We start from the raw sequence: 144,179 nt of genomic DNA on the forward strand, positions 1-144,179 counted from the left end.
AGTGGAAACTGGCTGACTATTTTTTGGGTCTCCAAAATCACTGCAGATGGTGATTGCAGCCATGAAATTAAAAGACGCTTACTCCTTGAAAGGAAAGTTATGACCAACCTAGACAGCATATTGAAAAGCAGAGATATTACTTTGCCAACAAAGGTCCATCTAGTCAAGGTTATGGTTTTCCTAGTGGTCAAGTATGGATGTGAGAGTTGGACTATAAAGAAAGCTGAGTGCCAAAGAATTGATGCCTTTGAACTGTGGTGTTGGAGAAAACTCTTGAGAGTCCTTGGACTGCAAGGAGATCCAACCAGTCCATCCTAAAGGAGATCAGTCCTGGGTGTCACTGGAAGGGCTGATGCTGAAGCTGAAACTTCAATTTTTTGGACTGAAGCGACTTAGCAGTAGCAGTAGCAATACAAAGATCTGACTCATTTGAAAAGACCCTGATGCTGGGAAAGACTGAGGGCAGGGGACGACAGAGGATGAGATAGTTTGTTGGCATCATCGAGAAAATGGACGTGGGTTTGTCTGGACTCCGGGAGTTGGTGATGGACAGGGAGACCTGGTGTGCTGCAGTTCATGGAGTGGCAAAGAGTCGGACTCAACTGAGTGACTGAACTGAAACCTCTATATTTTTTTTTAATTTTAATTTTTACTTTATTTTACTTTACAGTACTGTATTGGTTTTGAAACCTCTATTTTTTAACCTGTAAAAACAGAACAAAATGATACTTACTCCTTATTGTTGTCCCTGTCACTTAGTAAGTACACCTTAACGATGTACTTTATGTATATACTTTATGTAATAATGTACATTATGGTACACAAAATGACGTACCATAAATGATAGCAAATTTTGTTTCTTTGCAAACAATCGAATAAAGAAAGCTGAGTTCTGAATAATTGATGCTTTTGAACTGTAGTGTTGGAGAAGACTCTTGAGAGTCCCTTGGACTGCAAGGAGATCTAACCAGTCCATCCTAAAGGAGATCAGTCCTGGGTGTTCATTGGAAGGACTGATGCTAAAGCTGAAACTCCAAAACTTTGGCCACCTCATGCAAGGAGTTGGTTCACTGGAAAAGCTCCTGATGCTGGGAGGGATTAGGGGCAGGAGGAGAAGGGGACGACAGTGGATGAGATGGCTGGATGGCATCACTGACTCAATCACATGAGTCTGAGTGAACTCCAGGAGTTGGTGATGGACAGGGAGGCCCGGCATGCTGTGATTCATGGGGTCGCAAAGAGTCGGACATGACTGAACGACTGAACTGAACTGAACTGAACTGAAAGATATTTTCCTAATTTTACTTACAAACTTTCTTATTGTAAGTATGTACATAAAATATTTCAGTATAAAATATGCATTACTCTTTTACCTAAATTCAGTATACTAGCTACTTCAGAATTAAGTCATTGTAATTTTCCTCCAAAGGACTACAGTTCCAGAAACCTGTTTTCTACAGTCAGAATAAATCCTAGGAGACTTCAGAACATACAGAATACCCAGGTAATGGATAGTATAGTTTCATGGAACAGGGGTCTCAGTAGTATCAACGGTAGGAGAAGCTGGATATTGTGTTTAAGAACCAATTTAATATGGTCAAACATTAGGTATTGAATCATTCTGTTTTCTTAATCCTAATCTAACAAAAGCAACAATTATATCTATAAATAGTAAAGTCTGTATGCTTAGTGATCAAACAGCACCCATCTCATCTTGATCTTAGATAAAATGATATGCTTATCTCTATAGTCTCTTAGCCTTTCTAGACAAACAGAAAGAAATTCTCATAGAGGGAGTGAAGGTACAAAGAGGTGATTAAATAGATAATCCCAGTAAGGGATTGTAGGCTTCCTTAGAGGCTCAGATAGTAAAGCATCTGCCTGTAATGTGGGAGACCCAGGTTCAATCCCTGGGTTAGTAAGAACCCCTGGAGAAGGAAATAGCAACCCACTCTAGTACCCTTGCCTGGAAAATCCCTTGGACAGAGGAGCCTGGTAGACTACAGTTCATGGAGTCTCAAAGAGCCGGACATGACTGGGTGACTTCATTATTCATTATAAGGAATTGTAAGTAGAAAAAAATATGGGAAACCCCTATAAGTTAATGGATTTCTCAAGAAAGCAGATTTACTTAGCAATAAAACCGTGCAAGAAGCATGAGACAGACCCCAAAACAAAAAAACAGTGGTGACATGAGATCCCCATCCCGCCTAGTGAACTCAGTAAGTTAATGATCTCCAGGACATTGCTCTCTGCACACATAAAAACAATAATTTGTGCACCTCGCTTGACCATGTAGGGGCAAGAAAAATCCCTTGCTCAACCTGGAGGAGGAGCTGATGATGGAAGCATGACATCTACTTAAGAAAGACAAAGAAGGTCTTCTCCCTCTCCCCACTTTTCCTTTGATTATAAAACTGTAGCTGCATCAGTTCTCAGAGCATGGCATTTCTCACTCGCCCACCTGTAAACTTTGCAGGAATCCTATTCTTAAAAAATCACTGCTTATCTATCACTTTGCTCACACTGAATTCTTCTCTGCACTGAAACATAAAGGACTGTGGTAACAGAGCTCTTCAGAGCCCCAGAAAAAAGCACAATTGGTTTCAATACCTGTTAATAGGACTTTCAAAAAAAAGAAGGGGTGGGGGTAAAGGCTGTTTTCCAGTTAGTGTCTTCAAAAAAGGAGAATACAGACTTGTTAGTCAAGAAGAACATGAGACTCTTAGGAAAGGAAACATAGAATTAAGTAAATAAAAAACTAATTCATCTTCTAAGAACTATTAGGTTATACACTTTGTCAATCATGGTCACAGCGTGCTTCTTTTTTTCATTATGGGTTTATGGTTGTGTGTATGTATGAATATGTGAGAGCAGGCAATAGTTAGAAAGGACTATGTTAGCAATAGAACATTGTACCTAGTTTAAAGCACTAAAACATCCAGATTCTCTTGAACTGCCTGAAAATCTATGCACTAGCAATGTACGGTGTAAAAAATAAGAAAGTGGCAAGGCTGGGACTACCACTGAGTCCAGTTCCTACTCTGAGGTTTATGAATGGCACCATTTTTGGCAGGTAAGGAAAGGACAATGACACCTGCTCTGCTGCCTCACAGCATTGAATAAACAAATCAAGAGAGCTCATGGAAGACAGACTGTTTGGAAAGATGCAGAAGGTGGTTTAACTAAGGGACTATAGTTATTTATTAAACTGCTGTAATCATCAAGGAAATCTCAGCATAGAAAAAGAGAATATCTGAACAGTGATCTGCTAACTTTGGATTTCAGAAGTAACCTTTGTCTTTAGTAACACTGCTGATCTGTAAAGTCTTGTTTCCTTCCTAGTTTTCTCATCTCTTCCCCCTGTGTGAATATACTTGATGAGAATTCAGATTCTGGGCCACTTAATACCTGCGTTGAATTGTAAAGGCTATACTTTTTGCAACCTAATTCCATTCCTTTTTAATGGGAAGGAAAAGGGTTGTGCATATTTGATGAAAAACTAAAACAGCTGGAAAAAAAATTTAGAATTTAAGGAAAGTATTCTGACAATCTAATACAAAAGTACTCTATTAACCCAGCTCTCTAAAACCTCGGTTCCTTTCATTCGAATTTCAAGTCTATGGTTTTTGAAGTAAGAAGTGATTGACAGAGTGTGTGATCAATCACCTCTGGATTTACATGTCTAAAATGAAGTGGAGAAGTAGCTTTGATGACAAGAGCCAGCTGACACATGCTTCTGGTATTGCAGTGCTTGCTGAATCTTCTCTTGGCAATGTTATTCTCCTGGAAGAAGCTATGAGTTTCAATCCTCTTATGCATCGTTTCATAAGGTTCTGGGTGTCAGTGAGGAACTCTTCTCCAGTAAGAAGGGGAACTAACTCCTTCCATCCTTCCTCATAGCTGGGATACTTTAGAGACACAATCATCTTTCGGTTCTTTGTTACACCCTCTCACCACTTCCACTCCTGGGAAGACTGTCCATCCGGGCTAGGTTTGATTTTCATCATTGCATATTGCACAGTCACCAATTCAATTGTAAGACATTAAACTTTCCTACCATCAATAATGGGCTTCCCTGGTGGCTCAGGGGTAAAGAATCTGCCTGCCAGTGCAGTAGACATGGGTTCAATCCCTGGGTCAGGAAGATGCCCTGGAGAAGGAAATGGCAACCCACTCCAGTATTCTGGAAATCTCATGGACAGAGGAGCCTGAAAGGCTACAGTGTATGGGGTTGCAAAGAGCTGGACGTGACTGACCACACACCCACGCACACAGCATCAGTAAGAGTGTATGATTAGGACACATTTCATATGTTCTACCAGAGCAAATGGAAGATTAAAAAATTAGTATTGGCATGTCGTTATACAGAAGAAGATTTTACAGGAGTCAATGATGACCAAAATCTAGCGACAGCTTCAACAAATTTAAATGGCTAATACTTTGGTTTGTTTTAGGTATCATGGTTGAGAACACAATGATAGGATGAAAAAGAGAGCTTGTATCTTGACTTTTTGATTTTACTTCAGAATGTTTTGGGATTGTTATTTCTATGCTGAGCAAACTTAAGTCTGTCATTATGGACCACGTCTAAGAGATGTTGACTTTTCTTGAAATCTTAGAAATTACCTAGGAAGCCACATCATTATAATGAGATGAAAATGCAAGACCAGCTATCAACTATAAAGCTTATCACATGTACTTGGAATTTTCCTGAACATTACATGCACATACACACACACACAATTTACCTCTAACTCTTTATAACAATTGTACAATATAGTTTTACTATCCCTGCTTTACATATTAGGAAACAGGCTGAAAGAAAATAAGTGATTTGCCCAAGGCAACATGGCTGGTAACTCATGATCAAGATTTGAACCCAGGTTTGCTATGAGCCAAAGCCATGTTCATTTCCATTACACTGTATAGTTGCAAAGACAGAAATAGAAAATTTTTCTGATTTCCTGTCCCATTCTCTTTCCATTAAGCTATGACAGATATCAATTTTCTAACCTGTAATAGTAATGCAATCTGAACTTGCTTTCTATGGTCACTAATTTTACTAAACTGTTGGAAAGAAATACAGAAATACAGCACAGACTTTGAGACCAATGATTATATTTTTATAGGAAAGAAATTATTTCATGAAAGAAAGAAAAAGAAATAGTCTGGCTTTGATGGTATATTCAGAATATTGACACGACTTCAGCATTGGCTAGCCTTAGATCAGTTTTCTGGAACAATCTTTAAAAGGGCTTTGATCCCATTGAATCCAAAATTTCCTTTCTATAGACTTGGAAATGTGTAGGATACCAGAATCCAACCATTTGGCTTTGATTTCAGTCACCTTTGCATAATTCTCCAGGTGCTTTATTGAATGGAGTAAAATAAACCAGTAGACAAAAGGCATTACTTGTAGAATGGAAGAAGGAACTAAGGAGAAGATACTTTCTCTGGAAAAGTTATCTATACTTTTAAATATTTTGTTTCTTCTTTACTTCTTGGGAAACTAAATAACAAAGTATTACAGGAGTAAACTTAATCTAAAACTGATTTAAGTGAAAATTTCCAAACAGTAATTTGGAAAATGATGGACTGTGGAACTAAAAAGCCTCTTGATAAAAGTGAAAGAGGAGAGTGAAAAAGTTGGCTTAAAGCTCAACATTCAGAAAATGAAGATCATGGCATCTGGTCCTATCACTTCATGGGAAATAGATGGGGAAACAGTGGAAATGGTGTCAGACTTTATTTTTTGGGCTCCAAAATCACTGCAGATGGTGATTGCAGCCATGAAATTAAAAGACACTTACTCCTTGGAAGAAAAGTTATCACCAACCTAGATAGCATATTGAAAAGCAGAGATATTACTTGGTTAACAAAGGTCCGTCTAGTCAAGGCTATGGTTTTTCCAGTGGTCATGTATGGATGTGAGAGTTGGACTATGAAGAAAGCTGAGTGCTGAAGAATTGATGCTTTTGAACTGTGCTGTTGGAGAAGACTCTTGAGAGTCCCTTGGATTGCAAGGAGATCCAACCAGTTCATTCTGAAGGATATCAGCCCTGGGTGTTTTTTGGAGGGAATGATGCTAAAGCTGAAGCTCCAGTACTTTGGCCACCTCATGCAAAGAGCTGACTCATTGGAAAAGACTTTGATGCTGGGAGAGATTGGGGGCAGGAGGAGAAGGGGACGACCGAGGATGAGATGGCTGGATGGCATCACCGACTTGATGGACATGAGTTTGAGAGAACTCCGGGAGTTGGTGATGGACAGGGAGGCCTGGCGTGCTGTGATTCATGGGGTCGCAGAGTCGGACACGACTGAGCGACTGAACTGACTTATTGGACTGTGGAAATTTAAACCGTGCATCTCTAATGTTTATGATTATGATGTTTGGCTAGACTACAGATAAGGCTTGCACATTTAAAATGTCTTTCAGACTGAAAAACTTTAAAAGTAGCTGTGTGCAAGCTTTTTTTTTTTTTTTTGGTGGAGAATGTGAGTAGCTATGCACAAGCTTCGATTTCACATCTTTCTGCCTTTACTAATGTATAGTGGTGAAGCAGCATATGGAGTTGAAAAAATGTTGAAGTTGTGGTCTTCTCTTCCATCTCAATGGTGTGCTTTTGGGAAACTCATAGCTTCTTCTGTTAGTTTCTGTTTCCCCATGTCTTCAGTGTTTGAGTTTTGATAGTTATCCCTTAAGGTCATTTTATAACTTATATATGAGTCTGTGACACTGAACTGAAACACTCTAGGACAGATGCAGATGGAAGCAAAAGGAACCCTATGTGCTGTTGCTATCAGCAGCATTCTCCAGATGTCTTTAAATCTTTACCTGACTTGTAGGACAACCCATCTGCCTTATTTTCCCCTCCCTTCTCACTTATGAAGGGAGCTGAATTAGAAACACGTTTGTGTATGAGGAAATGTGTCTAGGGTTGGTGAGAAATTCAGCTCTCATATTGGACTCTGGAGTGCTAAACTTTTGAGTTTTGGACATAATCTCTTGCCTTCTAGGGCAGATATCTTGAAAACGCATTAGAACTACTTTAGAAATAGCTTTTGTGCAAATCTGCCACCTTGACAGGATCCTAAAAGATGGAAACTAAATTGATGTGTTATATTAAGTTTAGCATGACCTTGAACAACTGGTTTTGCAGTGTTGGCTGTTGTGGGTGTTACCCACAGTTATATTATAAAAGTGAGCTGCATCTCCACAGCTTCAGTCTTAGAGCACCAGCTGGTGAGCAATGCAAGGAGCAGGCTGGTAACCAACTTACATCATCATTCAACATGAGGATAACCACAGTGCCAATGCTTCTGACCCTGGCTGTTTGTCTCATACAAGGTGAGCAATTTGCCTGTAATCTAAGCCTCTTGCCACATATCCCAAAGCTCTAGGCAGGGACTTCTCTCCCTTCCTCCCTCCTCAGTGTGTGTGTGTGTGCTTGCATGTGTATACAAAACCCTGAACTATCTTGCCAGACATAGAGTTTTGAAGAATTACATATGCAACTTTCTAAATAGGATATCTTTATAAAGGACATATAGTTTGAGATAATCTGAATTTTTATCCATCAGAAATTCTTCCATTAATTCAACAGTAATTCTGAAAAGCTAATAGAGTCTTCTTTATATTCCCCTCACCAAACATATAAATTCATAGTGATATGAATTATATATATTATGTATATTTAGAATATTAAATGTATGAAACATAATTATATGAATTATGTATACAACAGATATTTAAAACTTAGATGTACTTAATATGTATACTTTAATACTCTACTTATAAATAAACATTAAAAAATCAAATTCAATCATCTGGTTTTAAACCAGTATGCTTTCTAGCAAATTTTATTTTTGTGTTTTCAAATCCTAAATGAATTGAAAGTATTTCTTCTACATGGTAAGGGTCTTCTATGAGTGCCAGGAGATAGGTGTTTGCTTTTGCTATCTGAATTTGAAGGGAACACAGATTACCTAGACTTAACTTTCTATGACGTGTTTACAAATTTTAAAAGGAAACTTCAGAGATGGAGAGTGAGGAGACTATTAACACAAATGATACCCACTTTCCTAAAATGAGTGTCTTGGTACCAAAAAAAGTCTGTTAATGAGAGAGCATATTGGTCTGTGATTTTAATTAATCATAATATTTACCAGATCTCCAAATTTTGTGGCTGTGATGAGGAGACAGTATTACCAGAATCCAGAAAATTTAATTTTATATATATAGGATATAAACTTTATGCTACATTATTCCTTAAAACTGTGATTGATATATTGGATATGTGTGTTATAATTTTAAAAGAAGCCTACACTACTTTGTTCTGAAAGGATTTTTTAAGAAGTTAGATATTTTGAGGGGGTCAGAAAGTATATGAATACTATTTTTCAAAGAAAGTGGCACTTTATGAATGAGAGATCTTTGTTATTGTATATACTGCCGTTGCAACACCCTCACTTTATTTGCCATGGTGCATTTTAATGTATTCAAATCAATTTGTGGTTTTAAAATATATTGTTGTTAAAATAAGCAAGATACTACACTCAGTGGATTGTTCATTTTACCTATTAAATGTTGTACAATCCCTTAACTTTGGTTTCTGTATTTTTGTCCCAGATGCTGCCAGTGAAGATGTAAATCAGGTTAGTCCTGCTTTTTCTGTTCATTGAATTCATTCCAAGATCCCTGAAGAAAAATGTTCTGTGACCAACACCTTCATATTAATAATACAGACATATTACACTGATGGGCACTAATAGCTTTGTTAAAAAAACACAGAAACAGGTCTTTATGAATCAAGGCATAAATCACACACACACACACACGTGTCAATGCATTAATGATAGCAGAGGTTGGCAAGAGGTTGTCTATCACACTAAAGGAATGCTTTACAATTCCACAGACAAACACATTAGTGCATTATTCTTGTTCAGCTTAACAGCTGAAAAAGTCATGACACAAACAGGAAGCTGAAATAAGTTTTCTTGTGATCACTATGCAAAACGGAGTTGTCTATATCTTGTATATATTCAGTGTATATGGTTCATTCAGTACATATTTACTGAGCATCTTTGGTATGTCAGATCCTGTTTAAGGTGCTGGGAATATAAAAACAAAAAAGAATCCTGCCATCATGGAGCTTACATTGTAAGGGAAGAAAACAGACAAGTTAATAAGTAACTTAGCAAAATATACAGTACATTAAATAATGATTAGTGCTAGAAGGATAGAAGATAGGAATTTCTGTGGATGGAAATGGTATCAGTTCTTCTCAATAATCAGGTAAGTTTCCTCTGAGAAGATAGCCTTAGAACAAGGATAGCATAAGATGCAGAGGGAGTGAATCATGAAGATACTTGCAACTCACAGCAGACTGAGCAGAAGCACCTGTGTTTAAACATTTTTTTAATATATTTGAAAGCCACATTGAGAGAGCCAATTATACACACAGGCATGCACAACTGTGCCATTATTTCAGATTTAAAATATTTCTGGTTATGTGGCACATATTTCCTATGTCTCTCAAAGATCATGAACATTAAAAGAATAAAATAGTACAAAGATTGTTTTCTACACCAAAACGCATAAACATGATTAAAATACTGTTGCTGTATTTTATTGTTAACTATTTTTGTAAAGAAACATTACAGGAATATTCTAGAGAATTCCATTATAGTCTCTATTATTTCATTAAAGTTTGCTGATTAAAGAGGTTCAGAAACTTCCATTGCATAAGTAGAGTGGGATGATAGGGTAGGAAAAAAGACTGGATTTTTGAGACTCAAAGAGCATGCTTGTTTGTATATGTTATACTCAGCAAAGAAGGGTATTGTGTAAATCTCACTATGCATGAAGAAATATGGTTTTTTTTTTTCAGAGTCTATGATAATGGGTGGTAGTTTCCAGTGCATACTTCAAATTTTGCACTGATATTTCGCCTACTGTTAAATTTTTATTTCACTGAAAAGCATTTTAAAAACAGAAATTTAGCCTCCTCTTATGTTGGCAAAAGCAAAAAGAATATGAAAAGTGATTATTTATCTGGAAATAATTCAGATCATAGTCTGAATATTTTGTCAGAAATGAAAACTATTGATTTGGTCTTCCTTACAAATGCTGGATTTTTTTTATTTTCCGAGTTCAGTAGCTTGAGGTCTTTCTAGTACCATAAAAACATGTTGAATGTTACAAACATGAGCCAGAGCAGCACAGAAAAGCACCAGAGTGATCTACAGGGATCTTTACCAAATGCTTACATTTGTCATCCCAGAAGGGTAATTACGAAGCTACATCAACCTTGTTGGTGTTTTAACATAGAGCAGGGGTGATGCCAGTTCCTGGGGGGTTATTTTGATGCCTGGGGAGGAACAATGGAAGACAATGACATGGATATCATAGCCAGTGAAAGAAAACGGAAGGAGCTTGGCCCTACAGGGCTCCAGTTTTTCTGAAATAAGTGGAGAAAACACAGAGAGCAACAAGCAAAACAAAACTGAGCCAAAGACTGGAAATTATATCATGAGTAAACAGTTGCAGAGAAGTCATCTCGCCACCTCAGGACCTGTTATGGTCCAGACCTGTTCCTGTTTCAACCCTCTCTATTGTGGTCATTGGGAAGCTATTTCACTTTTCCCAGAGAAAAATGAAACTGTTTCTTTCCATTTTTATGGACTTTTCCTCTTGCCCAAGAGAATACCCTGGATAATCTCATAACTCAGAAAAATAGCACTGAGTTCCATCTTTACTGATTACAAACTGTGAACAAATTTCTAAACCTATTCTCTGGGACTCTGTTGTCCATTTGTGTGGAAAAAAAAGAGAGAGAGAGAGAAGAGGGTCTTTCTCAGATTTAGGAATTTATCTAATTGTGATATTGGAGAAATCCAATTCAGGAATTATTTTGGTTAATAATGTTCTTTTTCAGTTGACCAGTAGTTTCAGTTGAAACTATTTAAAGCTTCATTCTTCATGAATTTTTGTTTTTAGTATGTTCTTTAAGTCCTGCCTCACAAGAAATATATTTCTATTACAAAGATACCAGGCTCTTCTCTCATTCCATGACAGGTTTTTTATCTTGACTTTGTAGGTTCAGTTATATCTGGCCAGTTAAGGAGTAACTCGCAATATCAGCATAAAATACTATAAAATCAGAGACCAGACATGGATCTCAAGAGACCTAGTTGTCAGTCTGCTGCCATAAACTGTTGTTGTGCTACTCAGATAAAATCACTGGTTGATGATCATAATCTTAGAGATTTCTTAGTAGGTTAGCCTTAGCAAAATTTCCCAGGGCTGGTCTCTGAAATTATGTATTCTTCTTCACCATTAATCATTCTTCATTCTGCAAATGCTATCACTTGCCTCCCAAGAGTAGGATGCTGGGTTAGGTACATCATTATCCATTAGATGGTAAACATCATTTAGGCCAAGGATGCTTCTGCCTTATTTACTGCTATATCCATGACACCTAGAAGAGTATAGTATCCTCACAGTAAGTGTTTGTTGACTGACTGAATGATTACTATAAAGATATAGGAGGTTGAATAGAATTCTATAATCAATCAATCCTTTGGAAAAGGTGCATTTGTCAGCATTGGATCAAAGGCTTGATTTAATTACTTATTTTTTCTGTTACAAGGATATTGAAGCCTTTTTTCAAAATAAAAAACAGAACAAAATATAGACCAGTGAGTTTCCTAAACTAATAAGTAATGTAATATTTAAAATCAGTGCTTGACTAGGTAGTGCAAATGCACCCTTAATACTAAGCTCCTAGAAAAAAAACTGAGTGTCATATAGCAGGCCTTCATTAAATATATTGAATGAACCTTCTCAGCAACCTTTACATATGCCTTTCAATGACAGTTATTATTGAACTATGATATTAGACATTTTTATATGTATAAGCTTAGCATATTCCAATAATAAGCATGGCAACAACAACAACTGTACTAAGCAGGAAGAAGAAGTGAGGTAGAGAACCTAATTATTGAATATCCACAAAGTATCAGGCCCTCTTTGAGGGATTTACATGCTTATGATATTCAATCCACACAAAACTTAGGAAGCATGTACCCTTATAAGTGGGCCTTTGAGAAGTTCATTTGCCATGACTACTGGACTTATAAGTGAGAACCCTGTCATACAGGCTCAGATTTTTTGACTCCAAGTTCCTGTTCTTTCCATTTTGCTAATATGGTTTCAGATGAATGCTTTTAGGTGAATTTTCAGTCTCCAACAGACAATCCAGATTCATTATTTTTATTTGTATTTTCTGTATCAAGTTGAGTGAATGTCTTCCATACAAAGAGGGTAGTGATTATGAAATAACACTCTTCTTAGAAGGTAAAATTTGCTGTGATGAGGTTTCTGTAAACACTTTTTTTCATATTTTTCCTAAGGAAACATGCAGTGAATATCGAGCGTTGATGAAAAATGGAAAACTGTTCTGTTCCCAAGATAAATTACCTGTTCAAAGTCCTGATGGAATAATGTTTGTCAACAAATGTGCTATGTGCAAAATGATATTGTGAGTAAAGTTTATCTTTCTTTCAAGTGTTTTGAATTACCACTATTCTGTGAACTCAATATATTATCTTTATTCTCTGTCACGTATATTTTTCTGAATCTAAGTTGGTAAATAATAATGCTCAGCAGATGATACCTTTTGTCAGGTAAAGTTGGATAAATGCCACTCACCCACAAAGATTTTAATAATCACTCATGGTGTTCCAAAATATCCCAGAGGGCTCAGTATCAATACCTTATGTAGTATTTAGTAGTCTTTTGAGGATGTAGTTCCAAGTTGAGTTTTCTCACCTTGGGAAAAAAGGATTCTTGGGCCTATTAAGACCTGACACTGTTGTACCCCTGAGAACGATGTGAGAGCCAACCAGGAGAAGTAGGATATATACATCTAGGATCATGCTAGCATGAAAGGACTCTAGAATCGATCATGGCTTCCAACTGCCCGTAACACAGAATTAACATCCTGGAAGTTTACTGACATCTTTGCAATGCTTCCTAACTTGATTTCCTTCTCTCCAGTGACACCCAAAAAAAGTTGGGGTTGGAAAAGGAAAATCCTCAAATCAAAGAAACTTAATTTACTTTTGAACAGGGAATTCATTCTCAGTTTCTGACCGTCAAAACTTCAACTCTGGTACCAAGACAACACTAAGCTAACCCATTGAAGATAATTATGTTATTACTGGTAATGTGTCAAGGGATTTTATCTGACATAGTTATTAATATTGGGATAACAAAGTTCTGATCACATACACTTATAATGAAGACATGTTGGAAGATGAAGGAAGGCAGGGCAAAATTTAGGGAGGGGAGACTCCCAGGGCAAGCTGAAGAACCCTTAATCTTTTGAAAGCTGAATGTAAACCAGTAGGTGTATTACTTACTAAAGAGTTTTCTACTTGTTAACATAGGATGTTTTGATAGGAGACTGAAACTATGAGTAGAATAAATATATTGAAAAATAAAACAAAAATACAATGCCTTTACATATGCAAGGCAAGTTATTTATCACTTTGAAGTCACTCAGTCAATTATTATGTTACTTATGTAAATTATATTGAGATAAACTTGGTTTTTTAACCTAGAAAGAAGGAGCTTGCATGAGGCATTAAGGTTTTCTTTAAATTTCTCAGTTTGCTCTGTGGGTCCTTAAGAGGCTGAAGCCTAAGACCAGACAGGCGAGCAGATTTGGGGTTGATGTGAACATAGCCTTTCAAAGAGAGCATTCTAAAAATGGTACAAATGGCTTTTAGAGCTGTTGACCACCTGGATCTTGGCCGTATTTTAGGTGGGTAGTGTCTTGTGCTGGAGAAGGCAATGGCACCCGACTCCAGTACTCTTGCCTAGAAAATCCAATGGACGGAGGAGCCTGGTGGGCTACAGTCCCTGGGGTCACTAAGAGTCAGACATGACTGAGCGACTTCACTTTCACTTTTCACTTTCATGCATTGGAGAAGGAAATGGCATCCCACTCCAGTGTTCTTGCCTGGAGAATCCCAGGGACAGGGGAGCCTGGTGGGCTGCCGTCTATGGGGTTGCACAGAGTCGGACACGACTGAAGAGACTCCGCAGCAGTAGTGTGTTGTGCAGTTAACAATAGAGATTGTTGCCTTCAACAGGAATACATTTAAGATGGATGTATTTCAGTACTAAGAAGTTTGTGGTACCTGTGGTCATTTCTGGACATTCTTCCACTTCTGACAAGTTAGACTGGGCTGAGAACAGCCAAAATTCAGTTTACCATGTATGATGTTAGTCCTAAAAATTGGGCAAGCATGTCTGAGCTATTCTATTCTTTGCTATCTTCCAGGGAAAAAGAAGCAAGATTCCAGAAAAGGTCTAGGCTTTTAACAAGAGCCTCCAGGGCTACTGCCCCAGGAAAGGTGAGACTATTTTGAGTCAACTTGTCATATTTGCTTTGGAGATCACATTCAACTCTAGTCAGATCTGTTTATTTCCTAATTACTAGGTTGTGAAGCCAGCTACTTAGAAGGGAGTGAACAGGGCTTAGTCCAGGGGTGGGCTAAATATCTGGTACAGCTTGTCCATAGGCCCAACCCATGACCCAACTCTGAAAACATTCTGGGTACTAACAGATGCTAAGAGTAAACCAGTGTGATGACTGCCCGGCACGGTCATTTCTCATTCCTACTATCCTGTCTTGGTTCCCACAAGGCCTTCATGGGACTACAGAACTAAGTTTAAGTCTCAGAATTTGGACAATTTATGCATCTCTGAGCCTCAGTTTATTCACTTTTGATATGGAACATGGATCAAAAGAGAATCTAAATTTAAAAGGTCAGCTACAGTGTAAAATAAAAAAGCTATACAGATGCAACCCAACACACAACCACTTCCCTTTATACATAATTTTTTCATTATACAAAGATTTTTATTTGTTTAAAAAAATGAAAACTCTAAGCCCTGATTGGGCAACGTCTCTGGCTGGCCTACAACATCTCACAATAAGGTACTGACGAAGCTGGGGCTATCACAAGGTATTCTGACAACTAGTCATATTATTCCAGGTCTCCTATGTAGCTTCTCCAATATCTTCTTTCTCTTCCTCCTCTCGTGCCTCTGACACATAACTAAAATGATCAGTCAAGGAAGGTACACCCAAATTACCTTAATATCCCTGGTCTAACCAAGCTAACATCTTCCTTGTCAGTGTTACTCAGGACTGTCTGAGCACCCCAGCTTCCACAATAGACCTAGTCAACCAAAGTCTTTGCCTGGGCTCAAACGGTCTCACTTTTAAAACAATAACACAGTCACCATGCAACTGATCAATAACTACAAACTCTGAGGAAAAGGGGGCTGCTTTTATGCTTCCCAAATCTGTGAGGGTCAGAAAAGTTTACTTGATTTTTCAAATCTGCCTTTCTTTGTCACATTTAGAGAGAGGCTTATAATGTAAAATCCATTCTCCTCCTCCTCCTCCTCCTCCTCCTCTTTTTCCATCATGAAAAGCCTATATATCAATGGTGCTTAAAAAAATACAAAATACAAGTAAGTGACAAAAATCCCCCAAACACACCACACACACACACACACACACACGCACACATATCATTTTAAATACTACTGTTTAAAAATATTACTAGTGATATGTTTTCATATATAGACATATATTTGCTGAATTTTAAAATAAGATTTTTAAGAAATTCTAGAATATCAGGACATTATACTTCTCTGTTATCATTTTATGCCTGAATTATAATTTTGACTTCTCAATAAAGTTCTTATGGTTACATATTTTGCTACCTAGGAAATGATTTACTTATAAATTAAGGCAGTTAATATTTGGCTATGTGTCTTAAAGTAATTTCTGTCTAGATTTTTACATGTCTGAGAATAGATTAATGCAACTATACAGTTTTATTGTTGTTATGTTTCTCCTTACTATAAAAGAAAACAATCTACTCTCTCTGTTTAGATTTCTCCCATCAAAAATTAACCCTGCCTCTTACTCTCAGAATAAGATGCTCTACCCATTCAAGAAAGTTTCTCCTACGGACATCCTCTCTCTTACATCATCAATCTATTCTTCATTAGTGTATCTGTCATTCCTTAACCTTATAATTCTGATATCCATTCCATCAACAAAACTTGTTGGTTTTGCCTCCAAATAATTTTTCAGTTTAACTCCTTTCATGATTTCCATTCCTACCACCCAAGTTTTCTGAACTTCCATAATTTCTAATCACTAACATCTTTGGTTTATGTAGAAACTTTTGTTTTATAATTGATCAGTTCATTCTTTCAGTATTTCTCATTGATTTAGGTTGCCAGCTTTCTAGTATATTAAGTACGGTTACATGTATGTGTTTCTAAGTTTCTCATTTGTTCATATTAATTCATTTCTTTAATAACTAATAAAGCAATTCCTCTTTCTCACTTCTTCAAAGTTCACTTACCTATGCACAGGTAATATATTTTCCACATAAATATTTGAAAAAGAAAATTTACTAAGTTTATAAAAAAATCAAACTTGAGTTTGGGAACTCAATATAGTTCAGGATACAGAGAATTTATAAATTAATTTGCATAAAATTGACTTTTTACAATAGTAACTTTCCTATGCCAAAGGCATAGAATATCATATCATTAATTCATGTAATTTTTGTGGCTTCCCTGGTGGCTCAGAGGTTTAAGTGTCTGCCTGCAATGTGGGAGACCCAAGTTCGATCCCTGGATCAGGAAGATCCCCTGGAGAAGGAAATGGCAACCCACTCCAGTACTCTTGCCTGGAGAATCCCATGGAGGGAAGAGCCTGGTAGGCTATAGTCTATGGGGTTGCAAAGAGTCAGACATGACTGAGCAACTTCACTTTATGAGATCCATAAAATATTCTCCACAGGTATTTTTATGTTTTTGCTAAGACCTAGAAAATTGGCAATTTTGCTGCTCTTTTGAGTGGTATTTTTGTTGTTTATGGTATTTATACCTGATTATTGTTGGCATAGACAAATTCTCTTGATTTTTGTAAGCTGATCTTATATTAAAAGGCTGTATGATACCTTGTTATTTATTATTTTTTACATGTTAATTTTCTTGTATTTTTCTTAGAAGTTGATCACATTATCTGAAAATAATAGAAGTTCTATAGCTTCCTTTTCAATTTTGTTACTTTATTTCTTTTTCTTTCCTTATATATTGGCAACAATCTAAAGTTCATACAGTAGTTCAACAGTAGCAATGATAATGAACTTCAAACTGCCCTTTATTGGCCTGTCTTAAATGCCATATATCTATAAAGTTTCTCCATTATATATAATGTTTACTATAGGTATTTTTTTCTGTAAACTTTAATAAGTTTACTTACTGAAGTTGCTCAGTCGTGTCTGACCCTTTGCAATCCCATGGACTGTAGCCTACCAGGCTCCTCAGTCCATGGAATTTTCCAGGCAAGAGTACTGGAGTAGGTTGCTATTTCCTTCTTCAGGGGATCTTCCCAACCCAGGGACTGAACCCAGGTTTCCTGCATTGCAGGCAGACACTTTACCGTCTGAGCCACCAGGGAAGCCATAGGTATTTTCTTCTGTAAACTTTAGTAAGTTTAGAAGTTCCTTTCTGTTTTTATTCTTCTGAATATGTTTTAATCATTATCACATGCCTTCTTGGCAACTATGGAAATAATTTTACAATTTTTCTCTTTCAATCAATTAATATAATACATCTCTGGATAACCACACTAATGCTAAATCATTATTTTCTCAGAGTAAATCATACTAATCACATTGCATTTTTAGTACACTGTTGAATTTGCATTGTTAATATTTAGAAAATTTGAAGCTATTTTTTGTAAGTGAGACGATTCTCTACTTTTCCCTTTTAATTATTCTCATGTAGTTGGGAATCAGTGTAAAATTACCCTGAGGGGTGGCACTTCAAACTATTCCTGAATCAGGGGTTCAGCAAATTCCCTCTCCAAGGAACAACAATAATGAGTAAAATAAAATTTACACAAAATTGAGTAAAATAACCACCTTAGCACTCTAGAAGTTGACCAGCAGCCTATGTTAATCTGATAATCAATTATGCTTGAAAAACTGCTGAACCTTGGTTAAGAATGCTGGGCGTCTATGGTCCTCTTGCTTAATGATAGTCACATCTTACCCCCGTGGCTTGGTTGATATGAAGAGTCTACCAAAGAAGAGAAGACTATATGGATCAGTAACTGCATTGCCAATGTTGAAAGGGGTTTATTTAATTTGGAGTTGTGGGCAACTGTCATATCCAGAGATATTTTTGGTTACTCCAGTAAGGAGAATGATCTTAGGGTTGTAGCAGTAAGCATATTTCTGGCTAAGTCTTCATAAGGGGCAGCAGAGGCAAAAAGGAACTAAGCAGTTCTCAAAGCTCTGGCCAATCATGAAGCTATGTGCAAGCACTTAAAAGACACAAGAATATCCCCAAGAAAAGCAAATGCTGAGGCAGATATAAAAATAGCCTGAGTTTTTAATATTCTCCCATACATACATAGCTCCTTCTGTGGAGGATGAAAACTTTACTGGCTTTGAGAAGTTTGTTCATAAACTGTGTCCAATCACTGGCCTTCTGCTAAGTTACACAGATCTAGGGAGAAGCAGCTCTGAGACTGCATTAAAAAAGAATTAGTAGGAGACTTCTCTGGTGGTCCAATGGCTGGGAATCTGTGCTCCCAGTACTGGGGGCCCTGGTTCAATCCCTGGTCTGGGAGCTACATCCCACCCGCCGTGGCTGAGAGTCTGTATGCTGCGACCAAGAATCCTCATGCTGAAAGTAGGAGTCCGCGTACCACAACTAAAGATCCTCATGCTGCTATGAAGACTGAAGATCCTGTGCGCTCCAGCTGGGACTGGGCACAGCCAAATAAATAAATAAAAGCAAATGTTAAAAAATTAGGAAACTTGAAGATAGCTTAATAAAGTTTAACAGAAGTAGTACAGAAGGAAAAAAATATTGACCAAAATTGTACAGAGTTGCAGAGTCCTTGAGACAAGTATATCAATACATGTGAAACAGGGATGTCAGAAATAAAAGAGGGAGACTGGATAGAAAAGTTATTTGAAGAAAAAAATGGCTTAAAATGTACCAAATTACTGGGCTTCTCTGCGAGTTCAGTTGATAAAGAATCTGCCTGCAATGCAGGAGACACTGATTCGATTCCTGGGTTGGGAAGATCCCCTGGAGAAGGGACAGGCTATTTACTCCAGTATTCTTGGGTTTCCCTTGTGGCTCAGCTGGTGAAGAATCCACCTACAATGTGGGAGAACTGCATTAGATCCTGGATTGGGAAGATCCCCTGGAGAAGGGCAAGGCTATCCACTCCAGTATTCTGGCCTGGAGAATTCCATGGACTGTGTAGTCCATGGGGTTGCAAAGAGCTGGACATGACTGAGTGACTTTCATGTATCAAATTGGATGAAAAAATTAATCTTTATAGGATTTCAACAAATTCAAGGATTTCAAGGATTTCAACAAATTCTAAATAGGATAAAGGAGATTTACAGCTAGGCTCAGGCTTCCCTGGTGGCTCACTGGTAAATAATCTGCCTGCCTATACAGGAGATTTGAGCTCCATCCCCAGGTTGGGAAGATCCCCTGGAGAAGGAAATGCAACTCAATTCAGCATTCTTGCTGGAAAATTCCATGGACAGAGGACCCAGGACAGCTACAGTCCATGGGGTCACGAAAGACTCAGACATGACTTATGATTAAACAATACCTCCACCACCACCTAGGCTCCTCATGATGAAAATGCTGAGATCAAGAAAGAATTTTAAAAGCAGCAAAAGAAAAAACAATGCATTATATATACAGGTTATAATTGATGACTGGCTTGTCATTTAAATAGACTTCCCTGGTGGCTCAGATGGTAAAGCGTCTGCTTGCAATGCAGGAGACCCAGGTTCGACCCCTGAGTTGGGAAGATCCCCTGGAGAAGGAAATGGCAACCCACTCCAGTACTCTTGCCTGGAAAATCCCATGGACAGAGGAGCCTGGTAGGCTACAGTCCATGGGGTCGCAGAGTTGGACACGACTGAGTGACTTCACTTCACTTGTCATTTAAAATAATGAGGTTCAGAAGGCAATGGAATGAGATGCTCAAAGTGCTGAAAGAAAAAAAAATGTTAACCAATATTCTATATCCACAAAAATTATCCTGTAAAATTAAGGCAAAATAAAGATATTCCCATATCAATGAAATCTGAGAGAATTTGTTACCTACAGATCTTACAAGTAATGATATAGTTCTTTAGTTGAAAGGAATGACTACCAGATGATAACCTGGAATTATACAAGGAAATAAAAAGCACTAGAAATGGTAAATATGGTATACTCTATAAATATATGTTGCTTATTTTCACCTAGCTTCTTCTGAAGATATTATATACAGCAATGATTATAATGCTGTTTTATGGGGTATACAAATAATATATAACATATATAAAAAAAGTACAAAAAGCAATAGAGAAAATAGAGCTACAATTAGGGCAAAGTTTCTATATTTTACTAAAATTAAGTATTAATTGGTAGTAAACTGTGATCAGTTAGGATGCTTATTATAATCACCAGAGTAACCAATCAGAAGTGACATGTATACCTCCAATTAGAAATAAATTTAAAAGAAAGAAATGACATGTATAATAAATACATAGAATCAACATGAGAATAAAAGAGACACACTAGTAATATTTAACCCCAAATAAGGCAGAAGTAGAAGAATAAAGAAGTAAAAATGAGAGTGTATTGAAAACAAATAGAAACATAGCATATATAGATACTATCCTATGAATGATTAAGTGAAATGGTTTTGACATCCCAATCAAAAGGCTGACATTGTTATATGCTAAGGAAAGAAAGCAACTGTGCCTCTAGTACATACTCCTTGAATTCAAAGTTTTAGAAAAGTGGATTTTAAAGCTATTTGAACTGAGGCATTTTGGGGAGAGAATATCTCAGATTAATATATCAGTTGATATTTATTCATCTGTTCAACTTTCCTCCTGCTTATTACCCCAGTGTAGATATTTCATATGATTTTTGTAGCCATGTCTCCATTTTGATATCCATACAGATACTCACAGCATGCTTCAACTGCGTTTCTCAATGTTGATACAATTATTTCTAGTATCATTGCCAGGGTGCTAAGTTGCTATTCTTAAACTATTATCTTCTCTTTCATCAGCTGTACTAGAAACTATAACCTTAGATTTTTAAAAGAGTATTAATTTGCTTTTGGCTACGCTGGGTCTTCATCGCTGTGTGGACTTTTCTCTAGCTGCACTGAGTACGGGCTTGCCTTTTAGTTGCAGCGCGTGGCTTCCCTTGTGGAACACAGGCGCTAGGTTACATGCGCTTTAGTAGTTTACTACGGAGCCGCCAGAGAAGCCCAACATTAGCTTCTAGATTAATTTTCTCTATAGTTTCTGTTCTTTATGTCATTCATTCCTATTTATGTCTGCTCTGCTGCTCATTTTACAGTGAATTGAGCCATACTTTGGTCTTTAAATGTTCATTTTTAAAGTTTCATGACAAGGGTATTTGAAGGTATCAGTGAATATCTACCTCAGATTTGCTCCTGAAGTGTTTTCATGTGTCATTCTTTGCCAATCATTTCTTAATTTTCCTCCCTCCCAAAGTTATTTAGTAATACATTATTTGATTTTCAAATATGTGATAACTTTTCCATTTAAAATTAACCTTTAATGTTATTGAATTATGTTCAAAGCACATAGGCCATTTGACATTGATCCTGTGGAATTTCATAAAACTTTGTGGCCTGATAAATATTCTGCTTTTATAAATGTTTTATATGTTCTGAAAAAATTGCTTATTTCCTGTTTCTTGGATATAGTTTTCTATTAAAATCTAATAACTTAAGCATCCTAATTTCAAGAATCTTAATTTTTTCCTTTGATATGTCAGTTTTTGAGAAGTATGTGTTAAACTCTAATATCAGTTACTGATTTATGTAATGATTACATTCTATTGCTTTTGTTTGACCTATTTAGAACCTATATTATTGAATATATGCTCATGATTATCATGCATTGTTATTTTCTTCCCTTATGTAATGTCCTTCTTTGTTACCTATGATGCATTTGGACTGAATTCTATATATTAAGTATTATTATTGCTGCTTCCGCTCTGTTACTTTTCTTCTCCTGTTATATTTGTGTATTTTTCAACTTTAACTTTGTTTAGTAATTTTTTTTCTGCTAAAGTGAGCTAGAAAATATTCAAGGCCAAGCTTCAGCCTCTGCCTCTCCTGGTGAGTGTCAGGAGAGAACAAGGGATAAGTACCAGAGCTGAAGGTTCTAGAACCAGTGTTGCTAACTCTAGTTTGCTGCCTCTTGACCAGGTCAGGAATCCATTTGTAAGCTCTCAGAAATTGTCAGCATCAGGAAGAGGTGTTCTCTGTGGGCTGTGATCCACTAGCCCTTGGAGTTTGGAGGAGGTGGAGGTGGAGTAGTGAATGCTTGCACCTGTTCTCACCACCTCCCACCTGGGCTTTTCATCTGCCAATCACCCTGCCAACACCTGTGACTTAGTAGCTGCTGTTGAGTTCACTGGTGAAGGGGCAGAAGAGGGATGGCCCCAAGGTAATTGCTTGGATCCTTATCCCCTTGCTTCTGCAGTTTCTCCAGAAATAATCTGAGAGAGAAAATCAGCAGCTTTTCTTCATGCTGCTGCTTTTTCCTTATGCTCCAGCAACACTTCTCCTCTCTCTTCCTTAAGCAGGAGAATCTAGTTCCTATCCCCAGTCCTTTGCAAGTCTCCATTCCTGGAATGTTCTTCCCACGGATCTTTAATGCCTGGCTCCTCCTCATTAGTCTCATCTCACAGTAAATGTTGCCTTTGCAGAAACATCTGTCTCGACACTATATTTAAAATAGCCACCATCTGGGTGCTATATTTCATAGCACTTATTATCATTTAAAGTTGTGTTTACTGTCTATCTTGTCCCACTAGAATGCAAACCCCTTGGAGTATGTATTCCATTTCTCTTTTTTGCTGTGCTAGGGTCATAGTCTAGTGGAATACCTGGAGACTAGTAAATATATAATGGGTTTTGAGGAATAAATGAACAACCAAAACGAATAACATAGCACATATGGCCACGGCTTATCCTGTTCTCTCTCTATTTTAAACTTCTTCCTAAACATATGACATGAAGAGTGGGCTATGTTTTAAAGATTTTCTTTTCTAGTTTAAATTCTTTTTCCTTTTTAATTGTCTTCTAGGAGAGTTCCCTCTGTGTAATCTTCTGGTTCACAAATGTATTTTACATTTGTGGCTGTGCTACTTTTATCTTTGGTATTGTGTGGCATGCTAGGTCATAGGACCATATTCTAAGTTTTCAAATCTATACTTAAAACATTTTATCATGACAATAATGGCAACAATTTTTTTGGATAAATGTGATATCATATTCTTTGGTTTTAGATAGAGATTAAACACAAGTTAACTCTGTGTGTTCTTTAGCTAGCTATGTCACAATAATGAGTTGCCAAATAATGTTTCACAACTATTTCTTTCTTTCCCACCATAAGCCTGTAATGTGGATTGGGTGTGAATTCCCATTTTTCAGATTAGGGAAGTAAAGTTCAAAGAGGTGAAGCAAGTAGGTGGCCAATCTGAGATCTGAATACTAGTCTTCGGTTGTTACCTAGTGTGGTTGATTTCCTCACCAAACAGGTTTATTGCTTTGTATATGTCCTATTATTAGAGCAGAGATTTTGGAATTTCTCTCATCATCCCTAAAAGGTGTTTAGCTTCGTTGGCTTATCAGTACAGAAAACATTTAAAATAAGAACAGCAACAACAATAATAAATGGCCAGGATATGTTTGGTACTGTTCTAAGAGCTGTATGTGTGTCAATACATTTAAATATCTTTACAATCCTGAGAATCTGGTAACATATGCATTTTACAAATGAGGTCACTACAGCATAGAGTGGATAAGTAACTGTCCCAAATCACACAACTAGTAGTGGTGGATTTAGAATTATGAACCCAGCAATCTGGCTCTTGATCATTACTCTAATCTATAATGCTCTAAAAACTTTATTGGAGCTTATAGTTTACAGAGAGCTTTCATATCACTGTCTACTGGACCTTATGACTACTCTGTAGAGAAGGCAGGCAGATTTTGACAAACAAATTGCTAAATATCAGAGAAGTGACTTGGCTCACCTCACCCAGATAGCAGGTGTCTGAAATCTTACTGAAATAATTTCCTTTGAAATTAAACTATATCTCTGTTCTTGGACCATGTTTTATTGTTCATGATTTTGTAACCTCACTGTAACCTCCTTATTATATTTTCCTTTTCCACTGTATTATACTGTTGCGGGCTTAAAATATTAATTGATTTATGTATCTGAGAAATATCTTCTCTCTTACATTTTGATGTTCCTTGATTATGTCTCTTGCAGTTGAATTGTGATGATTTCAAGCAAGGAGAAAGGGCTGGGGATTTTATCTGTACCCTTGGTGGTACAGCTGTCTGTGGCACAGATGGGAAAACATACAGTAACAGATGTGCGCTGTGTGCTATGAATGCGTGAGTATTCTCCAAAGGTTTTCTCCCTGAAGCATGTTCCCTGTATAATTATGACACATTTTTTTGTGCATCTTTAAGGTAACAATTTATTTTGTGGGAGTTAGCCATCTATAAATTATTAGGATCACTTCTTTTACTATTCTTAAGAGAAAAAATATGTATGCAATATGACACTCTATATTTAACAAAGCACACTTGTGTGCAATTTATCAGATGGTTAACACTTTCTGTGAAGTAGACAGATATCTGATATATCTATATCTGTATACACATACACACACAAATATATATTTATATATACATATACACAGGCTTCCCTGATAGCTCAGTTGGTACTGAATACACCTGCAATGCAGGAAACCCTGGTTCGATTCCTGGGTGGGGAAGATATGCTGGAGAAGGGATAGGCTAACCACTCTGTTATTCTTGGACTTCCCTCGTGGCTCAGCTGGTAAAGGATCCGCCTGCAATGCGGGAGACCTAGGTTGGATCCCTGGGTTGGGAAGATCCCCTGGAGAAGGGAAAGGCTACCCACTCCAGTATTCTGGCCTAGAGAATCCCATGGACTGTATAGTCCATGGGGTCGCAAAGAGTCGGACACAACTGAGTGACTTGCACTTCACTTCACTTCATACATATACACATCTATCTATCTGGTTTCTTTCTACCTGTCTATTTAGGTATATCTTTTTTTCATAGAGAATGATTTAATCATCAAAAGATACTTACTTACTACATTCTCAGTAATTTATCATATTACGGTAATGGGGCTTAATGCTTAACTCCACCCATCTACTCAGTGTTCACCATCTATAGCTAAAGCATCTCACTGCCCTGCATTTTGTCCTTGTTCAAGTCTTTCTCCGCCCGCAGTGCTGGGTTTGGCTATCAGCTGTCTTCAGCCAACAGGATGGCACACCTGCTTTGCAGGTTCTGGCTTATGATCTCCGTCTCGAATTGGCTCCTCTTCAGTTTTAGCAAATACAGCAACCAATGTTTGAGAAGGTTAATTAGAGATGCTGATAAATATTCAGTCTTGAGGTCTACAAGCTTTGTCCCTCCTTATAATAAATATCTTTACCAAGCACCACTGAATTAAATCACTCTGATGTCTCACATGATTGCATTTTCAGTAATACACACTAAAACTGTATCTTCAACTTTCACCAAGGGTCAACATAAAGAAACAGAAAGCAAAAACAGGCACAGAAAGAACAAGTTGTTATTAGGATTGCATTTGTAACACCACTATGACCACACTGTGTATTAGTTCTGACCTTGTTTTACGTGGGGAATCTTACCATGTTTTGTGTGGAGAGCTTATTTAAGCCTCTCATTTCTGGTGTATGACTTTTTATACAATGAGAATCATCTTGCTCACTGCATTTCCTTCTTAGTTCTGTCTGCTAAGAAACTCTGTAATGCCACTGGAATTCAATTTTTATATTTTCCTTCAGCTGATACCTTTTGGTATAATTCTTTTTCCTATCAGTTTTAACTACTTAGTTTTTTTTCTTTTATTTTTATCATATTTTTATAGGTATATAGATGCTACAGATCTTTTTAGAATAGAAAATGTATCTTATATTTGTGCTACTGTGTTCTCGGGCATGCTTTTAATGCTCTGTTAGACAGAACAATATTAATTAGGGCCTTATGTATTTTCCATGAAAAACAAAATATTATCGTAACTCCAATAAAGAATGGTAGAATAGTATGCTGATACTATACACTTGAATTTGATTATTTAAAATAACACCATCAACAACAATAAAATTCCTTAGGTGGCATCTAATGTCTAGTTACAAGATTTATTTCTTAACTATTCTTCTGTATGGATCCTCTCTGGAAACAGGAAAAAAAATCTGGAAATAACACTTACAAGTCTGAATCTTACCTCCAACATGCTCTCCAAATTTCTTTGTAATTTATAGAAATGGGATTTCATTATAAAGAGTAAGTAAAGAATGCAATGTGATACCTATTTTCAAAAGCAAAGGAGGATCAAAATACGATGAAAAGAAACTACATATGCTGAGAAGTTCCATGATATTAAACTGCTGTGTCTACTAACTTTGAATTCCAGTGAAACCAGAGCTCAAGTTGGCATCAAAAGCGAAGGAGAATGTGAGAACAACAAGCCAGAACAGGTGAGGACAAATGTCAGAATTGGGGGAAACACTGGGGGACTGACTTTGAAAAGAAAGAAGATGCTCTCTTCTTCCTTCTTTGATGGAGGTGTTTGGAAAGAAAGAATTCTTGCTGCACCTGAAATAGAATACTGCTCATTTAGATGAAAAGCAACTGATAGTTCCTGAAACTGGAGTGGATTACCTTGGTAGTTAGACCTTTCATCTCTATTTCTGCTTTCTGTGAAGAAAAGAAAAAAGAAGAGGAGGGAAGGAGGGAAAGAAAGGAAGCTACATGTGTTGTACAAAGGGATCTACTTCAGCTACTGAACCTGAGTAGAAACCCCTGTCACTGATAGTCAGGATCTCAAGCAGATTACTCAACCACACTTTACCAGTGTTTCCAGATCTTCAATGAGAATTGCACCACATACCTTCTTTTGATGCTAAAATTCTGTGAGCCTGTGATAATAGAGGAAGTGAGTGAGTGTCTCTTACATATCACACTTGATTTTTTATAGTTGGATGATTTTCCCAAGTCAAAGTCTGGTGACTTTCCGATATGCAAATACAGCACCTGAGGTTACCTCCACCGAGACATTTAACACATTGTATTTTTTTTTCAGATTCATTTAAACTATATTTTTGTCATTTTAAAAATTGAAGTACAGTTCATTTACAATATATCATGTACACCAAAGTGATTCAGATACACACACACACTTTTTAATATTCTTTTCCATTATGGTTTATCATAGGATATTCAATACAGTTCTCTGCAGCACATTGTATTTTAAAAGTCTCTTTGTATCACCCAGTAGATTGTGAATGAGTTCAGGGCAAGGACTGTGTTCTACCTTGGTTCTAGCACATCACAGGTTATCTACGTTTACTAACAAATGAATAAACAAGTACATGAGCTCTGTAGTTAACCATGTGAATTACACAGCACTTAATGACCTGCTTCTACACACTGGCACTGCTCCAGGTAGCTAGTGTGTCCTGGGCAGAGAGGGCCACTGGGCTCTATACAGTTTCTGAAGACAGTGTTGTAAGCATTACCATCAGGATGGTAAATGTCAAGTTCCTTTCTCTGCTCTTCAGGATATATGTAGTGATTTTCGGCCTTACGTGAAGGATGGAAGACTTGGATGCACAAGGGAAAATGACCCAGTTCGTGGTCCTGACGGAAGGACGCACGGCAACAAGTGTGCGATGTGCGCGGAGCTTTTGTAAGTATCCTCACCCCCTCGCAGGCTCCCAGGTGAGTCTGTTGAGCATGCTTGGTTGCTGATCTGAGAACCACCCCACAGAGCAAGAAAGTCCTTTTCCTGAAGCATTTTATTCTTGGTCTTTATAGGGTGAAAAGGTTCCTGCTCCCACAGTGTCTTCTTCTCTTTTTAATTCATATTATCTGATAATGTTTCTTAAAAGGAGTAGATAGAGTGGTTGTACTAGTTATCTAATTCAACACTGTTAATTTGTTTAATTATAATGACTTAAATGCATAGTGTTGTTTAAGGCACAATATTTCAAAATTTAAAAGGTGCTCTCTTCTGGAGTAATCTAAATAAGTCATTTGACATGCCCTACTTTATTCAGGCATGTATAGATACTCTTTCTGAAAATGGCAGTTGAAAATAATTATGTCATGTGCCTAAATGTATTAGTTGTATAAAAGGTGGGGTGGGCTTTATGAAAGGGAAGATCTCTTGGGTTAATCTTTCTCTCAGTGCCTGATGCTACCCTGAGCACTGAGCCCCGGATATGAATAAGATCCAGTTAGTCTTTAATACTCTGGCTGTTAAACAAAGCAAAAATCAGGACAGAGAAAGATTCAACAGATTAAAGAACTTTGCACCTGTCCTTGAAAATCACAGTACGCTATTGTAGAATTCAGGCCTTCCCTGGTAGCTCAGTTGGTAAAGAATCCGCCTGCAACTCAGGAGACCCAGGTTCAATTACTGCACCAAGAAGATCCCCTGGGGAAGGGATAGGCTATGCACTCCAGTATTCTTGAGTATCCCTGGTGGCTCAGACTGTAAAGAATCTGCCTGCAGTGCAGGAGACCTGGGTTCGATCCTTGGGTCGGGAAGATCCCCTGGAGGAGGGCATGGCAACCCACTCCAGTAGTCTTGCCTGGAGAATCCCCATGGACAGAGGAGCCTGATGGGCTACAGTCCATGGGGTCGCAAAGAGTCGGACACGACTGAGCAACTAAGCACAGCACATTGTGGATTTCAAGGGCATGTCCTCTCAGGTTTACAAAGCAGAGACTAACTGGTTTCCAGACAGGAAATCAGCCTCATTTCCACGTTCTTATCTACAAGGCATGCACCTTCAGTGCTCAAACCTGCCCTAATTCTGTGATTTTGTGTTTCTTTTCATTCCCTAGCTAAAAAAGAGAATTTGACCTCCTTGACTCCTGGTTGGTTTCTTGCTCCATAGAACTAACTAAGATAGTCATGCCTATTTCTAAGATAAGACTGAAATTATACAATAGATCTGAAAGGATTTCCAAGCTTTGTTCAATGCAACTTTTTAGTGACAAGGGTGCTTCTACATGAAGACAAATACTTTACAAGGTATAAAAAGCTATACATAAGGGTGTGTGTGACAACATGTACTTCAGATGCTTAGTTTGGTTTCACCCTTGTCACAGTATTGTTTGAAAGCTCTTGGTTCCGCCTGTTAAAGCAAGTTTTCCTGACAATCTTATGTGTGTCAATCAAGTAGTCACACCCATCCAGTTTTACAGAACAAAGCTTCTAATTGACTGTCAGTGAGTCAGTTTCACACCCACCCTTATCTCTGGCAATTTTCTGGCTCAAACATTCAAGACAGGGGAAAGCTTGTCTCATGTACGTGGATGGGTTTAGCAAGCTAGAGCACAGGGTACAGGACTGCTTAGCACAGAACTGGACATTGAAAATCTGATACAGTCATAAATCAATCACCTATTTTCCTAACAGCTTAAAAGAAGCTGAAGAAAATGCCAAGCGAGAAAATGAAACTAGAATTCGACGTAGTGCCGAAAAGGTAAACTTCTCATCAACATAATTTAGTTCCTGTGACATAAATATTAACAACTTATATTTGAACCTTTAAGGGAATTCAGTAATGTCACTGTCCATTATTATGTTGAGCTTTTTTCCTCAAAGTTCCCCAAGTTGAATTTCTACTATACTACTCCTAGAATAATCTTCCTAGTTTATTAATCATTAGATTCAACATTAAAATTGCTTTTCCCACCTAAAGCTCAAAACGTGCAGTTTCTCTCCTTGCTTAAAAAAAAAAAAAAAAGACAAAATTTATGCAAATTAAATACTAGTTCTTTCCCGCTAGTCTTCTCTCTGGCTTAAATTACTTTTGCTTTGACTAGGTTAGTTTAAAAGCAATATAATATAAATTTGACAGAAATAACTTTAAAACAATTCCAGAGTCTTTTAAACAGTATATTCACTGGTGTATTTCATGTATAATCCTACTAATGCAAGTTAGTTATTCATGTTTCCATTATGGTTATTATGTTCAGAGAGGCTTGCATTTATAAAGGTCATGCTTCTAATTAAACAAAAACTTCAAATACTGATACTGTGGTTTTAAAAATACCTTTATAATTAAGGTTTTTTTCAAATTATTCGATGATTTAGCTTTTCAATCTAGTATAAAAAATTATTCCTTTTGTTAACTGAATACTCATTGTAGGTAACGTAGCCTGGATTTCTTAAATCACCCAGGTTATTAAACCTTACTGTCAATGAAAATGATGGTAGTTATTTTGGTAATAAGGTTCCCTGGTGGCTCAGTGGTAAAGAAGCCACCTGCCAATGCGGAAGACATGAGTTCAATCCCCTGGAGAAGGAAATGGCAACATACTCCAGCATTCTTGCCTGGAGAATTCCCATGGACAGAGGAGCCTGGCAGGCTACAGCCCACGGGGTCACAAAGAGTCAGACACGACTGAGTGACTAAACAACAACAAAGTCTTTTGCTGAAAAATGAGGACACTTGAGTTTTAGCCCTGCTCTGAGTGTGTGAAGCTGAGCAATTCATTTCTTCTGTCCATATCTCAATTTTCTTATTAGTAAAATATGGAGGCTGGGTAAATGATTTCAATCGCACCCTCCTGTTGGATTCCGATTCTGTGTCCTGTGCTCTGTTGTGCTAATATAAGGATACTATTTTTGCAGATTGTAGGGCCTGTATTTTCCTAAAGGGACACGCAGGTCCAATTCTTGGTAGTTAAGAGCTGAAGTTCCACTTCATAATACAATTCAGTGAATCAAATGTCCCGCCCTAAATAGGGCATTCAGAGTTTAAGAAACACAGAACACTCATAATTATGAATACTTTGTTCAACACTCACTGAGACTTCAAAAACACTTCTTTTGTGGTGGTTGTTAAATTTCAGTTTAACACTTTGGGTCATCTTGTGAGATCAATATTTTATTACTTCATCAACAGTTTCTTTCCCCTTGTCTTTCATCCTGTCTCAGCTACTTTTCCTTCTTTTATTCTCAATGGCTGGGGTCATTGTTTTGATGGGGTCATTAGATGTGATTTTGTTGAACGGGACTGCATTAGAGTGATGGCTCAATATTTACCCCATGATTAACCTGTCAGTGGGTTGATCACACAGTATTTCCCTAGAATCTCCTTGGATGAATCATAATTTATAAACTGAAATTATCATTGTTTCTTTTATGGGAACCATTGAGCATTAATTTTATTACCATGCTATGATTATCACGTGACAGTCTTCTGTGTCTGTATTCCTGCTGCTGCTGCTGCGTCGCTTCAGGCGTGTCCACCTCTGTGAGACCCCATAGACAGCAGCCTATCAGGCTCCTCTGTCCATGGGATTTTCCAGGCAAGAGTACTGGAGTGGGGTGCCATTGACTTCTCTGGTCTGTATTCCTAGACTGTTACAATCAGGAAGTTGAGAGCATACCCATTACTCCTCCAAAAACAAGTATTTTCTCATTAGATTCTCTTTTAAAGTATCCTGGTGAAATGTGAGTTGTTTTTTTTTTTTTTAATTAGAGAATACTAGATCTAGGAAAGGTCCTAAAAAGCAGCTGTTCTGAAAACCTCTTTTGTGTTGGTAGTGAGACTGAAGTTTCAAACTTGATGGGACTTTGCTATGGTTTCCCAGTGAGTTAGGGCCACAATTTAATTTCACTTCTGACTCCAAATCACACTCTTTTATTAAGTAAGGTTTTTAATTGAAGAATAATTAACATACAGTATCACATTAGTTTCAGGTATGTGTCATAGTGATTCAATATATACATATATATGTCAAAATAGTTTTATTTAATTACATATATTATAAATATATAAAAAATTTTAAAATATATTTATTCCAAAACATTATATACATCATTATTCATATATACATATATATATGCCCCCATCAAATGAAATTTTATATATGTACACATATATATATTCACACACATATATGTATGTGTATACATATATGGCCCTCATCTAATAGAATTTTGAAAACACAGAAACTTTAAAATACTGAAAGCATCAATCAGGAAATTTGTGGATACAGACTTCTTCCGAATTTTGGGATTAAGTCACAACCTTCTTAGGTTTTCTATATAGCTATATCTACTACTGTGGTTTTTCCAGTGGTCATGTATGGATGTGAGAGTTGGACTATGAAGAAGGCTGAGTGCCAAAGAATTTATGTTTTTGAACTGTGGTTTTGGAGAAGACTCTTGAGAGTCCCTTGGACTGCAAGGAGATCAGCCCTGGGATTTCTTTGGAAGGAATGATGCTAAAGCTGAAGCTCCAGTACTTTGGCCACCTCATGCGAAGAGTTGACTCATTGGAAAAGTCTCTGATGCTTGGAGGGATTGGGGGCAGGAGGAGAAGGGGACGACAGAGGATGAGATGGCTTGATGACATCACTGACTCGATGGACGTGAGTCTGAGTGAACTCCGGGAGTTGGTGATGGACAGGGAGGCCTGGTGTGCTACGATTCATGGGGTCACAAACAGTCAGACACGACTGAGCAACTGAACTGAACTGAACTACTATGGGCAAGAATCCCTTAGAAGATATGGAATAGCCCTCTCAGTCAGCAAGAATCCAAAATGCAGTACTTGGGTGCAATCTCAGAAACCACAGAATGATCTCAGTTCATTTCCAAGGCAAACCATTCAATGTCCCAGTAATCTAAGCACAGACCCCAACCACTAATGCTGAAGAAGCTTAAGTTAAACAGTTCTATGAAGACCTACAAGACCTTCTAGAACTAATACCAAAAAAAAAAAAATGTCCTTTTCATCATAAGGGATTAGAAAGCAAAAGTAGGAAGTCAAGAGATACCTGGAATAACAGGAAAGTTTGGCCTTGGAGTACAAAATAATGCAGGACAAAGTACAACACGCTTATAATAGCAAGACATGATTCTGCACTGTGACATCACCAGATGGTCAATACCTAAGTCAGATTGATTATATTTTTTGTAACCAAAGATAGAGTAGCTCTAAACAATCAGCAAAAACAAGACCAGGAGTTGACTGTGGCTCAGATCATGAACATCTTATTGCCAAATTCAGGCTTAAATTGAAGAATCTAGGGAAAACAACTAGGCCATTCAGATATGACCTAAATTAAATCCTTTACAATTATACAGTGAAACTGACAAATAGATTCAAGGGATTAGATTTGATAGATAGTGTGCCTGAAGAACTATGGACAGAGGATAGTAACATTGTACAGGTGGTGATCAAAACCACCCCCAAGAAAAAGAAATACAAAAGGCAAAATGGCTGTCTGAGGAGGCCTTAAAAATAGCTGAGAAAAGGAGAGAAGCAAAAGGCAAAGGAGAAAAGGAAAGATATACCCATCTGAATGCAGAGTCCCAGAGAATAGCAAGGAGAGATTAGAAAGCCTTTTTAAGGGAATAATGCAAAGAAATAGAATAGGAAAGACAATAGAAAAACAGAAGAATAGAAAAACAATAGAATAGGAAAGACTAGAGATCTCTTCAAGAAAATTAGAGATACCAAGGGAACATTTCATGCAAAGATGGGCACAATAAAGGACAGAAATGGTATGCACCTAATGGAAGCAGAAGAAATTAAGAATGAATGCAAGAATGCACAGAAGAACTATACAAAAAAGATATTAGTAACCCAGATAACCATGATAGTGTGATCACTCCCCTAGAGCCAGACATCCTGAAGTGTGAAGTCAAGTGGGCCTTAGGAAACATCACTACAAAGATAGTAGAGGCGATGGAATTCCAGCTGAGCTATTTCAAATCATAAAAAATGTTGCTGTGAAAGTGCTGCACTCAGTATCCCAGCAAATCTGGAAAACTCAGCAGTGGCCACAGAACTGGAAAAGGTCAGTTTTCATTCCCAAAGAAAGACAATGCCAAAGAATATTCAAACTACCACACAATTGCACTCATATCACATGCTAGCAAAGTAATGCTCAAAATCCTTCAAGCTAGGCTTCAACAGTACGTGAAGTGAGAACTTCCAGATATACAAGCTGGATTTAGAAAAGGCAGAGGAAACAGAGATCAAATTGCCAACATCTGCTGGATCATAGAAAAAGCAAAAGAATTCATTACGCTAAAGCCTTTGACGGTGTGGATCACAACAAACTGGGAAATTCTGAAAGAGATGAGAGTATCAGACCACCTGACCTGCCTCCTGAGAAATCTGTATGCAGATCAAGAAGCAGCAGTTAGGACCAGACATGGAACAACAGACTGGCTCCAAAATGGGACCAGTAATCCTTCAGTATGTCAAGGCTGTATGTTGTCACCCTGCTTATTTAACTTATAGGCAGAGTACATCATATGAAATGCCAGGCTGGATGGAGCACAAGCTGGAATCAAGATTGCCAGGAGAAATATCAGTAACCTCAGATACGCAGATTTCACCACCCTTATGGCTGAAAGTGAAGAAGAACTGAAGAACCTCTTGATGAAAGTGAAAGAGGAAAGTGAAAAAGCTGGCTTAAAACTCAACATTCAAAAAATGAAGATCATGGCATCCCATCCCATTACTTCATGGCAAATAGATGGGGAAACAATGGAAACAGTGACAGACTATTTCCTTGGGCTCCAAAATCACTGCAGACGGTGACTGCAGCCATGAAATTAAAAGATGCTTGCTCCTTGGAAGAAAAGCTTTGACAAACCTAGACAGAGTATTAAAAAGCAGAGATATTACTTTGCCTACAAAGGTCCATCTAGTCAAAGCTATGGTTTTTCCAGTAGTCAAATATAGATGTGAGAGGTGGATGATAAAAAAGACTGAGCGCCATAGAACTGATGCCTTCGAACTGTGGTGCTGAAGACTCTTGAGAGTCCTTTGGACTGGAAGGAGATCAAACCAGTCAATCCTAAAGAAAATCAATTGTAAATATTCATTGGAAGGACTGATGCTGAAGCTGAAGCTCCAATACTTTGGCCACCTGATGGGAAGAGCCGACTCACTGGAAAAGACCCTGATGCTGGGAAAGATTGAAGGCAGGAGGAGAAGCGGACAACAGAGGATGAGATGGTTGGTTTTCATCACTGACTCAATGGACATGATTTTGAGGAAGCTTTAGGAGATGGTGAAGGACAGGGAATCCTGGGATGCTGTAGTCCATGGGGTCCCAAATAGTCGGACATGACTGAGCAACTGAACAAGAAACAACAAAAGATAAAGGTGAGCCTTGATGGCCCACAATTCTAAGTGAAAAGTGAAGAAAATTAGGTTCTCTCTCTGAGGTTTCCACCTGCAGTGTTAGAAATGAACACTGATAAAGGAGGAAGAGTAAATTGAAATGATCCACAGAGTGAAAAACAGAGTAAGCATAACGCTGTTGGATACCGTCTTATTCCTTTTCCCTGGAAGATGATGCAGGTTGTTCTTGACTTGTTCCTATTAAGTAGCTCTTAAATATCTTATCTCACAGATTCTATATTCTGCTTATTGGTAACATTTCTTTTGTCTTGGCTGCTATGTTTCATTATGTTCTTATTTTTTGGGAACCCCATGACAGATCTTTTATTTATTTTTTTCACAAATCTGAAAGTTAACAGTAACTGATCTTAGAAAATATTTCCTTAGCCTTATTCTTTCCTAGGCTTTTTTACCTTTTAGTATATGAACCACATAGTAGATACAAGTACCAAGTAATCTGACAATATAATTTCTATTTTCTCATTAACTCTCCTTAATATATTGTATGTGTTTATGAACACCTTCTGGATAGAACATTCTTTGAAAATCAATACATGATGTACATTTTTCTAGGTTAAAGGGCAGAAAAGTGCTAAATGTAATTACTTGTCTTTTTCAAAGGATCTTTGCAAGGAATATGAAAACCAAGTGAGGAATGGAAGACTTTTCTGTACACGGGAAAGTGACCCTGTCCGTGGCCCTGATGGCAGGATACATGGCAACAAATGTGCCCTGTGTGCTGAAATTTTGTAAGTATAGGTGTGGTTTCTTTGGAGTGACCCAAAAGGTGAAGTGAAGATTGACTAAAATGATGGATAAGAACAGTGTTTATGGGAAGATTTGCTGTTGAGAACTTCTGAGCATTGTTATATCCTCTACAAATCATAATACCACCTAACAAGCAAGCTCTAATATTTCTTTTTTAATACAAGCGGATTCTAGTTTCCAGTAAGATGACTGGATCACAAAGTACTTGTTGACATTTCTTCCCGTCACCTCTGTAAGCCTTCTTGTGAGCTAGTCATAGTGTGTGTGTGCGCTCAGTCACGTCCCACTCTTTGCAACCCTATGTACAGATGGAGAGTTAAAAGCAGGCACCAGGACTGATTTGTTTTCCTTCAGTAATCACCACATCAGGGCTTCCCAGGTGGTGCAGTGGTGAAGAATCTGCCTGCCAACACAGGAGACACAGGAGATGTAGATTTGTTCCCTGGGTCAGGAAGACCCCCCGCAGTAGGAAATGGCAATCTGCTCCAGTATTCTTGCCTGGGAAATTCCATGGACAGGGCAGCCTGGAGGGCGATACAGTCCTCAGGGTCACAAAAGAGCTGGACATGACTAAGCAACTGAGCACACACATACATACATTACCCTACTGTGGCAACATAGATGGGATGCCCACCAAAAAAATCCATGTTCATATGTGAATGAGATTAACTCTATCTTTTCATCTTGGACATCTGGCCCTGGAAAAAGAGCAAATCCCACACCACATAAACTAGGACATATATAAAGATGGCTCAGGAAAGGTCTCATCACACTTTCTTTCAGATCCTTGAACTTTATAAGCTCTTTCCTCTGAACTAGTTCTTCTGTTGGTAAGCTAATGTCTCTTTTGTGTATTTCATATCAAAATTATACTTCCTTGGATAAGATCTCTTAAAATCACTAATTAAATCTTTATAACATTTAATAGTTTCATAACAATCATAATAGTTTATATTTGTATAATTATTTCTAGTACTATCACTCTGCTCTACTGGTCTGTAAGTTCTAAGAAGATAGAATATGTGGTCATATTGCAAACTACTATATGCCCAGGGTGCTATCTAATGCTTGCCAGAAAATAATTACTAATCAAATGTTGAATAAATAATGGATGAATGTATGGACAAAGATCCCTGCTCTCAAGATGCTTAAGGCTAACAGCAATACACGGGTGTTTATGCACACACACACTCTCTCTGGCAGAGAATGAAAACCATCCTATAAGAGAAGAATACCCAATATGAAAACACAGTAGAAGATGTATAACTCATTTCCACTCTGAGGTATGGGGTGTCTTCTTAAAGAAGGTAGAATTTAAGTTGGGGGAGATTTAAAAGAGAAGATGACAAAAAAAGATTGCTACAATGGGAAGAAATGGCAAACAGCAAACTTGAAGGCAAAATGAAAGGGCTTCTTCAGGGAAATAGTAAAGATTTCCGTGTAATCAAGGGCTTTAGGGTGATTTGAAAATGTTTGTTCTAAAACTCAGGAACACTTAGTTGTTTGTTTCTACCTGTATCCAAATGACTGTTTTGCTGCTTGAAGATTCAAAACATCTATATTCATTCCCCTTTTCGTTTCTGTCTCCAGCCAACGGCAATTTTCAGAAGAAAAAAATAAAGCAGATGAAATCTTGAGAGAGGCTAATGAAAAAGTTAAAAGAGATACTGAGGTAAGGATTAGTTTCACCAACTTAGTTATGACTTTTACAGGGTGTGTGTGTGTGTCCTTTACCCCAGAATGGAATGACTACCTGCTCCAATATTCTGGCCTAGAGAATTCCATGGACTGTATATAGCCCATGGGTTGCAAAGAGTTGGACACGACTGAGCGACTTTCACTCATTCACTCACCATCTTAGCTCAGATACCTACCAGCTTTCCTTTGCACTGATGCATAGGCATCCTGCCTGGTCTCTATACTTCTAGCCAGCAACCTCCTCAATCCTCAAGATTCATCTTCCATGTTGTTTTCAGAGTAGGAAACATCCACGAACCAATGGCATTATGGAAATCTAATGTTTAAAGTATACTGGGCCATTTCACTCCATGAAGAAACTACTTAAAATAGCTCACTCCCTTAGTCCACCTTCTGTCTTCACGTAACTCATATTGTTAAGGTCTCAGTTTCAGTTGCTTTCTCCCTTCAATTCTATGTTACCAAAGCCTTTTAATTTTAGCTATCAAATGCCCCCCAGCTATCCTTTTATGTTTCATTTTCAATTTCTTCCTTCCTCTCTTTTACTTCCTTCCCTCTCCCTCCCTCCCTCGTCTTCTATAGGTTCCCTAACTTCAGTCTTCAGTCACCTAAACCCTCCACACATCTGACTGGATAAACTTTTTAAAACCAAAATCTGATTAGATTTTTCTCTGCTATAAATATTGTTTTCCTGTTTCCTATGAATAAAGTGCAGAAGTCTTTACAAAGTTTAGCGGTCTGTTTCTGACTTACCTTCAAATTCTCCTTTAGACCAGTTCCCAAACCTTCCTCTTTGTGTCCTGATAATTCTTTAGCCACTGTACTCATGGCTGTGATAGATTATCTGAAGATAACCTGTTCTTTTACACCTCTGGCTTTGCATATCATAATTCCTCCTGGAGTACATTTTTTGCCACGCTGTTTTCCTAGACACATTCTAAAGATACAACTCATGTGTAAATTCTTCTGGGAACTTCCTTGAATCATTCTTTCCTTTATGCTGGTGCACACTTAATTTAGACGTGTGCCATATCCCTTAGCTTTTTATATTGTAATCCCTTATCCTCTTCATTCAACATAAAAGAGCCAAATCACATTCATATTTAATCCCTCTAACTTAATACATGTGTTGAATACTTAAGTGAATGAATCTTTTAAGGAGAAATATCACAAATTTTAGAAAATTCTAAACCCTAAAAGTTTTATTTTTTATCCTTAATTCCTCTTTTCTAACATCTTTGATAAAGAATATCATACATTTATAAACAAAGAACCATCTGTAAACTGTCTGATTTCCGTTATTCAGAAACTGTGCAGTGAGTATCAGGATCGTGCCAAGAATGGAGTACTTTTCTGTACCAGAGAAAACGACCCTATTCGTGGACCAGATGGGAAAATGCATGGCAACCTGTGTTCCATGTGTCAAGCCTTCTAGTGAGTACAAACTTTTAGATTGTTGAGGGGTAAAAGGATCCTATAGTAATTTAATAGAACTGGCTTGTTTTCAGAACTGGGGAGGGAGCTACAGAAGTTACACAAAGAATGTTAATAATAGAGGCGGGAGGAAGTATGTAGAGCTATTTTTGCCAAGATGTCTGTTTCCCCTAACATCTATTCCTTCGCACTGGAACATCCTGATTTACACAAATATCAAATTCTCCTACTGCCGAAGCTTCATATTGTGAACCTGTTGTACAAGTTTATAGGCATTTAGTCTTCCCCCAAATTAACACATAAACTGCAGAAATTGATTACTGAAGTTGCACATGAAACATCCATGAACTCATAAAATAGCATGTTTCTTTTTATAATGTGACATTTCTCAGTAAGTTATAACTGAGTTTGGTTTTAAAATCTGGGATTGGGCTGTTTATTTGATTGAGTTCAGATTAAGTAGTTCACTACATTTAGTTTGACCTTTTGCTTTGACTGACAACCATGTATGGTTGAAATACCATCAGTTAACTGTACATATCATACAATTCCATTGTACAGAACAAACAGGCTCATTTGGCTTGTCAAGGTATGGCAACTATTAATCTTTTTCTATCCATCCTACATTTCCTTTTGTAAGCAGTACATATAAACTGAATTCATAAAAGCTAGGGTATACATGACGTGGTAGATTGAACACAGACTTGAGATGAAAGCTCTTGGTTAGTTGTGGTCATATCCTGAGATTATAAGCAAAGCCCTCACTACTTCACCTTGTCTCTGTGACAAGCGGACCAGTCAGTGTGCTTTGTTAAGGCCACTTTCAGCCTCCAGGTATAATGTCACCAAGCTAGTCGTTTTGGTATCTCCTTGATGAATGCTGATGATGTTCCTTTTCTGAGCATGGTCAAGAAAGGTAATTTTCAGAAAGCAAGTCTCCCAGATCCACAAGTATTGCTATCTCTATTTCAGTGTTAAGCAGAAACGATGAAGAAGATATGGTACTTTACCACAACGGGGGCTGTTGTGTGCTGTTTCTCATTAATATGTAGTGATAAAGGGGCCACGTGGCTCCTTCCTAAGGAGGGAGGGCAGATTAGCAGTGCAGGAACATGGAGAAGCCATTGCCTGGGTTTGGTTCTATGGATCTGTCCTTTTTCCACCCCCTCATTTAGCCAAGCAGAAGCTGAAGAAAAGAAAAAGGCTGAAGCAAAAGCAAGAAGTAGAAGAGAATCTGGAAAAGCACCCTCATATGCAGTGAGTAGACTATAATTTGAACACACTTCAAAGAACCTAAATGCTGGCATACTGCCCTGCAAAAATGCCCAGAAAACCTTAACCCTTCAATCTAGAGATGACATTGAGATGCATGCTATGGCAGACTGATCAACTCTTGCTGCTTCAGAGACTAATTGTACAATGAAAAGGACTTATTTGCAGCCTGGGGGAAAAAAAAATGAGTGCTAGTTCTACTTTTATGGTGTAACAGACTGGACTAGCTTTTGCTACTCAGTTTTCAGAGACACTTGGTGTGTATTTTCTACAGGTGAATTTTTGAAATTTCACCTCTGAGTTGGGTTAAAAAATACCTTGCACACCTGGAAAAAACATGGGTTTTACCTTCGAAATGCTACAATATTCATTTTCATGGCCCTATGTAAGTTACTGTAACTTGTTTAAATGCTAAAAGTCAAATCTTCCCTAATTTTTTTTTCTTAATCCAGCCATTCTCCCTAACACAGCTGGACTAAAGTTTCAAAATATCAACCAGATCGTAATACTTATCTTCTTAAAATGCACAAATGACTCATTGTCAACTGAAGGATGCATTTTAGTCTCCTTAGCCCTCTTATTTGGCTCCGTACTGCTGTTCAGAAATTCAGGTGCTGCTGTAAATGCCGTGTAGTCTCCAACATGTGCCCCTCAGCTCATTTTAGCAATCTCAAACGTGTATTTCTCAATCTATTTCTTAACCAGGAAAATCCTACTTACTCTTCAAAGTCTCACTCAAATTATTCTAATTCCCAGAAAATATCTTCCCTGATTTCCACAATGAGATTTCATGGTCCCAACATTTGGGCTCTCAGATTTTCTTGGACCTGTATGTGTGTACTTATTTCATCCTATATCTAATAAAGTTTACTTGCCTCCCTCTTTTATTATGCATCCTCTGATGTCTTGTTTGTTTCCATCTCTTAGCAAATCATGAGTTTTGCTTCTTGAATTGAATTTTATATTTGAGAGAAACACAACTAAAGTCCTGGACTCAAAAGATTAGTTTCTACCAGTGGAGATGCTCTGAACTTCTGCTTTGAGTGGGGATGAAATGTATTTCTAGATTACCTTCTCTATTTTGGCAGGAGGTGTGCAGTGAATACCGCCAGTTTGTGAGAAATGGGAAACTCCCGTGCACCAGAGAGAACGATCCTGTTCAGGGCCCAGATGGGAAGATGCATGGCAACACCTGCTCCATGTGTGAGGCCTTCTTGTGAGTAGAGCTGCTGCTGGGAAAATGAGGGAGGGTTCTGTCCTTTCTGCTTCATCTCTCTCTCTTTGGGAGCTTTATTCTCTTTCTTAAATTGTGTCTGTTTCTTGTCAATGGCATTTGTATGTGTGTGTGTGTGGCACATTTTAGCACAATGCTGTAATAATCCAAGAATGATTCTTACATATCACTTGCTGGTTGAGTTCCCATGGGAATGGAAACGATCTGAAACAAGGATCACACCCTTGTGGAGTGGGATATGAAATCATCTGAAATCATGTGACAGATCACTAACAAACACACCAATATGCCCAACAGTTCACATAGTTCATAATTTATATCAACTGTATTAATCAAATATTTGAGTACTTTAGATCACTTTCAATCTGGATCTTCTAGAATTCTTACTCATTTCTCTTTAAATGACTCTCTTTTAGCCAAGCAGAAGAAAAAGAAAAGAAAAAGAAGGAAGGTGAATCAAGAAATAAAAGACAAACTGAGACGACACCTTCCTTTGAGGTAAGAGGACCTTCTGCAACAAGTCAGAGGCATATGGACCTGGGATCCACAGGTGGCATTCAGGGCGCCCAGAGATTCTCTAAAACCGCATGAAACATGAATACAGTCTGTGTATTTGTTTATATGTGTGCATGCATACATGTGCATAGATAACTGTTTCTAGGTTGAGGGTCTATAACTTCCATCATTTAAAATTGCTTGTGTCCTCAAAGTTATTCTAAAATTTACCAACTGATGGACCCAACTTGAGAAAAAAAAAGTCTAAACTTCAGGATATTTTGCAATCTGATCCAACTTGTGTTCAACAGCTCAGACTTCCCTCCTTGATTTCACAGGAGCTGTGCAGCGAATACCGCAAATCCAGGAAGAATGGACAGCTTCTCTGTACTCGAGAGAACGACCCCATCCAGGGCCCAGATGGGAAGATGCACGGCAACACCTGCTCTATGTGCGAGGCCTTCTTGTGAGTAGAGCCCAGGGCTTCTGAAGCTTGGGGACAGGGACCTGCTAAGCGAAGTTTTCAAATAATTATGAATAACACAGTTTCCTCTTAGGCATAGCTAGCCTTTTTTTCCTGTGTCACATTTAAATGAACTGAAAAATTTAAAAAAAATCCAAAACTAAAAAACAAATGGAGAATTTTCAGTTGATAACTTCTGTGACACAAAGAATCATTTCAGGACGTTTCAGAAAGATCTTTTTTTTCAGAGAAGAGACTACTCTGTGAAAAACCACACTAAATGATTTTAGTTTTCTGAAGGATTATTAACTGAAAGAGGAAATACATGAGACTGTATATATTGATATCATTATGATATATAGCAGATTTTAGGAATTTTTTGTTTTGCCTCACTATTTTTCTTTCTACTCATTCTGTGTGACCACAAGCAACAGGATTAAAACTGATGAGAGATACAGGGAGACAGATTTGGATACAACATGAAGATGAACTCTGTGATAGCTAGAGAAGGACTGCTTCAGGAATGATGATTTTGTTGTGCAGGAGTTCAATACCCATTTATAAGGACTAAAGTATGACTCTATTCTCAATAGACAACGTGCTATGTCTTCTTAAACTGGAGTCAATGATTTTCCTTAAGTCTTTTGCTCTTTGTCCCAAGGGATACTCTATTTTCTATATGCCTAAAATTTATGAAGGAGAAAGCAATGGCAACCCACTCCAGTACTCTTGCCTGGAAAATCCCATGGACGGAGGAGCCTGGTGGGCTGCAGTCCCTGGGGTCACTAAGAGTCAGACATGACTGAGTGACTTCACTTTCACTTTACACTTTCATGCATTGGAGAAGGAAATGGCAACCCACTCCGGTGTTCTTGCCTGGAGAATCCCAGGGACAGGGGAACCTGGTGGGCTGCCGTCGATGGAGTTGCACAGAGTCGGACACGACTGAGGTGACTTAGCAGCAGCAGCAGCAGCAGCAGCAGCCAAGCCTTTGACTGTGTGGATCACAATAAACTGTGGAAAATTCTGAAAGACATGGGAATACCAGACCACCTGACCTGCCTCTTAAGAAACCTATATGCAGGTCAGGAAGCAACAGTTAGAACTGCACATGGAACAACAGACTGGTTCCACATAGGAAAAGGAGTACATCAAGGCTGTATATTGTCACCCTGCTTATTTAACTTATATGCAGAGTACATCATGAGAAACGCTGGGCTGGAAGAAGCACAAGCTGGAATCAAGATTGCCAGGAGAAATATCAATAACCCCAGATATGCAGATGACACCACCCTTATGGCAGAAAGTGAAGAGGAACCAAAAAGCCTCTTGATGAAAGTGAAAGTGGAGAGTGAAAAAGTTGGCTTAAAGCTCAACATTCAGAAAACAAAGATCATGGCATCTGGTCCCATCACTTCATGGGAAATAGATGGGGAAACAGTGGAAACAGTGTCAGACTTTATTATTTTGGGCTCCAAAATCACTGCAGATGGTGATTGCAGCCATGAAATCAAAAGACACTTACTCCTTGGAAGAAAAGTTATGACCAACCTAGATAACATATTGAAAAGCAGAGACATTACTTTGCCAACTAAGGTCCATCTAGTCAAAGCTATGGTTTTTCCAGTGGTCATGTATGGATGTGAGAGTTGGACTGTGAAGAAAGCTGAGTGCCGAAGAATTGATGCTTTTGAACTGTGGTGTTGGAGAAGACTCTTGAGAGTCCCTTGGACTGCAAGGAGATCCAACCAGTCCATTCTGAAGGTCAGCCCTGGGATTTCTTTGGAAGGAATGATGTTAAAGCTGAAACTCCAGTACTTTGGCCACCTAATGCGAAGAGTTGACTCACTGGAAAAGACTTCGATGCTGGGAGGGATTAGGGGCAGGAGGAGAAGGGGACGACCGAGGATGAGATGGCTGGATGGCATCACGGACTCGATGGATGTGAGTCTGAGTCAACTATGGGAGTTGGTGACGGACAGGGAGGCCTGGCGTGCTGCGATTCATGGGGTCACAAAGAGTCAGACGACTGAGCGACTGAACTGAACTGAACTGAGGCTTATTTCAGTCTATTCTTGATATTAATGTTTCAGAGATGAGGAAGTAAGACTGCCACCTAGTGGTCATCTCTGCTGTTTCCTCTAACTACTTTATAAAAGGGAAATGAGTTAAATCTTACAAACAATTTAGACTCGTAATAAAGTTTGGATCAGTTTTCAAATAATGAAGTTTAAGAAACTCCACACTTTTGGAGCTATTTTAGTTTCTTCCATCAATGTAAAAATTCTTTATTCAATTAAAGTTTTATTCTCTCATATTTTAAGGATACATTAGCAAAGGCTATTGCCTTTCTTAAGAATCATGCTTTTCTCCATAGTCATTTCTTGCACACTTTAATAGCATATACAAATAGAGTTCTCAACTTTTTAAGTTTTAATTTGATCAATGAGAATTTCTGGTGATTGTAACATATAAAAATTATTTTTGTCTCTATAATATGATTGAATTATCTGCATTATAGATCAAATTACGCTCTAGACTGAGCAAATTAAACTCAATTTGCAACACTGTTACTTTTCCAAAATGGCTAAGAGCTGTTACTCTCATTTAAACATATCCCTGTTCTTGGAGAGTTAATTTTCAATAATGTTGATAATGCTGATGATATTGATCACTTTTATCAATCCCTTTATTATATACCAGATACTTAGTCTAATTGCTTGGCATGTATCAACTCATGTAATGCTCACAACAGTCCTATGAGAGAAGTATTCTTATTACTTCTCCTATCCTTCCACGCTATCTCCCGCACTTAAAGATGACAAAGATACAGACAGGTTGACACTTTCTGTGTTTCTTGTTCAATTCTGCTGCAGAGTCTTTCTTCTTAATCATCATGCTATACTCCTCCCAGAAACTAAATATTACCACTTTTTATAAAGAGTTTTTTTTTGGAGGGGGACTTCCCTGGTGGCTCAGACAGTAAAGAATCTGCCTGCAACGCAGAAGACCCAGGTTCAATCCCTGGGTCTGGAAAATCCCCTGGAGAAGAGAATTGCAATCCACTCCAGCATAACTGCCTGGAGAATTCCATGGACAGAGATAGCCGGTGGGCTACAATCCATTGAGCAGCAAAAAGTCAGACATGACTGAACCACTAACACCTTGACTTGCATGAAGAGTTTTGTACCTTTTGCAAATGCAAAAGAATCAGCAAGTAAGAAAGTCCTATTGCAAGTTATTTGCTGAGAAGCTAAATAGGTTTCCTTGTTAATTAAGTGATTATTTCTTGAATACCATTCTCTTGAGATGAAATAAATCATTCTAATTATTACCAAATAAAATGACACCTACTATAACTGTATCATTGGAGTTGCTTGAGAATAATGAAAGCAATGAATGATCAACCTGTGAGTGTTAAGAATCTACCATATTAAGATTCATTTCTTTTCTCTTTTTTCCTGTTTCTTCCAGTCAGCAAGAAGACAGAGCAAAAGCAAAGGCTAAAAGATACGATACAAAGGTAATTTTATCACAAATTCTTATATTATACCCTGACACGATTTCTCTACAATAACACTCTAGGTATCTCATTAGCATAAATGCTCCCCTGTTTAATTTTTATGGGACACAGAAAGACAAATACCATATGATATTGCTTATATGTGGAATCTAAAAAAAGTGGTACAAATAAACCTATTTAAAAACCAGAAATAGAGTCACAAATGTAGAAAACAAATTTAAAGTTACCTAGAGGCAAAGTTGGGAGGGGTTGTAAACTGAGAGATTGGGAGTGTGACATACACACTTTACTATATATAAAAACTGGGATTCCCTGGCGGCTCAGACAGTAAAATGTCTACCAGCAATGCAGACACCTGGGTTTGATCTTTGGATAGGGAAGATCCCCTGGAGAAGGAAATGGTAACCCACTCCAGTAGTCTTGCCTAGAAAATTCCATGGATAGAGGATCCTGGAGGCTACAGTCCATGGGGTCACAAAGAGTCAGACACGACTGAGCGACTTCACTTTCTTTTATAAATAAAACAGATAACTAACAGGAACCTACTGTATAGTACAGGGAACTCTCTCTCTATATATAATAATTTCAGTTCCGTTCAGTCACTCAGTCGTGTCCAACTCTTTGTGACCTCATAGACTGCAACACACCAGGCCTCCCTGTCCATAAGAAATTCCTGGAGTTTATTCAAGCTCATGTCCATTGAGTCAGTGATGTCATCCAACCATCTCATCCTCTTTCATCCCCTTTTCCTCCTACCTTCAATCTTTCCCAGCATCAGGGTCTTTTCAAATGAGTCAGTTCTTTGCATCAGGTGGCAAAAGTATTGGGAGTTTCAGCTTCAGCATCAGTCCTTCCAATGAATATTCAGGACTGATTTCCTTTAGGATGGACATGTTTGATATCATTGCAGTCCAAAGAACTCTCAAGAGTCTTCTCCAACACCACAGTTCAAAAACATCAATTCTTCGGTGCTCATCTTTCTTTACAGTCCAACTCTCACATCCATACATGACCACTGGAAAAACCATAGCCTTGACTAGACAGACCTTAGTTGGCAAAGTAATGTCTCTGCTTTTCAATATGCTATCTAGGTTGGTCATAACTTTTCTTCCAAGGAGTAAGTGTCTTTTGATTTCATGGCTGCAATCACCATCTGCAGTGATTTTGGAGCCCCAAAAAATAAAGTCTGACACTGTTTCCACTGTTTCCTCATCTATTTCCCATGAAGTGATGGGACCAGATGCCATGATCTTTGTTTTCTGAATGTTGAGCTTTAAGCCAACTTTTTCACTCTCCTCTTTCACTTTCATCAAGAGGCTCTTTAGTTCTTCTTCACTTTCTGCTATAAGGGTGGTGTTATCTGCATATCTGAGGTTACTGATATTTCTCCCGGCAATCTTGAATCCAGCTTGTGCTTCTTCCAGCCCAGCATTTCACATGGTGTACTCTACATATAAGCAGGGTGACAATATATAGCCTTGATGTACTCCTTTTCCTATTTGGAACCAGTCTGTTGTTCCATGTCTAGTTCTAACCGTTGTTTCCTGACCTGCATATAGGTTTCTCAAGAGGCAGGTCAAGTGGTCTGGTATTCCCATGTCTTTCAGAATTTTCCACAGTTTATTGTGATCCACACAGTCAAAGGCTTTGGCATAGTCAATAAAGCAGATGTTTTTCTGGAATTCTCTTGCTTTTTTGATGATCCAACAGATGTTGGCAATTTGATCTCTGGTTCCTCTGCCTTTTCTAAAACCGGCTGGGACATCTGGAAGTTCACAGTGCATGTACTGTTGAAGACTGGCTTGCACAATTTTGAGCAATACTTTGCTAGCGTGTGAGATGAGAACAATTATGTGGTACTTTGAGCATTCTTTGGCACTGCCTTTCTTTAAGATTGGAATGAAAACTGACCTTTTCCATTCCTGTGGCCACTGCTGAGTTTTCCAAATTTGTTGGCAAATTGAGTGCAGCACTTTCACAGGATCATCTTTTAGGATTTGAAATAGCTCAGCTGGAATTCCATCACCTCCATTAACTTTGTTAGTAATGATGCTTTCTAAGGCCCGCTTGACTTTGCGTTTCAGGATGTCTGGCTCTAGGTGAGGGATCACACCATTGTGATTATCTGGGTTATGAAGATCTTTTTTGTTTAGTTCTGTGTATTCTTGCCCCCTCTTCTTAATACCTTCTGCTTCTCTTATGTCCATACCATTTCTGTCCTTTATTGTACCCACCTTTGCATGAAATGTTCCCTTCATATCTCTAATTTTCTTCAAGAGATTTCTAGTCTTTCCCATTCTATTGTTTTCCTGTTTCTTTGCATTGATCACTGAGGAAGGCTTTCTTATCTCTCCTTGCTATTCTTTGGAACTCTGCATTCAGATGGGTATATCTTTCCTTTTCTCCTTTGCCTTTTGCTTCTCTTCTTTTCACAGCTATTTGTAAGGCCTCCTCAGACAGCCATTTGGCCTTTCTGCATTTCCTTTTCTTGGGGATAGTCTTGATCACTGCCTCCCGTACAGTGTCACAAACCTCCATCCATAATTTTTCAGGCACTTTATCAGCTCTAATCCCTTGAATCTATTTGTCACTTCCACTGTAAGGGATTTGATTTAGGTCATACCTAAATGGTCCAGTGGCTTTCCCTAGTTTCTTCAATTTATGTCTGAATTTGGCAATGAGGAGTTCATGATCTGAGTCACAGTCAGCTCCCAGTCTTGTTTTTGCTGACTGTATAGAGCTTTTCATCTTTGGCTGCAAAGAATATAATCAATATGATTTTGGTATTATATATATATATAATTTTATATTTATATAAATACATAATGTATGTTATATATATATAATATATATAATTGATTCAATTTGCTGTTAACGTAACATTGTAAATCAACTCAGCAGTGGCCACAGGACTGGAAAAGGTCAGTTTTCATTCCAATCCCAAAGAAAGGCAATGTCAAAGAACGCTCAAACTACCGCACAATTGTACTCATCTCACACACTAGTAAAGTAATGCTCAAAATTCTCCAAGCCAGGCTTCAGCAATACATGAGCCATGAACTTCCAGATGTTCAAGCTGGTTTTAGAAAAGGCAGAGGAACCAGAGATCAAATTGCCAACATCTGTTGGATCATCAAAAAAGCAAGAGAGTTCAAAAAAACCATCTACTTCTGCTTTATTGACTATGGCAAAGCCTTTGACTGTGTGGATCACAATAAACTGTGGAAAATTCGGAAAGACATGGGAATACCAGACCACCTGACCTGCCTCTTGAGAAACCTGTATACAGGTCAGGAAGCAACAGTTAGAACTGGACATGGAACAACAGACTGGTTCCAAATAGGAAAAGGAGTATGTCAAGGCTGTATATTGTCACCCTGCTTATTTAACTTATATGCAGAGTACATCATGAGAAACGCTGGACTGGAAGAAGCACAAGCTAGAATCAAAACTGCCGGGAGAAATAGTAATCACCTCAAACATGCAGATGACACCACCCTTATGGCAGAAAGTGAAGAAGAACTAAAAAGCCTCTTGATGAAAGTGAAAGAGGAGACTGAAAAAGTTGGCTTAAAGCTCAACATTCAGAAAACGAAGATCATGGCATCTGGTTCCATCACTTCATAGCAAACAGATGGGGAAACAATGGAAACAGTGTCAGACTTTATTTTTTGGGGCTCCAAAATCACTGCAGATGGTGACTGTAGCCATGAAATTAAAAGACGCTTACTCCTTGAAGGAAAGTTATGACCAACCTATATAGCATATTAAAGAGCAGAGACATTACTTTGCCAACAAAGGTCCATCTAGTCAAGGCTATGGTTTTTCCAGTGGTCATGTATGGATGTGAGAGTTGGACTGTGAAGAAAGCTGAGCACCGAAGAATTGATGCTTTTGAACTGTGGTGTTGGAGAAGACTCTTGAGAGTCCCTTGGACTGCAAGGAGATCCAACCACTCCATTCTAAAGGAGATCAGTCCTCGGTGTTCCTTGGAAGGACTGATCCTAAAGCTGAAACTGCAATACTTGGCCACCTGATGTGAAGAGTTGACTCATTGGAAAAGACTCTGATGCTGGGAAAGATTGGGAGCAGGAGGAGAAGGGGACGACAGAGGATGAGATGGCTGGATGGAATCACTGACTCGATGGACATGCGTTTTGGTGAACTCCAGGAATTGGTGATGGACAGGGAGGCCTGGCGTGCTGTGATTCATGGGGTCACAAAGAGTCGGACATGACTGAGCAACTGAACTGAATATCATATTTGATTTTTGTCAGGATCCAGCTATGGATGAATATTTGTATTCCCACCTTCAATTATGATCATTAAGTAAATCTTTTGACTCTTTATTTTAAATCTGCATCACATGATTTTATAATTGTACATTTTTACAAGTAGCAGGGCAAACTGTTTTGGATTACTCTCAGTTCAGTTCAGTCGCTCAGTCATGACCAAGTCTTTGAGACACTATGGAACTGCAGCACACCAGACTTCCCTGTCCATCACTAACTCCAGGAGCTTGCTCAAATGATGTCCATTGAGTTGGTGGTGCCATCCAACCATTTCAACCTCTGTCATCCCCTTCTCCTCCTGCTTTCAATCTTTCCCAGCATCAAGGTCCTTTCCAATGAGTCAGTTCTTCGCATCAGGTGGCCAAAGTATTGGTGCTTCAGCCTCAGCATCAGTCCTTCCAATGAATATTCAGGGTTGCTTTCCTATAGGATTGACTGGTTGGTTCTCCCTGTTGTCCTAGGGACTATCAAGAGTCTTCTCCACCACCACAGTCAAATAGTCTTATAGAAAGTTTATCTTTATTCTATTTCCTAACAAGAGTTGCAAAAGTATAAGCCTAATAATTTTGGAAGGTGGGGAGGTGGGGCGGGGGGTGGGGGATTGGGGGGATGGCAAGGTGGGGCGGAGGGTGGGGAGGTGGGGCGGAGGGGGGCAGAAGTCAACAGAAATTGAAAGTTTTCCTTTATACTGACTAATTTTCTCAATAACTCTGTTACCTGGAATGATCTTTTTATTAATATTAGTAATTCAGAACTGAAAATTTGTTCTATCCAGAATGTCTGATCAGTTTCTAAAATCCCCTAAGCTTTTTGAATGACCTTAACACATTCCTCCTTCTCTCCACTCCCCCAGTTATTCTTCTGTTTCAAGTATGCATCCTCCAACCCTGGACTCTGTCTGTCAAGTACCTCTCAAAAAGATGTCAATCAGTTTCTCCAGGCATCATACTTTCCTATTTGCTCTCCCCAGATCTTTATTTCAGATATGTCTTTATTTTTAGTTTGAGAATGTTTTTTCTCTTCTTTCTCAGCCTTTTAAAGACAAATGGAGGCTCATAATATTCTTTAGGGGGGCCACATTCATTTAAAAATGTCCAGCTTTACTGAGATATAATTGAATTAAAACATTGGGTAAGGTGTTACCTTGTTGATTTGGTACCTCATAAGTTGGAAAATGCTTGCCACTAAAGCTTTGGTGAACAACTCCATCATGTCACATAATTACATTTGTCTTTTGTGTGGAGAACATTTAGTCTCTTAGAAACTTTTACATATATAATACAGTATTGTTAACTATAATCACTATGAACTAGAACTTATAACTGCAAGATTGTATGCTTTGATTACTTTCTCTCTTTCTCCTCTCAGACACACACACAGTAAATACCATCTAATTCAGTTTCTGTGAATTTGGCTTTTGGGGATTCCACAGATAAGTGATACTATACAGTACTTGTTTTTCTCTGACTTAGCATAATACACTCAAGTTTTGTCCAAATTGTTGTAAATGGCAGGATTTCCTTCTTTTTTTATGAAGACCTAGTAATATTGTCAGTTTTTCCAGGAAGCCTCCTCTTCTAGGTCTGTTGAATTTCCTCCCCTTTGATCATTCCTAGCTTTTATAGACTGTGATGTGCAATACAGCATAAACATATATATTTTATTTTGGTCTCCACCAATTTTATCAGCCTTCCTCTGCACCTCTGTTGTACGCACCCTCAAGAGGATGCTGACGTTAAACATTTTCAGATCCACTAAACAGTCAGTACAATTCTGCGTCCACGATAGAAGACTTTTAAATGCTTTTGATTTACTGCTACATGTAATCACTTTTTTTTTCTTAATTCTGCATTACTTCTTCTTCATAACAGACAGAAGTGTATGAAGGGTAGAAAACCACTCTGAGAGTATATTTTCTTCATTTTCTAGGAACTCTGCAGTGAGTTTCGGAACCAGGTGAGGAACGGAATGCTCATATGCACCAGGGAGAATGACCCTGTCCGTGGCCCGGATGGCAAAATGCATGGAAACAAGTGTGCCATGTGTGCAAGCCTGTTGTGAGTGTCTAAGCTCTTCTCTCCCCTTCATTCTCTTTAAAATTTATCAGCCCGGAGTCTCAGTTTCTCCATCAATGTGTAGAATATAGACCATGACTTGAATGCTAGACAATTTTAAAAGCACATGGAAAAGACATTAAGTAACACTGGATCGCACAATGACAATATTATTCTCTATTCAGCTATCTTTCTTTCTTCTAGCTAAGGCATGGGAAGAGTCTAAATTTAGTGCAAATATGTTTTTAACACCTGACAATCATCATTTGTAACAAAAAGCGACCAGAAGTTTGATGATCTGGGTGAGATTAAGTATTTGGTCCCCGACCCCTGACATTTTATGATTCTGTGAGTATACTCAGATACCAGTTAAGGGAAAACCAGCTGAACAGAAGTCTCTGGAGTCAGTGTGTAAATACTTCTAAAATAGCCTGAGTAAGAAACGGAATAGAATGGACTGCATTTATCTTTTCAGGGGTATTACCATATGCAGGTGAAATGAATACTCTGATAAGTGGCTTACTGTAAGAGTGAAATCCGTAAGAGGCAGGCCCCATGAGGGATGTTTCCTAAAAGTCTTCTTCTTTAGCCACGTCCGGGTCTTCTGGGCCACTGTTTTTCTATGTGGAGCCAGAGCTCTATTGTGTAGGACAATACAGAGGTGGGTTATTACCACCTCTGCTTCACCTCCTCTTTAGATTCTCAATCCTCCAGTGAGCCTCACACTAAAATGTGAAAAATATTTAAATAATGTTTGTGTAAAGAAGTGCAGAGTTATTGCCCCTTAACTTTCACATGTCTTGGTCTAATCTAAGTATATTCACATAGTTCCTTAGAGGAAAGATTAATAGGGACAGTCAATAAAAAGTGCCCGAGATTCAAGAAATCAGGGTTCTCCTCTTATCTGCTTGATTTGCTAGTACTGTATTGGGTGACTATATTAGATGTGATAAATGCTAAGGATTTTTCCAGCTCTGATATGCTATATGTCAGTAGAAAATAACAAGAATGTCAGAATTTTAGGCTCATGATTGACCTCAAAATGTTAGTTGTTGCATCTTCTTGGACTTGAATCATTATTATACTCTAAAACTTGAGTTTCAATTTGAATATTAATTCCATGAAAAAATATTAAAAATTTAAATTCTATATTAAAACATGATTCATTGCCATTATGAGCCCCTCATCTGCTATGGTATCACCCCTTGCTCTCATCATTAATATGGTAATTATTTAAATATAAAAAGCAATTTTAAATTTTTTAAAAAATTAAAAAGAAAATCAAGGCAACTGTGATTTTTTTTTCTGGATCATTGATTGAAGTCACTGAAAAAAAATACCACCCAAGGTTCACATACTGATAAAAAAGCATACTAGGTTTATTTTTTTTAAGGATGATTGTAAACTACTGAATTTATCTGCATTACTGGGCAAATTTGTACTGAAGACTAAATCTGACATTTGGTCTGGAAGATTCTTACTCCTTTTTAAAATACATTACTGAAGATAATGAGAAATTGCATTTAGCTTGTATCTTCTATATTTTATTGCAGCAAACTTGAGGAAGAGAAGAAAAATAATGGCAAGGAAGAAAAGGATAAAGCTGGGTTTGCGAAAGCTAAGAGAGAAGCAGTACAGGTAATTGCTTCATGTCATCAGAGCCACATAAATATTCCATTCTCTCTGGCAAGGCTTCTGCTTCCACTGTCCTCAGTGACTCTGCAAACTGAGGAGTTATATTTGGATCCCCATACTTAAGAAGATTCCTTCTTCTTTACGCAGCTTATCTATCTCATATCTGATCTAGTGCTTGTGCATTTAAGAAGATAACCACCCTTTCCTCCACTGACCACGTGAATTATAGTAATCGCAGGAAAGATGTATCTGAAGGCAAACCAACAGAGGCAGAGTTCAGACTTTTCTCCACATTGTTTTGTATTCGAATGTTTAGTTTCAAACAAAATCCCAGTTAATTCTCTGGAAGATCTTGAGAAAATTACTTAAAAGCATCTTGAAGCCTCAAGTTTACAGTCTATAACCTCTCACATGATGATGACAACAATGATGATGGTCATGGCTATTCATTATGTAGTGGCTACTGTATGGCATGCTGTATAACAATTTTATAATTGATCTTTGTAGTAACCATTCAAGATAAATATTATTATCTGTATTTTTTAAAAAAAGGAACTGGAGGCTTAGATAACAAGTTAGGAAATATATATTTAATGACTATATATGTGTGTGTATATATACATACACACACACACAGTAACTTGCGAGCTAACAACTGAACCACATGTTCTGGCTCTGAAGCCTATGATGCTCTTTAGATGTCGCCCCCAACCTCCAAGTGTGATATTTCTGAAGGCTGTGCTTCCAGTCTTCATCACTCCTTTCCTTTGTCTTTATCTAACATGGAAGATCTCATTTCTGACTGTTTTTTCTGCTCTCATCTTTGGTTCCAGTCTTTGAAGGAAGACTAATTATTTACAAATATAAGGCAGGTTATTTATGCCACCCGGTGGCTTCTCATCTCACTCAGAGTAAGAACTAACGTCCTTCTGGTGACTGACAATGCTGTATGGAATGTGACCTCTGTTCACCTCTCAGACCCAGTTTCCTGCCCTTCTATCCAGCGCCGTACTGGTCACCTGGTTGCTTCATGGACGTGCCAAGCATTGATTCCTGGCTCTCCAGCCTGTGAACTCAACACTGTGGTTAGAGTCCTGGACTCTGGACTCTGTCAGGGTTCAATACTGGCTCCATCTCCCCACCAGTAAGGTCAGACAGATAACACCTATGCATTTTCATCTCATTTATAAAATAATAATATAGTTATCATTACGTATATTATGTTTATGGAGTCCCCAGAAACCTACCCAAGAATAGCAGCACAGCCCTACACACATATTATGTCCTTAGCATTGTGCATACAGTGAACTCTACCTTCCATGTGGCTTTCTTCCAGCTCAGACACGAGTGTTCATTTCCACCAGCTGTCAAAATTCTGACCGTTTCTCATGACTCAGATTAGGTATTTTCTATTTCTTAAAGATTTTCCCCATTTATTCCATAGATGTAATAGCTCTAACATCTATCATTTCTCAATTATACCATTTTAAAATTGTAACATATAGATGCATCTACGTATTTTATCCAAAGAAACAAAAACCTGTGTTCTAGGTTTGTTTGTTTGTTTTTAATGGTTTCTCTGACAAATTACCACAAACTGGGTAGCTTAAAACAGCACAAACATATAATCTTATGATTATTTAGGTTATAATCTGGCATGGATCCCAAGGGGCTAAGTGATAGGGCTGGCTTCCTTCCTGGAATCTCTATGAAAGGTCCCGCTCTTTGCTTTTTCTAGCTTCTGGAGGCTGTTGCTGTTCCTTGACTCCTGGACTTTTTCCATCATCTTCAAAGCTGACAACACTGCATCTCTAATTGTTCTCCCTCTTATTAATTTCAAAGACAGAGTACAACAGCCCTATCATTCACCTTAGTTTAACTTACAAAACAAAGTGCACATATTTTATCATATTTTATGTCTGTCGTCATCCAGGTATGGAGGAATACCAGTATTCCCACCTTCAATTACGATTATTCAGTAATCCTTGACCATTTTATATCGACTTCACATTATTTTATAATTTTACAATTTACAAGTAGCAGAGCAAACTCTGTGTCTACTCTCACATAGTCTTACACAAGGTTTACCTTTATTCCATTTCCTAACAACAGCTGCCAAAGTATAATTCTGATAATTGCTTTTTTTCGGGGGGGGGGGTATAGTTGACACAGCCTAAAAGTTTGCCTCTAAACTGACTCATTTTCTTAGTAATTTTTTGTTACTTGCAACCAACTTTTAGTAATTCAGAACTGGAAGTGTTTTATCCATTATGTCTGAAGAGTTTCTAAATCCTCATGGGTTTTTCGAATGGTCTTAGCACAATCTGCCTTCTCTCCATTGCCATTGTTATTCTTCTGTTTCAAATATGCATCTCCCATCCCTGTACTTTATCAAGAAACTCCTAGAAAGTTGTCAGTTTCTCTAGGTATTGTACCTATATTTTTCTCTCCGCATATCTTTGTTTCAGGTATATATTTCTAAGCTTAGGAATGTCTTTGCTTTTTCAGCCTTTTAAAGACAAAAAAGAAGGGTCATAATATTTATTTGGGGGGCACATTATTTTAATTTAAAAATGTCCAACTTTATTGAGATAAATTGGATTATAACATTGGGTAAATTGAAGTTGTACACTCTGGACACTTATATATTGAAAAATGTTTGTCACCATAGCATTAGCAAAAGTTCCATCATGTCACATAATTGCAACTGTTTTTTGTATGGAGAATATGGAATCTCTTAGGAACTTTTAAGTATATAATACAGTATTCTTAACTATAATCACCATGAACTAGAATGTATTCATCTTATATCTGCAAGTTTGTACTTCTGACCACTTTCTCTCTCGCTCACACACACACACACAAACACACATGTAGCCATCATTACTTTCTATTTCTGTGAATTTTGGCTTTTGGGGATTCTACAGATAAGTGATACCATATAGTATTTGTCTTTCTCTGACTTATTTTACTTAGCATAATACATTCAAGTTTTTTTTTTGACTCTATGATACGACATTTATTGATCTAATATATGATGTTTATTGATATAGTAATAAATTGACAGTTAAGGAGACTATAGAGAGGTCAAGGCCAACAGTTGGACAATACACTGTCACATACTCTTACTGCTATACACTATAATGCCTACTAAATTTTCTAGTATTTCAGCTTCATAACTCATTTAAAAAAATTTTGTTTTTAAATTTTTGGGGCTGTGCTGGGTCTTCATTGCTGCTCGGACTTTTCTCTAATTGTGGTGCACAGGCTTCCTATCGTGGTGGCTTCTCTTGTTGCAAAGCAAAGGCTTTAGGGCACATGGGCTGCAGCAGCTGCAGTATATGGGCTCAGTAGTTATGGCTCCCAAGCTCTAGGGCACAGGCTCCACAGTTGTGACCTACAGGCTTAGTTGCTCTGTGGCATGTGGGATCTTCCCAGACAAGGGATCAAACTCATGTCTCCTGCACTGGTGGGAGATTTAAAAAAAAAAAATTTTTTTTTAACTTATTTATTTTAATTGGAGGCTAATTACTTTACAATATTGTGGTGGTTTTTGTCATACAGTGACATGAATCCACCACGGGTATACATGTGTCCCCCATCCTGAACCACCTCCCTCCCCATCCCATCCCTCTGGGTTGTCCCAGTGCACCGGCTTTGAGTGCCCTGTTTCATGCATCAGACGTGGACTGGTCAGCTATGTCACATGTTTCAAGGCTATTCTCTCAAACCATCCCACCCTCGCCTTCTCCCACAGAGTCCAAAGTCTGTTCTTTATGTCTATTTTACTGTCTCAAATATAGGGTCATCGTTACCATCTTTTTAAATTCCATATATATATGTGTTAATATACTGTACTGGTGTTTTTCTTTCTGACTTCACTGTGTATAATAGGCTCCAGTTTCATCCATCTCATTAGACCTGATTCAAATGTGTTCTTTTCAATAGCTGAGTAATATTCCATGTATGTGTACCACAACTTTCTTATCCATTTGTCTGCTGATGGACATCTAGTTTGCTTCCATGTCCTAGCTATTGCAAACAGTCCTGCAGTGAACACTGGAATACACGTGTCTCTTAAAATTCTAGTTTCCTCGGTGTGTATGCCCAGTAGTGGGATTACTGGGTCATATGGCAGTTCTATTTCATTTTTAAGGAATCTCCACACTGTTCTCCACAGTGGCTGTACTAGTTTGCATTCCTACTAAGTGTAATCCCTCAGTGTAAGAGGGTTCCTTTTTCTCCATATCCTCTCCAGCATTTATTGTTTGTAGACTTTTTGATAGCAGCCATTCTGACCGGCGTGAGATGGTACCTCATTGTGGTTTTGATTTGCATTTCTCTGACAACGAGTGATATTGATCATCTTTTCATGTGTTGGTTAGCCATCTGCATGTCTTCTTTGGAGAAATGTTTGTTTAGTTCTTTGGCCCATTTTTAGATTGGGTCGTTTATTTTTCTGGTATTGAGCTGCATGAGCTGCCTGTATATTTTTTGAGATTAATTCTTTGTCAGTTGCTTCATTTGCTATTATTTTCTCCCATTCTGAATGCTGTCTTTTCACCTCACTTATAGTTTCCTTCATTGTGCAAAAGCTTTTAAGTTTAATTAGGTCCCATTTGTTTATTTTTACTTTTATTTCCATTACTCTGGGAGGTGGGTCACAGAAGATCTTGCTGTGATTTATGTCAGACAGAATACAGTCGTTTTATCCAAATTGTAAATGGCAGGATTTCCTTCTTTCTCACAAAGGCCCAATAATATTCTAAGTTTTTCTAGGAATGCTCCCCTTCTAGGCCTGTTGAGTCTCCTCCCTTTTGACGTTTCCTAGCTTTTATAGAATGTGATGTGCAACACATCATAAACATATATTTTATATTGGTCTCCACCAATTTTATCACCCTTCCTCTGCACCTCTGTTGTAAGCACCCTCAAGAGGATGCTGACGTTAAACATTTTCAGATCCACTATAGAGTCAGCACAATTTTGAGTCCACGATAGAAACTTTTTAAATGCTTTTGATTTACTGCTCCATGTATTCACTTATCTTTTTTCTTCTTACTCTGCATTAGTTATTCTTCAAAACAGACAGAAGTGTATGAAGGGTAGAAAACCACTCTCTGAGAGCATATTTTCTTCATTTTCCAGGAACTCTGCAGTGAGTTTCGGAACCAGGTGAGGAACGGAATGCTCCTATGCACCAGGGAGAATGACCCTGTCCGTGGCCCGGATGGCAAAATGCATGGAAACAAGTGTGCCATGTGTGCAAGCCTGTTGTGAGTGTCTAAGCTCTTCCCTCCCTTTCAATCTCTTCATGATTTATCAGCCCTGTGTCTCAGTTTCTTCATAAATGTGCAGAATATAGACTCTTACTTGGATGCTAGGTAATTTTAAAAGCCTATGGAAAAGACATTAAGTAACACTGAATCACAGTGACCATGTTATTCTCTATTCAGCTCTCTCTCTATCTTCTACATAAGGCATAGGGCGTGTCTTAATTTAGTGCAAATATATTTCTACACCTGACAATCATCATTTGTAACAAAAAGAGACCAGAAGTTTGATGATTGATCTGGGTGAGATTAACTGTTTTTAATGCTTGATAATCATCATTCATAACAAAAAGCAGAAATTGGATGATCTGGATGGGATTATATCTTTGGTTCTTTTCCCACCCCTGACAATTTATGATTCTTGAGTATATTCAGATACTGGTTAAGGGAAAACCAGCTGAACAGAGGTCTCTGGGATCAGTGTGTAAACACTTCTAAAATAGCCTGAACAAATAATGGAATAGAATGGATTGTATTTATCTTTTCAGGGGCATTACCATATGCATTATTATCATATGAAATAAATATTTGTGTAAATGAGTTACTGTAAAGATTGAAAACCTTAAGACTTAGGGCCACATAATAGATGTTTACTGAACTGTGTTCTTTTTAAGCAACATCCGTGTTCCTCTCTTACTGTTTTCCTGAGTGGGGCCAGAGCTCCACTGTGTGGGACAATATAGAAGTGCAATCATTATCACCTCTGATTCTACTCCTCCTTAGATTCTCAATCCTCTAGTGAGCCTTGCACTAAAATAAATGCTGAAAAAAATACTTAAATAATATATCTGTTTAAAGAGGTGCAGAGTTATTGCCCCTTAACTGTCATATGTTTTGGTCTAATATAAGTATATCCACATAGTTCCTTAGAGGAGAGATTGACAGAAGCAGCCAGTAGATTAAACAGTGCCTGAGATTCAAGAAATCAGGGCTCTCCTCTCACATACTTGATTTGCTAGTGCTGTATTAATGACTATAATAGATGTGATATATGCTAAGGATTTTTCCAGTTCTGATAATGGCACATATCAGCAGAAAATAGCTAGAATGCCAGAATCTTAGGCTTATGATTTCCCTCAAAATATCAGCTGTCAAATCTTCTTGGACTTGAATTATTATTATACTCTAAAACTTGAATTCAAACTTGAATTTTAATTCCATTAAGATAATATTTAAATTTTTAATTTTATAGTGAGACATGGTTTATTTTGATTATGGGTCCATCATAGGATTGTATCACTCCTTAGTCTCATCATTATAATTGTAATTATTTAGATAGCAATTTTGAAAAATCAAAGCAATTGTTGCTCTTTTTCAGATCATTGATTGAAGTCACTTGACTGATAGAAAAAGTCCACCCAAGGTTCACATACTGATAAAAAAAAATACTAGTTTTGTATTTTTAAGGGCAATTGCTAACTACTGAAGTTATCTGCATTATTGGGCAAAGTATTAGCACCTCTTGATTGGATAAATTTGTACTGAAGACTGAATCTGATTTTTGGTCTGGAAAACTCATTCCTTCTTAAAATATATTACCAAAGAGAATGGAAAACTGAATTTAGTTTGTATGTTCTTCTCCTCCTTTTTTTTTATTGCAGCAGACTTGAAGAAGAGAAGAAAAATGTTGGCAAGGAAGAAAAGGAAAAAGCCGAGACTGAGAAAGTCAAGAGAGAAGCAGCACAGGTAACTTTTTCAGGTCCTTGGAGCCACATGAACACCCCATTCTCTCTGGGCAAGAAAGAGAGAGACCCCAAGTACTAGTTTTTTTAATAGTTTCTCTGACAAATTACCAGAAACTTACTGGCTTAAAACATTACAAACTTATGACTTTATGATTCTTTAGGTTATAACTCTGACATGGACCCAAGGGGCTAAATCATAGGGTTGGCAGAGCTGTGTTCCTTTCTGGAATCTCTACAGGAGGGCCTCTCTGCTTTTTCTAGCTTCTAGAGGCCTTCCATGCGCTTTGGGTCTTGGGCTCTTTCCATCACCCTTAATCACTGCATCTCTAGTTGTTCTGTAGGTACAGCTCCCTCTCACTGTGCAGTCTTAACTTGTCCAGTTTTAAGGTTTGACCCTTGTGATTTCACTGGGCACACTAAGATAGTCCATGATAATGTGCCCATCTCTAGGTCCTTAACTTATTCACAACTGCAAAGTCGCCTTTGCTCTGTAACATGTTCACAAGTCCTGGATATCAAGATTTGGACAGATTTCGGGTCAGGAGCTAATATTCTGCCAACCACAAACTGCTTTATGAATGGGACAATAAATTACTGTTTTTAATCTCTCACAGTGCCCAGCCCAGAATAATATTTGAATTAAGTTGAAGGTTTTCTAATGAGATAAGTGACAGTAATCTTATATTCCAAATAACATGTGACCTCAGCATCTGAAAAGTGTCTTGTCTAGTATCGACCTTCTGCATCATCATCTTGATGCATCCATTATGTTTGGGGCATTATATCCTAGTCTTCAAAGGGGTACATGGAGGAAGCATTCAGTATTTCATTACCTGATGCTTAACTCCTCCCTCATTTGGCAGGAGCTGTGCAGTGAATATCGTAACTACCTGAGGAATGGACAACTTCCGTGCACCAGAGAGAACGACCCCATTGAGGGCCCCGACGGGAAAATCCACGGCAACACTTGCTCCATGTGTGAGGCCTTCTTGTGAGTAGAGCTGCGGCCACTGTTCCTCCTAAGCGCTGGAGAGGCTAGGCCTGCGGTGGGCGAGAGAGAGCATGCTGAAGGCTTCCTCTCTGAGGCAGACAGTGAAGGTGACCTTTTCACTGAGTTTGGGGATTTATTATTACAAAGCTGTCTACTTAGTGCATTTCTTTAGAGTGTTCTCAGTGTTCTGAAAGGTACTTGAATTGCTATTAAGGGGGGACCATGTACTAAGGGGAAATTCCCCCTTGGCATACAAGGATTGGTCATTTTTGTTCTGCATACATACTGTCATGAATAATCCAAAGATGTAATCACTGGGTGCTGACAAATTGAAAGTACCCTATCGTCTCATCAATTTTTTAAGTATCCTCATTGCTTCCTGGGAAGAAGGACCACATCTTTGTTTTCCAAAGGAAATATAGTGAAAATTTATTTACTGGTTAGGCACAATACCTGTGCCTTTAGGTAACACTAAAAATAAGAGGTGTAGAAGTAATGGAATATATCTATCTAGAGAGATCCCCTTTAGGATAATAGGTATGATACTGGGAATGGATTGATCCCCCTGCCTTTCTCTTACAGCCAGCAAGAAGCAAAAGAAAAAGCAGCAGCTAAATCCAGAAAAGCTAAGAGAGAAGCTGAAAAGGTAGTTATCCTGGAAGCTTCATACCACAATGAAGCTTTGTAATTTCTCTTTAAAAATAACTCATGGGATCACTGAAGGCCTATGTGCGAGAACTCAAGGTTCAGTTAGTCCAGGCCTTGATAAAATTTTCTTAAAGAGTCAGACAGTAGATATTTTAGGTTGTGACTATTTGGTCTCTGTCGTGACTACTCAACTCTACTACTATAGCTCTAAGGCAGCCATGGATAATATGCTAACAAATGGGCATTTATTTTGCATAAATAAAAATTTCCAGTAACTTTTTTATTTATACAAAAAGGTGGTGGGCCAGGTTTTGCTCACAGGCCATAGTCTGCAAACTTCTAATTTACTCCATTGCCCTATTTTTAAATGAAGATTTAAAATCCAGAGAGAGGAAGAGCTTGCGTACAAAGGTAGTGAGAGTATTGGTATCAGAATCTTTATGTTTTTCCAAATTTGTCACACTTGAAAAATGGGAACAACAGAATTCAAACTTGGACTTCATAACACCAAATCTAGCAGTAGCTCCATACAACATGGAGCTTTGGATGAACGCATTTGGTCAAACCAGGAGGGCCCCTTGCTTTCATTATGTCTGGGGCCAGCATTTGAGCAAAAATTAGAGCAACATTCCCAAATAATATTTTCTTGGTTCCAAAAGGACTGACTCCAGGTAGATATCTCCAGGTTTGTGGCCATTTTCTTGCCCCCATCAAAAACTATTCATGTTAAAAGTAATCTCTAATGAAATATCACTTGGAATTCTGAATGATTTGGTTTGTTTTACAACTGTATTTCCCACAATTGAGAATCTGAATTTTTAAAATATTAGCTCATATGCTTTCCTTTTTTCAACATCAATAGGAGACTAGTCTTCAGCATCAGGTGATTTCTGATTTCACATTAGCTACTACCAATAAGCCATCCTCTCATATTTCTTTTGCTAAATATGACCAGTCAGGGAATCTGGCAGTGAACCTTGCAGCAGAGCTGGGAAAAGTCACTCTTGTATTCACTGAGTTTCGACTGGAAAAAAGTTACAGAAAAAAAACCAAAGTCAATCTTACTTGCCATTGGTAGCTAATTATATGATCTTGATTATTTGCTTATTCTATCTCAATTCCTCATAAATTTACTGAGTACTTCTGAGATGTCAGTCATTGTAGATATGTGTCAAAATATATTATCTCACATTATTGTCATAACAATTCAGCACATGTACTGAATACTTAATACTGGCCATTATTATTTTAACTGTGTGGAATTAATATTATTTTCATTTTTTAGAAGAGGCAGTTGAGGCACAGAGAGGGCAAGACCCCTCACCCAAGGTTGCAGGGCAACAGATTGGAATTCTAACAATATTAAATAGCCATCAACACATTGGGTTTGTCTGGACACACATGGAATATTATGTTAAATGCTTTAGGAAAGGGAAAGAAATCAGAGTGAGAAATGGTGAAAATGACTGAGAAAGACTGGTACAAAATGACTGAAGTACCTGGGGGTGCTTTGCTATGGGAGGACAAGAGGACTTTCTCCAGATATTTGAAGGAGTCCGTGTGGAAGAAGAAAAATATCCTCGGTTTTTCTGAGGGAAGTAAGATATATTGACTTTGCTTACTGGTTTGAAGGAACATACTCATCCTATTTGTAATGACATCTTAGGAAAATAAAACCCTATGAATAAGTATCCTATAGAAGTGATTAGAGTTCCTTTCCAAGATCCTCCTAAGTAGCACATGGCTAATGTGTGGGAATGATCTAATAGAAATTCTGGAATGAATTATCTGGCGGGTGATCTCCTTATCACTGCAGGCGTTCCAGTGCAAATTACACAACTTATTGGCAGGCACGACATAAAGGGGATTATCAGGTGAACTTCAAAGTTCTACCTCAACCTTAATTCTTTAAAATTCTATGCTGTATACAGTGTTCTTATTGCCTTACAATATAATAGACAATAAAGTCTTGATTAAGAACTGTGTCCAGTCCTCTGAGAACCCAGTTTATAAAGAGATTCTTGCTTATGTGTGACTGCCAGGTTCAGTCTGGACTTGGAAGGTAAATCTCAAGGAAAAAGAAATAGGAACCTCTTTTCAAGTCCTGTGGTCTTAGTAGGAATTGAACAAACCAACTGCCAGAAAGAAACATTCATAGGTCATTTTCCTTTTCCTTTTTTTTGTCCCCAGGAAGCACTTAGTAGGGACCCAGCAGAGTTATTTTCAAGAAAACACCCAAGCTCTTGCCTTTTCTCCTCCTTTTAGGATGCATGCAGTGAATTTCGGAGTCTTCTTCAAAATGGAAATCTTTTCTGCACTCGAGAAAATGACCCCGTGCGTGGCCCAGACGGCAAGACCCATGGCAACAAGTGTGCCATGTGCAAAGCACTCTTGTGAGTGTGCAGATGAAATCCATGCTGTGGGTGGCAGAGCTGGGAGGATAGTATAGAGTGTTGGTCCTTTCCTTACATGTATTGTAAAAGCAACAAATGATCATGTGTAAATCATTTGAGGGTGCCTCTTTCTTTACAGAGGCTCAGATTCACAATTCTAGAAACAGACACTAGGCGACCAAGTTATTCCACTACATTCTCCATTAGCTCTGGGGCACCGCCTCACAGTGGATCACACCATTTTCTTGATAAAATTCTAAGTTCTGTGCTGTTAGGTGGATCCCTTCTCTGGATTATTTTGTAATCCCCATCAGAAAGAACACACAGATTTTACTACCAATCTAACTCCTCTACCTACATTTTTTTAAAAAATCACATGTTTAGGAAATTAAAGATAGCTCTTTACACAAGGCTTGGAAGTACATCTGAAATATTTGTCATTTAACAGTCATTTGCTGAACATCTAGAATGTTTAAGTGTATAATGGTTATATAAAGATGAATGAAATAGTATTACCAGAAATGATAGAGTTCAGTAAGGATTAGACATGGGAATAAATTAATATAATACAAAGGAGTAATTGCTGAATGAAAAATGATGTATACAATGTGTTATGGTAGTTCAGGAAAGGGAGAGTTAATAGAAAGCTTTATGGAGGGATAAAATTGGACCTGGTAATTCGGATAATATGTGAACAGTACAGGAAGGAATGAGGATAAAACAGGGAACTGCACAGGTAAAATCTAAAATTAAGGAAGATGTAGTGGGTACATAAAAGAGCAAGTCATTTTAGTTAGAACTTACCCACGTCACCAGCTTTGAATCCCAGATCATAGATTTTGAAGCCAATTCTATATATAGTGGCAAGCTGCTAAAATTTTTCAGCTAGGAGAATAAGTGGCATAAATGTGGTTCCTTTTTGGAAGATTCATATGTTAGCAGTAAAAAGAAAAGCAAGGTACCAAAATTCAGAATACTGTTGGTGGTAGTAGGGAATGACAGTAATCCAGCAAAAGGTAACTAGAACACAGAGCTAGAATAGGTGAGTACATCAACACGGGAGACACGGGAAAGTGAAACCAATGTAAGCAGCTAGGTGAGCAAAAGAAGAGGGAGCAGTTAGGGATGGCTCCAGTGTTTTGTTCTTTCTGAAGGAGAATTCAGGAGGAAGAACACAGTTGGTAGAGGAGATAATTATGTAAATAATTAAACACCTCTTTAATATGAGTTGTTTTAGAGAAACTGCTCTGGAGATTCATATGAGCATTTACAAAATGCTAATTCATTGCTCACCAAGTCTTGCTTGGGGTTCCGTAAATGCTGGTTTTCTTCTACTGCAATAAGAGTCTTCCAGGCAAAAGGATGCAACATAATGCATTTTTCTATTTTCAAATAAGAGGGCCTGCAATGTAACAGATGTTCAATAAATGCTGGTGAATTCTATAAAAATCTAATTTGGTCACAGGATGAGAAACTCATAGAAATGCATTCCACCTCTCTGTAATCTATTACTCCCTACCTCCCACTTTCTAATTTTCAGCCAGAAAGAAGATGAAGAAAGAAAGAGAAAAGAAGAGGAAGATCAGCGGAATGCTGTGGGCCATGGTTCCAGTGGTGGTGGAAGAGGGAAAGCTAAGGTGAGGGCTGCCTCTAATTCCATAACCAGAGTGGGCTCAGCTCAGTGCACTGGGGTCATGGCAGAGCCTGTAGTCAAAGGCTATAAGTGTACACAGTGCTGAGCTGGAGAGCATCCTTGGAAGATAGGGGATTTCCCCCTTATGACTGCAGAGTAATATCCAAGCAATTTTTAGTTTCTCTAGGGCTCACTCTGACTTCTCTGAACCTGAAAATAATTAACATGATGACCTGATCCCAGTCTCCTGACTCCTCTTTCTGTCGTCTAGTTTGAAGCCAATACATGATCCTAGGAGAGGAAGTGGCATAAATGTAATGATGTTTCACATCACGTGCTCTTCAGGTCCTTTCATTATGCACTCTCTCTGACTGGAGCCACTTTTGGGAGGTATATTTGCTATTGTTCCAAGACAGGATAATATGGTGAAAGAACATAGGTTTTTGAGTCAGATGGTTTAGGGTATGAGCCTCCCTTTGTCACCTGGATTTGCAAAGCATTGAATAAATCACTTCATCTCACTCAACTCTATAGTTTCTCTTACTTAGCAGTACTCCTATAGGGATACAGTAACTTAGGCGAGTGTTGACACATTTCCTGAGATGTTTTAGATGTCACTATGACAATGTTGCATACAAGCCCACTCCTCAGGCATGTGAACACAATTGCTAAGATCACAGACACCTTGTCTTTGGTTGTATGACCTGGTCACAGCCATCTTATCTCTAGTCATATGACCTGGGGATGTCAAGACTCTCTCTTTGCCTCCAGATCTGACAGGCCCAGTGTTTGCCTTTGAAAAATTTTGGCTTTTCTGTTTGTGCATATCTTCTCCTGTAGGAGGTTGAGTTCTTACTTTCAGGTATAGACTTGTTAAGACTCTTTGCCTATCTTGTCTATAATTTACTCAAGCCTGTCTTTGGCATTTTGCATGACTTTATGCTTTCTCCTAGCACTTCTTTCTCTCTTCTATCTATATTAGAGGTCAGCATTTTTTTTTCTTTTCTGTAAAAGGCCAGATAGCAAATATTTTAGGTATTGCAAGTTACACACTTTCTGTTACAACTATTCAACTCTGCCACATCTACGAGAAATCAGCCATAAATAATACTTAAATGAATGAGTGAAGGTGTGCCTCAAGTTTTATATATAAAACTTCCTATATAAGAACAGACAGCAGGACAGATTAGTGTTGTAGGCTATAGTCTGCTGACCCTTGATCTATGCGATTAGATCCCAGCCAGCTTTATAATTTCCTTGTGTAAAACCTTAAAAGCAACATTACCCATGACAGCTGACCTCTTAGAATATGGATGATTCTAGCCCCTCTTCTGTTGACAGCAATCCTAGGTGTTACATGCTGTATAAGAGGAGATAGATAAGAACTTCGGACTCAGATTATTTAACAAACTTAATAAACATACAACAGACCAAGTCATCCAGGGGGCCTGCTCTCTTTTCCCTTCTCAGGACCAATGTGCTGAGTATCGGGAAAAAATGAAAGATGGAAAACTCAGCTGCACTCGCGAGAGTGACCCTGTCCGTGACGCAGATGGAAAATCATACAACAACAAGTGTGCCATGTGTAAAGAGATACTGTAAGTGCTTTGCTCAACCTGCTTGTCTAAAAGACAGCCACATATTCCTCCTGAATTAATGGCTGTTTCTCATTTGCCTGTAGCTTCTTTCATGAGAACTACCCTCTCTGTTAATTCTCAAATATTATCTCCTTCTCTTGCATCCCCTAAGGAACAATGAGCCCAAGCAAGGGCCGCTAACCAGTGGCTGATTCCTACTCTATTTTGTATCATAATTCTGTGAACTCTAGCCACTGGAGATTTTCTATCAGATCTGTGACTGTAAACTGAATTCCACCAGACTGAATCATTACAAGTAGTCTCTTTTCCCTAGTATTTTGTTAAGGTTCCATGACTTAATGTTTGTTTGAATCTTCAGGTTACGTTGACTACCACTTCCCTAATTTTATTTTATTTTCAATTGAAGGATAATTGCTTTACAGTATTGTGTTGGTTTCTACCAAACATATCAATCAGCCATAGGTTTACGCATGTCCCCTTCCACCTGAACATTCCTCCCACCTCCCTCCCCATCCCATCCCTCTAGGTTGTTTGAAAGAAATGAAACTCAAACTGAGCCCCGGTTTGAGTTCTCTGAGTCATATAACAACCTATTTCTTATACATGAAAAGGGAGCTCCCTAAAATACACACACACAGATATTCATGTTATATATATTCATACACATTTCTTTCAAGCATAAAGCCAAATGAAACTCTGAAAGATATATACACATACCAGAGTTCTGTACTGTTTGGATCTTGGATCAGAATCACCTGGGTTATTAAAAGTCAGATTACTGAATCTCAATGTAGATCCTCTCAGTAAAACTGTTGGGATTGACAGTGAAACTGATTTTTAAAATCTCACAGGTCATTCTTAATGTACATGAAAACTTAGGAACCACTAGCATAAATATTTTATCAGAAAGGTAAAAGATTAAAGAAAACCCCCCAAAACCATAATCCTAAGGTACTTCCTATATCACTTGTCTTCTATCTTAGGATCCAATGATAACCTAGATAAATTGAAATATTAGTGCTAGTCACTCAGTCATGTCCAATTCTTTGTGACCCCATGGATTATAGCCTACCAGGCTCTTCTGATCATGGAATTCTTCAGGCAAGAATACTGGAGAGGACTGCCATTTCCTTCTCTAGGAGACCTTGCCAACCCAGGGATCAAACTTGGGTCTCCTGCATTGCAGGCAGATTCTTTACCATCTGAGCCACCAGGGAAGCTTAGGAACAAGGCATAAGAATGGTGAATTGGTAAGGAATTAAAACTACAACTGATGAAAAAAAGGTGAAAGAACTGAGGAAGCTGGACTTGGAGATCTGAAGCTTGCTTTTAAATATCTGAAGGATTAATATCAGGAAGAGAAAATGGATTTAGCAGTCTTGTTCCATGCTTTCCTGAGGATGTCAAGTAAGGATGAAAGCTACAGGGAGATTAATTTGGACATATATAAAGGAGACTTTGAGATTAACTGAATATCTCGCTAGAATATCTGTCTTGTAATGGGGAGCTTCTTAATACCCAAGGTGACTGTCCATCTCTGAGAGGTGGAGAGAGATTCTCTATGAAGAAGGTGAATTAGAATATAGAAACTCTTAGGCCTCTTCCAAACCTGGATATGTGTTAACAACACGACTACTGAAATCTTTTCTTTTTTAGGCAAAGAGAAGCAGAGGAAAAAAACAAGCAATCTGTCTACAGATCAAATGGGACTGATTCAGCATCAGGAAAGGTAAATCATTAACCAGGTTTTGGCAAGAATGGTCTTTCTGTAAGTCATTACTTGACTATCAAAAATGTGGAAAGAGCACTCCAGTGTTGGCAGTCAAGATCTTATGCTTAGAAGCTCAGAAGTCATCATGAATGTGAATATCACTGATAACTTGTTCAGTGTGGAAATTTAACACCAAATGGAAATCTTCCAGCCTAACACTTTATAAAACACTTTTATAAAGAGTAGTTTATTTAATTATCTCAATAGCCTGGTCAACTAAGATTTTCCCTATCTCATTTTATAGATGGGGAAAATGAGGTTTGGCTGCTATAACAAATTATTACCAACAATAGCTTAAAATAACCCTGATTCAGCATCATACATTTCTGGAGTTCAGAAGTCCTAAACAGGTCTTACTGTTGGGGAAGATCTTTTTTTTTTTTTTTTTTTTTTTTAACTTCTAGAAGTGCCTGCATACCTTGGTTTGTGGTCATCTTTAAAATCAGCAGGGGCCAGTAGATTCTTTTTTTTTTTTTTTTTTTTCAATGTTGTATCATTCTGACTCTGGTTTTCCTGCCTTCCTGTTTCACTCATAAGAATTTTTTTGATTACACTGGGCCCACCCAGATAATCCAGCATAATCTTCCCATTCTAAAGTAACTTGGTTATAAAGCCACCTAACCTTGCTGTGTGGGAACTCTACACTGGACCGCAGTGGCGTCCAAGTGATCATTTCTGGAGTATGCAGCCTTACATGGCAAGCAGGAATTAAAGTTGAAGATGGAATTCATCTTCAGAAATTACCACTTGGACACCTCTGTGGTCCAGTAAAGAGCCTCCCACAGCAAGATTAGGTGGCTGCCCAACTCCTGAGTCAAAATCTTCAAAATTTTCAAGCTCAGTCAAATACTATGTGAAAATAGCCATCTCCAATATAATTTTTCCTTCTTTTCAGGATGTATGTGATGAGTTTAGAAGTCAAATGAAAAATGGAAAGCTTATTTGTACCAGAGAAAGTGACCCTGTGCGAGGTCCAAATGGAAAGACACATGGTAACCAGTGTGCTATGTGCAAGGAAAAGCTGTGAGTATTTTTCAAAAATGAGCTTTTAATTGTTGAGTCTTAAAGTAAATAATCACTCATCCGTTCAAGACAATTTTTTTTTAAAGCATACCTGAGGTGTTTCTTCATTTTGGTTGAAACATTTCTTCTCATTTTTCTCTTTAAGGGAAAGGGAAGCAGCTGAAAAGAAAAAGGAAGAGGAGGAATACATGAGAAACACAACCGGAAAGGACAATGAAAAACAGGTAATATACGTTAGACATATCTTGTGCTCAGTTGCTGTCACATCTGACTCTTTGCAACCTCATGGACTGCAGCCCTCCAGGCTCCTCTTGTCTATGGGATTTCCCAGGCAAAAATAGTGGAGTGGGTTGCCATTTTCTTCTTCAGGTGATCCTCTTGACTCAGGAGTCAAACCCACATCTCTTGCATCCCCTGTATTGGCAAGCGGATTCTTTACTATTAGTGCCACCTGAGCATGCTTCTCGGAGAAGGCAATGGCACCCCACTCCAGTACGCTTGCCTGGAAAATCCCATGGATGGAGGATGCAGTCCATGGGGTCGTGAAGAGTCGGACATGACTGAGCAACTTCCCTTTCACTTTTCACTTTCATGCATTGGAGAAGGAAATGGCAACCCACTCCAGTGTTCTTGCCTGGAGAATCCCAGAGACAGGGGAGCCTGGTGGGCTTCCCTCTATGGGGCCGCACAGAGTCGGACATGACTGAAGCGACTTAGCAGCAGCAGCAGCAGAGCATGCTTATACTTAAATTTGGATGAGTGGTTGCAAGCTTGGTTTATTCAACAAATAAACAGAATGCATATTATAGAATGCATACTCTGTCCCAGTTGTTGTGAACATGATGATAAACAAGAAAGACATGACCAGATATTCAAAGAAATAGCATGGAATTTAATTGTCCTAAGAGCAACTCTGCTGCAGTTAACACACATTATAGGAACAATGGCAATTGTCAAATTATTGTTATTATCAACTTGATCTCCCCTCTAAAGTTTAAAAACAATTATGCAAATAGATGCCAAATTTACACACAAGGAGATCTAAAGCTTGGAGCTCCAGCTGGTAAATTCTTGACTTGGCACTCTAGTGCCATCTTGTGTTCAATTTGCGGTTTTAAAAATAAGGTTCAATGCTTTACAACACCAGCACATAGACGATGACACAGTGCAGCCTCTTCTAATCCATCTATGGACTGAGAAAAGAAAAACCGTGAAATTTCCCCAGGAAAGTTTTCCCATTAAGGAGGCAACTTTTCATTAGTTTTATACTGACTAAGCAAAATTAAACATTAGTAGTGGTCATTTTTGAAAAATATATTGGGAATATCTATTACCCATATGTTGGTAGATCAATGGCTTTGAGAAAATACTTTATTGTACAACTTCAAATGATCTCTACTGGACATCTATTCTAGATTGGTAAATTTCTTTCAAGTTTAAAAATATCTATTTCAAGAATTTCAAACAAGGAAAAAACCTTTATGTACGTATAGAAAATACCTAGATATTGTTTGTGCCTGTGGCTAAAAGAAAGCTACAGTCTTATCTACAAATGTAAACTAAAATAAACTTTACAAAGTACATGCACCATCATATTTAAATCTGCCCACAATCAATGCAGTAGGTGGTGGTGTTCCAATTTTACAGTTGAGGAAAAAATTCAGAGACGTTAACTACCCACAGATAACAAATAGAAGAGCTAGAGATTTGCACCCAAAGAGCAAAGGCTGCAATATACTCACATGGGTGCTACCATAAACACAGATGTATGTGGCATTTTAGGTACTTGTAAGAGGAAAAAACAAATTCTAGCAAATTTAAAAATGATGGCTATGAGACATTTCATATGTTGATCAGGTATTCAATTCCAGCGAATAGTTAAAATGCTATTAAACAGAGAAAAGTAGGTCTGGAGTTGTTCATGGTACCACAATTTAAAGAAAGGTAACTCCAATCTAGGTTATTGATAGTATTTTTAAAGATAATTTTCCCATATACTGTAACTCTTTGGGCTTAAAAAAAAATGTTTAAGACAAACGTCTATGGATGTTAAAAAATTTCAACAGGGGTCAAATCCTGTGGGCACAGTTCCACTGCCTTCTTTTTAAGGTTCTTATTTTTCAAGGGGTAAAGACGGCAGCTAGCTCCATGTCTTAGAGATGTACCAGGAGTCTTATCTTCTGCCATGTGAAGGCAAAGAAGGCAAGGAATCTATAGCCTGGTTATTAATAGGTTTCTGACCTCTGTTCCAACACTGATTTTAATCACTTAATATCTGTGAACTTTTTTTCTCCCATCTGTAAAATGGGGATAATGTGTGCTTATCTTACAGATTTTTAAATGACAACCAAAAGAAATCCATTACCGCGCACAACAAAATGCTAAAAATATAATACAGATTTGATGAAACAATTAAAAAAAAATTGTTCTTGAGGAACAAAGCTAAAACTTTAGATGTTTATATGCGGCCTTTCCAAAGGATGTCTTTCAATTCATTCTAGGGCTTTTTAATGTGTGAAGTAATGAGTTGAGGTGCAGTGCAACAGGTTTGGGGTTCAACCCAATGAAACTATATAAAAATGGCCCAGGCTGCCTTAGGTGGTAGTGAAATTCCACTGGGGCTGACAAGTACTTGAAAGGGATGCTGTGGAGAGGATTCAGACTTCTTAAGCAGATACTGAACATAGTGCCCATAAAATGGGTCCCCAGCCTCCAGGATCTAATGCCTGATGATCTGAGGTGGAGCTAATGTAATAATAACAGAAATAAAGTGCACAATAGATGTAATGTGCTTGAATCATCCCCAAACCATCCCCCGAGCCCCCGTCCATGGAAAAACTGTCTTCCACAAACTGGCCCCTGGTGCCAAAGAAGTTGGGAACTGCTGCTTTAAAATATATTTATCTCTAAAATTTTATTTTCTCTAGATTTTTATTTTCCTCCTCAAGAGTTATGAATTTACATATAACCAACCAATCATATTTTCTGTTTTAAAGATCAGATGATTGTAGAAACCTCTTTTTTGTTGTTGTTCTTATTGGCAGGATCAGTGTCATGAGTTCCGGAACATGGTGAGAGACGGAAAGCTTATTTGCACCAAAGAAAACAACCCTGTTCGAGGCCCAAATGGCAAGACGTATGCCAACAAGTGTGCTATGTGTCAGAGCATCTTGTGAGTAGAGAGGTTTATGAGTTTGATATGCTGTGTCTGCTTCCCAGAAATCAGTTCCTTTTGATTTAAAACTTATGGTGTTTGGCATCACACATTAAAATATATATACTAATAGCTCCTCAGTTTAGAAGAGGGTAGTAAGTTTCCAAAGTAGATTCCATAAGAAATTTCTATTTTGAATATTATGAGAAGCATAATCATAGCAGGAGCAGCTGGGATAGGAGAACACCCTGTTGTAGCATGCCAACATCACTGACGTTCAAAGAGGAGGTGTCTCAGATAAGTGACATGGGACAGGCCCATTTACTCTGCAGAGCCTCAGTTCCTCCTGTATATAAAGAGAATAATAACTGCACAGTAGAGTTTTGGTAGGGATTCAAGGAGATAATATTTTTAAAATGTTTATAAACTTTAAAGCATAATAGCAATGTAAAGAACAATCAATACAGGAGAGTTTTATTGTAATTCAATAATAAAATAAAAAGGAGAAATGAAGCAACTCTCTACCTGACAGTCATAAATAATCCTATTAGGAAAAAATGTAATGACCCTTCAGATGTATATCACTCTAGATGATAGTATAGAAACTGGGTTTATGAAAGTTGACAGCACTGTCACAAATACATTACGAAAACCCTAATGATCAGAACGTATTTGTTTAAAAAGTATCTTATGTATTTTTTAGATACTAGAAAACAGTGTTATATATTCTAATGTTTAGAATTGGAGACATATTCAATAATGACTCTGGGAAAACTACTCTGTCCCTTTCGTAAAATTTTTCAGTGAGCGAGAAGCCAAAGAAAGAAAAAAGAATGAAGAAGAACGATCAAGAGCCAAGCCCTCAAATGATGCAAAGGTTATTTTTTAAGATATGAAGATAACTATTTTACTTTTCATCCTCAGATTCTTGTCTTCCCCTTCACTTTTTGGATAATAAAGTTGCTAATCTTCTGCTTCAAAGAAAATTGATTTTGCCAATATTGTCATGTTGGGTTATAATAAGATTTATCTCCTGGCTTTGAAGTTTAATGTTTTTTCTCAATTTTATAGAGAATTCTCCTGCAGTGTGTATCGATTATTGCTCTGGTCTCTCCTCTTTGGGAGAATTGTGGACTGAAAAATAGTGGGTAAAATTCTTTACCACCTCAACTGCATGCTTATGTCTGCCACTTTAAATGTGAAATGAGGCTTCATGTTGCTTGTTGACACTGATTTTAACAATTTATGTGAAATAAACTAGTCTCAGTCTCTCTTTTAGCGTCTCTCCTTGATGCCTTTCCCATTTTCTCCAGAGGGTCTTCTGAGCATCAGTGAATCAATAGTGCACGTGCATGGTGCTGCCTTTTCTATTTGCTTTTCAAGATCACAAAGAAGACATCTGCAATCAGTCTTTTACCAGTGATGATAATGACATTCATAGAGTTAGACAACTGTGGGATTGTCCTCTGGTCAAGAGTGTCTCTCCCGTGAAAAGTAGAGGAAAGGAAAGACTGATGGAAAAGGCGAGCAAGATGAGGAGGTCTTTCAAGTATTGTTTTATGTTTCCCTGTATTTCCAGGACCAGTGCAGAGAGGTTCGGAATGAAGCGGAGGATGGGAAGTTTAGAGAGTCTGGGCGTTCCTTGGCCTCCATTGCCAGGATAAGTGCAGTGAGTCTGAGACCAGAGCCAAGAGAGGAATTCCTAAAACCAAGTTTAAGGAAGTAACCAAGTCACAAAGGGAAAAAGCCACGCCCACTTCCCTTTTCTTATCTTCTAGGATGAGTGCAGTAACTTTCGGCAGCATGTGTGGAATGATGAGCTCATGTGCACTAGAGAGAATGACCCTGTGCTTGGTGCTGATGGAAAGTTATACAAAAACAAGTGCTACATGTGCAGAAGTATCTTGTGAGTAACAGGATCCTGTACCCCGTTCAGCTAGTGCGGGGACTGCATTTTCAGAGACTCTTGATTAAATACTCATGTGCTCATGAATCCATGCGGGCTTTAAACCAAGTCTTTAGATGCAATGCTTTTAAGCTGACAACAGCCAGTACAGGAGAAAGAACAGCTGGACTTGAAGACAGGAAATCCAGATGGAAGTTCTAATCATGATATTTACTAGCTATGTCACTTAAAAAAACAATGTTTTCCAACCCTTAGTATCATAGTTATAAGAAATTATTCCAAATCTGTTCTATAACTAGATCACACTTAAGAGAGGTCTTAAACATGCACGCGCGCGCACACACACACACACACACAGATTAGTCCTTCAAAATAAGTTAGAGTCTCCAAGGCTAAGGAATTTGTTTTTTAGAAAGGGTTTCTAGTTTATTCTGATGAACAGCTATATTTGGGGACCTATGAACAAGCTAGATGATGATGGTTCTGAAAAAACACTATGAACATGACCATAATATATATTATATATATGACATATATATATGTATATATTAGCTCCTCATAGTACATTCCTTGAGGAAGGAATTACCGAAACTATCATTTTTTTAATCAGAGAATAAAAAGTACTCTTGCCTGAAGAGTCTCATAGATGGAGGGGCCTGGTAGGCTGCAGTCCGGGACTTCCCTGGTGGCTCAATGCAGGAGACCCAGGTTTGATCCCTGGATCGGGAAGATACCCTGGAGAAAGGAATACTCTAAACAACTTGTCCAAGGTCACACATCTGTTAAGTGAAGGGAGTGCCAAGCCAGCTCCCAGCTGTGTACTTTTCTTAACATGTCTTCCTGGACACTTTCTCATTCAATGTTCTGTGGTTCCATCATATTTTATTAGAAATATTTAACTTCCAACTAGAAATTACAGGAGCCAGTCTTTGTGGACATAAATTTACTTTTGTCTTCTTTTCTAGTGAAAAAGAAGCTTTGGAAAGGATAAGACTTGAAGAAAAACCATCCTACTTTAGATCTTCTGAAGAGGAAGACAGCACAGATTCTTCCATTTCTTCTCTGGTAAGAACTGCTGTTTCTAAAAAGTTACTTATTAACTTAATTCACTTATTCTGGGGGTGAGGGGGCAGTCCTGTTGCCACTTGCCCTCCATAAACCTCATTTCAGGTAAAGGCCTAGAAAAGACTGATTCAGTACAGCCTCAAGTCCTTTCAAGGAATCCATGGAGTTCATGCTTAGTAAGAGTCTTAAGATTACTCACTGGTACATTATTCTGTGCTCTTTGAGATTATTAGTCTTGCTCTAAATGAATTTATTTTGAAATTTTAAAAAGTGGGTGTACAGTGCATGTAACTTCAGGCACATGCAGTCAAATAAGTAGTTAGGAGTCTCAACCCTATAATTTCAGCAGACCAGAAAGGCTCCTCACCCACTTCCTACTCCCCTCCAAACCTAGTCCTTTCCCCAATAACCTGGAAATTTATGCTGGACATATTTATACTTATTATACATTTATAAGAAGTATAAAATGACATACTTATATTTACATATTTACATTGACCCTATTTGGGATTGCTTTTCTAGAGCTTTGTCAAGGTCAGGAGTAGAAAGAAGATATAAGAGCATAAAGTATATTCATTCACAAAGGGCAATCTCAAATTGGTCCCTAGAAGGGAGACTTTAGCACCTAGTCTGATGACCCAAAAAAGAAGAAAGAAAGGTATCCAACATGAATTTTATCTAATTATTTTCCCAAATCAAGTATAATAACAGATGAGTTACACTAACAAAATACTAATTACAAATTTCTAGTAAATCAGACTAGGGATGCTTAAGCATGGAGAAGTGCTAGCCACAAAATCTGCTCGTTTCCCCTCAGCTTTATTGTGTTGTGTGTGTGTATGTGTGCTTAATTGCTCAGTTGTATCCGACTCTTTGCGACTCTTTGGACTGCAGTCTGCCAGGCTCTTCTGTCCATGAGATTTTTCAGGCAAGAAGACTAGAGTAGGTTGTCATTTCCTTCTTCAGGGGATCTTCCCAACCCAGGGATCAAACCCACATCTCCTGCATTGCATGGAGATTCTTTACCTGCTGAGCCATTGCAAAGCTCTTATTGTATGTATGTTGACATGTAACATTATGTAAACTTGTGTACAACATATTGATTTGATAGACATAGATTATAAAATGATTACCACTATAGTGTTAGCTAACATCTCCATCACCTCATATAATACCATTTCTTTTTTTGTGGTGAGACTATTTAAAGTCTACTCACAAACTCTGAGTATATTACACATTACTATTTCCTATAGTTTTCATGTTCCTCTCCAAGGCAAACCATTTAATACCATGGTAATCCAAGTCTATGCCTCAACCAGTAATGCTGAAGAAGCTGAAGTTGAATGGATCTATGAAAACCTACAAGACCTTCTAAAATTAATACCCCAAAAGTTGTCCTTTTCATTATAGGGGACTGGAATGCAAAAGTAGGAAGTTAAGAAACACCTGGAGTAACAGGCAAATTTGGCTTTGGAGTACAGAATGAAGCTGGACAAATGCTAATAGACTTCTACCAAGAGAAGGCACTGGTCATAGCAAACACCCTCTTCCAAAAACACAAGAGAAGACTCTGCACATGGACATCACCAGATGGTTAACATCAAAATCAGGTTGATTATATTCTTTGCAGCCAAAGATGGAGAAGCTCTATACAGTCAGCAAAAACAAGATCAGGTGCTCTGACTGTGGCTCAGATCATGAACTCCTAATTGCCAAATTAAGACTTAAATTGAAGAAAGTAGGGAAAACCATTAGACCATTCAGGTATAACCTAAATCAAATCCCTAACGATTATACAGTGGAAGTGAGAAATAGATTTAAGGGACTAGATCTGATAGACAGAGTGCCTGATGAACTATGGACAGAGGTTCATGACATTGTACAGGAGACAGGGAGCAAGATCATCCCCCCAAAAAGAGAAATGCAAAAAAGCAAAATGGCTGTCTGAGGAGGCCTTACAAATAGCTGGGAAAAGAAGAGAAGCAAAAGCAAAGGAGAAAAGGAAAGATATAAGCATCTGAATGCAGAATTCCAAAGAATAGCAAGAAGAGATAAGAAAGCCTTCTTCAGAGATCAATGCAAAGAAATAGAGAAAAACCATAGACTTGGAAAGACTAGAGATCTCTTCAAGAAAATTAGAAATACCAAGGGAATATTTCAGGCAAAGATGGGCTCTAAAAGGACAGAAATGGTATGGGCCTAACAGAAGCAGAAGATATTAAGAAGAGATGGCAAGAATACACAGAAGAACTGTACAAAAAAGAGCTTCATGACCCAGAGAATCGCGATGGTGTGATGACTCACCTAGAGCCAGACATCCTGGAATGTGAAGTCAAGTGGGCCTTAGAAAGCATCACTATGAACAAAGCTAGTGGAGGTGACAGAATTCCAGTTGAGCTATTTCAAACTGTAAAAGATGATGCTGTGAAAGTGCTGCACTCAACATGCCAGCAAATTTGGAAAACTCAGCAGTGGCCACAGGACTGGAAAAGGTCAGTTTTCATTTCAATCCCAAAGAAAGGCAATGCCAAAGAATGCTCAATCTACCAAACAATTGTACTCATCTCACATGCTAATAAAGTAATGCTCAAAATTCTCCAAGTCAGGCTTCAACAATATGTGAACTGTGAACTTCCAGATGTTCAAGCTGGTTTTAGAAAAGGCAGAGGAACCAGAGATCAAATTACCAACATTCCCTGGATCATGGAAAAAGCAAGAGAGTTCCAGAAAAACATCTACTTCTGCATTATTGACTATGCCAAAGCCTTTGACTGTGTGGATCACAATAAACTGTGGAATATTCTGAAAGAGATGGGAATCCCATACCACCTGACCTGCCTCTTGAGAAATCTGTACGCAGGTCAGGAAGCAACAGTTAGAACTGGACATGGAATAACAGACTGGCTCCAAATAAGAAAAGAAGTACGTTAAGGCTATATATTGTCACCATGCTTATTTAATTTCTATGCAGAGTACATCATGAGAAAAGCTGGGCTGGAAGAAGCACAAGCTGGAATCAAGATTGCGGGAGAAATATCAATAACCTCAGATATGCAGAAGACACCACCCTTATGGCAGAAAGTGAAGAAGAAGTAAAGAGCCTCTTGATGAGAGTGAAAGAGGAGAGTGAAAAAATTGGCTTAAAGCTCAACATTCAGAAAACTAAGATCATGGCATCTGTTCCCATCACTTCATGGTAAATAGATGGGGAAACAGTGTCAGACTTTATTTTTGGGGACTCCAAAATCACTGCAGATGGTGACTGCAGCCATGAAATAAAAAAGCACTTACTTCTCGGAAGGAAAGTTATGACCAACCTAGACAGCATATTAAAAAGCAGAGACATTACTTTGCCAACTAAGGTCCGTCTAGTCAAGGCTATGGTTTTTCCAGTAGTCATGTATGGATGTGAGAGTTGGACTATAAAGAAGGCTGAGCACTGAAGAATTGATGCTTTTGAACGGTGGTGTTGGAGGGACTGCCAGGAGATCCAACCAGTCCATTCTAAAGAAAAACAGTCCTGAATGTTCTTTGGAAGGACTTATGTTGAAGCTGAAACTGCAATACTTTGGCCACCTGATGTGAAGAGCTGACTTATTGGAAAAGACCTGATGCTGGGAAAGACTGAGGGCAAGAGGAGAAGGGGATGACAGAGGATGAGATGGTTTGATGGCATCACTGACTCAGTGGACATGAGTTTGAGTAGACTCTGGGAGATAATGATTGACAGGGAGGCCCTGCATGCTGCAGTCCATAGGACATGACTGAGTTGAGTGAACTGAACTGATTGCCTATAATCATCACACCATATATTAGGGAGCCATAAGTTGTATCTAAAAATTTATATCCTTTGACCAATATCTCCTTATTTTCTCCAATTCCCTAGTAATCACCATTCTATTCTCTGTCTCTATGCGATTGGCTTTATTGTACAGTATTTGTCTTTCTTTGTCTGACTTATTTAACTTAGCATAGCATCCTTAGGGTTCATCCAAGTTGTCATTAAAGAAAGGATTTTCTTCTTTCTCATGTCTGAATAATATCCTATTGTTTCTATGTGTGTTTGTGGGTGTATATCTTGGCTATCATAATAAAATCTGTTATTTAACATTTTACTGCAGTATAATAGTCATAAAGAAAAAGTGTACTATCATAAGTATACAACTAAATATTAAAAAGTGATCACATCTGTGATACTGACACCTAGGTCAAGAAATAAGGTATCACCAGCGGACCAGAAATCCCATCATGCTTATTCCTGTGTAACCTGGTTTTGGGCTGAGCTTTCTCTTGGAGAAGAGAACAACATTCTTTATTCAGTTTGTCATTTAGCCATCATTTATGCATGCTACAAATAATTATCAAGCACTTGTTATTTTCCAAGCGTTACTATGTGTATGATTAAAATGGTGGTGCTGGTGGTTTAGTCGCTAAGTTGTATCTGACTCTTTTGCAACCCATGGACTGTAGCCTGCCAAACTCTTCTGTCTATGGAATTTCTCAGGCAGGAATACTAGTGAGGGTAGCCATTTCCTTCTCTAGGGGATCTTCCTGACCCAGGGATTGAACCTGAGGCTTCTGCACTGGTTGGTGGATTCTTCACCACTGAGCCACCAGAGAAGCCTTATGTGAACAATATCCTTAAACAAAATAGACAAAACTCTCTACACTTAGGGAGTTTATATTGGAAAAACATAGATCACAGACGATGTGAGTCAATAGAAAAATGGCATAGTAAATGCTGAGATACAATTATAAGTATCTTGTACAGAAAAGAGCTCCCTGAGAAGGTGCCATTTGCACCTCCTAGGGAGATTAATTTCATACATGTAAGTAAGGGAAGACCATTCCAGGAAGAGGAACAGCAAAGCCTTGAGACAGGGCTTACAGTACAGCAAGAAGCCCAGTACAGCTGACACAGAGTGACCTCAGAGTTATACAGGAAGATATCATTAAAATAACAGGAGGCCCTGTTATGTAAGGTTGTGTAGACCATTTTAAGGATTTTGTCTATTAGTCTGAATGAAGGTTTTGAAAAGAGGAGTAACACGATCTGTGTTTTAAAAGGATACTGCAACTGGTATACTGAAAATACACTGCAGGAAGGCAAGAGCAAAAGCTGGACAGCTAATTAGCCACAGCACTAACCAGAGAGGCTGGTTTATGGTGGTAGTAGTGGAGGTCATAAGAAGTAGCTGAATCCTAGGTCTATTTTGAAGATGGATAATTTGTGCAGAGTTGATGGACTATGTAAGAAAAGAAAGGCATAATTCTTTGTTGCTTCTTTATCACCCTTTATTTTGGTAGTTTTCAACCTTGGAGTGGCAGATACCTGAAAAATATTAAGGATGTACTTGGTTCAGTCCTACCTTTGCCAGTGACTTGCAGAAGGTGCTTGTTTAAACTCTCCCTGAATATCTCTATTGATATGGAATTCACTTCAATCTAAAGCAGTCCCTTTAGATGTTTGAATTATTTTAGAATACAAATTAGCAAATACTTCTTTATACCTCTGCAATGATTATCAATAGATATACTACTATTAAATATCTACTCATTGTCTGTTTCAGAAATTAGTTTTTAAGGAATTTCTTAAGTTGTCAAATTTATTGACATTCAGTTATTCATAACATTTTCACATTATCCTTTTACTATCTATATATAAGGCACCACTTTTTAATATTGGTAATGTGTGTTTCTTGACTTTTGTCAATTTTGCAAATAGTTTATCAATTTATTAATCTTTTCAAACAACCATTTGGCCTTCTGTTTTCTATTTCATAAATTTATTCATTTTCTTTGAGCTTATTTTGCCTATTATTTGCTAGCTTCTTGAAATGGAACTTTAGATTGATTTTAAGATTTTTTTCTGTTTACATATCTACCTAAAACTTTCCTTCACTGAATTAACTGAGTATCTTTTATTTTCATTCAGTTCAAAACATTTCTATATTCCATTATGATTTCTTTAGAGTCATGATTTATTTAGAAGTATGTTGCACAACTTCTAAATACCTAGTAGCTTCATAGCTATCATATATATTACTAATATTATTTCACTGTGATCCTAAAACTTGCATTTTATGACTTCAGTTTTCAAATTTATCAATACTGGCTTAATGGCCCAGAATGTGGTCTATTTTGGCAACAATTTCATGCATACTTAAGAAGAATGTGTAGTCTGCAGTTGTTGGATATAGAGATCTACAAATATCATTGAGGAAAAGCTGATTATATTGTTTTTCAAATACATATTTTGATATTTGTGTCTGTGGTACTAATTACGAAAAGAAGTATGTTAAATATAAACATAAAGTTTGATAAATTTGCCTTTTTTTCCTTTCAGCTAATTTTTGCCTCATTATCTTGAGACTCTACTGTAGGTACATAAATGTTTGAGACTGTTAATTATGGAATCTATTATTTTATAATTAGAAATCCTCTTCTTTTATCTGACATTAGTTCTTATCCTAAATTCTACTTTGTGTGATATTAATATAGATATAGCACCTTTTGTGTGATGAGTTTTGTACATATCTATTTTCCATCCTTTCATGTTCACCCTATTAGTTGAAATATAAAGATATAAAGTATACGTCTTTTAAATATTATAAGTTGAATCATTTTGTTTCTCCAGACTAAGAGTCTCTGTTCTTAATCTGGAGTAGTTAGTCCTACTAATACTTAATGTAATTTTTGACACCACTAAATTTGTCTTCCAAAATCCTATTTTTAAAATTTCTGTGTTTTTTCCTTTTTCCTGCTTCTTTTAAGATTAATAAATTTATTATCATCATCATGAAACTCACAATTCCAAAAAACTACTAAGAACAAATATATTCCTATTTCTACATGAAAAATGTATGTATTTTTTTACCTTAGGAAACTAACAACTATCATATACTGAGCACTTAGTATGTGCCAAACACTGTATTATGTATGCATATAAGTGCATTATCTGATTTGATTCCCTCAAACAACAATATGAGGCAAGAGCTATTATTATTCATGTTTTTCAGATGAGAAGCCAAGGCTCAAAAAAGTCAGGTAAATCACTCCTTTAGTTAGTGGCAGAGCTGGAACTCAAACATCCATGTGATTACCTAGCATTTATTTTGAGTCTTTCCTTTCTAGAGTGTATATAACCAATGTCTTCATTTAAAAGGACAAAAAAAAAATGGTATTATTTTCTGCATGGGAGTTTTCTCCCTATGGGCATACCTCAGTTTATCTGTGCCTAGGTGGCTCGGATGGTAAAGAATCCACCTGCAATGCAGGAAACCTGGAGACCTGGGTTCTACCCCTGGGTTGGGAAGATTTCCCTGGAGGAGGGCATGGAAACCCCCTCCAATATTCTTGCCTGGAGAATCCCCATGGACAGAAGAGCCTGGCGGGCTACAGTCCAGGAGGTCGCAAAGAGTCAGACATGACTGAAGCGACTAAACACAGCACTGCTGCTGCTGCTAAGTCGCTTCAGTCATGTCTGACTCTATGTGACCCCGTAGACAGCAGCCCACCAGGCTCCTCCATCCACTGGATTTTCCAGGCAAGAGTATTGGAGTGGGGTGCCATTACCTTCTCCAAAGCACAGAACTATCTTGTAGGATGTCTGCTTTCTAATTGCTTTGTTCTTCCTTGTATCTTGGTTTGGCTACTTCCTTAGTGAAAAAGAAGCTAAACCCAGGAGGTTACCTAACAGTGATGTGAAATGAATATATGAGTTTGTATAACCTATGTTACAGTTCCTTTACTAACTATTCAGTCACACATGATTGAGGAAATCAAGAGGTTTTCACCAAGTCCATATCTCTTAAGTGCCATTGAGCAAATCTACTTTATGTTTTGTTTGCTCAGAATTCTGAGATGTGCAAACACTACCGAATATTACCCAGGATGGGTTACCTTTGTCCAAAGAATTTACAGCCTGTCTGTGGTGATGATGGCCAGACATACAACAATCCCTGCATGCTCTGCCATGAAAATCTGTAAGTATACGAGTCCATCTTCTAGTGTAGAGGTTCTTGACGACAGTGTTGACCCACAGCAGAGTACTGATATGAAAGCAAGGTACTGCAACTAATTATAGAAGTTTAAAATTTACATGTTGTGAATGATCTTGTTCATGCATAAAATAGAGAATATCTATGAGTATGCCTTTAATAAAACTGTTCATATACTTTACTGAGGGGAAGAGAAAGGAAAAAGTGGTGGGGTTACAACATAATTAGAGAAAATTTCTCTAAGCCCATATTCACTCATGGGATTGTGACCATCATCTATACTTTGTATCAAGAGAAAAAAGTTGAGAACCGTTGCTATACAGAGTCAGCCCAGGCTCTAATCTCTAATAACCTTATGACTAGCTTTTAGTCACCGATTTCCCTCCATTCTCCACCTGTTTCCAGCCTTCATTCCACCAGCTTTAAATAAGGGCATGGTGGCAAATCTTGCCTTTTCTACCACATCCCACCTCAGGAACATGCAGTCCCTGTATGTCCATCCTGTCCTCCTTAGAACACTATAAACAAGGCCCAGGATATGAAGATGAGCCTGATATCCTCCTTTTCAATTCTGGAAAGATATTTGAAATTATATTTATTTCTTTAAAATCAACTAACTCACAAAATAAAAAACATTCTACAGTTCATATATGTAGACTAAAATTTGAATATGAGTGCTTTATGTGTTATATCTGTAAGTAACACACTTTAATATTCTGTTTCACTGACCTCACTACTTACTATAGAGGTGGTATTATTTTCATTGTATAGAAGGTTAATCTGAGGCTCAGAGTCCAGGTAATCTGTTTAAAATGACAATGCTTTGGAAATAGAACGGACTGGATTGTAACCTTGTTGATTTGGGTTTAAATACAGTTTGCTTTTCTGTCTACTACACTATTATTATATCAAAGGTAAACAAAAGGGGATCAAAGATTCCCTTGATAATATGGAGAAAGTTACCTCTTTCTACAAAAGAAAAAATGATGAAACATTAAAAATCTGTATGCATAATATCTGTGGGCACATAAATCCCTTGAAGTCCATCCATGGATATTAGACAGTTTTAATAACTAAGGAATCTTAATTCTTAAATGTCTTAAACATTTAAGAAATGAGTAAAACCATTCATGAATCTGTTACAATATGTGTCTTATTCCGTCCCAGAAATCCTTCCATTTCTCCTTACTGTAAATGCCAGGCCCTAAATTGTCCAACCAATGCTCTGCAAACATTCCATCAACTGTTTAAACCTATAATAAGTTATACTTTATTCAAAGGAACTTCAGAAATTACAGAAATGCCCATGATAAAATTACTGATAAAGGATGCCTCAAGATGGATTGTTTAGCTAAAGAACTGAGAGCACATGTTATAAAGAGAAGATTTAGGCTGTCCCAGGCAAGATGGAACATTACTGGTTTCTGAGGTCTTAGAAGAAGCTAGAGGGAAGAAATTTCAATTTTTGCAATGTTCAAAGACCAGATGAACTGTCCTGATAGACAGTTAGTCTCCTATCACCAAAGCAGACAAGTAGATGTTTGCTATATAATATTTCTTATTTCTTATGAGAAAGGCATTAAAATTCATATATCTTAAGATTCTTTCCAAGTATAAAATTCACAATGACCATATAGTTATGTTTTATAACATAGATACATAATTTATATATATTTATGTAAAAGTTATTTTGTAAAATGTATCCTATTTTATAATCCCCAAGTCATATTATAGATATCAAATAAAGTCAAACTCCTCTTTGGGATCCAGTTTTCTCATCTATAAAATAATGGCTTTTGTGTTAGATGATGTTTATTTCTAACATTCAACAATTCCATGAATATATAGTGTATGGGAGAATGAAATATGACGAAATAGATCCAGGCCTGGGGCATAAATCTGGAGCTAAATCAGAAGAGGGAGAATAAACCTGAATGATGCCTACTAGAAAATGGATACCAGTTCCTACCCCTGATTTCAGTTCTGATTTTATGCCCAAATGTCATTCATATTGATGCTTGGTTGTATTTTGTTTTGTTTTCATTATAACTGTGAGTTTTCCCAGCTTTGAAACTTCCTGTTCCGTTTTAGAATACGCCAAACGAATACACACATACGCAGTAAAGGAAGGTGTGAGGAGAATAGCATCCAAGAAACAATACCTCTTGACGTGAGTACTCTGGCCTTCAGAATCACAGTCTTAGAACCAGGTGGTTCGGCTGCTGTTCTCTTGTATTAAGTGATGGATGTTTCTCTGGCCAGGGAGATGATAGTAGGTCAGGTTAACTCCAGAATTATCTTCATTGTGAAGATAATTAATTACTGAAATGTGTGGCAATAAAAATACAGTAGTTAACATTTCTAAATGCTTATAGTTTACTGGGATTGATAACAGACTGTTTATGAGCAATGTACATACTGCCACCAACACTTCTTTAGAGTAGCTTTTATTTTCTGTGAACTATGATACAGAGGCCAAAAGAGGTCAGACAGGGATAGAAGCAGACTTAAACTTTCCATCCTTGTACTTTGCATTAAACTGTTCCCCAACATGAAAACATGACCTTTTCATTTAAGTCCCTATAAGGATGTTTCTGGAATCAAGATTGTCAGGAGAAATATCAATAACCTCAGATATGCAGATGACATCACCCTTACGGCAGAAAGAGAAGAGGAACTGAACAGCCTCTTGATGAAACTGAAAGAGTAAAGTGAAAAAGCTGGTTTGAAACTCAACATTCAGAAAATTAAGATCATGACATCTGGTCCCATCACTTCATGGCAAATAGATGGGGAAACAATGGAAACAGTGGCAAACTTTATTTCCTTGGGCTCCAAAATCACTGCAGATGGTGACTGCAGCCATGAAATCAAAAGACGCTTGCTCCTTGGAAGAAAAGCTATGACCAACCTAGCTGCTGCTGCTAAGCTGCTTCAGTCATGTCCAACTCTGTGCAATCCCATAGATGGCAGCCCACCAGGCTCCTCCATCCCTGGGATTCTCCAGGAAGAATACTGGAGTGGGTTGCCATTTCCTTCTCCAATGACCAACTTAGACAGTATATTAAAAAGCAGAGACATTACTTTGTCAACAAAGGTCCATCTAGTCAAAGCTATGGTTTTTCCAGTAGTCATGTAGAGATGTCAGAGTTGGACCATAAAGTAAACTGAGCACAGAAGAATTGATACTTTCGAACCGTGGTGCTAGAGAAGATGCTTGAGAGTCCCTTGGACTGCAAGGAGATCCAAACAGTCCATCCCAAAGGAAGTCAGTCCTGAATATTCATTGGAAAGACTGATGCTGAAGCTGAAACTCCAATACTCTGGCCACCTGATGTGAGGAACTGACTCATTTGAAAAGACTCTGATGCTGGGAAAGATTGAAGGCAGAAGGAGAAGAGGATGAGATGGTTGGATGGCACCACCAACTTGATGGAAATGAGTTTGAGCAAGCTCCTGGGAGTTGGTGATGGACAGGGAAGCCTGGCGTGCTGCAATCCATGGGGTTGCAGAGTTGGACATGACTAAGTGACTGAACTGAAGGATGTTTTGACATACCTTATGGTAATCTCACCTTATTCGAGGTTTTGTTTTCCATAGTTTTAGTTACCCAAAGTTCACAAATACTAAATGGGAAACTCCAAAAATAAATAATTCATAAGTTTTCAATCATTTGCTGTTCTGAGTAGCATGATGAAATCCTGCACTGTCCTGCTCCATCTCACCCAGGAGGTAAATCATCCTTTGTCCAGCACATCCTATCTCCAAGTCACTTAGTAGCTATCTAGGTTATCAGATCAACTCTTTTGATATCACCGTCTTTTGTTCCAGAGACCCTTATTTTGCTAAATAATGCCCCTCAGAGGGCAAGGGTAGTGACACTGGCAATTTGTATATGCCAAAGAGAAGCCAAAGAGTTCCTGTATGTGCAAAGTGGAAGTTCTCAACTTAATAAGGAAAGAAAAAAATCATGTGCTGAGGTTGCTCAGGTCTTTTGTAAAAATGAGTCTTCTATCCATGAAATTGTAAAGAAGGAGAAAGAAATTTATTTTAGTTTTGCTGTTCCATCTCAAATGGCAAAAGTTAGGCTCAGAGGTTAAGGCATCTGCCTTCAATGCGGGAGACCTGGGTTCGATCCCTGGGTTGGGAAGATCCCTTGGAGAAGGAAATGGCAATCCACTCCAGTATTCTTGCCCGGAGAATCCCATGGACAGAGAAGCCTAGTAGGTAACAGTCCATGGGGTCGCAAAGAGTCGGACACGACTGAGCAACTTCACCTTCACCTTCAAAGACACATTATGTGATAAATGCTTAGTTAAGATGGAAAAGGCATTATATTTATTGGATGGAAGACATGAACAGCAAATGAGTTCTGACTGGTGACAAGGTGTTTGGCCAAAAAGCATTAAGACTACAATGAGATTTCAGCAAGGAATCCCCTGAATTAGTGACACCAAGCCATTTACTATAAGTAAAGTACGGTTACACAGATTCTGGACTGAAAAATATAAAAATGAGTGGAGTGGATGCATCTTCCATGAAGAAGCTGCTGCCACATTTCTAGCAGAGTTGAAAGGTTGATTAAAGAGAAAGACTATCATTCAAAGCACGTCTTCAATAACAATGAGACTGGGCTCCTCTGAAAAGAAATATCCAATAGAACCCGCATTTGCAGAAGCACAAAGGAGGCACCAAGTCAGAAAAGTAGGGAAGGAGAGATAAACTCTGCTACTATGTAGTAATGCCACAGGGGATTAAGCCCGGCAAAGTGTGAAGAGCAAATAACCCACCTGCTCTAAAGAACAAATATTAACTGCCCATGTTCTGGTAACAAAATCAGAAAGCGTGGGGCACAGTCATCTTATTTATGGAATAGTAACACCAGTGCTCCATCCCAGAAGTGAAAAATATTTGAAAGAGAAAGATTGGAATTTAAAGTACTACTAATAAAAGACAATGCACTTGGATATCCTGAATCTATCTTCTGTGAAAATAAAAACACTGAGATTGTATTTTTGCCTCTAAATACAATCTCATTGCTTCAGCCCCTTGATCAGAGCATTGTTCAGTTTGTCAAAGTCACATACACCTGCCTGGTGTTTAATTACATTTGATCAGCAATTGATGCAGACCCTCATTTGGACAAAAAACACTGCTGGAAATCATTCACTATTGCTGACACAGTTCAGTTCAGTTCAGTCGCTCAGTCATGGCCGACTCTTTGCAACCCCATGAATCGCAGCACACCAGCCTCCCTGTCCATCACCAACTCCCAGAGTTCACTCAAACTCACGTCCATTGAGTCGGTGATGCCATCCAGCCATCTCATCCTCTGTCGTCCCCTTCTCCTCCTGCCCCCAACCCCTCCCAGCATCAGAGTCTTTTCCAATGAGTCAACTCTTCTCATGAGGTGGCCAGAGTACTGGAGTTTCAGCTTTAGCATCATTCCTTCCAAAGAAATCCAAGGGCTGATCTCATCCAGAATGGACTGGTTGGATCTCCTTGCAGTCCAAGGGACTCTCAAGAGTCTTCTCCAATACCACAGTTCAAAACCATCAATTCTTCGACGCTCAGCTTTCTTCACAGTCCAACTCTCACATCCATACATGACCAATGGAAAAACCATAGCCTTGACTAGACGGACCTTTGTTAGGAAAGTAATGCCTCTGCTTTTGAATATGCTATCTAGGTTGATCATAACTTTCCTTCCAAGGAGTAAGCATCTTTTTTAATTTCATGGCTGCAATCACCATCTGCAGTGATTTTGGAGCCCCAAGACATGAAGTCTGACACTGTTTCCACTGTTTCCCTATCTTTTTCCCATGAAGTGATGGGACCAGAGGCCATGCTGACACTATAACATTCCTCAAAGCTATAATGGATTAATTAGAACCAGAAAGTGTAAATGCTTGCTGGAAAAATGAATGGAGTGAAGTTGTGAATGATTTTAAAGGCTTCCTGGGGTTTAATGGAGAAGTTAGGAAATTCGTTCACAGGACAAGACAAGTTGATGGAGAAGGATATTCTGATGTGCTTGATGAAGTGGAAGAACAGACTGGATACATCGACAAATATCCAAGAATGAGGAGCTAGAAGAACTTACTGAGTCATCAACAGAGGGAGAGGAAGACAAAGAAGAAACTGAAGCAGAGCCAGCAATGTAAACATTAGCAAAATTTGCCAGTGTTTCAAGCTGCACAAACATTAAGGCAAAATTACGGAGTATAATCCTTGAATGGAAGCCAGCATTAAAGTCACCCATATGATCACCAAAGGACTGCAACTTTTGCAGCAACACTTTGAGTTAGAAAGAGCAACAACTTCTAACTACAATATCCTTTCAAAAGTTTTCCTCAAAAAAACCTTTTGCTATCAAAGATTCCTAACCATGGATATCAGCTCCTGACTTCCAGCCGAGCACACCATCACAGTTTGATGATACAGGATTGCTTGAAGCAGATGATCCTCTGGCTGATGTATTCAGAAAGTCACTGATAGCCTAACGCTATGTCACAAAACCTCCCTCTTTCACATCATCTCAATTACACAAGCACCATATTGTATCATCACAAAAGGGGTGGGTACAGTGAAATAAGATATTTAGAGAGAGAAGGGGGGGGACTACATTCACATAATGTTCTGTTTTAGATTTATTGTTGTTAATCTCTTACTATGCCTAACTTATAAATTAAACTTTATCATAGCTGTGTAGGTATAGGGAAAAACAATATATATGAGATTCAGTTTACACATAGTGTATCTATGGTCTCAGGCATCCACTGAGGGTCCTGGAATGTATGCCTTGGGAGTAAAGAGAACTACTGTATTGAGTTTAACACTGTCCCTGATGATGGCGTTTGCGTAATCTCCTCCTCAAGCAAGAGGATATTTGACTTGGGTAAAAATATTAGGAAGTTTCAAATAAGAGAAAAATTTTGTTACCAGATAAGTGTAAGTTCGGAGTTTTGGTGTTTTTCATGTATGAGACCTTTGGCAAATCACATAAATATGTAAACCAAAGTTCTCACTGAGTTACTAAAAATTTTTAGTAAATACTTTTAAGCATTTGGCAATAACGGAATTAAAAATGATGCTACCACATTTGAGGATCTCAAGCAACACTAGATGAGACCATATTCAAAAGAACTGCTCAGTAAGCACTGATATGGGAAAGTGGAAAAACAAAAGTGCTGTAAGCTAGGTGTTTCTGCTTTTACACTGACAGCTGGAAGGCAGGGGACTGGAATGAAATGAAGAGACCTTTGCTGTTTCTTCTTCTGGGTTAAAAAAGTCATTTATCTACTCTGGGTCTTTACACATGTACAAAGAGAGGTTTTAAACTTTTGCCCTAGTCCCTCTATGGTGTTTGCTATCTTACTACGTATAAACTGTTAGTGGTTTGCTTCTCATTTTATTGCCAGAATATACTGTCTCCCCATCTTACAAACACATCTGGTCACATATATCTCAAAACAGGAAGGTAAAAATAATCTTTATGCAAGTCCTACAGACCACACCTTAGACCATGCCTTGCTGTAATCTCACGTAGACAACTTGATGAAAACTACTTTATGAGGAATTTGCCATAAAATAATACTAAGATGTTTTTATTCAAATAATGACGTATCTTGCCAGAGATAAGAACAAAACGTTTTGTAAGTTCCTTCCTTTCATATGAGGGTGTTTTCTTTCCACTGGAGTTATATAATGGGTATTACTTACAGTTTTATCTGATGGAACAAATCTTTAGAACAAGAGGTATCCTGGGCATGGACTCAGTTCCGGCTGTATGATTGTTATGTGATCTTGGATACACCAAGGTGGTATGGGTGGGTCATGGCCCAGCATTGCTCTGATAACTATTATGGGTGTAAATCCTAAAGGCTGAAACTTATTGCCTGAAACTAGTTCATGAGTAGATGATTCTCTAAGAGAGTCTAGAATCCCAAGAATGAATAAAAGACCTGACAGTCACAACTTTCCTGGAAAAACAGACTGAAAACCCAACTTTTACTCCCTATTCTAAGAAATAGTTTTCATTATACGGTAACTTCTAAGATTTATCTAACTCTTTAGAGAGTTCCCTGTGCTCTCTCCTTTCGCATCCCCGTAGTAGATCTGTATTTAGAGCAGGGATCATTATCTTTCCCATTTTAAAGAAAATCAGCCTGGGTGAAGTCCTGCCGTTTACCACAAGTTCATTAGAATTAAGTTCTGGGTCCACTGTAGACCTGATTTCATTTCTTGTGGTCTGCCACCATCCTTTAGTTGTCAGGAGAGTCTGAAAACCGAGGGCTCTACAAAAGGCATTATCTGAACTAAATAAAGATTAGCTACACTGGAAATTCCTATACTAAGAAAAATATCAATACTATTTTGAGATGAAGAAATGACTATTCTCAATTCCATGACAAAGATTTTCAAGGATTCAAGACCATAAGTTGCCAACTCAAATCAAAGGAGGCTACCCACTCCTGTATTCTGGCCTGGAGAGTTCTATGGACTGAACAGCTTTCACCACCAAGAGACTTGGGCCTGTGGAATTTCTCTGCTTTCCACCCCTTCTGAGAACTAAAACGGAGGTTTGGGTTTGTAATAATAATGCTGCTAGTGTTCCAGGTAGTACCAGCAGACAAGATGCAGTTACATTTTAAAAACTTTAAATGCTGACTTAATGTTTTAAATGTTGATTTTAAGAATATACATGGATGAGTCAGGCACAAAGACAGCTAATTAAATGCTTATGGCCTAAAACTATAATAGTAAAGCATTAATTGGTAGAGGAATTAGACTTAAGTCCTGACCAAATGCGAGACCTTGACAAGTCAGTGAACTTCTCTGAAGCTCAATTTCTTCCTTTTTTGAAAAGATATGAATGACACCTTCCTTCTTTCATTATCATGAGGGTCACAAGTAATCAAAAGCAGAGGTCATTTTTGCATCTACCTCAATAGGTAAAATGTACTAGATACTCAATAATTACTCATTGAATCAATGAAATAAAATGTGAAAGTGATTTGAAATACTGCATTCTTGGCAGAATGCAGGAATCTATGGATTTCTTTGACTATGTTATAATAATAAATGTATAGCTAGTATTTCTACAATGTCTTTGAGTTTCTAACATCTAACCCCTTCATCTTCTTGTCTAGGTCAAATGATGCAAAAGTTGGTAAAAAGCCATGAGGGAAAATGTACACCCCAATTCTGAATTACCTACCTTCACCATCTGTACATACAAAGAATTCTCCAGAGCTCATCTTATTTACTATTCAAAGCAATACAGAACTGTTGGGGGAATGGACTCACTGACTTTCAGTCTATTCCATCTCTTTCCTCCTAGATTCTGTGATCTAGGGACACAGAGACATCTTAACCAGTTTGTGCTGTGGAAGCCTCCTGATCACAATGCTGTCTGTTCAACTGCTTGTTCAATAAAAGTAAACCCAGCAGAATGCCATTTCTGGGACTTTTTTTTGTCACTGTCTTTTTTTTTTTTTTTGAAGAAAATTAACTATACCCTTTTTTTTCTTTAATCCTTTTCTCAAATTCTAGTTGCTCTCAGAGTTTGGTAGAAATGTTTAGAAGAGAAGTGAGGAGGCACCTCACCTCCTAGGCAACCAACAGCTATCTAAAGTCAAAAACCAGCTATGACTCAACCTCACCTTCACTGTTACCTTACCAGCTCCTCTATCTAGCTTTTGTATTTCCATGGATAGCATAACTATCTCAGTTACTTGGGTCTCATCCAAGGACACAAATTAGTAATTTCTCATAGTAATCATGCAAGGAGATCCAACCAGTCCATCCTAAAGGAGATCAGTCCTGGGTGTTCATTGGAAAGACTGATGTTGAAGCTGAAACTCGAATACTTTGGCCACCTCATGCGAAGAGCTGACTCATTGGAAAATACCCTAATGCTGGGAAGGATTTGGGGCAGGAGGAGAAGGGGACGACAGAGGATGAGACAGCTGGATGGCATCACCGACTCGATGAACATGGGTTTGGGTGAACTCTGGGAGTTGGTGATGGACAGGGAGGCCTGGTGTCCTGTGATTCATGGGGTTGCAAAGAGTCGGAGATGACTGAGCAACTGAACTGAATCATGCTACCTCTTGATAATTTCCTGTATCAGAGCCTTGAACCCATACATAGTCTTGGGGAAGACTAATGCAACAAGAGTAACATATGTATGCAAGTCTGAGCAGCACTGACTAGTAGAAATATAATAGTAATTACACGTGTAATTTCAAATTTTCTAGTAGCTACAAAAGAAATGGGTAAAATAAATTTTAGGAATATATTTTATGTAGCCCAATATATCAAAACTATTATCATTTCAAAATACATACATAATATTATAATCATAATATAATCAATATAAACTTGTTGTTACTAAGTCTTTGATATTGGTATATATTTTAAACTTCCAGCATGTTGCAATTTGGACCAGACACATTTCAAGTGCTCAAGAGCTACAGGTAGCCGGAAGCTACTGGTGACCTATTACACATGAGAAAACTACTAGAGAAGTAAGCGCTAGACAGGAGTGGGACAGAACAATGTGTGAGCTCCCGCCTCAATGCTGACACACTGCCAAGCTCAGACTCTTGCTACAGCTTGCACCTAGTTATTGTTCCCACGCAGATCCTGGGCTGATGCTGAACACACTATAGATGGAGGAAAGTAAAAGTGTGTGTCACTCAGTCGTGTCCGACTCTGTGCGACCCCATGAACTGTAGCCTGCCAGGCTCCTCCATCCATTGGATTCTCCAGGCAAGAATACTGGAGTGGGTTGCCATTCCCTTCTCCAGGGGATCTTCCTGATGCAAGGACTTGGGCTTCCCTGGTGGCTCAGATGATAGATGGAGGAAGCTATGGGGAACCCATTTACCTCAAACTGTTCTTAGCTCTAGAACTGTGACAGGAATGGTTGGCTTACCTGGATTTCGGAAGTTAATTCTGTATTTATTATGCTGTCCCTTTTCTTTTAGCTAAGTTGCCACTAAGCCAATTATAGCAAAATTTTGTGATCTTTGTCCTTTTTAACTAAAGTGAAGATAAATCATTCCCTAGGGTTTTTTTTTTTCCCCTATGATATCATTAAGAAAAAAGAAAGAAGGCTTATGTATCATTTTTCAAGCATGAAAACACAGAGCCATTTTAGGGGGGAAAAGTGAGAAAACAACATTGCTATTTTCTTTGGTAATTTCAGGACATATAGAATGGGTTTCGAGATTCTAGAACATATGATACTGTATCTCTTTCCTGGTTATTTCTGGGAAATCCCAAAACACTATTTTCTTGACCAAGATATACAATTGTTTGAGAAATACTTTATTATATCACTATGAATATTTTATTGAGATAAAAATAGCAAATTCCTTGTACTGCTTTGATCATTATTGTGATTACGGTTATAAGGTTACATGCACAAAATACTATGTTATCGCACACTCAAGACTTAAGCAAGCTTTGACAACCATATTGAGCTCCAGGGAAAGAGTGTGGCTCAGGGATACTGTGAGGTGCAGGACAGGGTAGTCTCGAACTGGATGAGACACAGGAATGGAGAAAGGCCTAAGGACCCAGTGAAAGTCAAGGGTGAAGCAGGGATACAGAGGTCAGGAATGGAATGGGGACCAAGGAGGCTCCGGAACTGGGGTTAGGGATGTGAATGTGTGAAAGCTGTTTATTTTGAAGACACAACCTGGAGGCAAACACAAAACGTCACCTGTGTCCAAATGGTCACAAGGAAATAGCTGCATTAAGTATTAAGTAAACTAATTTCTGCGTTGTTTCTTGAATTATATTTTGATATCCATATGGGAGGCAAATGAAAACCAGACCCATCTCACTGAGGTTTCCCAAACCAGCTCTAAACTTCTAAACCGGGAAGTGACAAATGATCCTGAAATGGAACTAAAGAAAGCCAAACTATTTCTATTATCTCTTCCTGTCACTACCACAGACTGATGCATTTCTCTATAACTGATATTTCAGATTTCATTTGCAGAATGTAGGTTTTCAGAGAACTACTAACGTCAAACTCATTCTATGTCCTTTAAGGAACTCACCTGAAGTCTCCCTCTCTCTCTCAAGGCTTCAGAAACAAGTACAGATGGCACTTGTGTAGACTACAGGCCAACAAACTTTTCCTCTGAAGAGCCAGACAGACCTTGTGAGACATACAATCTCTGTCACAGCCACTCAATGCTGCTGTTGTAGAAATATATGAATTTACATTATGTAAGATCATATGCATAGCTGTGTTCCAATAAACCTGTATTTACAAAAACAGGTGGTGGGCCAAGTTTGACCTGTGGGCTATAGCTCAGTAATGGTTAAGAATCAGTCTCTTTAGCCACATGGAAATCAATGACATTAGAAGGCTCCCTCATACCATACACAAAAACAAACTCACGATGGTTTAAAGACATAAATATAACACCATAAAATTCCTAGAGGATAACATAGGCAAAACATTTTCTGACATAAATCATAGAAATATTTTCTTACATCAGCCCCCCAAGGAAAAGAAGGAAAAAATAAACAAATGGGACATAACTAAACTTAAATGTTTTTGCACAGCAAAGGTAATGTCAACAAAATAAAAAGACCACCTAGGGAACAAGAGAATATATTTGGATATATTGTGACTGACAAGGAGTTTCCAAAATATACAAACATCTCATTAAAGAACAAACCCAATCAAAAGACGGGCAGAAGATCTAAGCAGACATTTTATCAAAGGCACACAGATGGTCAACAGGCACAAGATGTTCAACATCACTAATCATTAGGGACATGCAAATCAAAATCAGGATGAATTATCACCTCACACTGACCAGAATGGCTATTATTGAAAAGCATACAAACAAAAAATGTTGGCAAGGATATGGAGAAAAGGGAACACCTGTATGTACACTGTTGGTGGGAATGTAAACTGGCTCAACCACTACGGAGAAGAGTACGCAGGTTCCTTAAAACCTAAAACTAGAACTACCATATGATTCAGCAATTTCACTCCTGGGTATATGGCTAGAAAAGACAAAAATGCTAATTCAAAAAGATACATGCACCCCCAATGTTCACAGCTGCACTATTTTGCAACTGCCAACACATAGAAGCAACCTAAGTATGTATCAACAGATGATTGGTTTAAGAAGACGTAACTTATATATATATATATACAACAGAATATTACTCAGCCACAAAAGAATGATATACTGCCATTTTCAGCAACATGAAGGGCCCTAGAGAATATCATACTAAGTAAAGTCAGACAAAGAAAGTATTATATGATATCACTTGTATGTGAGGTCTAAAAAAGAATGTAAGTAAATCTACATACAAAACAGAAACAGGCAGAAAAGAAAATTATAATTACCAAAGGTGAAAGGAAGGGGTGGAGGGATAAATGAGGATACAAGATTAACAGATACACACTACTGTACATAAGGGCTTTCCCAGGTGGCTCAGTGGTAAAGAATCTGCCTGCCAATGCAGGAGATGCAAGAGACAGGGTTTCAACCCCTGGGTTGGGAAGATCCACTGGAGGAGGAAAATGGCAACCCACTCCAGTATTCTTGCCTAAAAAATTCCATGAGGAGCCTGGGGAGCCACAGTCTACCACAGAGTCAGACACGACTGAGCAACTGAACACACAGACACACACCCCTAACATAAAATAGACAAGCAACAAGGATTTACTGTAGTTCAGGGCACTATATTCAATGTCTTACTGTAACCTATAATGAAAAATAGCCTGAAAAATATATGTCTATATAGATAACCAAGCCACTTTGCTATATACCCTAAACTAATGCAATATTGTACATTAACTACATTTCTATTTTTTAAAAAAAGGAATCTCTTGTCCTTCTTTGTAAGTTATTAGTAGTTGTCTTCTCTTTGCTCCTTTCTATATATTTACATACAAACCACACTTCTTATTCAATGAAAATAATAATAAAAGTAACAAATATTGACATTTAAACTTTTAATATGTGCCTAAAACTGAGACAAGCACATAGTCAGACTCACATTTGTACCCCAATCCAACACTCTTTGTGGCCTTGCTGGTTGACTTTGACCAAGGCCAGTCTCATATATAACATAGATTATGGTAAATGAAGTGAATGTACCCTCAAAGAACACTCCCTGTGATCTTTACCAGTAATGGATAATATTTGTTTACCTCATAGTAAAGAGCATAACAAGACATCTTATTCTTTCCCTGGCACAGAAATACCTTTTTATTTCCAATACTGTAATTAAAGTTCAATATAAATAATATATGATCATAAGTCACTCTTCAAGCATGAAGGGAGAACAGACAGAAAGACTTGGTCATCTGAAAATCAGTCATAGGGAAAAAAAATCTAATAAAACGTTAGTCATCCTTGAGGGACTTTTCACAAGATGGTAGTTCCTTGCAGATTATTTTGAGGGATGATGTGCTGTCTTCCTCCAGGCTGTTCTATACACTCTGTCCTATTACAGTCTTTGTAAATATCTTTCAAGCCTAAAGACAATTTACTTTTAAACTTTTTTTATTTAATGAATTTTAGACCTTCTATCTTTTCAGTGGACTTTTTCAATGGCCTAACAGACGTGCTTGTTGCCATCCCTTACAGCCCTCTCTTTTTTTTAAAAAAAATCTTCCAATGACCTCTTTGAAACACAGATCTGCTTAATTCCCCAGTTAAAAAAATGTGTTTGTTTTTTGAAAAATTCCTACTAAGCACCCAGGGTGCACTAAAACACAGTAAAGCAAGACAACCCTGAAACCAAGGCACTGTCTCCCCTATTCCATTTTTCCCTCTATTCAGTTACCACTAAATTTATTAACTCTTTGGTTTAAGCCATCATCCTTTTTATGACTGACTGTAACAACTTTATACATGATCTCCCTGCAGAGTACTGATCTGAAATCCAAATTTGGTAGTATTATGCATAAAACCTTTAAGTGATTTCTCTAGACCCCAAGATGAATAACCAAACTCCCTCTGAGATGCAAGGCCTCTGTCTACATCTTTAGTCTCAGCTCTTATATTACCCTCTTTACCTTCTACCCTTGAATAATTTCCTGGGATTTATTTATATATGTCCTCTCCTCCTAACATATCCTCTTTCTTCACCTCTGGTCCTTCTCCCACTTTTTCCTTCCATCTCATAAGGTTCATTCCTTTAAACTCAAGGATAAATTTAGTCTCACCTCATTAAATGTGCGGCTTTTTTTTCTAGAAACCTTCCACAACTTCTTTCCCCTCTGAATGTGAACTAATTATTCCTCTCTTGTGCTCCCATAACCTCTTCTCCCTACACCCAGATTACCAGCTGTCTCTGTTTCCTAGTTGCTTATTTACAAGTCTGTCTCTCTGACTAGACTGTGACTGCTTTAAGAGAAGAAGAGATGGTTTAATATTCTTGCTTCTCTTTCTAGTTCATACATACTGTGATACTCAACTTGGAGCTATTATTAAAGTTGTTGGATAAAGCTATACTCGTTTAGAGTTTTAAAAGGAAATTTAGAACAGGCCTCTTAGTTACTGTCAATACCTACAAGGACTTTTCTTTTAAAAAACTACTGGCAATGATGGTTGGAAACAAGCTAGTTAAATGAAAATACGAACTTATAAAATATATCTCCTCCCCAGAAAAAGGCTAGATTCAGGAGGTATTTATGAGAAATATTAGAAAAGGCTGTAGCTAAAGAGGAATACAAAAACAGTAGGAGCCCAGAAAAAAATAAATACATAAACTATGAAGTATATTGTTATAATTAACCTTAATTTCAACTAATTAACTGCTCTTAATCAGCTAAATATATGCTACATAGTGATAAAGAAAATCTCAATTATTTTATTTCAGGTTGATAAACTCCTAGATTGACAGAGCTAGAATAAAACTACCCATGATTTATCCAGCATGGTTAATATATAGGAATCTTAAAGCTAAAAGAGAGGAAGTGATTTTCTGAGCTTACCCAGATGGGAGTAAATGAGATATAAATTCAAGTAAATGGTTTTTAATTTCATGTCCCTTATACCACTCCCTCTGGCCTCATGAACCACAGTTTTACACTTTTCATGAAATAACTATCCATCTGATTATGTTTTCAGACAAAAGGGTGGCGTTTATATCCAGTGATCCTAGAAAACTGTTCATTACCCACAGAAATGTCACGTCTGTTCATTGGTGGAATACTTGAATTACAAATCTATGGGGTATGTGGCAGGAGAAAGTACACTTGCAGATTTGTTAGCCAAGAGGAACAGAATTAACAATGAAAAGTAAATTCTAATGACTTAACACAAAAGAAGTGCTTGGAATAGTAATGAAACAGAAAACTGCCAGCTAGTATATTCTCATTTCAATTCTTTTTGCTCCTAAAATTTTAAGTGAGAAAAGTTGCCAAAACTCCATTGCAGAAGTCTCTAAAATGAGCTGTTGACAATTGTGCTTGCAAAGGATATTTGCTCAAGTCCCAGCCTCTGGTCACAAGACAGGCATTGATGAATCAAGCAGGAAATGCCACATCCGTCTCTTCCCAGAAGCTGTGCCAGGCGCTCAGAAGATATGTAGGCAGTTGGATAACCTCCAGTTACAACTGCCCACTGAAGAATTTCTGGTAGAGCTCTTTCCCCATCCCAACCTTCCCTCCCCAGCCCCCGCCGATATTAGCACTTACTTAGAAGCACAAGATAAGACTCTAAAGAAAAACGGGATCGTGATACAGTCATTTTAATGCCAGTACGTCAAATAAGAAACAGTAACACAGCATCAACAACTCAAGCAGTAGTTAAAAGCTATTAACTAGTTTTCTTTGTATCTTTCCTTCACCGTCTAGCACAAAGCTTGCAAAAAATGATATGAATTTTTGCCTTAGAGGGTATTTGAAAATAAACTGGACAAAAACATAAAAATAGGTAAAGTATTACGCCTTGTGTTGCAGCAAAAATAGAAATGGAGTTTTTCCTCTCCTGAGAACAAGGGAAGTAAAGGGAACAAAGAACAGACTAAAGAAGAAACATAAATGGGTGTGAAAGTGTTAATAACACCTAGTTTTATTTTTTTTCTTTTAGTTATTTAAAAGAAAAAAATTTGTTTAGTAAAATGCTGCTTTATTTTCACCGTGACTGAAAGTATATTCTCATTAAATATTCATGATCGACCTTGAAGAAAAATCATAGGATGAGGTAAAAATATTATTGAAAAATTGACATTATATAACAAAGACAAGATATTATAAGCACAGTAGGCAATGCCAACACAAAGTATGAAAATTTCACTAAGAATGCTTTTTTCTTGACTGCCCCATTGAAAATTTTTTTTTAAGTTTTACTTTAACTGTTACTAACCTGTAGTCTCTATTTCACAAAACTAACCTGACACTATGTTAATTACATCTCAGACCTACCACTCCTTAACTCTAGGCAAATTACATCCTGTACCTGGTGCTTTCCTTCCTGGCACTCCCTTTGCAGACCTTGTCAAGCAGTTCAGTAGCTCAGTCTTTTCTGCCTCTTTGCAACCCCGTGGACTGCAGCACACCAGGCTTCCCTGTCCATCACCAACTCCTACAGCCTACTCAAACTCATGTCCATTAATTAAGTTGGTGATGCCATCCAACCATCACATCCTCTGTTGTCCCCTTCTCCTCCTGCCTTCAATCATTCTCAGCATCAGGGTCTTTACAAATGAATCAGTTTTTCGCATCAGGTGGCCAAAGTATTGGAGTTTCAGGTTCAGCATCAGTCCTTCCAATGAATGTAATAAATACAATGAATACAAGCAGACCTTGTAGCTTTCCACATTTCAGAAAGTAGGCCCAGTAGGATGAACATGCAAGACTCACTGCTTTGTTCTTTATCACTTACCCCAGACTTGGAGCCCCATCTATAGGATCCCCTCAGATTCCCCATGTGGGGAGGTGGGGGTAGGGTAGGAGGAGAACCATGGTTCTTGAGGCACCAGCCTGCTGCGTTCTCTCTCCACTAGGCCAGCTGAGGATCAAAACGGCCTTTCTATTTCCTCCAGACTTTGTCTCTGTGTTATTTATTTGGCATCAGAGGGCAGAGAAAGCCAAGATTTGGGTGGTAACATTAGTGGCTTGAGTACTTTAGAAAGGAACACAAAAACAGAAGAAATTAAATTTTCAAGAGAAATCAAAAGGATTCAGTTCTAACACTGACCGAGAGTGCTGCTGGCTGCTTCCTGAAGAGGCAAGAGACTGCTGAGTGCCTGCCTATACAAAGGATCTGCTAAACCCTAGACTCAGGCGTTTCTCAATCTCAGTCAACAATCACCCTGTCTCCTGTGTGGCATGGAATAGGGAGCTGCCTCAGTGAAGGGAGCCATTTAAGGCTGGCATGTACGGCTGAGATGCAGGTGGCAACCATGCCTGCCCAGAGATAAGAGGGCCTGCTCGCATTTCCCATGCACTGCTTATGCATTTCAGATCCTCACAAACTCCAATAATGAATGAGACTAAATCTACTCAAATCCAAGCAGAATGAAGAGCTCAGAATTCTGTAATTTTATTTACAGAAAAAGATAGTATTATATATCTACATATACTAATCAGAACTGACACCTACTCTGTGGAACCATGTTGGGGATTGCTAGGAATTCACATGCAGTGCATGTCTGCATCAAGGCCTGGCTACCTCAGAATCACAGCCAACCTAGCAGTTTTGAAACAAAAACTTGTGCCTGTTAAGGAACTCGTAATAGAAATAGGTGCGGATTTACTGATGGGTTTTTTGATATGGGCAATGTATTATGAGGATGTTGAGTTTAGTGTAATTCTACATACTATTTTTAAATCCTTAGTTACTGAATAGATAAAGGAAGAAAGAGAAATGGAGTCTTATTAGTTTGAGCAGATTCATTTTTTCTATGAAGATTTCCAGAAAGAGAAGAACATGAGAGAGAGAGATATAGGTCATTCTTCTTAAACTCTGGATTTAAAGGAATCAATGAAACAAAGTTGAAAAAAAAAAACTTCATGGAGAGGAAAGCACATACACAAATTAAAACCTAATTGTTGAGAGATTAGATGGTGTGAAAATTAGACAGGATATGAAGACTCCTAAATTTCCCTGAGTAGGGTTACTACTGCTGTGTGACAGCACTGTGAAACTGGAGAGAAGCCTAAAAGTGAGATTAAGCAGCAAGGTTTTGGGGGAGCAAGTTGACCTGGAAGATCCTACAGGATGCCCAGAAGGCACTCCTCAGGAAACAGTAGAGAGCTGAGTCTAGGACCCAGGTAGCAAATCTTCCCTCACCTTATTTGGGAAAGTAAGTCAGGCCAGACATGTTGACTTAGAGCTGTGTGCTTGTGAGAAGGCACGAAGTAGTAGGAAGAATCCTGTACTCTAATCAGGTGATCTAATTCACTGAATGGCCTCATCATGGTACTCTTCCTTTCAGAGCCTCACTTCCTTCTTTTCTTTTCCAAATTGATTTCCATGGAGCCTTGAAGTGCATAGTACAAATGCAAGCACTCTTGAGCCCTATATTGCTTCCATTTAAGTTAGCTTTTTTTAAAAAAAAAAAAATCTGCTTCTTTATCATTTGCCTCATAAAAGTACATTTGAGTGTGGAAAAAGTTCCCTTTTTAAATTTGACAACAATAACAAAAATGACAAACATAGACAGCATATTAAAAAGCAGAGACATCACTTTGCCAAAAAAGGTCCACACGGTCAAAGCTATGATTTTTCCAGTAGTCATGTACAGATGTGAGAGTTGGACCATAAAGAAGACTGAGCACCAAAGAATTGATGCTTTTGAACTGTGATGTTGGAGAAGACTCTTGAGAGTCCCTCGGACTGCAAGGAGATCAAACCAGTCAATCCTAAAGGAAATCAGTCCTGAATATTCATTGGAAGGACTGATGCTGAAGCTGTAGCTCCAATACTTTGGCCACCTGATGCAAAGAACCAACTCACTGGAAAAGATCCTGATGCTGAAAAAGATGGAGGGCAGGAGGAGAAGCGGGTGACAGAGGATGAGATGGCTGAGATCACGGCCTCAATGGACATGAGCTTGAGCGAACTCTGGGAGAGGGTGAAGGATAGGGAAGACTGGTGTGCTGCACTCCAGGGGCCACAAAGAGTCGGACACAATTTAGTGACCAAACAACAGAAAGTCTGAAGACCATGGATCCAGTTGTTTGTTCTGGGACTCACCAATTCTCACATCCTGTGAGTCTTTGTTCTTCTTTCTGTTACCTACTTAGAACACGGTCCCTCTGAACAGATGTTTCACTATAACCTGGAAAGATGTCCATTTACCCCATTCAGAAAACCTTCTGGATTGCACTTCATTGTGGTATACATATTTCAAATGTTGATGAAGCCTTGAAATACATGTAAAATGTAAGTAGTCAGATTTTTACAATAAATCCATAAGTGAACCGTGAACTTCCAGATGTTCAAGCTGGTTTTAGAAAAGGCAGAGGAACCAGAATTCAAATTGCCAACATCTGCTGGATCATGGAAAAAGCAAGAAAGTTCCAGAAAAACATTTATTTCTGCTTTATGGACTATGCCAAAGCCTTTGACTGAGTGGATCACAATAAACTGTGGAAAATTCTGAGAGAGATGGGAATACAGACCACCTGACCTGCCTCTTGAGAAATCGGTATGCAGGTCAGGAAGCAACAGTTAGAACTGGACATGGAGCAACAGACTGGCTCCAAATAGGAAAAGGAGTACGTCAAGGCTGTATATTGTCACCCTGCGTATTTAACGTATATGCAGAGTACATCATGAGAAACGCTGGACTGGAAGAAACACAAGTTGGAATCAAGTTTTCCAAGAGAAATATCAATAACCTCACATATGCAGATGACACCACCCTTATGGCAGAAAGTGAAGAGGAACTAAAAAGCCTCTTCATGAAACTGAAAGTGGAGAGTGAAAAAGCTGGCTTAAAGCTCAACATTCAGAAATCGAGGATCATGGCATCCAGTCCCATCACTTCATGGGAAATAGATGGGAAAACAGTGGAAACTGTGTCAGACTTTATGTTTTTGGGCTCCGAAATCACTACAGATGGTGACTGTAGCCATGAAATTAAAAGACGCTTACTCCTTGGAAGAAAAGTTATGAACCAACCTAGATAGCATATTCAAAAGCAGAGACATTACTTTGCCAACAAGGGTCTGTCTAGTCAAGGCTATGGTTTTTCCAGTAGTCATGTATGGATATGAGAGTTGGACTGTGAAGAAAGCTGAGCGCCGAAGAATTGGTGCGTTTGAACTGTGGTGTTGGAGAAGACTCTTGAGAGTCCCTTGGGCTGCAAGGAGATCCAACCAGTCCATTCTGAAGATCAGCACTGGGATTTCTTTGGAAGGAATAATGCTAAAGCTGAAACTCCAGTACTCTGGCCACTTCATGCAAAGAGTTGACTCATTGGAAAAGAGTCTGATGCTGGGAGGGATTGGGGGCAGGAGGAGAAGGGGATGACAGAAGATGAGATGGCTGGATGGCATCACTGATTCGATGGACATGAGTCTGAGTGAACTCCGGGAGTTGGTGATGGACAGGGAGACCTGGCGTGTTGCGATTCATGGGGTCGCAAAGAGTCAGACACGACTGAGCGACTGAACTGAACTGAACTGAAAACTAGAATTTGGAGAGAAAAGAGGTACTATTGGAAAATGGAAAGTATGACTGAGAGAAACATATCTTAAAAAAATAAAACAAATATAGTCATTACTGGAAGATAGTAAGATCTGAAACTGGAAGATCTGGTTTCAGTGAAGATCACAATAGCTATCTATTTTAGGGAATTTGCTTACCTCCTCCAATCTCTGAATCTGTCCTTTGTGAATGAATTTTTCCTTTATATTAACTCTGTCTTCTGGAGAGCTGATGTGAAGACCACAAGGGATAATAGAGGTGAAAATGCTAAATAATTGGAAATTATTGGGCCTGTGTTATTGAAAAAATACTGGTCATGTGCATAAACAGAATATTTATAGGTATGGGTGCAGGAGAATGGGTTCCACACAATATCATGGTATGATCTTTTTTTTAATATAAATTTATTTATTTTAATTGGAGGTTAATTACTTTACAGTATTGTATTGGTTTTGCCATACGTCAACATGATATGATCTTAAAAGGCATGAGATAACATGTTGAAGTATGGGTTTTCATTATCAGTTCAGTGCAGTCAGTTCAGTCGCTCAGTCGTGTCTGACTCTTTGCGACCCCATGAATCGCAGCATGCCAGGCCTCCCTGTCTATCACCATCTCCCGGAGTTCACTCAGACTCACGTCCATCGAGTCCGTGATGCCATCCAGCCATCTCATCCTCTGTCGTCCCCTTCTCCTCCTGCCCCCAATCTCTCCCAGCATCAGAGTCTTTTCCAATGAGTCAACTCTTTGCATGAGGTGTCCAAAGTACTGGAGCTTCAGCTTTAGTGACCGAAGTAGTATATCCTAGTTTTTTGTGTTTTGTTTTTTAAAGTATAGGCCTAGAAGTGGAAGGGACCAGCTCTCCTAACTGTTAAGAATGTGACTAAAAGAAATATACTTAATCTTTCTGATTTTGTTATTTTATTTGCAAAATAGCAGTAATACTCGTCTTCACATTTCATAAGGTTAATCATTTAACAAGCCTTCACAGAATGTTGTAAAGTGTGTTCATACTCTAGAAAAGCAAGGTTTATGGTGCTATTAATGTTGTCTACTACAGCACATTTTCAAGAAATGTCCTCATCACTTCTCTGATTTCAACATTCTTGCATTTCACATAACCGTAAAATCCTTTTACATGTCATTTAAAAGTCAATTTGCTATTCACTTCACCTATGACTTTATTTGTCCTCAAATATAGCCATGTCATTATATCTGCTGAGAGATCAAAGGATTATTATGGAAAACTTCTGGTAGTTGGTATCAGGATGTAACTATTCCAACTGTCTGTAACTTAAGATAACAAGGAAGCTTTGTTTGACAAATGAAAAGAAACAACCTTGCTTGGATTAACAGCCAATCATTTCAACGACCAATTTTAATGAGGGTAGGGCTCTGAGTGTATATATACATGCATCTGTCAGACTGCTTTTTGTCTCTCTCTGAACTTCTTGACTCGGGGCAGCGGCTCTCAAATACCCTCATTCATCATCGCTATGAATAGCATCACTACTTTTGCCATCCTTGCTCTGGCAGCCACGGCATGGGCTGTCACTCCACCTGGTGAGTTAGGATTCCTTTCTAATATTCATTCTCTTATGTTAACTGCAGTATATTTGGCCTTCAGTAATTATAGAATAGTAAGTGAAAGTGAAATACTGGAGTGGGTAGTCTTTCCCTTCTCCAGGGGATCTTCCCAACCACAGGGATCAAACCCAGGTCTTCCACATTGATTCTTTACCAGCTGAGCCACAAGGGAAGCCCATAGAGTGTTAAAGTCAAAAGAAAATTTAGTAGGCATCTATTTAGATTGGTCTGATCAACAGAATAGGGGTAAATCAGACCTTCAGGAAGAGGAAGAGAGACTGAGAAGAGGAGGACTGAGAACTTCCTGCTCAGTTCCTCATTAGATCTCTCAGGTTTCTGACTTGCCCTTTTAGAAATCAACTAGGCAACTCTGAGACCATAAATCCAACTCTCCCTGGGCATGCCCACTGGATCTCCTGGATTCCTCTACAGTTCCTTCTCCAGTGATCAGAGATTCCCACCCCCAACCTCACTTTTTTTTTGGTGGGGGCAGGGGTCAGGATCATATTTCTCTGACTTCACCCTTAACTGGCCTGACTAAAGAAGTGACCTCTTTTCAGTCTGGTCTGGGCAAAGGGATGTTGGGAAATGGATTTTAGTTACTGTGAACAATGAATTCAGCTTTGCATTTCTAACTGTAGAATTTACTATTTCTCTAAATCCTTCTCTCCAAATGCATCTCGTCGTAGTCTCTTCTGGTGATCAAGAAATAGGGATAGAGGTGAGTACCTTTTTGGCATGCTCTTTGTAAAAATGAAATCAGGGTGAAGTGTAAATGAGTAGTGAAGGTATCTAAATTGACTCACAGTGGGCTGAAATAATTCCGTGGGAGGTAAACACTGTTTCTACTCTACTTTTCTAATGGTGTTTCTTTAAATGAATCTCTGTGCAAAAGGAGAACAGGAGATAAAGGAAGCTGTTACTTTTAGGTAGTGTTTTAAACTTTTCTCAGTATTTTTCACATTCATTATTCAACTGGACTCTAATGATAACCCTAAAAAAAAAAAAAGAGAGAGAGAGAGAGAGAGACTAATATTTCCTGCTTAAACTGCTAATTCTCATTTAAAGACTGTTCTAGGTCTGATTTATTTTTGCAGCACAGCACCTGGTCCACAAAAGGCATTCTAGACATGTTTGCTGAAAAGCTGAGGAGGGAATCTTCCTACTCTCTTCTCACTCTTCACCATCTAGATATAAGAATGATAACAGAATTGAAGGAACAGAATGCAGAGTATTATTTTGTTCCAATTACAGGTGAACTGCACCAAATACAACTTAAATGGTGCCAGGATTGCGTGCACAAAGGAATGGAGACCAATATGTGGCATAGATCAGAAAACTTACAGTAATGAATGTATGTTCTGTTTCCTAAATAGGTAAGTATTATACTCAATTTGGAGCCCAGTTTTGTTTTGCTTTACAATCACAAAAGTCACATTGGCCAAAATCTACTCAGCTTTTGAAAACATGGTTTGACATCTTACCTTTTGTCATGTTCCTCTACTACTCTGTGGACATTGCTTTGTTTTAAAAAAAAACAAAAACAAAAACTAGTTATATTAGGGATTATGTATATTTCTTTGCTATCTGGCCAAATTCTCATGTATACTATATTACACGGTATCCCTCAGGCATTAGCTGTTACATATAGACATTTTTATTCCCATATTACATTTAAGGAAACTGGGTCTCAGGCAGGAAACCTATTCTTGGTCAAACTTTCATGAATCTCCTGTGTTACATCTTTCTTATCAGCTAATGGAAACTCAGAAGAGAGCTGTTGCTACTTGGGCTGTAAGCCATGGACACAGTTGTAACACTCTGATCTACCCTTCACACCCCAAAGGAAAATCATGTTGCTTCTCTGATTGTCTGGAAAAGTCTAGGGAAGAGGATGGAAATACAAACGGATAGTTGAAATTAGTTGGAATCCTCACCACCACCACGCCCACACATTAAATATTAAGTTCTCACTATGAACAACATCTCAGCTTCTAGGAGACTTTATAATAATGATTATTGCCAGTCACTCCAGCAACTTGAACTCACTGCTTTCCGACTAGCAGTTAAAATCATGGACTTTTGTGTCAGACATCTGGATTAGAATCCAGGCTTCACTTCGTAGATCTGTGACATTAGGTAAATAAATACCCATTCTGCTATGTACTTCTATATTCAGTAAAGCAGAAGTTATAATAGTGTTTAGGATTCATTATGAGAAAACACGTCGAATCTTAACTAAGCAGCTGACGCAGTGAATACTCAGAAATGAGCTCTTCTTCCTTTTAATCATTTTCCTCATTCTTTTTTAGCCTTTCTGAATTTCATAGTCAAATATAATAGCAAGTGTTAGTCAAATAGAATAGCAAGTGTTATTCAAATAAAACCCCTCAGAATATGCAATGCCAGAGACTAAACACTGAGATGGGATTGACTATATTATCTCATGTCTTTTTAGAAGGAGGAGATCTAATACTTAGAAAGGAGAAGTGACTATAACAAAATTACACATACTATAAGTGCCAGGTACGGATATGTGACTATTTTTAAACTGCAAAAATATCCACATACTTTATTATACCTTTGATTTCCATCTGAGTATTCATGGACTATTTTAAAAATGCTCAATCTACTCTCCTTTTAGTGTTGATCTTATTTTTTTATATTTTAATTTGTTCACAAAATGATCATTTATCAAAGATGTTAAATGACAAATATTAACTAACTTGGGAAGAATATTAACCAGAACTACTTAGTTCAGGTCAGACAACAGAGAATGACATATGACCATGTTTTACTCTGTACATTAAGAAATATCAAATTACTGAATTACCCATTCAGTAAAATCTTCTTTTTTCAGAGATAAAGGATCTCAACTCAGGAAACTTCATGATAATGAATGCGTAAGTATACACAAAAATTTTACATATCCTTAATATAAAATGTTTCAACAATTCCTCCCTTTCATCAAGAACAACTGTTTTAAGATATTTATTCTACAAATTATCTATGACTATGAGTAGTCACAGGTAACACACCTGGCCAGCCTAAAGAGAAAATCTGAAACATGATTTCTTGACCCAGAAGACTCCAGAAACTTTATTTATACTCCTTTATTCATAATCCACAGGATGGATTCTGTTCATTAGCTACACTGGGGAATGAGAGAGAGCCTTGAACTTGGGCTGAGCAATCTCTTGCTGTGATGGTATTCTCTCCAATGTTGGGTCAGGCTATCTATGTAAATTGCAGAAAATACATATTTCTGCAAGTGGGATTGTGAACTAATGATCCTCTCAAGGCTTTAAAAGAGTTTCTTTTCTATGATTTAATGGTTTTTTTTTTTTTTTTTTTTTTGAACAGAGGGAGGTTGAGTGCACCACATATTCAGAAATATGCACCATGGAGTACATACCTCACTGTGGATCTGATGGGATAGTATATGGCAACAGATGTTCATTTTGCAATGCTGTTGTGTAAGTGCTTAATTCAGTATTTTATTTGTACACACAGAACCAGAAACCATCTTAGCTACATAAGCCAGCTGCTGCTATGAAGCCTAAGAGATAGCTGACTGAAAATCATAATATTTTACAAAAAGAAGGAAAAAGAGAGAAAATGAGAGAGAAAGAAAATGCTTAAGAATAAGAATTGAAGTTAGGGAAAGAGACACTTGATCATCATCATATTATTATTCAGTGGCAGATAAAAGAGAAACTTACAGAATTTTTGGCTCCTAACACTGGCTTTTACTGGTACACTGAATTCCCTTTTTCTGCCATGCTGAAGCTTGGTAATTAATTGTTCAGCATTCATGTTATGTATTCATCTGGCTGGCTTGATCTAAGATGATGTAACTTTCAACTTAAGATTTCCAGAGCCCCCCTTTTAAATGTATTATTTTTCTTGTAGGATGAGCCATGGCACACTTTATTTTGTAAAATATGGACCATGCTCTGAGTCTCCCTGATGTTCGATGGCACCAAGTTTCCTTTGGCAGTGAACCAGTTTCTCTAGGATGGCCATGGGGACAAGTATATGGAACTTGATTCTTCAATAAAAGATTCTCAGCAGAAAAATTGTCAGGCTTATCTCTGTGGGTGTAGTTCTTCTCATACCTATGGTCCTTTCCCTAAACTATAAGTCATACAGAAATATTTCCTCTATTTCTACTCAAGGTGGAAGCTAGAAAAGATTATACACACAATGGTTAAAAAAAGAATCTGCTCTCAGCATCCCATTAAAAAAAATATACTTTTTTAAGTAAACATGGATCAAAGTGTGTATCTGACCATTACTATTACATTACCTTTAGCTACACTAATGAAAAGTGGAAAATCCAGATTTGGAGAAAGATAGAGTGAGAATCCTTAACACTATGAAAGAATCAGAACAGACTAGGAATAACATAATACTTTAGGTATCACCATCTAAACAGAACTCAGTCACATGTGGGCATCTGCAAAGGAAGGTACCTTATGTTAGGGAAGAGATTATATATACTCTAAATGGTGAAATCACTAACAAAGCCCGAGAAATATGAGGCTATGTGCTGGACTCTCAGGAAGTAGAGATATGAGAACTTTCTCATGGCTGTGTCTCCACAGAGTACTCAGCTGAATACAGTGTGCAGAGATAAATATTTATCTTGGTAAAGAATTTTATAATAGCAAGTCTGCAAATAAGCACACAGTGATGCCGTATAGGTTCATGTTTCCAAAGCACAATGTATTTTTAGCAAGGAGTGGTTAAACACTTGCCAGCTATGCTGTAAATTTTTGTGTGACTTTTCTAACACCACATATAGAAAGGTCACTAGAGGTCAAGCAATGCGTTTTGTGGGGAGAGGGAATACAATGAGGCAAAGAGAAGCATGCATGGCATTAAGGAATTTGCAGGCTAGTCAAAGAGACAGACTTTGTAAAGAGCTGATTACTAAAGATAAAAATGGTATACTTCAGAATTAATAAAATTCCAGTAAGAACTGAAGGGGTGGGGGACAGTCTTAATCACACAATAAGCTTGTATATTATGCCCAAGATGCCATAACAAATACAGATCTCCCTCCACTTAGGATGGGGTCACATCCTGATAAACCCATCATAAATTGGAAATGTCATACATTGAAAATACACCTTACCTACCAGCCTCACCTACCTTAAATGTGCTCAGAATATTTATATCAGCTTACAGTTGGGGAAAGTCATATAACACAAAGCCTATTTTATAATAAGGTATTGAATATCTTTTTCCTGGTGGCTCAGAAATTAAGAATCCACATGCCAATGCAAGATACAGGTTCGAGCCCTGGGTCAGGAAGATCCCAGTATTCTTGTCTGGGAAATCCCATGGACAGAGAGGCCTGGTGGGCTACAATCCATAGGGTTGCAGAGTCAGACATGACTTAGTGACTAAGTAACAACAACACTGAATATCTCATGTACTTGACTGAATCCTGCAAAAGTGAAAAACAGAATGGCTGTGTGGGTACAGAATGTTTGTCAGCATATGAGCTGTTTACCCTGGTGATTGATTGGCTGGCTGGCTGAATAGGCACTAAAGCTCACTGCCCAGCATCACAAGAGAATACTATACTACTTATCACTGCTGCTGCTGCTAAGTCGCTTCAGTCGTGTCCAACTCTGTGCGACCCCATAGATGGCAGCCCACCAGGCTCCCTTGTCCCTGAGATTCTCCAGGCAAGAACACTGGAGTGGGTTGCCATTTCCTTCTCCACTGCATGAAAGTGAAAAGTGAAAGTGAAGTTGCTCAGTCGCAGCCCCATGGACTGCAGCCCACCAGGCTCCTCCGTCCATGGGGTGTTCCAGGCAAGAGTACTGGAGTGGGGTGCCATCACCTCCTCCGACTTATCACTAGCTCAGGAAAATATAAAAGTTCAAAGTAAAGTTTCTACTAAATGTGTATTGCTTTCACATCACCATAAAGTAAAAAAATTGTTAAGAAACTGTCTATAGCAGAGATTGAGTGGCTTAAACAATAGGAATTTATATGCTCACAGTTCTAGAAACAGGGAAGTCCAAGATTAAGGCACAGAAGGTTTGGTGTCAGGCAAGAGCCCACTTCCAGATTCACAGGCCACTGTCTTCTTGTGGTAGAAGGGGTAAGGGTGATCTCTAGACTGTTTCACCAGTCCTCTAATTCCATTCATGAGGGCTGTGCCTTCATGACCTAACTATCCCCCAACAGTTCTACCTCCTAACACCATTACACTGAGGATTAGGCTTCAACATAAGAACTTGGAGCTGGAGAGGGGGGCCGGGGCAGACACAAACATTCAGGCAGTAACACACGAGAGACTTAAAGGTTGATGGCCATTCTAGGTCATGACTGGAATGGTGGGTACATGGGGGTTGACCCTATAAGAATAAGCAATTGACCTAACTGAAAACAACAATAAGACAAAGTCTACATATTGTAGGCTCCTAGGAGGCGGATCAGCCCCAGGGAAGCCAATGGCAATGGTCAGGCCAGAGAGCGCTCTGTCCCTGGGCAACCTCCAACTTCAATCAGCTTTAGCCAACACCAGCAGCAGGGCCTTTGCCCTGGACCCTGGGCCGCATGTTGACCAACACCTGGTGGCCCGTGAAGCTTTACAGACCCAAGAGGACCAGCAGTGGGAGAAACAGGGCACTGGGCATGTCCTCCACCTAAGTGAAGCAGCTGAAGGGTACTCTCTGGTAGTTAGGTCCTGACAAAATGTGGTCCATTGGAGAAGGGAATGGCAAACCACTTCAGTGTTCTTGCCTTGAGAACCCCATGAACAGTATGAAAAGGCAGAAAGATAAGACACTGAAAGATGAGTTGCCCAGGTCAGTAGGTGTCCAATACGCTACTGGAGAAGAGGGGAAAGATAGCTCCAGAAGCAATGAAGAGGCTGAGCCAAAGCAGAAAGGACACCCAGGTGTGGATATATCAGGTGGTGAAAGTAAAGTCTGATGCTGTAAAGAACAATATTGCATAGGAACCTGGAATGTTAGGTCCATGAATCAAGGTAAATTGGATGTGATCAAACAGGAGATGGCAAGAGTGAACATTGACATTCTAGGAAACAGTGAATGGATGGGAATGGGCAAATGTAATTCAGATGACTATTATATCTACTATTGCATGCAAGAATCCCTTAGAAGAAATGGAGTAGCCATCATAGTGAAAAAAAAAAAGAGTCCAAAATGCAGTACTTGGGTGCAGTCTCAAAAACCACAGAATGATATCCATTTGTTTCAAAGGCAAACCATTCAACATCACAGTAATCCAAGTCTATGCCCCAACAATTAATGCCAAAGAAGCTGAAGCTGAACGGTTCTGTGAAGACCTACAAGACCTTCTGGCACTAACACCAAAAAATGATGTCCTTTTCATCACAGAGACTGGAATACAAGAGTCTCCACAGGGGACTGGAATGCAAACGCATGACATACCTGGAATAACAGGGAAGTTTGGCCTTAGAGTACACAATGAAGCAGAAAAAAGTTAACAGAGTTTTGCCAAGAGAACGCACTGGTCATAACAAACACCCTCTTCCAACAACAAAAGAGATGACTCTACACATAGACATTACCAGATTGTCAATACTGAAATCAGATCAATTATATTCTTTGCTGCCCAAGCTGGAGAAGCTCTATTTAGTCAGCAAAAACAAGACCTTGAGCTGACTGTGTCTCAGATCATCAGCTTCTTATTGCAAAATTCAGGCCCAAATTGATGAAAGTAGGGACAACCACTAGGCCATTCAGGTATCAGTTTAGTTCAGTCACTCAGTCGTGTCCGACTCTTTGCGACCCCATGGACTGCAGCATGCCAGGCTTCCCTGTCCATCACCAACTCCTGGAGCTTACTCAAACTCATGTCCATCGAGTTGGTGATGCCATCCAACCATCTCACCCTCTGTTGCCCCTTTCTCCTCCCACCTTTAATCTTTCCCAGCATCAAACCCCTTATGATTATACAGTGGAGGTGATGAATAGATTCAAGGGATTAGATCTGATAGAGCGCCTGAAGAACTATGGACAGAGGTTTGTAACAATGTACAAAAGGTGGTGAACAAAACCATCCCCAAGAAAAAGAACTGCAAGAAGGCGAAGTGGTTGTCTGAAGAGGCCTTAAAAATAGCTGAGAAAAGAAAAGAAGCAAAGACAAAGGAGAAAGGGAAAGATACACCCAACTGAATGCAATGTTCCAAAGAAGAGCAAGGAGAGATAAAAAAGCCTTCTTAAGCAAACAATGCAAAGAAATAGAGAAAAACAATAGAATGGGAAAGACTAGAGATCTCTTCAAGGAAATTAGAGATACCAAGGGAACATTTCATGCAAAGATGGGCACAATAAGGGGTTCCTTTGTGGCTCAGTTGGTAATGAGCCTCCTGCAATGCAGGAGACCTGGGTTCAATCCCTGCGTTGCGAAGATCCCCTGGAGAAGGGAAAGGCTACCCATTCTAGCATTCTGTCCTGGAGAATTCCATGGACTGTACAGTCCATATAGTCCACGGGGTGTCAGAGTCAGACATGACTGAGTGACTTTCACTTGGCACTTGGGCACAATAAAGGACAGAAACGGCAAGGACCTAATAGAAGCAGAAGAGATTAAGAAGAGGTGGCAAGAATACACAGAACTGTACAAAAAAAGTTCTTAAGGAACTAAAAAAAAGCCCCACAAAACTTTCCTTTCTACTTAATGACCCAGATAACCATGAGGGTGTGGTCACTCACCTAGAGCCAGACATCCTGGAGTGTGAAGTCAAGTGGGCCTTAGGAAGCACCACTAGAAGCTAGAAGAGGTGATGGAAATCCAGTTGAACTATTTCAAATTCCGTGAAAGTGCTACACTCAATATGTCAGCAAATCTGGAAAATTCAGCAGTGCCACAGGACTGGAAAAGGTCAGTTCCCATTCCAATCCCAAAGAAAGGCGATGCCAAGGAATGTTCAAACTATCACACAATTGCACTCATTTCACATGCTCAAAATTCTCCAAGCTAGGCTTCACCAGTACATGAACCAAGAACTTCCAGATTGGATTTAGGAAAGGCAGAGGATCCAGAGATCAAATTACCAACATAAGCTGGATCATAGAAAAACAAGGGAATTCAAAAAAAAAATCTGCTTCACTGACTATGCTAAAGCCTTTGACTGTGTGGAGCATGACAAACTGTGAAATATTCTAAAAGAGATATGAATACCAGACCACATTACCTGCCTTCGCATGCCAGACAGGAAGCAATAGTCAGAACTGGACATGGAACAACAGACTGGTTCAAAATTGGGAAAGGAGTATGTCAAGGCTGTATATCACCCTGTTTATTTAATTTATATGCAGAGTACACCATGTGAAATACTGAGCTGGATGAATCACAAGCTGGGATCAAGATTGCCAGGAAATATACCAACAATCTCAGATATGCAGATGATACCACTTTATTTTTTATTTTTTTTTAGTACCCCTGTTTATTTTTTATTTTTTATTTTTAAATTTTAAAATCTTTAATTCTTACATGCATTCCCAAACATGAACCCCCCTCCCACCTCCCTCCCCATAACATCTTTCTGGGTCATCCCCATGCACCAGCCCCAAGCATGCTGCATCCTGCGTCACCACTTTAATGGCATAAAGTGAAGAGCTAAAGAAATTTTTGATGAAGGTGAAAAAGAAGAGTGAAAAAGCTTGCTTAAAACTCAGCATTAAAAAACTAAGATCATGGCATCTGGTCCCATCACTTCATGGCAAACAGATGGGGAGAAACTGGAAACAGTGACAGATTTTTTTTTTAGTGGTGGGGGGCTCCAAAATCACTGCAGACAGTGATATTACAGCCACAAAATGAAATTAAAAGACACTTTCTCCTTGGAAGAAAAGCTATGACAAGCCTAGACAGCATATTAAAAATCAGAGACATCATTTTGCCAATAAAGGTCCGTAGGGTCAAAGTTATAGTTTTTCAAGTAGTCACGTATGAATGTGAGAGCTGGACAATAAAAAAGGCTGAGCGCCAAAGAATTGATGCTTTTGAACTGTGGTGCTGGAGAAGACTCTTGAGAGTCCTTTGGACAGCAAGGAGATCAAATCAGTCAATCCTAAGGGAAATCAACCCTAAATGTTCATTGGAGGGACTGATGCTGAAGCTGAAACTCCAATACTTTGGCCACATGATGCAAAGAGCCAACTCCCTGAAAACACCCTGATGCTGGGAAAGACTGAAGGCAAGCGGAGAGGGGGTGACAGAGCATAAGATGGTTGGATGGCATTACCGAGTCAATTTACATGAATTTGAGCAAACGCAGGGAGATGTTGAAGGACAGGGAAGCCTGGCATGCTGCAGCTCATGGGGTCACAGAGAGTCAGACATGACTTGGTGACTGAATGACAACAACATATTGTAGAGTACAGTATATGGTAGATAGACTATAGAGTGCATTACTTATGTTTTAAAACAACAATTATAAAACAGTTACATAATTTTCTTTTTTAACCTATAAGTTGAAAAAGTGAGTTTACTTACATAAACTCTGTTTTTGTCTAAACAAAATTTTCCTAGGCAGATATGCAAGTCTGGACAATGTTGTCCTGTGGCTTCCATAAAACACTTGAGAAGGGAAAGCCTTTACCCTACAGCCCAGAGTGAGACTGATTACTTGTGTGGTGCCTTTTCTCTGATGGGAGGAAAACCTCTGGGGACCTAAAGGAAGGCAGCTTAGTATTGCAATGGTGTTATAATTGACTAGAAAATGGGCTAGATTGTGACAATTCTATGGTTTAGACAGAGGAAATTGAGACTTTCCTTTCTACTGGAGAACATGGAATCTTAGGTAAAATACTATGAAGGATTTTTACATCCCTAAAGGTAGTAAGAATCTGCTTTGGCCACACACATCTGGTCAATTAATCTTTAACAAAGGAGGCAAGAATGTACAATGGAAAAAGACAACTGCTTCATTAAGTGGGAAAATTGGACAGCTATGTGTAAAATTATGAAATTAGAACATTCTCTAACATCATGTATAAAAATAAACCCCAAATGGATTAAAGACCTAAATGTAAGACCGGATATTATAAAACTCATAGAGGAAAACATAGGCAGAACACTCTTTGACATAAACCTCAGCAATATTTTTTTGGACCCTTCTTCTAGAGTTACAGAATTAAAAGCAAAATTAAACAAATGCAACCTAAGTAAACTTAAAAGCTTTTGCACAGCAAAGAAAAGCACAAACAAAATGAAAAGACAACCTGCAAAATGGAGGAAAATATTTGCAAATGATGCAACTGACAATGGATTCATTTCCAAAATACACACTGTTCATACAGCTTAATAATAACTTAAAAAACCCAAACAACTAAATCAAAATATGGGCAGAAGACATAAATAGACCAGCCAACAGGCACATAAAAAGATGCTAAACATTGCTAATCATTAGAAAAATACAAATTAATCAGAACTACAATGAGCCATCACCTCACACCAGTCAGAATAGCCATCGTTAAAAACTCTGTACTGCACACCAGACAGAATGGCCATCATTGAAAACTCTGGAGATGGAGTGGAAAAAACAACAACAACACACTTACACTGTTGGTGGGGGTGCAAACTGACGCAGTCACCATAGAGAACAATATGGAGACTCTTTAAAAAACTAAAAATACATCGATCATATGATCTAGCAATCCCAGTTTTGAACATCCATCTGGAAAAAACTATAATTCAGAAAGACATATACACCTCTATGTTCAGAGCAGCACTATTCACAGCAGCCCAAACATGGAAACAATCTGGACGTCCACTGACAGAGGAGTGAATAAAGAAGGTCTGGCACATGCACGCAAAGGAATACTGTGCAGCCTACATTAACACGGAAAGCAGTGCAATAATACCACTTACAGCCACATTCTGGAGGTCAGCCCTGGGATTTCTTTGGAAGAACTGATGCTAAAGCTGAAGCTCCAGTACTTTGGCCACCTCATGCGAAGAGTTGACTCATTGGAAAAGACTCTGATGCTGGGAGGGATTGGGGGCAGGAGGAGAAGGGGACAACAAGAGGATGAGATGGCTGGATGGCATCACCGACTCGATGGACGTGAGTCTGAGTGAACTCCGGGAGTTGGTGATGGACAGGGAGGCCTGGCGTGCTGCGATTCATGGGGTTGCAAAGAGTCAGACACGACTGAGCGACTGAACTGAAAGCCACATGGATGTACTTAGAGATTATCATACTAAAAGAAGCAGGCCAGACAGTGAAAGATAACTATCAGATCAATATACCATCACTCCTATGTGAAAACTTAAAAATATATACAAATGAACTTATTTAAAACAACTGAACAGACAGATGTAGAAAACAAAGTTACTGTTACCAAAGGGGAAGGAGGAGGGAGGGATAAAATAGGAGATTCAGACTAACAGATACACACTACTATATATGAAATAAACAATAAGGACCTGCTGTATAGATGGGGAACTATATTCAATATCGTCTAATAATCTATAATGGAAAAATCTGAAAAAGAATGTATATATATATTCTATGTATTCTATTATATAGATACAGATATATATAGATAGATATATGACTGAATCACTTAGCTGTATACCTGAAACTAACACAACATTGTAAATTAACTATACTTCAGTGGAAAAAAAAAAAAAAGACTCTGCTTTGGACTACAGAGTGAGTGAGGAGTTAGTTATTTAAAGTATTCATTTGAGGTGATATTGGAACAAACAAATTGAATGATTTCCTAGCTACGAATAGGGGCCTGACATCCAGGGACAAAGCCCCAAATTGTGGCTTCTGGAAGTAAACCATGGGTATGACAGAAGGTGAAGAAGTCACAGACTAAGGATTCTTTGATCTGGCAGTTTTACCTACTGTCCACTAGTAATGTTAGTTCAACTGGAATTTGGCAGTCATTGAAAAAACTAAAAATATCTCAGTCTGATTTCTTTCCTAGTCTTACTTTTTCTTCTATGAGCTTTAGGTTTAAATTCTGTTTGTAGACCTTTCTATGTTATCTTATTTTTGCATCTATTAAACATGGTGATATGGTGATATGGTGATAACATGCAATTCCTTTTATTTAACATGGGGTTGCAAAGAGTCAGATATGACTGAGAGTCTGAACTGTACTGTATTGGCATTGAAAGTACAGCAGTGAAAAAGAATGGCATCTTCTTTACCCTAATGGAGCTTATATCTTGGCAGGAGTATACCATTGCAACCCCAATTCCTTTTATTTAACTGTATAGTCCATGGGGTCTTAAAGAGTTGGACATGACTGAGAAACTTTCATTTTTACTAGGAAAGTTTGCTTCACTTTTACCTAATCAATGTATTAGACTTGTGGGATTTATTTTTTCAACTGGAGTATAATGGCTTACAATGTTGTGTTACTGTGGAATTCAGTGCTGATTTATCAGTGCTGATATGGATGAGAGTCTGAGGGGTGATGATTATTACTGGAATGTTACAAAATTCAGGAACCTCAAATATGACATTTTCTTCTTCAAGTCTGCCTTCCAGGAGTGATTATTTAATGATATTCTCCTGCCAAGGTATAAGCTCCATTAGGGTAAAGAAGATGCCATTCTTTTTCACCGCTGTTCTTTCAAAGCCAATACAGCACAGTTAAGTTGCTCAGTCGTGTCTGACTCTTTGGACTTCATAGACTGAATCATACCAGTCTTCCCTATCCATCACCAACACCCTGAGCTTGCTCAAAGTCATGTACATTGAGTCAACGATGCCATCCAATCATCTCATCCTCTGTCATTCCCTTCTCTTCCTGCCTTCAATCTTTCCTATCATCAGGGTCTTTTCAAATGACTCGGCTTTTCGCACCAAGTGGCCAAAGTATTGGAGCTTCAGCTTCAGCTTCAGTACTTCCAATGAATATTCAGGACTGATTTCCTTTAGAATTGACTGGTTTGATCTCCTTGATGTCCAAGGGACTCTCCGAGTCTTTAATGCCACAGGTCAAAAGCATCAATTCATCAGCACTCACCTTTCTTTATATCTATCTTTTCTTTCCAACTATCACGTCTATACATGACTACTGGAAAATCCATAGTTTTAACTAGACAGACCTTTGTTGGCAAAGTAATGTCTTTGCTTTTCAATATGCTGTCTAGGTGTGTCATAGCTTTTCTTCCAAGGAGCAAGCATCATTTAATTTCATAGCTGCAGGCACCATCTGGAGTGATTTTGGAGCCCAAGAAAATCAAGCCTGTTACTGTTTCCACTGCTTCCTCATCTATTTGCCAGGATGTCACAGGACCAGATACCATGATCTTAGTTTTTGAATATTGAGTTTTAAGCCACCTTTTTCACTCTCCTCTTTTACTTTATCAAGAGACTCTTTAGTTCCTCTTCACTTTCTGCCATAAGGGTGGGGTCATCTGAGTATCTGAGGTTATTGATACTTCTCCTGGCAATCTTGATTACAGCCTATACTTCATCCAATTTGGCATTTCTCATGAAGTACTCTGCATATAAGTTAAATATGCAAGGTGACAATATACAGCCTTGACGCACTCCTTTCCCAATCTGGAACCAGTAGGGTGTTCCATGTCTGGTTCTAACTGTTGCTTCTTGACCTGCATACAGATTTGTCAGGAAGCAGGTAAGGTGGTCCAGTATTCTCATCTCTTGAAGAATTTTCCACAGTTTATTGCTATTCACACAGTCAAAGGCTTTAGCAAAGCCAATGAAGCAGAAGTAGATATTTTTCTGGAATTCTCTTGCCTTTTCTATTATCCAACAGATGCTGGCAATTTGATCTCTGGTATTTCTGCCTTTTCTAAATTCAGCTTAAACATCTGAAAGTTTTCGGTTCACATACTATGGAAACCTAGCCTGGAGAATTTTCAGCATTATTTTGCTAGTGGGTGAGATGAGTGCAATTGTGTGCTAGTTTGAACATTTTTCAGCATTGCCTTTTTTGGGGATTGGCACGAAAATGGATCTTTTCCATTTCTGTGGCCACTGCTGAGTTTTCTAGACTTGTTGGCATATTAAGTGCAGCACTTTCACAGAATCATCTTCTAGGATTTGAAATAGTTCAGCTGGAATTCCATCATCTCCAATAGCTTTGTTCGTAGTGATGCTTCCTAAGACCCATATGACATCACACTCCAGGATGTCTCGCTTTAGGTGAGTGATCACACCATTGTGGTTATCTGGCTCGTGAAGATCTTTTTTGTATAGTTCTTCCATGTATTCTTGCCACCTCTTCTTAATAATTTCTGCTTCTGATAGGTCCATACCATTTCTGTCCTTTATTGTGCCCATCTTTGCATGGTGTTCCCTTCAGTTCACTTGTCTGACTCTTTGTGACCCCATGGTCTGCAGCATGCCAGGCCTCTTTGTCCACCATCAACTTCCAGAGTTTCCTCAAACTCATGTCCTTTGAGTCAGTGAGGCCATCCAACCATCTCATCCTCTGTCATCCCTTTCTCCTCCCACCTTCAATCTCACCCAGCAGAAGGGCCTTTTCAAATGAGTCAGTTCTTCGCATCAGGTGGCCCCAAAGTATTGGAGTTTCAGCTTCATCATCAGTCCTTTCAATGAATATTCAGGACTGATTTCCTTTATAATGGACTGGTTAGATCTCCTTGCAGTCCAAGGGACTCTCAAGAGACTTCCTCAACACCACAGTTCAAAAGCATTAATTCTTCAGCACTCAGCTTTCTTTATGGTCCAATTCTCATATCTATACATGACTACTGGAAAAACCATAGCTTTGACTAGACAAAACTTTGTTGGCAAAGTAATGTCTCTGCTTTTTAATATGCTGTCTAGGTGGGTCATACCTTTTCTTCCAAGGAGCAAGCATCTTTTAACTTCAGGGCTGTAGTTACTTTATCTGCAGTGATTTGGGAACTCCCAAAAATAAAGGTCTATCAGTTTCCACTGTTTCCTCATCTATTTCCCATGAAGTGATGGGACCAGATGCCATGATTTTAATTTTCTAAATGTTGAGTTTTAAGGCAACTTTTTCACTCTCCTCTTTCACTTTCATCAAGAGGCTTTTTAGTTCTTCTTCACTTTCTTCCATAAGGGTGGTGTTATCTACATATCTGAGGTTACTGATATTACTCCCAGCAATCTTGGTTCCAGCTTGTCCTTCCTCCAGCCCAGTGTTTCTCATGATGTACTCTGCATATAAGTTAAATAAGCAGGGTGACAATATACAGCCTTGACCTTACTCCTTTCCCTATTTAGAACCAGTCTGTTATTCAGTGTCCAGTTCTAACTGTTGCTTCCTGAACTGCATGCAGATTTCTCAAGAGGCAGGTCAGAAGGTCTGCTATTCCCATATCTTTCATAATTTTCCACAGCTTGTTGTGATCCACACAGTCAAAGGGTTTGGCATAGTGAATAAAGCAGAAGTAGATGCCTTTCTGGAACTCTCTTGCTTTTTCGATGTTGGCAATTTGATCTCTGGTTCCTCTGCCTTTTCTGAATACTGCTTGAACATCTGGAGGTTCACTGTTCACATACTGTTGAAGCCTGACTTGGAGAATTTTGAGCATTACTTTATTAGCATGTGAGATGAGTACAATTGTTTGGTAGATTGAGCATTCTTTGGCATTGCCTTTCTTAGGGACTGGAATGAAAACTGACCTTTTCCAGTCCTGTGGCCACTGCTGAGTTTTCCAAAATTTGTTGGCATATGATTGCAGCACTTTCACAGCATCATCTTTAGGATTTGAATAGCTCAACTGGAATTCCATCACCTCCACTAGCTTTCTTTGTAGTGATGCTTCCTAAGGCCCAATTGACTTCACATTCCAGGATGTCTGGCTCTAGGTGAGCAATCACATATTGTGGTTATCTGGGTTGTGAAGATCTCTTTTGTATAGTTCTTCTGTGTATTCTTGTCACTTCTTCTTAATATCTTCTTCTGATAGGCCCATACCATTTCTGTCCTTTATTGTGCCCATCTTTGCATGAAATGTTCCCTTCATATCTCTAATTTTCTTGAAGAGATCTCCAGTCTTTCCCATTCTATTGCTTCCCTCTATTTCTTTGCATTGATCACTGAGGAAGGCTTTCTTAACTCTCCTTCCTATTCTTTGGAACTCTGCATTCAAATGGGTATATCTTTCCTTTTCTCCTTTGCTTTTCACTTCTCTTCTTTCACAGCTATTTGTAAGGCCTCCTCAGACAACCATTTTGCCTTTTTGCATTTATTTTTTTGGGGAATGGTCTTGATCCCTGCCTCCTGTACAATGTTATAAACCTCCACCCATCGTTCTTCAGGCACTCTATCAGATCTAATCTCTTGAATCTATTTCTCACTTCCACTGTATAATCATAAGGGATTTGATTTAGGTCATACCTGGTCTAGTGGTTTTCTTTACTTTCTTCAATTGAAGTCTGAATTTGGCAATAAGGAGTTCATAATCTGAGCCAGATCTTGTTTTTGCTGACTGTATAGAGCTTCTCCGTCTTTGGCTGCAAAGAATATAATCAATCTGATTTTGGTGCTGGCCATCTGGTGATGCCCACGTGTAGAGTTCTCTTGTGTTGTTGGAAGAGGGTGTTTGCTATGATCAGTGTGTTCTCTTGGTGAAACTCTGTTAGCCTTTGCCCTGCTTCATTTTGTACTCCAAGGCAAATTTGCCTGTTACTCCAGGTATTTCTTGACATCCTACTTTTGCATTCCAGTCCTTTATAATGAAAAGAACATCTTTTTTGGGTGTTAATTCTAGAAGGTCTTGTAGGTCTTCAGAGAATCATTTAACTTCAGCTTCTTCAATATTACTGGTCGGGGCATAGTCTTGGGATTACCGTGATATTGAATGGTTTGCCTTGGAAATGACCTGAGATAATTCTGTCATTTTTGAGATTGCATTTTTGGACTCTTTTGTTGACCATGATGACTACTCCATTTCTCCTAAGGGATTCTTTCCCACAGTAGTAGATATAACGGTCATCTCAGTTAAATTCACCCATTCCAGTCCATTTTAGTTCACTGATTCCTAAAATGTCGACATTTACTATTGCCATCTCCTGTTTGATCACTTCCAATTTGCCTTGATACATGTACTAAACATTTCTATTTCCTATGCAATATTGCTCTTTACAGCATCGAACTTTGCTTCTATCATCAGCCAAATCCACAACTGGGTGTTGTTTTTGCTTTGGCTCCATCTCTTCATTCTTTCTGGAGTTATTTCTCCACTGATCTCCAGTAGCATACTGGGCACCTACCAACCTGGGGACTTCATCTTTCCGTGTCCTATCTTTTTGCCTTTTCATACTGTTCATGGGGTTCTCAAGGTAAAAATACTGAAGTGGTTTGCCATTCCCTTCTCCAGTGGATCACATTTTGTCAGAACTCTGCACCATGACCCATCCGTCTTGGGTGGCCCTACACAGCATGGCTCATAGTTTCATTGAGTTAGACAAGGCTGTGGTTCCTTGGTATCTCGAATTTTCTTGAAGAGATTTCTAGTCTTTCTCATTCTACTGTTTTACCTCTTTCTTTGCATTGATCACTTAGGAAGGCTTTTCTCTCCTTGCTATTCTTTGAAACTCCTCAATCAGATAGATACCTCTTTACTTTTCTTCTTTGCATTTCTCTTATCTTCTTTTCTCAGCTATTTATAAGGTCTCCTCAGACAACCATTTTGCCTTTTTGAATTTCTTTTTCTTGGGGATGGTCTTGATCCCTGCTTCCTGCATAATGCTATGAACATCCATCCATAGTTCTTTAGGCACTCTATCAGATCTAATCCCTTGAATCTATTTCTTACTTCCCCTGTATAATTGTAAGGGATTTGATTTAGAAAATACCTGAATGGCCTAGCAGTTTTCCTACTTTCTTCAATTTAAGTCTGAATTTGGCAATAAGTTCATGATCTGAGCCACAGTCAGCTCCTGTTCTTGTTCTTGTTGACTGTATAAAGCTTCTCCACTTTTGGCTGCAAAGAATATAATCAATCTGATTTCAGTACTGACCACCTGGTAATGTCCATGTGTAGAGTTGTCTCTCGTGTTCTTGGAAGAGGGTGTTTTCTATGGCTAGTGCACTCTCTTGGCAAAATTCTGTTAGCTTTTGTCCTGCTTCATTGTAAACTCCAAGGGCAAACTCCAAGTATCTCTTGAATTCCTACTTATGCATTCCAGTCCCCTATAATGAAAGGGACATCTTTTTTGGCATTAGTGCTAGAATGTCTTGAAGGTCTCATAGAACCATTCAACTTCAGTTTTTTCAGCATTAGTGGCTTGGCAAAGACTTGGATTACTGTGATGCTGCATGGCTTGCCTTGGAAATGAACTGAGATCATTCTGTGGTTTTTGAGACTGCACCTAAGTACTGTATTTTCATACTCTTTTGTTGAGTATGAGGGCCACTCTATTTCTTCAAAGAAATTCTTGCCCACAATAGTAGATATCATGGTCATCTGAATCAAATTGGCCCATTCCAGTCCATTTTAGTTTACTACTTCCTAAAATGCTGATGTTCACTTTTGCCATCTCCTGTTTGACCACTTCCAATTTATCTTTATTCTTTGACTTAATATTCCAGGTTCCTATACAGTACTGTTCTTTACAGCATCAGACTTTACTTCCATCACCAGTCATATCCACAACTGGGCATTGTTTTCGCTTTGGCTGAGCCTCGTCACTGCTTCTGGAGCTATTTCTCAACTCTTCTCCAGTAGCATACTGAGCATCTACTGATTTGGAGAGTTCATCTTTCAGTGTCCTATCTTTTTGCCTTTTCATACTGTTCAAGGGGTTCTCAATGCAAGAATAATGAAGTGGTTTGCCATTCCCTTCTCCAGTGGACCACGTTTTGTCAGAACTTCCACCATGCCCTGTCTATCTTAGGTGGGCCTATATGGCATGGCTCATAGTTTCACTGAGTAAGACAAGGCCTTGATCCAAGTGATCAATTTGGTTGATTTTTTGTAATTGTGGCTTCCATTCTGTCTGTCAGATGGAGACAGATATTGCAGTGTATATCTAGATATACTGGAGTGGGTTGCCATTTCCTTCTCCAGGGGATCTTCCCAACCGTGGGACCGAACCAGTGTCTCCTGCATTGCCGGCAGAGTCTCCATCGCTGAGCCACCGGGGAAGTACTATGCCCATACAACTCCTGAGAAACCAGAATCTTGGACAGCAAAAGGCCTGCAGGAACTCATTTAACCAGTGATGTTCTACTAATAACAAATCTGTGACCTGGGACTTCCATGGTGGTCCAGTGGTTAAGAATCTGCCTTCCAATGCAGGGGACTTGAATTTGATTCTTGGTCCAGGAAGATTCCACACGCCGTGGAGCAACTAAGCCTGCATGCCAAAGCTACTGAGCCTCAACTATAGAGAATCGTACACATTGCAATGAAGAGCCCTTGCACCACAACTGAGGCCCAATGCAGCTAAAAATAAATAATTAAACAAAATAATAAACAAAAGCTAACATTAAGATAATGTATACTATCATGTGAATTGAATCGCCAGTCTATGTCTGACGCAGGATGCAGCATGCTTGGGGCTGGTGCATGGGGATGACCCAGAAAGATGTTATGGGGAGGGAGGTGGGAGGGGGGTTCATGTTTGGGAATGCATGTAAGAATTAAAGATTTTAAAATGTAAAAAATAAAAAACTAAAAAAAAAAAAAATCTGTGACAAAGCAAAGCTGAAAATGGAAATTATTTATTATTATCAGGTGGGAAGTAATTTCACACTGACTATTACCTTTGAAAATGCATACGATGCAATGAATCTGTGCCCATATCAGTAGCCTGAGGCAGGCAGTTTTCAGGTTGTTTAAATGTTAGCTCACTTAAACCTCCAAAGAGTTTCTTAGGGAAGGTTTGATTAACCCATTGTGCAAATGAGAAAATTCTGTTCAGAGAGGAGAAATTAAGTTTTCAAGGTGACAAAATATTGTAACTTAACTTCCAGCTTTTAAGTCCAGAATTCTTTCTCAACAATGGAGTGCCTCTACCTCTGTATACTGCAAGATGCATGACTTACTTAGGAAAGTGACAGGGTATATCCAAAATGTTCCCTATTAGACTTACAGGTACAGAGCCTACAGGTTGCATGAAAACCACTTCTTTCATATTCTAGGTGACCCCAGTCCTTTCTGGAAATTTCCAGTAGGTTGTTAGGTTTTCTTGAAACAATGAGACAAATAAACCTGGGTAAATAAAAATTTGCTCATCCCAGCATTGCTAATAATAATGAAATTGGAATCAAACTAGTTGAGCAACTATAGCAGAATTTTAAAATAATAAAAATCCATATATATGACAGAACACAATACTAGGCATCTAAATTCATGTTCTATATGATGACATGTTCTACATGTATTTGAACATCAAGACATTTCTAAGTCAAAAAAGCAGAAAATATACTACGAAAATCTGATTAAATATGACAAGATCATGTATACATGTGGATCTCTGTGTATGCATATATACATATTTTTTTTTACAACACTGGAATGATACAATTCAATGCAGTGTATGTTTCACAGTTATTTATGGGTTTTGAGGTTTCTTGTCTTTTAGTTCTATTCCATTATTTTTGCTTTCTGACTTTTCTAGAATAAACTTGCATTTCCTTGATATAAGAAGTGTTGCTTTTTTTGTGAAACGTAACAAAAGGGCAAGAAGTTCAGAAAGCAGGAGGAAACCCACCATGACAAGGTACCTTCCCTGTTACAAAGCTGCAAAGGTCTGGAATGTTGCAGGACATGGCTGGACCCACTGCAGATGGCATCCACAGACCTAATCTGTCACACAACCTCCTCTCTTTCTCAACTGTTCCTACATTTTTTCATTTGGGCCAAAGGTGCTAATTATTGCTGTGGAACATTCTATATTTTTTCTGCTATGCTTCTTTCTGTGGTATGTTCCTTCTGCTCCTGCCTCTTTGGATTGTCTGCCCAGGGCTACCCTGGTCAGTGATCTGTTCTTACCTCCTCCCCCCCATCCCCCACTCCCATTTGGCCAAGTCTTATACACGTCGCAGTGCTCCCTTCCCAGTACCTCCTGCTGAGTTTGCCTTTAACTCACACTAAGTGTTTGGCCTCCCAGGGTCTGCTCAGCCCAGCACACAATGCATCAGTGCATCCCTCTCCTACGCAGCTAAGCTATCCCCCTCTCGAGGCTCTAACACGTGTTCCTCAAAGGAGAGGCATCAGCCACAAAGGAGCACATTACATCTCTCTTCCTTTCTGAGGTAAGTCAACCTGGGTACATGCTGTAGGGAGAGTGGGCATTGTGTTCTAGTGCACCTGGATCTTCCACTGTTAAGCTCCACTCCTGAAGGAAGCCAGGGAAGACGTCAGGAAGAGATGGGGGTCCACTTAAGCAAAACATGGAGTCACAGACTGACTCAGAAGCAGGCCGAGTAGACAGCTCTGGACACAGTGCCGAGAGCCTTTCAGCCATCCTTGAGAGTAGAGTACTTCAGAGACATTTCAGTGATATTTGATTAAATATCACACCGTAACATAAAGGCAAAGAGTTTATGTAAATTATATAATCAGCATATGCTACAAAGCAGAGATTAAGGGCTCTGGGACAGTAGGGAGGACTAGCTCACTTTTGCAGAATTAGGAAGATGGGGAGAGTTCAGTGTGGTCCTTAGTCAACCTGAAACCTCCATACACCATTCTCTAGGGTTGGAAAGGCTGCTACAAAGACAGGAAACCCCAAGGGAGGATTTGCTCACTGCATTCTCCCTTGCTGTGTATGGAGGAAAATAGCTTTGGAACCCCCATGTGAATAATTCTTTTTTTCTCCCTATGCACTCTCTCAGAATGCTCCAAGAGAGTTTAGCTTTCCAAGCCAGAAGATTCTCAGCACAGCCAAGTAGGCCTAGATTTGCTGTATTACAAATCCCTGTCTTAATCCCAAAAGGCAATCTCTGCTTTATGACTGAGTACAGATCTGCTTCCTCTATTGAGAAGTTCTTGTTCTCTAGAAGCCTCTAGCAGCCTCATCATTTTCTTTGTATCCTCTCAAACAACAAAAAAAAAAAAAGAGAGAGAGAGAATCGTCAGGTAAGATGCCTGTTCAAGACGCTTAAAATATCTCCACACTAAAATAATACAATTATTCCCAAACAGTATCCTCTCATTTACTTCTAAGGAGTCACAGATCTGTCACTGAGAGCTCTATATTTATTTATGACTAATCAAACTTTAACTTTTCATGAGCATTTGTCCTTGGGGAAGTAGCATGCAATGGGTAGACTGGAGATGAATATTCACTTCAAGGGAAAGAGACACAGATGTGTATAACGGACTTTTGGACTCAGAGTGAGAGGGAGAGGGTGGGATGATTTGGGAGAATGACATTCTAACATGTATACTATCATGTGAATTGAATCGCCAGTCTATGTCTGACGCAGGATGCAGCATGCTTGGGGCTGGTGCATGGGGATAACCCAGAAAGATGTTATGGGGAGGGAGGTGGGAGGGGGGTTCATGTTTGGGAATGCATGTAAGAATTAAAGATTTTAAAATTTAAAAAATAAAAAACTAAAAAAAATAAAATAAAATAAAAATAAAATAAAAATAAAAAAAATAAATAAAAATAAAAAAATAAAAAAAAAAAAATAAAAAAAACAAAAGTGGTCTCAGTATCCTGATAACCCCTTCTTTGGTGACTACATCAAAAGGTAACAACATCCTGAAACAATATCTCAGAGCATCACTTTGAGGACATGCCAGGAGGGAAAATGGCCATACCCTTTGGAGTACTCTGCTCACAACTGTTCTTTATTCCAATATATTTGGCGTTACCTTCTGGTGAGTAAGGCAGCTGTTTTGCGCAAGGATGTAATAAGGTTGATTGCTGGACTCTGACATTATAATCTGAAAGAGAATGCTTCGAAATTCTTACTTACATTTTTATTTAAATGTTTCATTTTACTATGTTTATATATCTGTGTCTATAGAGAAAGATACAATGAAGTGTGATTAAAAAAAAAAAAAAAGGCCCTGAGCCAAAGGGCAGGGGCCTTAACTTGCCCATCTGTTAATGCAAATTATGAGACCTAATTCATAGGGATGACGTGTGTGGATGACTGGGTGAAATAACATGTGAAAATGACTGGCAATAAGCCTTCACCACGGTGTACCACAAAAATTCAGAACTTTTAATAAAATTTTTTTTACCATATATTTGAGTGGGTAATTAACTTTTGTGTCCTTTTTAGAGATGTCATGTGGGGAAGTCTGGCTTCAAGGATTGAAGAGCTTAGTTTTTTCCCATATCTGTCATGAATTCTTGGGCAATTTATAAGATAATGGGAAGGGGTTAAAAGATCTCTTTAAAATTCCAGCATTTCTTGAAATTTCCTAATATCACACACAAAGATAAACTTGAAATGGATTAAAGACCTAAACATAAGACCAGAAACTATAAAACTCTTAGATGAAAATATAGGCAGAACACTGTATGATATAAATCATAGCAAGGTTCTTTATGACCCACCTCCTAGAATAATAGAAATAAAAACAAAGATAAACAAGTGGGACCTAATTAAACTTAAAAGCTTTTGCACAGCAAAGGAAGCCCTAAGCAAGGTGAAAAGACAACTCTCAGAATGGGAGAAAATATTAGCAAATGAAACAACTGACAAAAGATTAAGTTCCAAAATATACAAGCAGTTCATACAATGCCAGAAAAACAAACAACTCAATCAAAAAGTGGCAAAAAACCTAAACAGACATTTCTCCAAAGAAGACACAGAGATGGCTAATAAACACATGAGATGGTCAACATCACACATTATTAGAGAAATACAAACCAAAACTACAGTGAGATATCACTTCACATTGGCCAGAATGGCCATCATCAAAAAATCCACAAAGAACAAGTACTGGAGAGGGTGTGGAGAAAAGGGAACGTTCCTGCACTGCTGGTGGGAATGTGAATTGATACAGTCACTATAGAAGACAGTATGGAGATTCTTTTTTTAAAAATCTAGGGATAAAATCACCATACAACCCAGCAAGACCACTTCTAGGCATATGCCTTGAGGAAACCAAAACGGAAAAAGACAAATGTACCTCAGTGTTCACTGTAGCACTATTATTTACAACAGCTAGAACATGGAAGGAATCTAAATGCCCCTTGACAGATGAATGGATAAAGAAGCTGTGGTATATATATATATTTATATATGCATGTATGTGTGTGTGTGTGTACAGACAACGGAGTACTACTCAGTCATTAAAAGAAATGCATCTGAGTCACTTCTAATGAAGTGATGAACCCAGAGCCTATTAGAGAGAGTGAAATAAGTCAGAGAAAAGCAAATATCGTACATTAACACATGTATATGGAATCTATAAAGATGGTACTGATGAGCCTATTTGCAGGGCAGTAATGGAGATGGTTCTTCCCTGGTGGCTCAGAGGTTAAAGCGTCTGCCTGCAATGTGGGAGACCTGGGTTCAATCCCTGGGTCAGGAAGATCCCCTGGAGAAGGAAATGGCAACCCACTCCAGTATTCTTGCCTGGAGAATCCCATGGACAGAGGAGCCTGGTGGGCTACAGTCCATAGGGTCGCAAAGAGTCGGGCATGACTGAGCGACCTTACTACTTTACTAATGGAGATGCAGACATAGAGAACAGACTTATGGACAAGGGCAGGGGAACATAAGGAGAGGGTGAGATGAATGGAGAGAGCAGCATGCGAGTATGTACATTACCATATGTAAACAGACACCCAATGGAGATTTGCTGTACAACTCAGGGAATTCAAACTGGGACCCTGTAATAACCTAGAGGGGTGGGGAAGGGTGAGAGGTGGCAGGGAGATTCAAGAGGGAGGGAACATATGTACACCTATGATTTATTTCTGTTGATGTATGACAGAAATCAAACCACTATTGTAAAGCAATCAATCAATTAAACATAGATAATTATAAAAAATTTTCTAGCATTTCTTAATTTCTTTTCATATACTGGCTGTCAACTCTGAACCTTCTCAAGCCCAGGCTAATTAGTTAATCAAACCAATTATCTGGTACACTGGACTGGTAGTGATGCGTCTGTAGAGCCCTCTACTGATTATCTACCAGGAGTAAAAGAGTTATCCCACATTTTAAGAAAATGAATGAAGATATGTACAAATGAAACAATGTTTTCATTGTTGTAAGCTTTCTTGGTACTCCATTAGAACTACATTCTGTCAACACATTAAGGCTCTATGACTTATCAGACACTAGATTCTGTAACTATTTTCATTTGTTATGGTTTCAGGCCCTCCACGCTGGTGGCCACCACATGGAAATATTAAGGTAATCTTCTTCCAAATTTCCTAGGAACGAAACTCGAATCTGAGTTTTCTTTGGAATTACTGTCTTAGAACTTTACTGAGCAAGTGATGTTCTTCAAGGTTCAGACACATGAAAGCGGCAGGTGCTGTAGGTAGAGGAGCCCACAGGAGTAATCCCAGCTGGACCCAAGCTGAGACTTGGTCACGGGTACACTGCGGAACCCTCCGCGGTGCCTGGAAAATGCTTGTGGGCGCGGGCAGTTGCCAGGAGGCATGGCAGGTTCTTACACACCCACAGACTTGAGCATTGCATGGTTTCTTCTCCAGAGGGGACTGCAGTGGGATGAAGAGTATGCTCCTAACTGCCCTATAAGCTGCAGAGAATGCCTAGTTGTGAATGGCAAACGGCAACCCTGAGATATAGACTGAGGATATGTGAAGGAACAGCCTATCTCTGAACAGAGCCTCAGATTCTGTTTCCAACTTGTATGAGGGCAAAGTGATGGAGGTACCTTTTTCATTTTCAGCTATACTTCTGAGCACTGAATATATTGTGAGGTAAAAATAAGTGCTTACTTAATAAATGGGGGAAATGGAGAAATGAAAGATTGTTTTGGTTTTCTGATGTGGATTAGTGTTCCTGTACTCCTTCATTTTGAGAGCATTTGCACTTCAAGCTTTAGCCTCACTAGTACATTTTAAATTTTACTTCTTAAAAAAAATGCATTCATGAGTTGACTGGTGACAGAGATGCTTTGAGGGCAGTTTAGCCTTCAGGGGACTCATAGACCAGAGTGCTGAACCTGTCAGGAGCTATAACTCCAGCCAAAGAGTCTGTAGAATCAGTCCAGGATTTACACTTTAGTCTCACAGAGTTCAGTCCTAGAGTTTTCCTCTTCTGAAGGTTGCTGGTAAGAATAGTCCTTCACTTGTCCATTAATTTACAAACAAAAATAAACTTACTCATTCTTTCTCAGTTTCTTCAAGAAATATTTATCATCTGTGCTGTGCCCTAGGATACAATACTGAGGGGAAAAAGGCATATTCTCTTCTCTCATGAAGCTTACAAATAGCCAGAAAACAGAAAGAGAAGGACTGTTATTTGTAGTAAATTTTGTAAATAAAATAGGATGGTACAACAGAGAATATCTATTGAAAGCAGAGATACTACAGTCAGCAATGTGATCAGTGAAGGCTTCTTGGGCACGGGGATATCAGATGTGAACGCAGAAAAGGAGTCACCCAGGCAGAGAGCAGTGAGGAGGATTTACCTCCTTGAGTCCCTGGCGACTTGTGAGGTTGGAACAGAGTGAAGGAGCAGCTTCACCACTGCACAACAGATGAGTGCATAGTCCACGCACCATGAACAGGCTCATATTCTCTTTAGAATAGGAGGAACATGCACATCCTACTGTAAAGAGGGGGAGAGAAAGCTGTATTTACAGATGGTACTAGCTACTCTTGCTATTATTTGATTATATTCATTCTGTTTGAACTATTTTATATCTTATTTACTTTGCACATATTTAAGGGCAATGATTAAGTGCCAATATATGTGCTGCTTACATAAAGATTAGTCTAATCAGACACAGACTTAACCGTTATGGGCTTAGAGTTCTTTGCGGTGTGCAGTTAGTCAATTATACAAATGCTTTATTGTACACTGATTAGAGGTATTAAGGAAAATGGAAAGTTGGAATTGTATTTTGAGAAATACCTCTGAGAAACTAGGTCATAATCTGAGCTCTGAAGGTAGAATGAGTTTGTTCTTGTTTGGTTGTGTCTGACTGTTTGCAACCCCATGGACTATAGCCTGCCAGGCTCCTTTGTTGATGGGATTTCCCCAAGTAAGAATACTGGAGTCGGTTGCCATTTCCTTCTCCGGGGGATCTTCCCAACCCAGGGATCTAACCTGCATCTCCTGAACTGGTGGGCAAATTCCTTACCAATGAGCCAAGTGGGAAGCCCTAGAATCAGTTTAGGTTTAAGGAAAAAGAGAATACATTTGATGGGGTGGTTGTGACAAACCACAAGACTCTGAGATGGAGGGGTGATGGAGCATTTGAAGCAAAAAAAAAAAAAAAAAACAGGGGAATGGCAAAGAGCAAGGTGGTACAAGGCAATGTTGGAAAAGTCAGGAGGTGACAGATCCATAGGGTCTTTCAGCCCATACTAAGAAGAAATTCTTTATGTGCAGCAAAATGCAATTAAAAGAGCTTAATGAAACAGTGGAAACAGTATCAGACTTTATTTTTTGGGGCTCCAAAATCACTGCAGATGGTGACTGCAGCCATGAAATTAAAAGACGCTTACTCCTTGGAAGAAAAGTTATGATCAACCTAGATAGCATATTCAAAAGCAGAGACATTACTTTGCCGACTAAGGTCCATCTAGTCAAGGCTGTGGTTTTCCCAGTAGTCATGTATGGATGTGAGAGTTGGACTGTGAAGAAGGCTGAGCACCGAAGAATTGATGCTTTTGAACTGTAGTGTTGGAGAAGACTCTTGCGAGTCCCTTGGACTGCAAGGAGATCCAACCAGTCCATTCTGAAGGAGATCAGCCCTGGGATTTCTTTGGAGGGAATGATGCTAAAGCTGAAGCTCTAGTACTTTGGCCACCTCATGCGAAGAGTTGACTCATTGGAAAAGACTCTGATGCTGGGAGGGATTGGGGGCAGGAGGAGAAGGGGGCAACAGAGGATGAGATGGCTGGATGGCATCACGGACTCGATGGATGTGAGTCTGAGTGAACTCCGGGAGTTGGTGATGGACAGGGAGGCCTGGCGTGCTGCAATTCATGGAGTCGCAGAGAGTCAGACACGACTGAGCGACTGAACTGAACTGAATGACAGGATTCTGTGTGCAGGTCAAGAAGCAACAGTTAGAACTGGACATGGAACAACAGACTGGCTCCAAATTGGAAAAAGAGTATGTCAAGGCTGTATATTGTCACCCTGCTTATTTAACTTGTATGCAGAATACATCATGCATAATGCTGGGCTGGATGAAGCACAAGCTGGAATCAAGATTTCTGGGAGAAATATCAATAATCTCAGTTATGCAGATGACACCACCTGATGGCAGAAAGGAAAGAAGAACTAAAAAGCCTCTTGATGAAAGTGAAAGAGGAGAGTGAAAAAGTTGGCTTTAAACTCAACATTCAGAAAATGAAGATCATGGCATCTGGTCCCATCACTTCATGGCAAATAGATGGGAAAACAATGGAAAAAGTAATAGGCTTTATTTTGGGGGGCTCCAAAATCACTGCAGATGGTGACTGTAGTCATGAAATGAAAAGACACTTGCTCCTTGGAAGGAAAGTTTTGCCCAACCTAGACAGCATATTGAAAAGCAGAGATATTACTTTGTCAACAAAGGTCTGTCTCGTCAAGGTTATGGTTTTTCTAGTAGTCATGTATGGATGTGAGAGTTGCACCATAAAGAAAGCTGAGTACCAAAGAACTGATGCTTTTGAACTCTGGTGTTGGAGAAGACTCTTGAGAGTCCCTTGGACTGCAAGGAGATCAAACCAGTCCATCCTAAAGGAAATCAGTCCTGAATATTCACTGGAAGGACTGATGCTGAAGCTGAAACTCCAATACTTTGGCCACCTAATATGAAGAACTGACTCATTAGAAAAGACCCTGATACTGGGTAAGATTGAAGGCAAAAGGAGAAGGGGATGACAGAGGATGAGATGGTTGGATGGCATCACCAAATTCGAAGGACATGAGTTTGAGCAAGTTGCAGAAGTTGGTAATGGACAGGGAAGCCTGGCATGCTGCAGTCCATAGGGTTGCAAAGAGTCAGACATGACCGAGTAACTGAACTGAGAAGCTAAATTTCCCAAATCTGTCCTGTTTACACACACTCTCATTTCCCATATATAGCAGGCCTCCTTTCTCTATTCCTTTCAGAAGATCCTGACAAGGAGGGGATCACGCTGTTAGCTGAAAGGACATACCTAGGTTTTCGTCTGCTTGCTTTGTGAAAGTGGAGCTGGAGAGCTGCTGTCAGACTGGGTTATGATCCTACGTTTAAATTTTCCTAGTAAAGTCCAGAGGTCTCTATGAGTATGATTCTAATTGTATCATTCTTTTCAACTCAATTTCAGGTGAAATGTCCATATGAGAAAGTAGACTTCAGTTGGTTCCAGGAAACAGTGAACCCCTATCCTGGTTTATATCAACCCATCTGTGGCAACAATTTGATAACCTATGACAACCCATGCATCTTGTGTGTTGTGAGTATGTGAGTACTACTGGGAGAAAAGAACAACAAAAAGCTTAGTCCAAGGCAATTACTATCAACCTCTTCTACGAATTACAACAGCTATGAAGCCAGGAATTTGCTCCAGTATGCTCAGATAATAATCAGCCCCCACTCAGGAGAACATGTGGTAACACAAAGCCCACTTGAGTAGAAAGCAGACTCGCTGTACTCAGGAGTGTTTGCTGGGCTCTTCTCTCAGCCCTCACATTCCCATAAGCCAACTGATAGATTTATTTTCACTTGAAGCTTCAAATATCCCTTTGAGTCCTTGAAATACTTTGGTTTTAAGATAAGTTGTAGTTTCCTTCTTTCACATATCTTCAATCTCATGTGTCTGAAATTCTGAGCTAGGATAAGGTGACCATAAAGTTTGGGTCCTTTGGTAAAGAGTCAGTGTTCAGTCTTTGGATTTATGGGACATGATTAGCAGTGATTAGACTCTGAGTTCTCATAAAACGTGGGGCTTCAGAACTGATCTCTGTGTAAGATACTCCAGTTTTCAGGGAGAAAAACTCTTCCCACAGCATCAGACTGGAGGCTTCTGTTCAATACTAATTTTGCAATTTTCACAAAGGGCAATGGCAGGAATATGTAAACTCTAGGCCATCCCCACTAATGAGGAATTCAGCCCAAGTGTAAGAGTATTGATAGAATAAGTTGAAGACTGATACGCCTCATATATCACAAGCTCAGGCCTGATTAAATCACTTATTTTCAGAGAAATTATAGTATAGGGCATAATGTCTTCAGTGGCATCTTAGCATGATGGGAAGATAACAGAGTAGCGAATCCAATAACCTGGATTTTGTCTGTAGTCAATATCCTTTATGCTTTTAGTTTCCTCAAATACAAAATAAGGGTGACAGATAATTTTATAAGTATTTTTATAGTTCTGAAAATTCTATTAATAAAATACTTATTCTGATTCTTTCTTTAGGAAATCTCGGGGGAAAATTAGATTTCTACATGATGGGCAATGCTAGTTGAGTGGACTTGGAAGTGAAAAGAAGAACTTTCATTTTCTTTCCATTGAGAAAATCCTTCTCCTGCAACTCACCCCCTCCTTGCGTGTGTTCTTAGTGACAGAAAACTGCTCCCACTGAGCTTATATCAGATAGTTAGAGTCCTTCTTTGGACCTCTCCCCTCATTGATTCATTGCCTTCCATATTCACCATAATAAATAAACATTTCTGAAAGTCTCATTTAACTTGGGTGCCAGATCTGTGTCTCAAGTCTCAGAAGCAGAACACAATGAACATTTGAGCCAAAGGTCAATAACAAACATGGAGCGTAATCAGATCTCTGATACTGTAAACCATGGGGTAATCTATGTGAAGGCTCCTGGTTGTTTTCCAAGAACACAACAGAAATTTCTTCCATATTTCTTTGGCATTAAAAAAAATTAATATGAAAAATGGGGTGTTGTGCTCTTCATGGCCATTCCTGTTGCCTCCTTTCCACATTAAACAATCTCACTTTCAGACTCAGCCTTGAAGCAGAGTCATTCATGCACATCTGGCTTAGGTAGGCAGGGCCCTATAATTTCACCACCCCTCTCTTTTCTTCATAGAAGGAGGTCTACATTAATAGTATCCATGAATGTCCCATTGATCATTGGTCTTTTCTTAAGTCCTCTTGACACATTTTAACCTCTGAAACATATGGGGACATTGTTCTTTGGTTTCAATCCTTTCTCTCTATCTGCCTCTCTCTCTTTCACACAGACACACATGCACACTTAATACAGAAAAAAGACTAATATACACTCTCTTTCCCTCAGCAGCTTGCTCCCTATTGGCCTGGAAAACAGTATCTCTTTTGACTCTGAATATCCTATAAGATTATTACCAGATTATTTATATGTCTGTTGGCTCTCTGACCTTAACTACCATGCTGATTACATGGGGACACGTGGGCCCAGTAAAAAGGAACCAATCACCTTAGGTCTGTCATCTTTTAAATAGGAAAAGCAAATAGCTCTGGGGAAAATCAGAGAGTCTCTACCTTTACAGAGTATCAGTTTCTACTGCTCTGACTCCTGGGCTATACAGGAACACCAAGAACTCCAGGCAGGATTATTTTCCAACACTATTGCTTTGATTTCATGTTCATAAATCTTTTCTTCTGTAGTCATCGATCTGCAATTAATACCATTCTGTAGCTTTTTCATCTCATTTTAATTTTTATCTCCACAAGTTTGATTTATATCTTCCATGTTTATAACTTTTAAAATATCTGGTATGCAGTTACAATAACTATTTTTATGACTTTATCTTCTAATTCTATTATCTGTGTCCATTCTGAGTTGGCTACTTCTCGTTATAGGTAATAGGATATTAGACATTATGAATTTTACATTGCTTGGTTCTAAATACTTTGGTATTTTCAGAATTATTCTTGAGCTTTGTTTGAGATATAGCTCAGTTACTTGGAAATACTATGATCCTCTGAAATTTTGCTTTTTAGAGTTAGATGGGGTCAGTGCAGTATTCATTAAGTGGGCTCATTACTTCTCATTACTGAGGCAAGACACTGTGGAGGACTCTACTCAAGGCACCGTGGATTATAAGGCTTTCTGGTCTGGCTAATAGGAGCAAGCACCATTACCAGCCCTGTATGCGACCAGGCTCTGTTATCACTAATCCTCTTTGGCAGTTATTTCTTGGCCCTGGGTAGTTTCCTCACACATCAGTAATCTGATGTGCTTTCTGTCCAACTCTCCAGGGCTGTGGTCCCACAGGCTACAGCCAATTTGGTCTCTCTCCTCTCTGCTCTATCTTCCCAAGTCAGGTAATCCACCTGCCCTACCAGAGTTCCTCTTTCCTCTTCCTAAGATCTCGCACAATGCAGAAACCAAGGCCAACCACAGAGCTTGCCGTATTTGGTTCCCATCTCTCAGGTTTCAGCACTCTTCTTTGCCTGACTAGACAGTGTCATTGTTTCATATATTTTGTCTAATTTTTGTCTTTTCAGGTAGACCGTGTAACTGGTTTCTCTTACTCTATATTACCTGAAAGTAAAGTCAGGTGTATTTTTATCTTCATGTTTTACTCGGAAAGCATCTAAAGCCTAGAATACAATGTCATTATTTTACTTTTTCTAAGGATTCTGAAGCATAAGTTTGTCCTCTGTAATACAATTTCCCCCACACCCCAGTGAATAATACATTTACTTAAATTTGCTACATACAACAGCAAAAAGAACTTTCATAATAGTATTTTTTCTGTCATTTGATAGTAGACATTTTCAAAAAAAATTAAAGAAGCTCAGCATATTTATCTAAATATAAGACTTCCTTACTTTCAGGGAAATCCCTAAAAGATGATGATTTCCATAAATTACCATTGTCAACATAAAAGGGTCTTCCTTGCATTGACAACCACTGCCTGTGTCATTTTGCTCGCCACCTCTGGAAGGTGTTTTGAATTTTGACTTTCTTCTATATGGTTCCCTTATTTTTTATCCTCTAATTGTTGGTCAGTCCTTGCTATTTTCTCTTTACCTATCCCCACTTCCTCTGTTTGATGATCTCCACTGCCTATATAATTATTGCTCACATATTCATACCATGAGACTGTACCCATTTTCTTGGTATCATATACTAACATCTTAATTTCACTGGCTCAGAATTTTTTTAATCAGTCTATCTAATATAAGTGCTATCTTTTTTTCTCTCTGAAAGTGATATTCCATATGCTTTGAGTCATTGAAAGTTAATGCTATTACTCTTGAGTCCTTTCTCACTCGAACTCAATTTCAATATATAATTTGTTTAGTCCTTATTTCATATTAAGTAAAGTTAAACCCATAAACTAAATGCATACATTTAGTCCAAGTATTCAAAATATTTCATGAGTTACTTTTATATTCTTATAACTATTACCTCAGCCTCCATTCTCTTCTCCTATCCATAGTCCTGCCTTCATTTTATAATGATTTAAACATGACCTGTTTTAAAAAGCACTATTTTTGTGATTTATAATACAAACATCTTAGTATGACTTATAAGACTTTTTTCACCTGCTAAAGGCACTGTATACCCAACATGGAGGACTTTGTTAACAAACTCTATTTGCCCATAAAGTGAAGTCGCTCAGTTGTGTCCGACTCTTTGCGACCCCACGGACTGCAGCCTACAAGGCTCCTCCATCCATGGGATTCTCCAGGCAAGAATACTGGAGTGGGGTGCCATTTCCTTCTCCAGGGGACTCTTCTCAACCCAGGGATAGAACCCAGGTCTCAGACGCTTTAACCTCTGAGCCACCAGGGAAGCCCCGGTGGCACCTTATTTGCCCATAAGGTGGCAGTAAAACACTGCTGTTTCAATCAATAACTGATGAGACCTGGACTTCCGTAATGGCTCAGACAGTAAAGCATCTGCCTACAATGCGGGGGACCTGGGTTCGATCCATGGGTAGGGAAGATCCCCTGGAGAAGGAAATGGCAACCCACTCCAGTACTCTTGCTTGGAAAATCCCATGGATGGAGGAGCCTCGTAGGCTGCAGTCCACAGGGTCGCAAAGAGTCAGACATGACTGAGTGACTTTGCTTCACTTCATGGCCAACGCATAGACTACCAATAACGTGATTCAGTGGCAAGTTACTAATGCTCAATGAGCTACATACTTCTCGCCACTTCAAATGATGATAATACAGAGCTCCAGTCAGGATGCTGGACTAGAAGGAGGTGGAACTCACCTCCTCTCACAAATACATCAAAAAATATATCTACAAATGGAACAGTTCTTACTACTGAACACCTACTGAACACTAGCAGATCCCAAACACTTGAAAGGACAAGAAAGAGCTCCATGTAAACAAGAAGGATGAATGAAAAAAAAAAAAGAGAGAGAGAGAGAGAGAGAGACAGGAAGCAGG

The 144,179-nt window shown here is 38.6% G+C and overlaps 3 protein-coding genes across 5 annotated transcripts; all 3 read left to right on the top strand.

The window, feature by feature from the left end:
• The first annotated feature begins 7,227 nt into the window (after window positions 1-7,227).
• Window positions 7,228-94,974, top strand: SPINK5 (serine peptidase inhibitor Kazal type 5). Of its 3 annotated transcripts, none has more exons than XM_012178719.5 (36): window positions 7,228-7,351; window positions 8,633-8,658; window positions 12,418-12,545; window positions 14,355-14,427; window positions 24,475-24,602; window positions 26,689-26,752; window positions 27,836-27,963; window positions 29,704-29,770; window positions 36,068-36,195; window positions 37,805-37,886; window positions 39,219-39,346; window positions 40,522-40,603; window positions 41,707-41,834; window positions 42,269-42,350; window positions 42,686-42,813; window positions 46,285-46,333; window positions 52,555-52,682; window positions 54,233-54,317; window positions 59,463-59,590; window positions 61,249-61,333; window positions 62,196-62,323; window positions 62,906-62,969; window positions 65,237-65,364; window positions 66,905-67,001; window positions 68,468-68,595; window positions 70,252-70,324; window positions 71,262-71,389; window positions 71,535-71,613; window positions 74,434-74,561; window positions 75,348-75,420; window positions 76,123-76,212; window positions 76,322-76,449; window positions 77,415-77,514; window positions 85,369-85,499; window positions 87,606-87,684; window positions 94,667-94,974. In XM_012178719.5, exons 1-36 carry the CDS (start codon window positions 7,297-7,299, stop codon window positions 94,673-94,675), a joined length of 3,465 nt encoding a protein of 1,154 aa, XP_012034109.2. In that variant the 5' UTR covers window positions 7,228-7,296; the 3' UTR covers window positions 94,676-94,974. The 3 variants fall into 3 exon arrangements, with proteins under 3 accessions (XP_012034109.2, XP_012034111.2, XP_012034112.2); XM_012178721.5 differs by having other exon boundaries at window positions 61,252-61,333; XM_012178722.5 differs by lacking the exon at window positions 76,123-76,212.
• A 13,633-nt stretch (window positions 94,975-108,607) lies between these two features.
• LOC101108654 (double-headed protease inhibitor, submandibular gland-like) lies at window positions 108,608-112,839 on the top strand. The gene is made up of 6 exons (XM_004009524.4): window positions 108,608-108,736; window positions 109,450-109,481; window positions 110,015-110,136; window positions 111,621-111,663; window positions 112,124-112,236; window positions 112,673-112,839. Exons 1-6 carry the CDS (start codon window positions 108,670-108,672, stop codon window positions 112,728-112,730), a joined length of 435 nt encoding a protein of 144 aa, XP_004009573.1. The 5' UTR covers window positions 108,608-108,669; the 3' UTR covers window positions 112,731-112,839.
• An 18,056-nt stretch (window positions 112,840-130,895) lies between these two features.
• Window positions 130,896-140,508, top strand: SPINK14 (serine peptidase inhibitor Kazal type 14 (putative)). Its single transcript, XM_042251024.1, has 5 exons — window positions 130,896-130,974; window positions 132,421-132,550; window positions 135,014-135,051; window positions 139,143-139,271; window positions 140,238-140,508. The coding sequence occupies exons 2-5, from the start codon at window positions 132,466-132,468 to the stop codon at window positions 140,256-140,258; spliced, it is 273 nt and encodes a 90-aa protein (XP_042106958.1). The 5' UTR covers window positions 130,896-130,974; window positions 132,421-132,465; the 3' UTR covers window positions 140,259-140,508.
• Window positions 140,509-144,179: the final 3,671 nt, after the last annotated feature.

The sequence above is a fragment of the Ovis aries genome, chromosome 5 (assembly GCF_016772045.2).
Source record: "Ovis aries strain OAR_USU_Benz2616 breed Rambouillet chromosome 5, ARS-UI_Ramb_v3.0, whole genome shotgun sequence".
In the NCBI taxonomy this organism is placed as follows: Eukaryota; Metazoa; Chordata; class Mammalia; order Artiodactyla; family Bovidae; genus Ovis; species Ovis aries.

Excerpts from the sequence above, each read along its gene's own strand:
- SPINK5 (XM_012178719.5), top strand. The coding sequence starts at position 7,297 with ATGAGGATAACCACAGTGCCAATGCTTCTGACCCTGGCTGTTTGTCTC. Across the intron at positions 36,196-37,804 it reads GCCCTGTGTGCTGAAATTTT|CCAACGGCAATTTTCAGAAG; the intron begins GTAAGTATAGGT and ends TTCTGTCTCCAG. Across the intron at positions 76,213-76,321 it reads CCATTGCCAGGATAAGTGCA|GATGAGTGCAGTAACTTTCG; the intron begins GTGAGTCTGAGA and ends CTTATCTTCTAG.
- LOC101108654 (XM_004009524.4), top strand. The coding sequence starts at position 108,670 with ATGAATAGCATCACTACTTTTGCCATCCTTGCTCTGGCAGCCACGGCA. Across the intron at positions 109,482-110,014 it reads ATCAAGAAATAGGGATAGAG|GTGAACTGCACCAAATACAA; the intron begins GTGAGTACCTTT and ends TTCCAATTACAG. Across the intron at positions 112,237-112,672 it reads TCATTTTGCAATGCTGTTGT|GATGAGCCATGGCACACTTT; the intron begins GTAAGTGCTTAA and ends TTTTTCTTGTAG.
- SPINK14 (XM_042251024.1), top strand. The coding sequence starts at position 132,466 with ATGCCAGGAGGGAAAATGGCCATACCCTTTGGAGTACTCTGCTCACAA. Across the intron at positions 132,551-135,013 it reads ATATTTGGCGTTACCTTCTG|GCCCTCCACGCTGGTGGCCA; the intron begins GTGAGTAAGGCA and ends TTATGGTTTCAG. Across the intron at positions 135,052-139,142 it reads CACCACATGGAAATATTAAG|GTGAAATGTCCATATGAGAA; the intron begins GTAATCTTCTTC and ends ACTCAATTTCAG.